Here is a 143,181-nt window from a genome sequence, read left to right on the forward strand (position 1 = left end):
TAGCTTGTTTTATAATTATAAAAGTAACACCCACACAATTTTAAAGATTCAAACAATTCAGAAATATAGAAATAAAAAATTGAAAATCATTCATTAATCTCCCTACATGTCTCTTTATAGACATTTTGGAGTGTATATCAAAATATACTGTACATATATTATGCCTTGGCTTTTTTTCTTAACACAGCCTATTTTCCCATGTTACTTGTGGGTCTTTAAAAATATGATTCTTGGGATGCCAGGGTGGCTCCGTTGGTTAAGCATCTGACTTCAGCTCAGGTCATGATCTCAAACGTGGGTTTGAACCCCACGTCGTGCTTTGTGCTGACAGCTCAGAGCCTGGAGCCTGCTTCAGATTCTGTCTCCCTTTCTCTCTGCCCCTCCTCCACCCCTGTTTCGTCTCTCTTTTTCTCAAAAGTAAACATTTAAAAAACTTAAAAATAAATAAATATGATTCTCAACCGTTTACTCTTTGTGCTGTGCCATCATATTTATTAATATAAAGAAAAAAGCTTCCAAGTTAAATTTATTTTTTTTTTTTAATTCTTTATTTTTTTCAACGTTTTTTTTTTATTTATTTTTGGGACAGAGAGAGACAGAGCATGAACAGGGGAGGGGCAGAGAGAGAGGGAGACACAGAATCGGAAACAGGCTCCAGGCTCCGAGCTGTCAGCACAGAGCCCAACGTGGGGCTCGAACTCACGGACCGCGAGATCATGACCTGGCTGAAGTCGGACGCTTAACCGACTGCGCCACCCAGGCGCCCCCCAAGTTAAATTTAAAGGCTTAAGGAGAAATTGGATTGTCACTTTTAAATGTGGAATTTTAGCACATTGAATAGCCATATAAACATTGCAAATGGAACACCGCACATAAACAGCTCCTCCTAGCGTTAAAGTCCCGCATTGGTAGATCTTCAAAACCAGAAGAGCTTCTTGAATATTGTCCTGAACAGTAGAGGAAAGTGTAATCAAGAATCCCAAAAGGTCTGAGGGAAGAAGACGGGTTCGTGAGCCCCTCCCAGACCCAGAAGAGCTTTGATATTTTTTGTTTTTCCTCTAAATTGAATCTACTGCATATTTTCCCATCCCTGGATTATTCTTTTTTTAAATTCTTTTTTTATTATTTTTTTAAGTGTTTATTCATTGTTTTAGAGAGAGAGAGACAGAGACAGAGAAAGGGAGACACGGAATCCAAAGCAGGCTCCAGGCTCCAGGCTCCAAGCTGTCAGCACAGAGCCAGATGCGGGACTCGAACTCACCGACCATAAGATCATGACCTGAGCCGAAGTCAGACACTACATACACCCCCTGAGTCACCCAGGCGCCCCATCATCCCTGGATTATTCAACATAGTCTCTGTCTCATACACAGTTTGTGTCAACTGTTGCTTATAATTATAAATAAAACTGCAATGAATTCCCTTAAAAGGAAACCTAACTCTTTGGTTGCATCTCTGATTATTTCCTTAGGAATAAATTCTAGAAGTGGAACTTTCTGGTCAACCAGTATAGGTATTTTATGACTTTCTCTATATTGCCAAATTATCTCTCAGAAAAGAAGTACTGATTTAGAATCCTGTCATTTCATCCCTCCTCACCAATACTGGGTGGTATCATAAAAAATGCAGTTGATATATGAAAAATGATATCTCGTTAGTATCTTAACTAGTATTTTTTTTTGTTTATTTATTTGAGAGAGAGTGTGCATGCAAGCACAAGCAGAAGGGAGGGAGAGAGAGGATCCCAAGCAGTCTCCACACTCAGCACAGAGCCCCATGCGGGGCTGAAACCCACGAACCACAAGATCATGACCGGATCCAAAACCAAGAGTCAGATGCTTCACCCACTGACCCACCCAGGCACCTCTCTTGATTAGTATTCTTTTCTTTTAATTTTTTTAATGTTTATTTATTTTTGAGAGAGACAGAGACAGAATGCGAGTGTGTTAGGGGCAGAAAGAAAGGGAGACACAAAATCCAAAGTGGGCTCCAGGCCCTGAGCTGTCAGCACAGAGCCTGACGTGAGGCTTGAACTCACAAATGTGAGATCATGATCTGAGCTGAAGTCGTATCCACAACGAACCAAGCCACCCAGCAGCCAATCTTAATTAGTATTCTTTTTTTTTTTTATTAAATTTTTTTTTAACGTTTATTTATTTTTGAGACAGAGAGAGACAGAGCGTGAACAGGGGAGGGGCAGGGAGAGAGGGAGACACAGAATCTGAAACAGGCTCCAGGCTCTGAGCTGTCAGCACAGAGCCCGACGTGGGGCTCGAACTCACAGACTGTGAGATCATGACCTGAGCCAAAGTCAGACGCTTAACCGACCGAGCCACCCAGGCGCCCCTCTTTTTTTTTTTTTAATTTTAATGTTTATTTATTTTTGAGAGAGAGACAGAATGTGAGTGCATCAGGGGAAGAGAGAGAGGGAGACACAGAATCCAAAGCAGGCTCCAGGTTCTGAGCTGTCAGCACAGAGCCCGACTCGGGGCTCAAACTCATGAGCTGTGAGATTATGACCCGAGCCGAAGTCGGATGCTCAACCGACTGAGCCACCCAGGCGCCCCAATTAGTATTCTTAAATTACTACTGAGATGTAAGAATTTTATGAATTTATTAGACATTTTTGTCTCCCACTTTGTAGAATATATGTATATATATAATATATACATATATATTTTATTATACTATATATACTATATATATATTATATGAAATATTATGTTATATATACTATAATATATATAGTATATATGTATACTATATATACTATATATATATATATATATACTTTTATCCTTTGTATATATTTCTGTTGGAGCGTATTTATATTATTACTGTTATTTAGAAAGAGCTTTTTGTTAAATGGCATCAATGCTTTGCACAGTATAGGCAATCTCTTTCTAGTCTCTACAGTTTATTATTTGATAATTTACATTATACTTACAATGCTTTGTCTGTAGTTTTTCATCTCTTTGTATGCTTAGAATGGTCTCCCTAATCTCTCACTGCCAAGATTACACAATAGCCTCATCTGCTTTACGATTTCATGGTCATATAAGTGTTTTTACTTAAGCAAAAATTTAAAGACACACAACGTATGTACATATGTTGAATGCATCTGTACTTTATTTTAGCGATGATTTGAGGATGGTAGTTAGCTTTTTTCCCCTTCTAACTAGTCAATAAATGGTCCCAACACTACTGTTGAATAATTCTCTTTTCCCTCATTGATCCAAAATATCTTCTTGATCCTGTAAATAATTCCTTTCTGTTCCAAGGTATGTTTCTTGGTTTTCCATTGCATTTCACTGACCTATATTCCTAGTTTTGTGCCAATACCATACCTTCTGTATTACTGTAGCTTTGTAATATGTTTTCATATTTGCTTTCTTTGATTTCCTTTAGTTACTCCTTTTCTTGTGAACATTTTAAATATGTTTTTATTCTTTATTGAAGTGCAATATATATGTGAAAGGTGTGTATGTCACGGAAGTGAATGGCCTGGTATATTTTCACAAAATGACCACATTCTCCCAGTCAACAGGCAGATCAAGAAACAGAATATTACTGGCAACACAGAAGCACTCTCCACCATTAAGCCCTCTTCCAGCCACTATCCACTCTAAGAATGATCATTATGTTGACTTTGATCAAAACTGGTTTGGGGGCACTGGGTGGTTCAGTTGGTTAAGTGTCTGACTTTTGATTTTTGGCTCAGGTCAGGATCTCATGGTTTGTGAATTTGAATCCCACATGGGGTTCCCTGCTGACAGTGTAGAGCCTGTTTGGGATTCTCTCTCTTCTCCCTCTCTGTCTACCCTCCCCAACTTGTGCTGTCTCTCTCTCAAAATAAATAAATAAAAACTTTAAAAATTTTAAGAAACTGGCTTTGAACTTTATGTAATAAGAATCATATTGTCTGCCCACTTGATGTCTGTCCTCTTCAACTTTCCATTTTGGGAGATTCATCCACATTGTTGAATATAGTTTTAAATGGTTCGTGTCCATTGCTATATAATATTCCTCTATGTGAATATACCATGACTTATTTATTCATTCTACTGTTGGTAGGTATTTGAGTAATTTCCAAGTTTGGGTCTATTACAAATAATGCTGTCATGAATGTTTTAGTACCATATGTGAACCTATGCACACAGTTCATTGGTGTGCATACATATCTATGCAACTCTGTTATGCCTACTCCTGAGGTGCAAGTCCTGGGTCTTAGACTAAGGTTATGCTTGGTTTTTGTAGATACTGCCAAAGTTTCCCAGAATGGTTGCAGTAATTTACAATCCTGCCAGGAGTGTATAAGAGTTCCAGTTATTCACACTCTTTAAAAAAATTTTTTAAATGTATATTTATTTTTGAGAGAGAGAGAGAAACAGAGTGCAAGCGTGAGAGCAGCAGAGAGAGAGGGAGACACAGAATCCAAAGCAGCCTCCAGGCTCTGAGCCATCAGCACAGAGTCCGATGCAGGGCTTGAACCCACGAACTGTGAGATCATGATCTGAGCCAAAGTCTGACACTTAACTGACTGAGCCACCCAGGCGCCCCATCCAGTTACCCACACTCTTGCCAACACTTAGCATTTCCTGTCTTACTTATTTAGTCATTCTGGCGTGAGAGGTATTGAACTCTGAATTTCAATTTCTGTGATGATTTTTTTTTAACATTTATTCATTTTTTTGAGAGAGAGAGAGTGAGAGGGAGACATAGAATCTGAAGCAGGCTCCAGTCTTTGAGCTGTCAACACAGAGCCTGATGTGGGGCTTGAATTCACAAACAGTGAGATCATGGCCTGAGCTGAAGTCGACCGCTTAACCAACTGAGCCACCCACGCGCCCCGATTTCCATGATGATTCTTGAGGCTGAACACATTCTGCAGCTTTATTGGCCATTTGTATATCCCTTCTGGCTAGCTGTGTTTTCCTGTCTTCTGCCTCCTTTTTTGGGGTTGCTTTTTTTTTTAAACCGATTTGTAGGAGTTCTTCATATATTTGGGATTTGTGTTCCTTGTTGTGTACATATATTGCAAATATCATCTCTTACTTTCCAGACTGCCTTTTTACCCTTCTAGTTGTGTCCTTCAATGACATCATTAAAATTCTAATGTTATCTACTACGTGACTTTTTCTGTGGCAGCTAGCCCCTTTTGTGACACGTTTAAGAAATCTGTGCCTTCTCCAATGTCACAAACATGTTTTCTTGTAAAATCTCCATGGTTTTAGCCTTCACATTTAGAAAGGCAACCCATCTGAAACTGATTTTTGTGTGTCATGTGAGGTAAGGGGGACAAAATACATTTTTTCCATATAAATGTCCAATTGGCCCCGAACCGTTTATTAAAATGATTGTCACTTCTCCCCTGCACTGGAGATGCACACTGTCAGAGCGCCACGCAGCAAGGCGCATAGACAATTTCATGCTGTGTTCAACAGTACAGATGAATCTCACCAACGTAAGGGACGGGCGACATGATTCTTTGCTTGTGATACATCCAGCAGCCGTATACATGTAGGACTGTGATCGCTCTATTTTTCTCCACATCGGTTTATCTATTCTTGTGCAGATATGAGAACGTCTTAATTATTAAAACTTCCAAATACGTCTGACTATCTGATAATAGAAGCCTTCTAGCTTTGTTTGTCTCCAGAATTGCCTTAGAGAAGGCACTGGGTCCTCTCCATTTTCATGTGAATTTTAGTAGCAATCTATTGCCACACATAAACCTGCTAGGATTTTGTTTGAGATTGCTCTTGTCTGTTTTTGATCTTCCAAATCCCTTCGGAAAATCCCCTTGGAGTCTTGATTTGGATTTTATTAATCCCATAATTTAATTTGTGGTATATTGAATTCTTTTTTGATTATTTCATTGCTGTGAATATTGATTTCCCCCCAGACCATTAGCAACTTTTGGAGAAGTTCCCAGTGATATAATTCTTTTGTTTTCCGCATAATTTTATGGCAACCTATATAGCCAAATAGCATTTAATGTGTGTTTCTTGAATAGACCTCATAGACTCTTGCAAAATGACCTTATCAAATGCTTTTCTCAAATATTCCACCATGGATGCTCCTCAGCTTCTGACTTAATTCGTTTGGCTCAGTCATTCAAGTATTTATTACTTCACCTAGCAAAGCAACCAGCGCAGCCTAATCTTAAATAGATATTGACACACAGGATATGTTGTGTCATCTGTATTTAGCCGTCTCCTTTTTCCCTAGGGATATCTCAGTCCAGTAAAGGGAGCGAACACAAAACCAACTATCTAAAATGTCATCTCGTTAGTGCTAGAGCTTTAGAGCTATAGGAGTGATTGACTCTAGCTAAGAAAGTGAGGTTGATAAACTTTAGCGAAGTTGATGGTAGAACTGAGTCTTGAAGCATGAATAAGGAGTTCTCCAGGCACCAGAATCCAGGAGTCCCGGAGAGCATGGGGAGCGTTCTGGGGGGGGTAAGAGGACAAAAAGACAAGAAAGCATGGACGTTCATCCCGTATCAAAGAAGCCTGAGTGCTTTAGTATAGCTGAGGTATAACAAGATGGAACAAGAGCTAGGTGAAGTTGGACAGCAGGGTAGGGTCAGACGATGGATGGCTTGCTCACAGACGCTGGTGGTTCTTTTCACTGTATTATTTAAGATGGTTAGTATAAGAGCGTGTCATGATCAGTTTCGTGTTTGAAATCATGTTCTCCTAGCGCTGAGGAGGGTGAACTGCGGTAAGCACTAGGAGGTTGGAGCAGTAGTCCAGGGGGGAGATAATCAGAGGCAGGATATGGCATCCATGGTGCCTGCAGGTTATTCCGGAGGCGAAATCAATGACTTGGTGATCGATCCACCAGGTGCACGTAGGTTGGGGGAGGGCATCCGGATGCCTGGGTGAAGATTATGGGATGTCACTGTGCTAAGCTCCAAGTGGTCCACTTGGATATTTGGGTAGAAGAGGTCGGCTCCTCAGAAAGTATGCCAAGGTGTACCTGTGATTGGCAACTGTGTGAAAAGGCCTGTGCCAAAATGCCGGGGGTGGGGGGCTGTTTTATTCTCTTTCCGAATGATCACATTTTGCCACGTGATTTCATTTTACAGGAGTCGTAGGTTCTTTGGTATAGTTACCAGCACTCTGCCGGGGAGAGAGAAGACAGGTTATTTCGGAAGCACAAACGCAAACTTAGACACTCCCTCCCTCCTGCTGCTCTGAAATTAGATTCGTTTGTCAGATCAGACTGGCAAGAAATCCTAAATCATTTAGCACAAACTGCTCCTTTGGTAGACGAGGAGGCCAAATCCAAGACAGAAAGGACGGTGTATGAACCAGTAAGCGGGGTCACTGGGTGTACCCAGAGGTGGTGGCAGGCAGTAGAGTAAGGAATCAAACCGGTGTGGACGCGGCCATCTACCAGCTGTGTGATCTGGAGAATGTTCGCTTTTTCTGAGGCCCTGTTCGCTTGACTACAAAACGGAGCTGTGATAATTCAATGCTTCCTGTACACACTCACAGTGGCGACATAGCCAAAGGCTCAGTGCCATCATCAGTGATGATGAAGACGAAGGCGGTGGTGACGCTGATGTAAGTGAAGGAGCCTGGGCTTCGACACCAAGACACCAGAGTTAAAATGTCTATTGTATTGAGGGCGCCTGGGTGGCTCGGTCGGTTGAGTGTCTGACTTCGGCTCAGGTCACCATCTCACGGTTCCTGGGTTCCAGCCCTGCGATGGGGCCTGTGCTGACAGCTCAGGGCCTGGAGCCTGCTTCGGATTCTGTGTCTCCCTCTCTCTCTGCCCCACCCCTGCTCGTGCTCTGTCTCTCTCTCTCGGTCTCAAAAGCAAATAAACATTAAAACAAATTTTTAAAAAACGCCTGTTGTGCTTGACCTTGTAAAAAAGGATCCAGCCTCTGTAACTATCAATTTAATACTGTGTAAAACAGAGAAAATCATCTCTCTCTTGCACTAGTTTGAGGATGACATCAAAAGAAAAATAGCTATATTTAAATTACCTAGCACCGTGTCTGGCACAAAGAAGGTACTTGGGTCATGTTTATTCCCTATCCGGGAGCCCAAACTTCCTGCTTCATCACTTTCTCCTTCCCTTTCCCTCTCGTCTTCCTCTCCCAGAGCAATCGTATTTCTTTTTTTTTTTTTTTTTTTTTTTTTTTTTACGTTTATTTTTGAGACAGAGAGAGACAGAGCATGAACGGGCGAGGGGCAGAGAGAGAGGGAGACACAGAATCAGAAGCAGTCTCCAGGCTCTGAGCCATCGGCCCAGAGCCTGACGCGGGGCTCGAACTCACGGTCTGTGAGATCATGACCTGAGCCGAAGTCGGACGCTTAACCGACCAAGCCACCCAGGCACCCCAATCGTATTTCTTATTTAATGCTGCATTACCATTTATCCCTCAGTCGCAGATCTGGAAGTATGCATTGCCATCATCGCTCCCAAAGCCTGTTCGTGTTCTCATTTCCACAGGTGGGAATTCATTCTCTGCAGTGTCTGTCTGTCCCTCCTGGAGCTTGCGGATGGCCCCAGACACTGCCACTCTGCCAAGAGCTTCCCTGGACACTCGCTTCAGGACAAGGACCCATGAGGCGGTGCACCTCCCACCAGGTTCCCTCATCTTCATTTTGACTGCACGTGGTGGATATAATCAATAATTTGTTGCTGGGAGGTTCTTGGCAGTTTCCTTGCTTCCGCAGTTCTATTGTCTTTCTGGTTGTATTTTGGTGGAGCTTCAGGAACAAGAGTGGAATAAAAACCCTTCTGAACCCCCTCTTTGGACTCAGGTTGTTTCCCTCACGTAATGGGGGAAAAAACTAATGAGCCATGTATTCAGACATCCTTTGTAAAGGCAGCAGGTCCCCCGGCTCTGATGTGGATGCACCAGGCTGATGGCTCACTGTGGCTGGCTGAATGGCTGAACGTGACCGGAAATCAGGTCAGGGATTGTCACCGGAGAAGGATGAAAAGGTCAGTAACCGATAATGGCATGTCCCTGTGGCTGACAGAAGTGCATTACAGAACTGGCAAGTACCAGCCCGGGGGTTCCATCTTTTCTGGAATGGCAAATCCCATCTGTCTGTTTTTATGCCTTAATATCCCCAAAGTTGAGCCCCCAAAATGCACACAGCATATATTTATTGTTTTAATTAAAATGAACAGGTCTGAGGATTTCGAAAGAGAAAAGCAAAGATACCCAAGGGAGTGACAAAATCCGGGATGGGAAAGCTTATGCCAGAGAGAATTGGGGTCATTGAGGTCTCCAGGCTCTCTGATTTATGCCTGCAGACAGCACTGGGGTCAGCGGAGAGAAGAAGGGGGATGGGTCCAGGAGGGGCACAAACCTGATTATAATTATTTTTTTCTTATAGGCAAACAAGGAAGGAAGAAAAGAATAAAGGAAGAAGGAAAGAATAAACACCAAAGCTCACATCTTTATTTTGTTCCCAAATGGATTCCATTAGACTCGATATGTCATTCTAAGTGCACCTGAATATAGCTGTGGATTTAGATAACTCTCTTCTCCTCTTCTGACCTTTATTACAACTGCAAAAATTCTGTGTGTGAGGGATAAATAATGCATGCTCTCAGCCAAGAATGGAAAGAAGACCCAAGAAAACATTGCAGGATAAAGTAAGCAACATTCCTTTCTCTGGTATATTTTTATTCCTGACCCACGCCTACCTCCGCTGCCCACCCCCCTCTGCCTGCCTGTTCCTACCCACCAGTCAGGACCCCCAAAGCCTGGAACAGAGTGCTTGACATCATAGGTTTGGGGGTCAAACTTGCATTTCAAATGCCTATAGTCATGACATATTGATTGTGTGATCCCAAGAAAGTCCCTTCCCCTCTCTCCACCTTGGTCATCTCTGTAAAGTGAGGATACCCGTGTTGGTCTGCTCTGGGCCAAAGGCTTTGGGTAAATCATAAATGGACTGGGATGCAAATAAACCTTTTCAACTGCACCCTGGGGAACAGACAGAAGAAAGGAAGGGTGTTCTGGTCAGTTGTGAGGCTCAGACATGAGGGAAAGAGTTGTAGACAAAGGGGGCACCTTCTCAGCCTAGGATTACCTCGAAGGGGTCGGTAAGAGCCTAGAAACCCAGTCTTGGTGTTGGATCTTCCAGCTGGGGTCTGGGGCAGCAAAGTGAACGGAAGGTCTCTTACCACGTTTAGATGCCAGCAGCCTCTGCTTCTTCAAGTTAGAACAGAACCAGAGGAAGGGAGAGAACTGAACCCTAAGCTCAAGCTAAATTCAAAGTTGGATCGTCCACAGGGATTGTTTGTACATCTGAATGTGTTTGCTCCTTACTCGAGCCTGTATTGGGCTGAGAAGTAGGGACAGTGACTCTTTTCCAGTTGGGGCTTTAACAAAGACCCTGAGTGTTTGACACTCCAGCCTGTGGAGTGGAAAATGAGGTGGGAAAGGAAAAAATTGTAGAACAAAAGGATACAGTGTGTGGGTACTCAGCTGTTGGAAGTCATAACAAAAATGGAAGACTGGGGACTCCATGCTCATTTACGCATTATCCCCAGCTCCCCAATTACACACCTGATTAAGAGTTGGATGGTCAGGCAAATGCTTTAAATATATGACAAGGGGGTTGGGGGTTAACACACATTGCTAGAGGAGGCTCTAGTCTTCAGGAAGACGTGGGGAGATGTGTCCCTGCAATAATGTCTTCCAGAGCCTTAGCCCCTGCTTCTCTGTGGGCATTTCTGATGCCTTCTGGACAGTTCTTCAGCTCCCTGTGCCTTGTCACTCTGTCCCTAAAAACACTAAATTTCAGAGATGGAAGAGATCGCTATAGACGATAGGAACAAGGTCCCAAAAAGGGAGCAAGCAGCTCTAGGATACAGAGAACGAGGCACCCAGGGCAGCACCTGGCCTGTTGATGCCCATTCCCTTGACCTTCCCCCACTCCTTCCCGTCTTCACTCCCACTTGAGGGTTATCCTTTTCGACATGTCTTCTCTCTCTGTGATTCCCAGTCTTCCTCCTAGACTTCCCTGTACCCCCTTGTAAACTAGTCCTCAGAGCCTCTAACATTGACAGGTCCAGGTAGAAAGGAGACAAGTCTGCCTGGTAAGTAAGAGCATCCCGCCATGGGTGGGATGATTTTGACTTACCTGGTGCTGGTCCCCAACACAGCTGCTTTTGAGACCAATGAAAGATGAGTGGGTCAGGCACCCTTGCGGGCTCTCCCTCCATGCCCCATCCATGGCTGCTCCATCATGAGTTTGCTTCAGACAGCAAGTGGTTTTGTATAACTATTGGGGAACCCCTCTTCTTGTTCCCGTATTTTGGAATGGCTATCCCCCAAAAGGTATCAGGCTGGAAGAGGGCTGACTAGCCCTGCGTAGTTGACCTGGGTCAGAGCTGGGGTGAAAATGTGGTAATCCACTGCCAGTTGGAGCACACTGAGAACCTCAGGGCTCTTCCTATTACCAGAGAAATCTTGGACTCTGCATGCAAAGGGTAACTGGAAAACTTACTCAGGGGTTGCCTAAGGCAGCTGTAGAATCTGGTCCTTCCATTCTTACTTCCTGTTAGATGCATCTGTGCCATTTCCATGGCAACTGGGAAGCTTCTTGGGTTTCACTGATCCATTGCTTGGGGAGATATGGGAGGACCACTGGATAGGGTATGTAGATAGGGAGGCTGAGATGTGTATGTCTTCCCATTCGAGCCTCACCTCGGGCTCTGGCAGGGCTCTCCCCACGAGCAGGTGCAGGAAGACCAGGATCATTATTCACTCTGTGACCTCAAGGCCCCAGATGCCAATCCTGAGAGTCACGAGCATGCATCAAGGGGCTAGAGATCAGCACCAGAAACACTGTGCTGCTTAGCTGCCCAGATAGCCTTGTCTGCCCTTAGGGCTCCCCTCCTCTCTGCCCATCTTTCTTCTTCCTCCTTTCCTTCCTTTGGCCCCTTCCCCTTGGCAGAGGCCTAGCCTAGGGCCAGAGTCAGGGTAAAGGCATCCTGTTCTCTTATGAGGGGCTGGGAGATGTGGGGGGAGAGGGAAATAGAGCATAGAGGGAAGAGCTATGCCTACTTTCCAGCCATGTGACCTTGAGTTTCAGTTTCTTCACCAGTAAAATGGAGGTGACAAGAGTTCCTCCTTCTTAGGCCGGCTGAGAGGACTCAGTGAGTTCATCTAGGTGTGGCGCTTACAGCAGGGTCTGTCATGTGGATGGTCCTATATACATAGGGTAACCTGAGATCCAGGTGTGACAAGGACGATCCCATTTTAGGCCCACTGTCCCTGCATCCCTATTAGCAGTATTCTCTTCCTGTTTCACAAATACCTGGAGTTTGATGTGAAATATGGTTACTTTGTGAATGGTTTTAGCAATTTTGTGTGGCAAGTGGTCCAGTGTTTTGGTACAGGGTTGGATGCCCCAGGCTAGGAAGTGCGGCAGGCAAGAGTTTGGTGCCAGAGTATCTCCAACGAACCAGTTCAGGGTAAACCACCCTTATCTGGGGAGACAAGGAAAACTGTGTAACACTCAAGTATTGCTTTTTCTCACCCACTCCCACCTGCTTGGTGAAAGATGCCAGCTAGGAGGGACGCCTGCGTGGCTCAGTCAGTTGAGCATTGGACTCTTAATTTCAGCTTAGGTCATGATCTCAGGGTTGTAAGATCGAGCCCTGAGTCGGGCTCCATGCTGGGTGTGCAGCCTGCTTAAGATTCTCTCTCTCTCTCTCTCTTCCCCTCTACCTTTCCTCACTCTTGTGTTCATGTGGGCACACACTCTCTCTCTCCCCCCAAAAAACAAAACAAAACAAAAAAAACCAAAAGGTGCCAAAAGCCAATATGGGTGCAGCCCCACCGGATCCTACCGGTAATGTGCACTCAGAAAACAAGGTTTGAGAACCCGGTACTGGGAACTGCTTCCTGTTCTGCCTCGGGCCAGGTAACTGGGGTCAGGGTGCCCCGATCTCCAAGGGCAGCCAGCAGAGCCATAAGTGAAAATTCTCTACAGAGATGACCCACTTCCCTTGCTAGTGTCAGGGCTGGAGTCAATCTCGGCAGCACATTTCCAGAGGGATTAGACTGCCTTTCCATTGCCGGAGTAGTGGGCCAAGAGCTCTAGGGGACGCTGAGCCCTTGGGGTCCCTGCGTGGATGTACTCAGATCGTCGTCTGTCTGTCTATCCCGTCGTCGCTAGAAGTACCACCTGTCATTCTAATAGCTTGGATGCTGGAGTCAAATCCCAGCTCCCCCATTCATTAGCTGTGTAACTTTCGACCAGCTTCTTTTCTGTGCCTCGGTTTCCTCATCTGCAAAACGAGGATGATGCTGTATCTGCCCGGTAGGGTTGTTGTGGCGGATTCAAAGCCATTCGTAGGTCAGTCACAATGAACACTGCCATAACTTTTGCTGTTGTTTGCTTGTTATCTCCTTGCTATTCTTTTCAAAGGGGGTTCTGACTTCTCATACCCTCCCTTTAGTTGCCTTAATATAATTTTAAGTGAAAGACAGATGCTTGCATGTTATACGGAGGAATACGCTGGCCTGCTTAGGCACCGCCAGCATCGGCATTCATCGCTTTATTCCACAGATGGGACCAACTCAGAAAACAGAGCTCGGTACAGAAGGGAGGGTTTGGCTCTTGGAGAAAGAGTGTGTTAAGGATTGCACAGATTGTGCAATGAGACAGACTCTGGATTGGATGCTGGATCTTCTGATGTTAACCATTTTGGGTAAAATAGCTGATCTCCTTGAGCTTCGGTCGACCGATACATAAAATAGAAAAAAAAAATGGCGTAGTTGGTGTCAAGAATAAATGGGTGGAGAAGCTTCTGGCATGATTTCTGTCTGGCCTGTGGCGGGTATTCCAGAGGTGCCGTTTCCTTGTCCCCTGCTGTGATTCGACTGTAAGCTCCTCGCAGGGAAGGCCATGCTTGTTCACTGTCGTGTCTCCTGGGTCTTGGCTTGGTGCCCGCCACTGAGCAAGCCATCAGTAAAGAGCCGGCAAATGAATGCAGAATGAATAGAGTTTTCATGCATCATATGCCTCCTTAGGCATAAATATATTAACTTCCTGCTTCGTGCATCATGGCTAATCACTGCTAGAGATGAAGGCTTTGAGGGCTTGATGATTTTTGAAAACTATATTCAAGGTTAACTTATGAGCCGAGTCACGACTCTAAACTGCAGGAAGCCATTTCCTCATGTTTCAACCGTTGCCAAGCCTCATCTGCTTTATTTATTCAAAGTGCCCTGACCCCTCCCCCTCACATTTTCCACGTAAGGAGTGTAAACATCAGTGTACAGATCCTTGATGCACTTTACTGGATTTCCCTGGAAGGAGGCCGGCGCATAGCACACAGTTTAAGGCTGTAAGTGCCCCCGTCCTTGCGTTTTGGAGGGAATTAACTAGAAGGTGGGTGGGTGTTTGTTCCTGGCCCCAGTCCCCGATTCCTGAATTCTACATTTACGCACAGTGTGTGAGAGAGGGGAAGGGGACACTGATTTAGAGATAGGCCCTTTTTCTGGGTTCATCCACAGCCTGGCTAGCTCACATGAGCCTTACACCCTCCCCACCCCCTCCACATCCCGAGACTCCATAAAGGGCTGTCTCTTGGGGGACGGCGGGCGCCGGGGGGTGACAGTTGAGGTGGCTAAAGTCCTCTGGGGCTGCTCAAGGCGGCTGTTTCCTGCATATGCTTCTGTGCCCATCTTAGTATTTCCCCTGGGCACCTAGGATCTCTCTGTTTCCCTTAAAGCGTTCCTGATGCGGTGGGATTTGGTTAATCGCATAGAGAACTTCCATTATGTCTGGAATGGTCTGGGAGTTCATGGACGTCTTCCCTGAAGTGAAAAACCCTTCAGGCCTGTGTTTTGTTTTGTTTTGTTTCATATTTTTTTAAAACTAAGGCTGGCACCTGGTCACAGTCGACTGTAACTGCTTAAGGAAAAAACTTGTAGCTCTTCTCTGCAAAGGAGCATCTAGCAGAAAGCGCAGGGCAGACCTGACAATAGACAATAGAATGAGGATGGGGGAAATAAAAATACCATCACGAGGGAGGGAGACTCTGGACTTTATGCGGGTTAGGAAAAGTGGCTTCAGCAATTCCTTTCCCCAAAACACCATGGGACCAGAGTGGTGAAATACAAAACTTTCAGTACGTGTTTGTTGAATTAAGAAGATGGACCAATGCCTAGGGAATGAAATAAACATTCATTGAAACCCACACCCTCAAAGGAACTTCAGACACTTCCCCAATTCCTTCCTCACAATCTGGTAAATATTGGCATCCTTACTTCATAGACCAGCCGTCCAAGAGTCCACATACGGTGGGTAGCCAATGGGGGAAACGGCGTTCCATCCCAGAGCTGACTCACAACGCCATGGGGGTCCCTGGCTAGATGGGCTGCTGCCAGGGGGGCTGCTGAAGCCTCAAGCCCCCACGGGTAGGCGGGATTATTTGGGCGGGAGTAGAGTCAGCGGAAGCCCGGGAAGGGTGACCCTGACCTAATTAAAACCAAGTCCAGAGAAGCCTTCACAAAGTGAGAAATGATGGTTTTCTCCTGAGAGTTAGGGTCTGGTACGAGGACGGTCAGCAAAGCTGTCGCCAGCAGCCGCTGTGGGAGATGCGAAGGGAGAAAGGAATAAAGGACAGAAAACCAGTCAAAGGATGTAGGGATCAAGAACCGGACCAAAAATTAGGCAGGGATGTGGGAAAAGGGGAGAGGAAAGAACGTTTTGATAAAACGACACACATCGATTATTCAACAGAAAGAAACATAAGGGCGAGAGGTTCGTTATTTTGACCCTCATTTCCTGCTATCACACTTGACCCGGGGACATCTGGGCTGGAAAGGACAGCACTGCCCTCGATAACATGTTTATAGCAACTAATGACCTCTCTGGAGTGTAACTCATGCTCCCGAAGTACCATCGTAAGTCTAGAAGCAAACTGGCTTTGCGGTAATGGCTTCGACATAACGGTACATGGTTTCTGACCTGTTTGGGCAAGAAACGCAAGCGATGAAATTGTTACGGTTTCTTTCTTTCTTTCTTTCTTTCTTTCTTTCTTTCTTTCTTTCTTTCTTTCTTTCTTTCTTTCTTTCTCCTTTCTCTCTTTCTTTCTCTCTTTCTCTTTCTTTCTCTCTTTCTCTTTCTTTCTTTCTTTCTTTCTTTCTTTCTTTCTTTCTTTCTTTCTCCTTTCTCTCTTTCTTTCTCTCTTTCTCTTTCTTTCTCTCTTTCTCTTTCTTTCTTTCTTTCTTTCTTTCTTTCTTTCTTTCTTTCTCTTTCTTTCTCTCTCTTTCTTTCTTTCTCTCTTTCTTTCTCTTTGTTTCTTTTCTTTTGTTCTGTTTTTTAAGAGCCTGTGGTCCATCTTGTACTATCGGAGAATACGTGACTGTTGCAAACTCATTTGTGCAGAAGTACTGGCTAGAGTGAACCTGAGGAGGGTGGTGGCCAGGATGGCTTTGTGTGGATTGTACCCAAGAGCCTGGTACAAGGGGTAAACCAGTGAACATTTGAAAAAAGGTGAACATATGCTTTTCGAGGCCATACTTTTTTCCCCTAAATAGTGTTTTGAGCCTTTCTGATGTGTTAAGCTCTCTGCTAGCCTTTTTTTTTTTTTTAATGTTTATTTATTTTTGAGACAGAGAGAGACAGAGCATGAATGGGGGAGGGGCAGAGAGAGAGGGAGACACAGAATCAGAAGCAGGCTCCAGGCTCTGAGCCATCAGCCCAGAGCCTGACGCGGGGCTCGAACTCACGAACCTTGAGATCGTGACCTGAGCTGAAGTCGGACGCTCAACTGACTGAGCCACCCAGGCGCCCCTAGCTCTCTGCTAGCCTTTGAGGATACAGTGTCCAACAGGGCATGTTCTGTATCCTCAAAAAGCTTATGGGTAGTGAGACAATTCTGTTTGAGAGGGAGGGGAAAAATAATATAACAGGGCATTCAGATGCTATAGGCTTGACTTTGTTACTTTTTAAAGACATTCTTCCATCTCTGGTTGGATATCTCTGTTTTACGTAGGAGACTTTTTTTTTAAGTTCATTCATTATTTCAACAAGTATTGACTGAGCCTCAACCATGTGTTAGGAGATGGTTTTGATGCTAGGAAAGTGACTTAAGGCAGCCCCAAACCCTCATCTTCCAGGAGGTCATGTTCCAGTTGGGGGAGGGGCAGACACCACAAGAGAGAAATACGTAGTAAAAGATGTGTCAGGGTGGTTACCTTGTGACAGGTGCAGGATGTTGAAAAGACTTTAGGTTTTACTCAGAGATGGGGAAGTTGGTAATTCTTTTTCATGTTGCTCTCATTTCTTTTTCAGACAAACAGACTCCTCAAACTTTTTCCATTTCTCCAACCACATTTAACACTGCTTAGGAGAAATTTTGACAGTGCACACCCACACACCATTTCCTAATGGTTACGATTCCATCAAAACCATGAACGAACGAATACACTTCTGTGCTCCTCCGGTGCCTCATCTGTGAGATGAACATCACAGTGCCTGTAGGGCTGTTGTATGTCCAGGCGAAACGGATGAGAACACAGCTGAAGCCCAGTAAGTGCCTGATCACTTTCTTCTGAAAGGAAAATAAGGTTCTTTTATGAGGCTCTTTTCAGGTTTAAGGAGACCCAGGTATAAAGTACCTTGTGCAGTGGTGTTCCTGCAAAGGAGGGGGGGTGCTTAGAATCACAGCGGCTTCAGGGCAGGGAGGACCTGCAGGGGTGCATCATCAGGGTAAGCGACCTGATCAGAGTGTCCCCGCCCATCTTGTGGGAAAGGCCCTGAACCCCAAATGGGAGAGTCCTCTCCTTGTCCAAGGGCCCTAGCTGGACGCCAGCGTATGGCTGTTACACCTGCACTGCTCATCTGCCCTCACGTTTAAGCCCCGGGTTGTGACTGCACACCTGCCATTTTGCAGGGGGATGGGGTGGGGTCATGGGGACCAGAAAAGGATCACAAGTCCACAGGGGGTGTTCCATGTCACCTAGCTCCCCTTTTGACAATACTAGTAATAATAATGAGGGCATTCATAATGGCAGCTATAGTTACTGGGCTTTTCTTAGACACTCATTAATGCTTCACACATTTTAACTCCTCACATTCTCCCTTCAGACCTATAAGGTGGGTGTTTTCACTATCCCCATTTTACGGAAGAGCAAACCAAGGTTTAGACAAGGTACATAGCGTGCTTCCCATAACAGAGCTAGCATGCGGTGGATCCAGCCATCTGGCACCAGCACCTGAAGCCTGGACCACAGCCCTCATGGCCTCATTAGGTGCACAGACAGCAGTGTGGTTCAGTGACCCTGGACTCTTACCAGAAGCGCATCCCCACACTTGACGTGGGCTCATGGGCAACTTACTTACCTTCCTGAAGCCTTAGTCTCCTTGTCTGAAAAATGGGCAGAAAAACCTCACAGGACAAATAGAGGTATAGGTCTGTGCAGAGAACTTAGTGGGACATTTCAATGTCAGCGGTATGCAGCCCATAGAACCCACTTGATGTACAAACAGTACGTGGTTCCTTTAGAATTAGGATTGTCCTTCAAAGGGCTTAGGCATTGGCATTGTTTTAATCAATGATTTCAAGCCCTATTGGATTATAACTCCTCCTTATAGGACCGCCAGCCAGTATCGTTACTTTGAGCGAAGACTGTGACTGTTTTGGTTTCAGGTGGGAGCCTCAGAATGTTTTCCCAGCAAAGTTAATTAAATGTACCCAACACTCTCCATGCACTTTCTCCATCTTTCACACAGTCAGGCTTGTAATTTCATGTGCTCTCCCTTGATCTATTTTTATACCATCGCATAATAATTTATCCCCTAAATAGATCCATCATCCAGAATTTGCATTCATTTTTTATTAAGTCTCTTGCCTGTCTCCCATAGTATCATCGGTGTTTATGTCACTCTCTGAGTAGCGGAGGGCAGAGAATTACAAGCTGGGGCATTCAAATTCTGGACCCTCGTGGCTTGCCTGCTCTGTGACCTGGGGGCAACCCCTTCCTGTTAATCCCGGTCTCAGTGCGCTCATTTATAAATGGGAGAGACACCTACAAGGAAGGGTTGTTGTGCGGCTCATGGAAAGAAAGGTAGTGAAATGCAGACCCGACAGAAGGGACCACCATGACTAATGGCCCATCTTTGTGCGGGGTTATTGCACATTACCCAGTCCTCAGCACCATGTACGCGGTGATAGGCGGTGCAGTAAAGACAGTAAAAGTGTGGTCTGTGGAAGAAGACTGGCTGGCTCCCACCTCTTCCTAGCAGTGTGACTGTGGACACACGATTTAACTTTGCTGTGCCTCAGTTTAGAGGAGAAACAGCTCTAAAGTGCAGACGGTAATAGCACCCACCTCCCTGGTCTATATTAAGTTGCACTCAGCGGGGCGCCTGGGAAGCTCAGTCAGTTGAGTGTCTGGCTCTTGATTTCAGCTCAGGTCATAATCTCATGGCTCGTGAGATGGAAACCGTGTAGGGCTCCACGCTGAGACCGCGGAGCCTGCTTGGGATTCTCTCTCCTTCTTTCTTTGCCCCTCCCCAACTCATGTGCGTGTGCGTGTTCTCTCTCTCTCTCTCTCTCTCAAAATAAATAAATAAACTTAAAAAAAAAAAAGATTCACTCAGTGGTTCTTAACAAGGAATGATTCTGCTTCCTAGGAGTCTGGGGACATTTCTGGGTGTCATAATTGGTGGCGGTGGGATGCGGCTGGCATCTGGTGGGTAGAGGTCAGGGATGAGGCTAATTACCATACAGTGCACAGAAAAGCACCTGCACAGCATAGAATTATCCAGCCCCAAGTGTTAACAGTGCCAAAGTTGAGAAACTCTCACTAATTGACACAATCCAGGTAAACCCTTGGTATCGTCAACTGGCATACAATAAGTGTCTGTCTTGAGTAACATTGGCTATTCCTGGGGAGAGTCCCAGAAGGATTTAATGTCAGCTGCAGCACTGAGATGGGAACCTTCACACAAATTCCATTCTAGGTCCCCAGCATATGCCTGGCTCCATCACACATCTCTTCCCTTGTGCCAAATGTGTATACAGCAGTCCTATTCATCCACCTTAAGCTCTGTGGGTGACAGAGCAAATCTTGATTCCTCTTTCAGTCCTTCCTGACATTTATTGCTGTGACCTGACTCACAGAACATGCTTTGCTATGGTCAGTAAAATCAACAGCTGCCTTAGACGTGGTTGGCAATTTGCTTTTGGAGTTTGGTTGGCAGGTATTGTAGAGATATGTGGATGTAGGAGTCATTTGTTAAGAAAGAAGGTGGGACTGGTGGATGTAGGGAGTGCTGGTGGATGAATGGGGTCAGGAAGTTCAAAGACAACTGGCCTTGTTGGGGGATGATCCTCACTCCTCAAATCTCACAAAAAAAATACACTTGACAGGAAGAAGGAGCAGAAGTCTTCACGTCTCCAGCCTTGGGAAGACCAAAGACTCTTCTCTGGGGACAGAAGCTTGAAGAGTGTTTATTCACAGCACTACTCAGGGGGTAGGTCTGCAAGGGACCACGGGAGTCCTCCGGCCTCTCTGTTTCCCCAAAGGGGAAACAGATCCAGCAAAACATATCTGCCAAAGCTGCACCAGAGCTCAAGGGGATACATCTTATTGAGTATTATATCTTCACAGTCTAGTGTAGAGCTTGACACACCAGAGATGCTTAATAGGGGGCAAGTGACCTGATCAGTGTCCCCGCCCATCTCAGGGGAAAGGCCCTGAACCCCAGCTGGGAGAGTCCTCTCCTTGTCCAAGGGCCCTAGCTGGACTCCAGTGTATGGCTATTACAGCTGCACTGCTCGTCTGCCCTCACGTTCAAGCCCTGGGTCGTGACTGCATACCCGCCATTTTGCATGGGAATAGGTTGGGGTATGGGGGCCAGAGAAAGATCACAAGCCCACAGGGGTGGCTTCCTGTCACCTAGCTCCCCTATTGACAACAGCAGTAATGATAATGTTGGCGCTTATAATGGCAGCTATAGTTACTGGGCTTTTCTTAGACACTCATTAGGGCTTCACACATTTTAACTCCTCACATTCTCCCTACGAGGCAGGTGCTTTCACACTATACCCATTTTACAGATGAGCAAACCAAGGTTTAGACAAGGTACATAGCATGCTTCACATAACAGAGCTAGCATGCGGTGGATCCAGCCGTCTGGCACCAGCACCTGAAGCCTGGACCACAGCCTTCACGGCCTCATGAGGTGCACCGGCAGCAGTGTGATTCAGTGACCCTGAACTCTTACCAGAAGCGCATCCCCACACTTGAAGTGGGCTCATGGGCAATTTACATACCTCCTGAAGCCTCAGTCTCCTTGTCTGTAAAATGGGCAAAAAACCTCACAGATGAAACGAGAGTTTGGCTCTCAGTACATGCCAATTCCCTTCCCTCCATGAAAATGCAGTTTGTACAGAGAACTTCGGGACATTTCGATGCCACATCCCCTGCTATCCCATAATCCAGAGCTCTCTCTGCAGTATGCGCAAACCGTTGCCTTGGTCACACCCTGGGGACAACTGTTGGTTTGCACACGGGTGCCTGTACACAGAGGGCAAGGAGAGACCTAGGAAAGAGGCAGACCTCTCCAGGTTGGTAGGTGGCAGTTTTAATAAGCAAAGGAACTTACTAACCAGGCTCGTCTTAGGCATTGAGAGATGAGTAGACCTCCATACCTAACCTGCCATTATCTCAAATGTTTATGCAGAGGCCTTAACTAGGTTCAGTTACGTATACCATTTAGATGTCCTCAACAGCACCTTACTCTCAAGGCTGGGTCCTTGAAAGTAGCTCCCATCGTGGGAATGGTGGGCAGAGCATGACTTCCAAGGACAGAGGAGGGAGTGAGGAGCTTTTGATTGCCTTGGGACCAGTTCGCTGGTCAACTGGTGGAGGGGGGTCACGTTCCTTTGATCACCTCCTCCAACAACAGAAAAATGGTGTCTCTTCCTTCCTGGTGTTCTCCCAGATTGTTTTATCAAAGCGCCCAGACCAAAATTAGCAGTCCTTAAATCCATGCTGAATTGAATGCATAATCAGACACAGAAGGAGGAGACGTGTATACATATGTATATGTTTATATTTATATATACACAGAGAGAGTGAAAAGACACCTCCATCTCACTCCTTCTACAAAAGCTCTTGAAAATCTGCCTCCAGTGGCTCTTCAGTGGCCTTCTGGATGACACATGGGTACACACAGGGGCTGAAGCGACCTCCGCGGTATCACCCCCTGGCCAGGTTCTGGACCTTCTTCCAGCCTCCACCTCCCGTCCATTGTTCCTTGCCTGTCTCTTCTCTCTCTCCAGCCCTCACTGGTTTTCTCTTCCCTGGAGCCTGCTCCTCTTGTCACGGTCAGTAGACTCTGCCCAGCTTCACTGTGTCCTAGCTCTGTGACATGTCCGCAGAGGATGCTTGCTTAGAATGATGGCAGAGTGGAAAGGACAGAAAATCTGGAGTCAGGGAGCCAGGACATGAGCCCCAGATGCTCCTACTGTCTTCTCAATGTCCTCCAACTCTCAGAGCCTCAGTGTCGTCTTTCATGCCACAGAGACCACGACCCCTCTTCTGCTCATGGAAATCATGTAAGATAAAGCCTGCTGGACACGTGACGTCGAGTGTGGTATTGATACAAATTATTATTAGTGCCTCAGCAGGGAGACACAAAGCTCCAAGAGAGAAGGGACTGTGCCTTTCATGACTTCCTTATTCCCCTGTGGTGCCTGCCACTGGGTTGCCTGCGTGAACATGTATGTAATGAATTTATAGTCGAACGTGTATAAATGCAAGAAAAAGATGAACGTGATTATAACAACAATGCCTTGCTCCTTTTTTCTCAATCCTGCCTTTTCTCTTTCTTATTCCCATTTCATTAATTTTATTTCTCATTGCTTTATGACAGAGGTAAAGGAGTAAATTGACTTAAAATGAATGCCGGAGATACAGAAAAGTCATCCCACGCAAAGGGGTACACAGATGAGGCACACTCCAATCCATACACACTGAGCCACTTCTTAGAAGAAGTGGGGATGAGTGAAGAGAGAGGGGAGCAGGGGGGAGGGAGGACTGATATAAGAAGGTGGGTGGATGGGCGAGGGAGGGTTCATGAGGGTTCAAGGAGGTTGCAATAAGCAAATTGAATAGGTAGGAATAAAATATCACCTCCACCAACCACTTGTTCCCAAAGATCAGAATCATTTCTAGGGGAGCTTGAGTGGCTCAGTTGGTCAAGCACCTGACTCTTGGTTTTGGCTCAGGTCATGGTCTCACAACTTGTGATTTCCAGCCCCTCATGGGCTCTGTGCTGACAGCACAGAGCCTGCTTAGGATTCTCTCTCTCTCCCTCCTTCTCTGCCCTGCCTCTGCTCATGCTCTCTCTCTCAAAAATAAATGAACATTAAAAAAAGAAAAAAAAGAAGCAGTTCTAACCAGTAATGGGAGGAAGTTCCCCTTGGAATCAGGGCAGGACTAACCCTTAGGCACTGGTGGGCTTTCCCTGGCATTCCTGTTGCTACTAGCTCACCTATGGCCAAGGTGGTGCCCATAAAATTTTTGTTGAAAGCCTGTCTATAGCTGATTGACTTCATTTGTCTTCATGCGTGAAACAGTTGGCCCTGGGGGGGTGAGAGACAGAGAAAACAGCGATGGGTTCTTTCTCCTACTTCTATCCCAGGGGAAAGAGGAGCAGAGGCAGACTCAAAGAGGAAGGCGCATAAAGATGGACACACGCAAAAAAGAATATTTAGAGAAGGCAAACATAATACAAAGGTTGGACAGGGAGCGGTGGGGTCAGGGGACTTTCACGCCCCACGGAGAAGGGAAATGACAACATTAAATCAGGAGCCAGCGCCTCAGGGTCCTGGGTACCTCGTTTTACGCATGGGGTAGATTTGAAGCACACCTGCTTTGTTCGAGATGGAACTTCTGTGTCTTTAAACAGAGGGACTGGAGAGGTCGGGTGTGGTCCTGGAGCCCCTCCTGAGCCCACCTGGAGCCTTAGGTGACTAAGGGGCTACAGGTATATGTGTCTCATTGAAAGCAAACAAGAGAAAGAAGCCATTGATTCCGTACTAAGGGGGTGAGTGCTCATATTACAAACTAATTTTTGGCTATCAAAAAACTGATTGAGGGTAAGGAAGAGTTTGGAGGTCCTCTTGCGATTGTCTTCCTAATTTTACATCAGCGAGCATTTATTAAACACCTACTGTTTAAGTTATTTCTTTATGACATCATTATCCCATCAGATTAGGAAAGTAGAGAAAAGCTGGTATGGGAAATGTCAAGGTCAGCTGTCTTTGGTCAGGGGGAGTGAAAATGGAACGGCCCTTTTGTGGGCTAGGTAAGCACTACTCCATTCACACCTGACCTCAGCTTCCACCAGCACCCATTTTTTTGCTAGACCGCGAAGGGAGGAGAACCTTGTCAACAGCCTCTGAGTTAGTATTTTCCATCAAATACCCCAGCTGAGGTTCTCCGGGCACCTGGCCGCCTGCTGGTGCCACTGGGGTCTTCCTCAGTGCTGTGGATGCGGCTGGGGGGTAAGAGATGCCCCTCGCCACTCTCGGGAACTGGTTTCAGGACAAGGTTCAGGTTTCTCAGGGTCGGAAGAGGGTCCCCATTCCTGCATCTCAGACAAGCAGCCTCAACCTTGGGGCTAAGGGAATTCTTACATCACAGAGCACCTCCCAGGTCTCTCATGTGGGGGTCCAGCTTCCAACAAGCCGGGCAGGGTCTCTGCCCCCGGAGGGTAGGGTGTGGGTGGAGTAGGGCCTCCTATTCCAGTAGGGGTAATAGATAATGCACAAGGAGGGGAGATGAATTTCAAAAAGTGACTAGTGCTGAGAAGAAAAGGAAACAAGTGATGGGTTAGTGAGTGGGGTGGAGGGTGGAGAGATGGAGGCCAGCCAAGACCCTCTGTGAGCAGGTGACACATGAGAAGAAGCCAGCCATGGGGGAAACCTTTCCGGGCCAAGGGAAATGCCAAGTGCAAAACTCTGGAAAATAGCTTGGCGTGCCTGATAGATAGGAGGAGCTCCTGGAACCTGGCTGGTTTGGGTGGGGTCCCCATTCTGCCCTCTGTAATCTCATAAAGGAAAGAGAGCCTTCCAAGCCCCACCCCTAGAGATTCTGATTCAGTGAAGGTGTAGGGTGTGGAGAGAGGATGGAACAGACACCTGCATGTTTAACATGTGATTTGGATTCACCTGACCCTGTCATCGTAGCGCTCTCACAGAAGGTGACATGGGGTTAATGACCAGAATCCCAGATTCAAACTCATTTTTATCCCATTAACAAGGTATTTATGATTTGGTCAAGGATTGTGTCAAATTGCAGTGGCATAGAAAGCTGGTGCAGGAAGAGGCCTCAGCAATAATTTAGCACAAACAAGGAAATGGCGCAGAGATGTTACATGGCTTTCCAAAGGCTGTGCAGCAAGTTATATCCGTTCCGGGGCTCAGATCAATGGGCAGCTGAACCCTAAAAGTCTTCTCTGTGTGGACTGGTTTCTGTAGTTTTCTCCTGGAAGGCAAAAATAAAACAACGATAAATAAGATCTCAATAAGTCACACATTAAATGCCTTTGCTGATTGTCCCTCCCTGGTGACAGATTATTTGCTTTATGACAAATTATTTGCTAAGCATATGCTGAGGTAACAAAACTGGATGGGATTAGCTGCTGTATGAGGTGTTTATTTAAAAACCAGCCAACAACAGGAAACACTTTGATTTACAATATTTGATCTTCAACCTTTTTTCTTCTTTTTAAAAAGTGTTTATTTATTTTGAGAGAGGGAGAGAGAGAGAGAGAGAGGGAGGAGGGAAAGTACAAGCAGGGGGGCAGCAAAGAAAGAGAGGGAGAGGGAGAATCCCAAGCAGCCTCCACACTGGCATGGGGCTCGAACTCACAAACCATGAGATCATGACCTGAGCTGAAATCACGAGTCAGATGCTTTACTGACTGAGTCACTCAGGCACCCCATAAATGTTTATTATTTATTTTTGAGAGGGAAATACAGAGAGCACATGAGAGTGGGGGGTGGGCAGAGAGAGAGGGAGACAGAGCCAGAGGATCCAAAGCAGGCTCTGAGCTGAAAGCAGCAGCAAGCCCTGGGCGGGGCTGAAACTCACAAACTGCGAGATCCTGAACCGAACTGAAATTGAATGCTTACCTGACTGAGCCATCCAGACACCCCTTTAACCTTTCTTTAGGTCAATGAGAGGTCAGGAGAAAAAGTTGTATATTGACTATATAGTAATGTATATTACTCAATGACAATATCGACTCCAATAGTAACGTAATGTACTAAGAAGTAGTAATGAAGTAACAATGCCACCTGTATATTAGAAAAGGTTGTCTTTTTTTTTAATTAGGGAGTTATTGTGACAGTAGCATGTATCTAGCATATGTTAAAGAGCAAATTAGCATCAGAGGTCATTGTAGGACTCAGCTTCCTGACTCTCCTACCTGTCACCACTTGCTTGAGATGGCAGGCTGCCCTCTGTGCCCTCACCTTCCCTGGGCAGCAGGCTCTGGGTTCTGGGCAGACCTCAGATCTCCCAGGGTTGGAAGAGGGTCCCCCCAGCTTGTTGCTTCTCAGAAAAGCAGAATCAGTGTCAGAGAACATGAATTCATCCAAGCAAGCGAATAAATTTACCAGAGCAAAAATCGCGGCACATTGTCTAAGTAGGGAGTTAAATTGCCTGATTTGCAAATGAATTTATCTGGAAATTTCCTTAATGTTTAGCCAGACACTTAATATTTTCCTTTCATCAAAAAGACCACAAATTAGGGCAGAGCCTGAAAGTTTGGGCCAAATGGCCCCAATCTAAATCCAGTCCCCTTTGCCCCCATACATACCCACAGGACCAAGGGGATAAGTGTTGTAAATCTGATTGAAGAGGAAGATGTTTAACCAATAGAATACCACAAAAACACTTTTAAGGATCCTGGAATATATGATGTTCATGCATAAGCCATACTGCAAATTGCAAATGAGTCTTACCTAATAAAAAGGGCCCTTAAGAAGAGCTGTGTAGAAACATTTTATTCACTGTCAGGTTGAATTGCTATATATGCCCGTTTCCTTACATATACAAGGAATCACGGACAGATTGGCAAGTGCAGGTGTCTGACGACTTAAGATCAATTCGCTTATGTGGGAGGGGCAATAGTGGACCTTTCCAGTGCCTCTCCAGGGCTCTCTGCTCAGCCCCACAATATGTCACAGGATGGTCACTCCAGACCTGTCCCTGTTCTCCTCCCACACATCAGTAAACTGGGCCCATTACATTGATGATATGACGTTAACATGGGAAGACTTGTCTCTGCTGCGGGACATCCTGCAGACTTTGCTTCGAGGGAGACGGTGGCTGGTGAACCCACAGAAATTCGAGGCTCAGGCACCAGTGTAAAGTTTTGGTGAGTCACCTGGTCAGATAAGCCCCATGTTGTCTCAGAAGCTGTGGTTGGTGAGGTGCAAGCCCATCCGACCCCTAGGAACACGAGGGAGGTGCAAACCTTTGCAGGCATTTGGGGGTTTTGGAGGACTTTCATTCCCCACCTGGCACAGTACCTCCATCCCTTATGCTGCCTGGTAAAGAAAGGGCAGGCGTGGACATAGGGTAAGGGAATGCAAAAATACTAATGAAGCCGATTAAAGCCTGGGCATCTCCCAAGCAGGGCTACCTTCTGAGTTAGACGTGTATGTGACTGCAGAAGGTGGGGGTCGCGCACTGTGGCGGAGAGGACAGAAGGAGAAAATACCCTAGGATTTTGGTCTTGGCTCTGGAAGGGGCAAGAAACTGACATGGCCCCATAGAGCACCAGCTCCTGGCAGTGCACATCGCGCTCCTCCAGGTGGAGCCTCTCACCAAGGAACAGCATATCCTGGTAAGCGCTCCGCTTTTCTATCAGGGGATGGGCTGAGAACGTGTACCATCCACTCACTTCCACCACGGTTCAAACCCCCATTGTGACCAAAGGGCCATGTCTATTTGCAGCAGGGGGCCACTCTGTCCACCAGCCCACTGTTTCTAGAAATGCAGGGGCTCCTAGGTCCTGTAGAATGTGGAGCGCCTCTCCGTTCTCATGGTGGCCCCTATGGTCTATGGGGAGGGGGTGGGGGAAATTCCTGCTGATGCCTGGAAACAGAAAGGAACCATGGCAGCCAGTAGGCTGAATTCAGAGGGGTTTGGCTTGTGATTATTCATGAGTCCTGGCCACTAGCTCTTTGCACTGACAGTGGACTATTCTAAAGGGATTAGCTCTATGGCTTGGACAATGGGAAGCTGAGAGGTGGATGATCATGAGTAAGCCCTCATGTCTCAGAAAAGGCGGAAAAGACATTTGGGTTCGCCTGCAATCCTGTGTTCCACGTCCTAGCTCGGACACCCGTGGCAATCAGGAAACTGATTCCCTACTCTTAGCAAGTGCCCCATCAGTTGATACAGCTGAATTAGGTGCATAGGAAGAGTGGCCACTGTTGTGCCGGGGCAGGCTGGCATATTACCAAGGATGCTGGATTGCCCTTGAAATACAGTGACTTGGTTTAACTACATGTTCTGTGTGTTCTCCAACGCCCCGGGTTGGGGCATCTGGTTGGCTCAGTTGGTAGAGTGTGCGGTTCTTGATATTAGAGTCATGAGTCTTGATATTAGAGACATGAAAGTCATGAAACCCTCCCATTGGGTATAGAGATTACTTAAAAATAAAAATCTTAAATAAACAAACAATACCCAGGGCAACTGCCAAAGGGGTCTGGAGTCAACCTCAGGAATTCCCATCTGGTGAGAGATGGGAAAATTGATTATATTGGCCCCCTCCTTCTGAGTGAGGATTCTAAATATGCCCGGTTTGTGTGGACACTTGGCCTTACTCAAGTTTTTCCTTATCACCACGTAAACCAGGCTGCCACCACTAGAGGATTAGAGAAGCTGAGTACCACGTATGGATACCCATGCCATATAAACAGTGATCAGGGGTCACATTCCGAGACTGGGCAAAAGAACATGACATTGAGTGGAAGTTTCACCTCCCCTCACACCTGCACGCAGCAGGCTTAGTGGAAAGGAAAAAAAGAGTACTAAAGCAGAAGCCTAAATTACTAACCAGTAAAACCACTGTGGCCAGGCAGACTAAAGTGCCATCCCAGGCTTTAATGCATTTGAATCATCTGCCAATAGGGTCTGTTGTTCTATATGCTATAATGGGGACCCCTACTGAGACACTCAATGCCATTAGGCACGGAAGTTTCTGGAAATAGCCATTGCCTGGACTCTTACCATGGATCAATGTGCTATACTGCTGAAAACACCAAGCCCCCATCATGCATCATCTACTGGAATTTGCAGTAAGACATCTCACCAGGATGGGTGAATTACTTTGCATCTCTCTGTGGGGGGAGGGGGAATCGCTCCAATCTCCCTGGGGATCTGGCTGTCCTGCTGCAGGCTGAACCTGTTGAAAACGCCATACGTGGAATGGTACATGCATCAATGAGAGAGGGGAGAAGGTGAGGGTCTTGGTCTGGCATATCGCACCCCCCAGTGCATCTCCTCACACCCAAGAGTGCTGCTTCCCTGGCTAACATGTATGGTACATACAACAAGGCTATGTTCCTAAAGCTGCCAAGCTCCCTCTCCTCAAGGCCAGGTGCACACGCTCTGTTTTCCACTGCTACAATCATTTGGCTCGTCTTTGTCTCCCCCATTGGCCTAGAAGACAGCACGCACAGAAGCCCTTACTGAATTCACCCGGCAAGGCCTGTCTTTACCGAACACTGACGTGTCTAATGGGAAAAGCTGTCCTCCAAAGTAAGATGGCCTTGGATGTTACGACTGCCTTGCAAGGAGGCACCTGTGCCATTATCCCAACAGAATGTTGTGTGTTCATACCTGGTGAGTCTGCTGATGTACCATCTTTTTAAAATCATGCGAGGATACAAGGGAACATCCTGAGTGATTTGATCTCAAACCTACAGGTTTTGTTTTTGTTTTTTTTTTTTAATTTTTTTTTAACGGTTATTCATTTTTGAGACAGAGAGAGACAGAGCGTGAATGGGGGAAGGTCAGAGAGCGAGGGAGACACAGAATCTGAAACAGGCTCTAGGCTCTGAGCTGTCAGCACAGAGCCCGACGCGGGGCTCGAACTCACGGACCGCGAGATCATGACCTGAGCCGAAGTCGGACGCCCAACCGACTGAGCCACCCAGGCGCCCCTCAAACCTACAGGTTTTAATAAATCAGTGGTTCAGTCCATGGGGCTCTTCATGGAGAATGTTGTTTGGGGGAGAATGATCTTAATCTGTGTTTTCTCTTGACTGTGCCTAGGCTGTTGCTATGGTAGCTGTCTCAGGGAGGCTGAAGTCCTGCCCCAAATGAGCCACCCTGAAGCAGCAAGGGGTTTCCCCTTGCTGACCCCTCAGGCACGCAGTGGAGGAGGGGGGCATGTGAGATTAGAAGAGCCGGTCAAGAGGGGTGGAATGTTGAAGGAGGTGATCGAGAGGACGAGACCGCTGGTTAACCCCGAGCTTGACCCAGGGCAGTTGGAGGCTCCTTAGTCCCTCTTGAAATGTGCATTCTGCTTGCCTTCCCCACGCTGCCCAAGGACACAGCTTTGCAGAGCAAGGTGTTGTTGAGAACATCTGGGTGGCACATGTGACTGAGGCCAGTTAAGGCCTCTACATAAACATTTAATGTTCTCGCAAGCAGGCATGGAAATCGACACTTCTTGTGGTGCCCAAGACAAGCCTTGTTAGTTCAGTTCCCGGCTTATGTAACCCGCCACCTACCCATCTGGAGAGGTCTGCTTCTTTCTTGGTCTCTCCTTGCCGACTGTGTCCAGGGGCCAGTTTGCAAACCAACACCGCCTCTGCCCCCATTGAATCCTGAATTGTCAAAGGGTAAGAAATGTGTTGGATTCCTCCTCATTTCCCCCAAACCAATACAGGGTGTGGTGCAGATGGAGTTCAACATACTTGTTAACCAAACTGATGAGCCAAGATTAGATTCGTGGGGGAAGTCTTCCTGTAGGAGGAGGGCCTTGAGCTAAAAAATGGACAACAGGGATTGATTGGCCTGGTGGGGAGGAGGGATAGGGCTGCTTTCTGTATGTGGAAGGAGGAAGTGGTTCACAGTGTGTGTGTGTGTGTGTGTGTGTGTGTAATTTGGGAAGTGGGGTAGAAATGCTTGCCCCTTCCTAAGTTTGGGAGGGAGTGTTTGGATTTGCTTTTTGAGCCTGTGTTCTGGAGGCAAGCATGCCTGAGTTCAAGGCCCAGCTCTGGAACTTATTAGCTGTGTAACTTGGTGGGGGCATCTTCTGTGAGTCTCAGTTTCTCATCTGTATACTGGAGGCGATATTGCAGCATATACCTGCCACGGAGGTTGGAAGGGTTAAGTGAGATAAGACACGCTCACACAGGTCTTGACAGAAGACAGGCTCTTAATTTTGGCACCCTTGTTTTGAAGACCCTCTGCCTGTCTAGGCAGGGGTCTGGGACCTCGGAGGTGGCACACGGATGAGGTTGGGTACCCTCTGGCATTTGCGCTTGCTTGCGATGCTTCCGCACCGTAAGCTCCCAGGATCAATACATCACTAATTCAATGCCACATGCTTATTGCCTCAGAGAGCATCCGGATTCTGTTCTGTTTGGGTCTGGTTTAGAGCAGATGGGATGGAGAAATATTTTGAAGTAGATACAATCCAGGAGGGACATTCCCTAGGTGCCTTCTTCTCAAATGCCTTCCAAGGAGTATTTAAGCTTGGCATGCCCTGGGGACACCAGGTTGGCTCAACAAGGCGCCTCCATGTGGCTCTGCCCCAGCTTGGCTGTGTGCACTGGGTTGGCCACTGGAACTTTCTGTTCCTTTCCTCCTGATGAGGATTTAGCATCCCTGACTCCATAGGTTCCAACCATTTGATCCCTGGCGTGGGGCAAGCCACACCCACCTCCTAGCAGGGGCTGACTTCCAGTGGATTTTCAGGAAAAGGAGGTAGGCTGCTCAAACCCCAGTCCTATGCTCCCCACCTCTATCTCCAGCTGTGATTCCATCTGGCAAATCCGGGGCCAGAACACACACAGCCCAAAGGGGGCCAGCCAGCCCTACCTGGAACCCCAGCTGTCTTTCTTTTGCAGATACAGAACCTCGGGATAGCACAGCGGCTCTGTGGGGTGGGGGCTACTTGTTGCTCTTTATCTGGGTCTCCGGAGGGGCTTCCTCGCTCCCTGGAATGTCCCCCTCCCGCCGGCCGGTGGCAGAGGCACTGTGGTTTCTGGGTTGCTTCTTACCTTCTCCACATTCAGCATCTCCCCTCTGAGGGCCCCGGGCTGAGTGTGACCCGGGAGCAGAATCCGAGCAAAGGAATTCTGCCTCCACCCCCACACCTGGCTCTCCGGAGTTTATCCAGTGCCTCCCTGCCATCTATCTACGGGGGAGGGGTGTCACGTCCTCACTCCACCTTCGGCGAAGGCCGCCCCCCCCCCCACTAGCTCCTCCCAAAACGGCCAAAAAGAAACTTTCGCGGGGTTTCCCCGTCCCCCCAGGCCTCTCGCCCCCGTGCCTCCCTGCCCCCCCTCCCCCCCCCGCCCCGTCTCCCCCCTCCCCCACCTCGCAGCCCGGGATAGGGGGTGGCGGGGGAGGGGAGGAGGCCGGCTCGCTCGGCGGCCTCTGGGTCTCGCCTTACTTCCGGGAGGCGGGGTAGAGGCGAGGCCCGTGGAGCCCCCGCGTCCTGCCGGCCTCCGGGTCCGCGCCTGTCCGCGGTGGCGCGCTGCCCCCTCTCCGGGGCGCTGGCCGCGGCCCGCCGGCATTTGGAATTCCGCCCGAAAGAGGGGGCCCGGAGGAGGCGGCGAGGAGGGCCGGCGGCCGGCGGCGAGAAGCGGAATCCGGGGTCCGGAGCGGCGCGGCGGCGGCTCGGGAGGCTCGCGCTGCGCCCGCCCGCAGTGCATCAGCGTGGCCGCGCGACATCCCCGGGATGCTCACCGCGGGGCATTATGCGCTGCCTAACAGGCTCCGGGCTGCCGAGCGACTTGTTTGAAGCATTTTCTCCCTCGCTCTCGCTTTTAATCTTGTCTCTAGTGGCGTGTGTAGGGGGGAGGACTTTATTTCCATTGGCTAAGCTCTCCCTTCCCACCCACATCTCTTCCACATCACCTTGGTGTCTCCCTAAATAAAACCAGCCCTCCTTATCGCCTGGAAAAAATCAGGAGCTAGAGTTTGAATGGGTTTATATAAACACTCACCCCTGGCAGCGTGCGGCTGGGCTCCCAGGATAAACTCCAGGCGTCTGGCCTGATGCTTGCCTTGCCGTGTTCTCTCCCTTGAACGTCAAGGTTTAAGCAGAGCCCGAGGACTGGGAACTCTTCTCTGAAATTGGATCAACCTGAAGCCAGTTGCGGAACTGCACAGGGTCCCCATGGACCTCAAGGAGAGCCCCAGCGAGGGCAGCCTGCAGCCCTCTAGCATCCACATCTTCGCCAACACCTCCACCCTCCACGGCATCCGCCACATCTTCGTGTATGGGCCGATGACCATCCGGCGTGTGCTCTGGGCCGTGGCCTTCGTGGGCTCCCTGGGCCTGCTGCTGGTGGAGAGCTCCGAGAGAGTGTCCTACTACCTCTCTTACCAGCACGTCACCAAGGTGGATGAGGTGGTGGCCCAAAGCCTGGTCTTCCCAGCTGTGACCCTCTGCAACCTCAACGGCTTCCGGTTCTCCAGGCTGACCACCAATGACCTGTACCACGCCGGGGAGCTGCTGGCCCTGCTCGACGTCAACCTGCAGATCCCGGACCCACACCTGGCAGACCCCACGGTCCTGGAGGCCCTGCGGCAGAAGGCCAACTTCAAACACTACAAACCCAAGCAGTTCAGCATGCTGGAGTTCCTGCATCGCGTGGGCCACGACCTGAAGGATATGATGCTCTACTGCAAGTTCAAAGGGCAGGAGTGCGGCCACCAGGACTTCACCACCGTGAGTACTTGGCTTTCAGCTCACTCTTGCGCATGGTTCTCTTGAGAAGTGCCACACTGGGGTCTCCGCGTTCCCCGGAGCAGGAGAGAGCGTGGTGCCCGAGTCGAAGGCCAGGAGGGTAGTTGGCCAGAGTTGTTGGAACTAGTTGGAGCGGTGTGCCTGCCAGGATGGGGCAGTGTGGTCTGGTCAGGCGTGGAGGGCGAGCAGGGGGCCTGCGGTGGGGGATCGCTTCCCCAGATGTGCTGAGCTGGCTTCCTCCCAACTAGAGGGAGGAGGCCTGAGCTGTCCGCTGTCCGGGGCACTTGGTCGCTGAGCTGTGTGATTGGAACAGCTTGTCATTGACGAGGTGGCATTTTTCTCCCCTCTCTGTCTCTTTCTCTGCTCGGAAGTGGCATCAGGCACTGCATCCTGTGGGCTGGGCTGGAGCTGAAGCTGCCAGAGAAGGGGGTGTGGGGCCCCAGACAGCCTGGGTGGTATCAGTGGCTTTGGGAGCTTGCTGGAGCAGGTGATGCTCACAGGGGTGGAAGTCTCTGTGCTTCCTTTTCTTGCGTGGATTCCGAGCTCCGTGTGGGGAGAGGAGAGTCGGGGGCGGGGGACCCCCTGGTCTCCATCTGGTCTGCTGGCAGGTCAGAAGCAAAGAGATGTCCAGGGTGCTTGGGCCCAAGAGGAGCGTGTAAGTGGAGGCCTGTGTGTAGGAGGACGGTCAGGGAGATGCCTGTGAGGGCGAGGCGGTCCAGGCTGGCTTGTCTGGGAGCTTCGGCTTGAAACTCAAAGGCTCGGGCTGCTGCCTGTGCAGTCGCTTAACAACGTGGATGCCAGAGGAGTGGTGTGGGGAGGGGGCGAGCAGCTGTGGGATTGGAAAGCCTGGAGGAGGAGTGTGGAGCTGAGTAAAGAGGAAAGGCGGAGGGGGATGTGGCTCACATTCAGGATGGGGCTTCCTGGAGGGGCAGAGAAAGGATGGGAGGAGAGCTGTCGCTGCCAGGGTTCTCCGTTTGCCCAGTTAGTGGGCTGCTAGGCATAACTTGGCATAAGGGGGTGAGACTGCAGCTACGCACGCCTCCTTGCTTCCAGGCGGGTCTGGGGCCTCAGGGGCTGTGGGACCCTCCAGAAGCCCAGGGTGGCTGCTTCTCCCATAGCTGCCTTAGGGAGAAGCCAGAGCTTTTGAGTCTCCGAGCCTTGAGCCAAATTGCAATGGTAGGTTCTGGATGACAGGTGCAGCAGTTGCAAAGGAACTGGATGGGCTCTGTCACCAGCACTTGTCCGGGGCCCTCTGCCTAATTAAGACATGCCCCACCTTGCTGGTAGTGCACCCATTCTCCACCCGCTCTCAGGTCCACTGCCTGCTGGCCTCTTGCTCTGAGTTTCTGCCATCACCAGTTAATGCCATAACCAGTTTCTGTCTGCAGCCTCTGTGCTTGCAGTTAGCTGTCTGTGATTCTGGAAAAACCCACAGTGCCGGGGGTGGGGGGCATCCCATAGAGCTCTGTTTCCTGGGGGAGCTGTTTTTACCATCCGTTTCCAACACTGTGAGGAAGAGCACAGCAAAAGCAGTGGCAGTGCATTTATACGAAAGGGGAAGGGGGTCTGAACTGGAGGAAGGGACCGGCCGTACTGGAAGCCCTTCTGAACGGAGCAAACGACTCTCATACATTTCATGCACAAACGATGGCCTAGGTGGCTTGAGAGAGGAGGGGACGATGCCTCATTCTCAGAGGCTGAAACTATCCCTGTATCCCACCCCGTGCTTTCTAGTGCCGTGGCAACGCTCAGCTTCACCACTGCACCTTGCAGCTCAGAAATGCACTCAGCTGTTCCTCTGTCTGCCTGAACGTACCCGGAACACACTCAGAGAAACTGCGGTAGCAGACCCCGGACCGAGATCTCAAGCACCCTCGTCACTGCGTGTCCAACTAGTGGTTTCCTCTCAGTTCATGATCAAGTTCCATTTCCAAGTAAAGGTTCTTTGGCCCACAGATGACGTATTGCACTTAGCCCATAATTGGAGGCCCCGGAGTCCCAGGAGACCAAAGATCAGGCCTTAAAGCCTTACCTGAGCCTTTGACCTCTCCAGGATGTCTCTCAAATGTAAAGGTGCTTGTGGATATGGTTTATGAAATAGTAAGTGGTATGTCATTATCTGCCAGCCTCAGCAAGTCCAGGGCTCATCTGGCCGGGTGTCCCTCCTTGGACTGACCCTCAATGTGTGACCTGCCCCAGCACCGAAAGGGGGATGAGCCTCAGGGCTGGATCTCCCAGCTGTTTGGGCGGTGTCAAAAAGGGCACCCACTCGAGGAAACCTGGAGGAGGCCCCAAGTGGATGGCTGACCTTTCTCAGCCTCTGATCACAGTGGGAAGCCATGCTGAGCCTCTGTGAGAGGGGACATGGCACCAGGTTTGTTCCAAGACCTTGCAGTGAGGGGTAATCCTTCCCACTCCCCCTTTATACCCCTGTACCTTTTAGTCTGGGGTATAGTATGCTGATTCTGGGGCTCTTGCACCGGAAGAGGGCAGGGAACCTTGCTGATGGGAGAAGTCAGTTCACTGGCCTTCTCGCCCATTCCATCTCTCCGCTGCTCATCCCTCTCCATTTGGCTTATTTATTAGGCCCTGCCTGGGTTTTTCCCATGCTGAGTGGCTTCTTTCTTTACATGCGGTGGCTGACTTATTAGAGAAGTTAAGTATAGGGGAGGGGATGTCCCAGGTGGATCGCTTTTTCCATTTTTCTTTTTCTATAAAACATACCTAGTGCTGTCTCCAGGGGTAATGCTTTTGCATAAGCTCTTATTCCAAGTTCTTAGCTGGTGTGCAATGAAGTGCGTAATACCCTTTAATTAGTGAATGAGCCATGATTCTAGCAGAGGGGAAGGCTGTTTGTGGAGGTTAAAAGTCCCAAGAAGCCAGGTGTGGAATTCTCACTGCCATGTATACAGGTGTGTTCCATGCTCATGCAGGTACATTCTTAGCCCTCACCTGGGACAATCTGAATGCAGATAGGCATGTATTTGTCCTTCCTGGGAAAGCTGAATGGGACTTACTTCCGTAGTGCCTGCTTGAGGCGGGAGCGGGGGCGGGGGCTGGGGGGGGGAGCGTTTGCCATGCTGACCTCAGGTGGAAGGAGGGAGATCTGGATGGGGTGTCTATGGCCATGGTGGTGGGTGATCTAAGGATAAGGTTAGGAACAACTTCTTGGCTTGAGGAGGTTTGAATCACAGCTCCATCATTTTCTAGCTTATTCCCTGGGTCATATTTTATGTCCTCTCTAGGCCTCAACTTGCTCGCTGTAACATCTGGTAGTAATACATGACTTTGTAACTCACAGGGTTGTTGGGGGATGAGGAATGTGAGACAATGCATGTAAATGTCCTTTTGTACATTGTGCAGATGTAAGGCGGGGCCGCTCTCCGTGTTAGCAGGGGATTATTATTGTCCAGCCCCCCTGCCCTGTTCGCAGCCCACCGTAGGAGTCAGCTGATGAGTAACGCTGTGAGCAGAAACCAGGGGGGTGGAGGTGGCCGCAAGGTGTTTGGAGCCCAGGGTTAAAGCCCAGCCTTGTGGAAATGGGATTGCTTGGAGCGGAGGTCACAGCTGGGTTCAATAGCTAACTGTGACAGACAGGTGGCAATTCCATTGTTTGTGACTAGCACGTGACTGTTTCACGCTGTTTCTCTGCTCATCACATTGGGGTTCATCTGCCTCCAGGTTCAGGAATGCAAATGACCCTTCAGTTGGCACTTTTAATTTGATGTCCGTAATTGTATGTGTTTGCGCTTTAAACTTGAGATTTCTTTCATTGACCTTTCCTTACTGAAAGAAAGGTCTCTCCACAATGAGATCTCGTTAGATCTTCTTCATCTACATCACATAGCATTACTGAGATGTAGAGGTGAGGGTTTAGGACTCTCGGTGGAATTCCTGCCCAAGGCTGGTGGATCTGCACCCAACCTCTCAATATTTCTTATTACATGAGCAGCAGGTGCACGAAGATGGTGAGCTTTGGGGAGAGAAGAGTTGGAGTTCTAACTGTACCCCCATTTGCTGTGTAATCGTAGGCAAGTTCCCTAACCTCACTTTCCATTTATTTATTTATTTATTTATTTATTTATTTATTGAGAGAGAGAGAGAGCGCGCGTGAGTGGGTTAGGAAGAGAGGGAGAGAGAGAATTGAGAATCCCAAGCAGGCTCCGCACTGTCAGCACAGATCCTGATGCAGAGCTTGATCCCACAAACCGTGAGATCATGACCTGAGCCAAAATAAAAAGTCAGGCACCTAACCCTACTAAGTCACCCAGGCGCCCCTCCCAAACTTTAAAATAGAAACAATAATACCTGCCACTGGGAGCTGCACCCATTCAGGGAGGTAAAGTGCGACAGGAGCCAGTGAGTGGCCCAAGCCTGGTGCGTACAGGTCAGGCCCCTTGCTTTGCTTCGTGTCCCACAGGAGTATGACTGAGCCTGTGCTAGACGTTGGCTCTCTTGACTCCAGGCCAGTGTTCTTCCCACTCCTCCTTACCGTGACTCACCACCAGCTTTAGAGCACAGGCGACTGCTGTGATGGTGGGATTTGTAATTTTCACAGTAGTCAAACCTTCACATTTTTCAGCGCTTTGGTCCATATCAGTTCTGCTGCCTAGACACCATCTTGGCTTCCACGAACCAGCTCATGGCTACTAATCTCACCCCGGGAAGCTCGTGCCCTCCAAGCCCCGAGAGGCGTGGAGTGACCTCCATACGAGGCGTAGTGTTTTTATCAGAGTGTGGCATGTTACCGCATGTTCCTTCAGTCATCCCTTTATCCATCAGAGAGGACATCTGCTATGCAGCTGTTATAAAGCCAGACCAGTTCCTTGCCATCTGAGAGCTCACAGCTCGTTTCCCAACCCCTTCTAGATGGGGAGCTAGTTGAGAGCAGGCATCTTGTCTCCTCAAACACGTTCTCTGCATACATCCTGCCGACAGTTGCTGATTAAACTGTTGCCTTCTGTTTCCCGAATGGACCCAGAATACTTTGCTCGTGGGCCTTACTTACTTTTTGCTCTCCCACTTCTCTCTCCACGTCTATTCATTTAAATCCTACTCGTCCTTTAAAGTCCAGCTCTAATATCTCTGTAGCCTTCTCAGGAAATCATTGCTGATCCCTCTCCCCATGACCGTAATCTAAATGAATCTCTTCCTCCTCTGTCTTTGAAAGAGCATCTTGGCTCATATTCCTCTGTCAGAGCTCTCACTGTGCCTTTCTTAGCATTACACGCAGAAAATGTTTACGCTAGAAGAGACCTCAGAGATGATTTAATTTAATACCTGAATTCCTTAACCACTGATAATTTTTAGACATTGCCTATTTCTGTCTCTCTTCCCTGTAAGACATGATGTCTTTACTGACCTTCTATTCTCAAGACTTGGAACTGCTTAGCACATGGTAAGCTCTCAAAGTGTGTCTTCAGAGTATGTTAAGGGGGATTAAAGTTATTGGAAGCTAAGGTGACACTATAGCTGATATGGCCATTTTTCTCCGCTTCCTTTTTTGGTGTAGGTATCTAGGATCCCACCTACACCAGGATGGCATGTCTCATTGTTGTCATTATTATCATACCGCACTTTCTGATGACAGAAACAGTCCATGCTCATTGGAGAAAACTTGGGCAGTGTGGGGAAGGAGTAAGGAAGGAACAAAAAAATTGCCTACGGTAGCATCCCGGACATAATTACATGTATTACTTTGGCATTTGGGAATAGCTCCATCCGGTCACATAATGTGTGCGTGTTTGTGTACCCTCGTGCCTGGGATCACACCTTCTGTACATGTGGTGCCTTGTCTGATGTGCAGCACACTTCTGATCAGTGTCAGCTAGCTCTCTTCCTCTTGGGTCCCCAGGGTAGCATCCACGGTGTTAAGGATGCCCTTAAAAGTCCATTCAGAGGGAAAGTAAAATCCAAAGGTATGTTGGGGCACCTGGGTGGCTCAGTCAGTTAAGTGTCCGACTTCAGCTCTGGTCATGATCTCGCACTCCTTGAGTTCAAGCTCTGCATCGGGGTCTGTATGATCTCACAGTTTGTGGGTTTGAGCCCCTCCTCGGGCTCTGTGATGACAGCTCAGAGCCTGGAGCCTGCTTAAGACACTGTGTCTCCCTCTCTCTGCCCCTTCCCTGCTTTCTCTCTCTCTTTCTCTCAAAAGTAAACAAAAAAATCCAAAGAGATGTCCAATCAATACCCCTCTTGTGAGATGTGTTTTGTCTTATCTGCTAGAAGCACCAGGGATAATTTGTGGGAGCAAGTGGAAACCACCCCTCTTAATTCAGCCTTCTTGGATTTTAGGTTCACAACTGAACACCACATACTCTCCTTCGATGGCACTTTATTGACAGTCTAGCTGTGCATTTACCTGAAGCCATCTTGACCCCACTGTTTGTTGCATGTTTGCTAGGATGAACCACAGATGTGTTCACTGACACTAAATTAGATCTCCCCACTGAGGCCTGACCCTGTTCCTAGATGCGGCACAACTTTAGGACTATGAGGAACCATGAGGACCATGGACCATGGACCACGGAGACCATGAGGTTCTCTTTGCATAGAAATTCCTGCCTGCCTCAGTCCACTGTGTGGAGCCTAACTACCCATCACCTGTAAAGTCTCTGGGCACTACGTCTAAATTGGACTTTTACTCCTTAAGATGCCTGGAAGTTTTGTGAGCATTTGCCGTGTCCTTGGAGAGGCGACCCCTGCCAAGCTAAGTGAGCGGTTTTCCGTGGAGCTGGTTCCGGTCTGTATTACTTTAGGTTGCGGCTCCCTGGAAAACAAGTTTTCAGGGGTGTACTGAATTCTCTCTGATGTGTTGGATGGCTGGGGCAGTGACCGGGAGCTGACTGTGATAATGACCCACACCATCTACTTGCAGAGAAAAGCTGATGTTACTGCACAGGCCACTTAGTGCTTAGCTGCTGGTGGGGGAGAGTCTGTGTGTCTGTGCCTCTGTCCCCGGGAGCTCTTAGACCTCCAGAGTGGCTGATGAAGGAAGGCTACCCGAGAGCTTATTGAATTGGTAATTGGTCCTTTCCCCCTCTCTACAGGGCTTCCCTTTTCCTCTCTACAGAAAGTCCTTCCCTTAATGAAGAGATGAGTTCTAGAAAATTTTCTGCAAAGTGAATCCTAGTTTGCCGCGGATGCCTAGAAGAAGAGCTGACATGGGATCCCATTGAAAAAAATCCCCCGAAGACTGAATTGGCAGCTTTTAGCATCAAGTTTGCTGTCAGAGCTATTGCTCCGTAGAACAGTTCATATTTCAAAGTGCCAAGAATCCCGTGTTCTCCATCAGACCAAAAATATACCACCCAGGTCTAGTGATACCTGAAAGTATGCTGGATGTTTTCTCTTTTTTTGTCTGCGTGTTTATGTTTGATGGAACTGGGTTGAAATAGCAAGCCGGACTGCAGGGTCATTGGACTCACAATCTATTATAACCTGAAACGGATGGCCTACATCATCACCCCTGCAAGTGTGAAATTCCGTATATCACATTTCTCCCTTGCTGTGGACTGAAAACTAGTCCATGCCGCCTGGCCTGAGTGGTTACTGGGTAGCAGATGCTTCCAGAAACGCATGTTTATTATTTGAGAAATCTGAAGCATGTGATAGAAGCCTGTTGATCATGTTGGGCTTTATTGGGGAAGAACATTCCAAAAAGTCACATCCCCTGGGTGCTAAAGCATCTTTCTACTTCCCAGTACTTATTTTTCTCATGACTCAGGTACATTCTGTATTGATTACCTTAGTGATCATGGAAATTTATACTCAAGAAATAAAGCACGAAACACAGAAGGAATGTATTTGGATTTAATTGACTTCTGTTGATTGAGTTGTACAACCTTGGGCAAGGTAATTAGCCTCTGTGGGCCTCAGTTTCCTCGTCTATAAAATCAGGGGGTTGAACCTGGTGATTCCAAAGGACTTGCCAACCTGTAGAAGTCTAAATGCAATAAAACATAGCCAACATTTATTTTTCTGATCCCACATTTGTTACCTGAAGCTACGACTTTTATATTTGGTGGAGGGAGCTGGTGCTTTTTTTTTCAAACAGACACATTTATCCATTTATTTGTTTTATTTAGATAGATCTGCAAGTGGAAGCTGAAACACTGACTGGCTGTGGTGGGGTAAAGGGAGGCACAGAACCCTACTCTCAAAATCCTGTCCATGAGCCATTATGTGTCTGGCTGCAGCTTGTAGGTGTGACCGGAAGTTTCCATCCCACTAGTCCTGTGCTTGTGAGCGGCGGTGCATGTATGAGTTAGCATGTATGAGTTAGCAAGGGCACCCTTGGAAGATGCTGCCCAAATCCCCTTTGCTGATGTGAGCGTACAACTCCTGACCACTCATATCTGTACCAATGGCACTGCCACTCCTGGAGATCTCTGGGAAGTTATTCACCTCCCCGCCGCCTGGGGGCAGCCGATGGCCAGCGACTAATTGACCCAGGAGTACAACTTGCCAGCCATCTTGCCTCAAGATGGAACCAATTATGGTTGACGGTTGACACTCCAGAGCTTCCCATGGGATCAGGCTGAGCTGGAATTTTCCTGTGGTTTCAACATCCTTGCTTACCTTTTCTCCCTTGCCGGTATCCTGCACGCCTCCCTCCCTTCCAGGCTCTTCCTGATGTCATTCCCCCAGTAAATCCCCTGGAGGAGAAACCCCATCTCAGTACCCGCCAGGGACTATGACCTATGTGTTGGTGAGTTTTAGCTTCTCCATCTATTTGGTAACATGGAGAACCACCCAGGCATATGGACCTATGTCTGGCTTGGAAAGAAGGAAGTATCGGTTTCAAAAGTCTTTTAAGACTTGAACTTTCTGGATCTGTGTCCTCAGCTGGAGCCTGTAACAATTTCCAGGGGATTTATATTTATATTTATATTTATAATTTATATGTATTTATGTTTACATTTGTATTTGTATTTATATTTATATTTATATTTACATTTATATTTGTATTTATATTTACTTATATATAAGTATATATATATGTACACACACATACATATATATATATATATATATATATATATATATATATGTTTATATATTTATATATTTATAATTCAAATGAGCATCTGTCCAATCAGGATTCATACCACTGGGTGCAGCTGGTTTGTTCTTCTTTGGACCTTCTGGTCCAAGGAAAGCCCTTCCCAAAGCTGCCCATATCCTAAGAACTGAGCTATCCCTAGTCTCTCAGCTGCTGCATACCCCCAGCTGCTCACATTCTAGCTCACACCTTCACCAACACCTGAATTCTCATCTTTTCCCAGTTCTGCTCTCTCTGAAAACCTCCCTTTCCCATGCCCCTCCCCCAGCCAGCCCTCGCTGCCATTTCTTCCTGGATGTGCATCAGCCTGGCTTTGAGCCACAGGGAGGAGCCTTCCGTGGTGGCAGTGGCTCGGGCCCATCTCTAAAGCAGGAGGTGGTGAGCGATGTTTGGCTGACCAAGGGTGATGCTCCTCGTAGGTCACAGAACCCGTGAGTGATGAGGAGCGAAGGAAAGAACTGAGACCGTTAGCCTGAAGAGGGAAGTAGGTGACCCAAGGCAGGGCAGTTGCTTTCCTCAAACCCTTGGAAGGCAGGCCTAGGGAAGAGGAATAAAGCTTTCTCTGTGCAAGGCCAAGGGCAGAGCTAACAGCAGTTGGGGGTGGGGGACAGAAGTTCAGAGAGGTGGCTACCTGCTGATTGGAGGGAGCTCTCCCGGGAGGTTAGAGTACCTGTGCCCGGTCATCAGCCCCAGCCGAGGCCACACAATTGCTTATTGGCAGTGCTGTGGAGGTAGATCAATGTCAAGTGAAGAGTTGGATTTACTGGCCTCTAAAGTTACTTCCAAAGCTGAGCATCTTTGATTTATTTCCTTCCTGAACAGATATTTGAAGTCAGAGGTGAGGACCATTGGCCTTTGGCTTTGGAAAGAATGGATAATAGATGCAAGCCAGCTCACACAGCCTGCAGAACCACCCTATTTCCCAATACTGTGTAGTGCTGATGCTAAGTGTTTCTGAAGCCGGGAATAAGAGGGTGCTGGGGGACAGTCCTTATAGAGGAGAGAGCTGATACGCAGTTCCTTCAAACAGGAAGTCTGTGGGTGCTGGTAGCCAGGGCTTGGGGTGGCTGTTCAAAGAGCTGGCCTCCCAAAGTGAGTGTGCATGCCTTCCTTGAGAAGCAGTTCCCAGAGGAATTTGTCATAAGTTCTAGGCTCTAGATCCAAACCTAGAGAGCAGATCTTGGGGTGGTTTGGTCTGGCCTGGTTCCATGTGCAGTCTGGGGAGACTGGGAGGTATACGGATTAGAGGTGACTCTGGAGTGGCTGGTGGGTAGAGATAGACCCAGCTACAGGGGCTGGGAAGGAGGCTGACGCCAAGGCAGGGCCCAGAGGATGCCCTGCCCAAGAGCACCAGGGGACTGTGGCAAATGTTGGAAAGATGAAGGGGCTTTGGCACCTGAGATAATGACATAATGAGATATCTTAGCTCTGTGGTATAATCATGGAATTGCATGTCGGGTAGGTGTATGCACCAGGCTTGTGTGACTGTGATTTCTTGATTAATAAGAAATATGTATTTGGTCTTCATTCCTGGTTCCTGGTACAAGAGCTTTGAAAGCCCTTGGAATTTCCTGAGGGGTTGGGTGAGAGGCACATCTTTGGCTATGCATATGAAGAGCCTTTCAACCATACCTGATGTTATGCTGATGAAGTGACTCTTGAGGGCTCCCCAGATAGCTTTTAGGTTGGAAGCTGGTTGCCAGAGGGACCAACCATGTGAGTGAGAAGAGAGAGAGCTGGAGGTTGAGTCAGTCACCAGTGACCAGTGATTCAATCCAGCGTGCCGGTGTAATGGAACCTCCACAGAAATCTCCAAATGAAGGGATTCCGAGTGCTTCTGGGATGTGCTGGGAGGGTGGCGTGCCTGGGGGAGGGGCATGGAAGCTCTGTGCCCCTCCCCCATATCTTGGATACAACCTGAATTGTATCCTATAAATAAAGCAGTACCAGTAAATAAACTTTTCCTGAGTTTCTGTGAGCCATTCTAACAAATTTATGAACCCGAGGAGGGGATTGTGGGAATCTCTGATGTATAGCTAACTGGTCAGAAGTGTGGGTGACTTGGACTCATAACTGGCACCTGAAGTGGGAGACATTCTCATGGGACTGAGCCCTTAACCCATGGGGTCCTGCACAAACTTTGGGGAGTCGGTATCAGAATTGCTTGGTGTAAGGGGAAACCCACGCATTTGGTGTCAGAAGTGAAGGGTTCCGGGAGTCAAAAACAGAGCTTAGTAACAACGTTGGGCAAAGTATTTACCCTCTCCAGACCTCAGTTTCCCCCTCTCTTCAGTAACAATAATCCTGGCACTTGCCTTAAAGGATTGTTCTCAGTCATTGAATGAAGTGATAGAAAGGAAAGTTCAGCTCTGGGCCAGATGCACAGCACCATCTACTTTGTTGCTGTTGTTATTTTCATTATTACTAAGAGGAGCCAGGGGTAAAGCATAGTGATGGGAGAATCCAAGAGCGAAAAGATTTTTTGGGAAGTCCATACTGACATCAGCAGGTGTCAAGAGTACGGGGAATGAGTCTGTAGTCAAGCCAGGCACCCAGTGCCTGCCATTACTGTTGGCTGTAAGCTACCGGAGACACTTACAACTATGTCAGAAATAGAATTCCTCTCATTGGGTCACCCCGTGTTGTTTACAAAGCCTGTTAGTGGCTAACATTTTCTGAGCACATCATATATCCAGGTGCTGTTCTAACTTAAGTACTTCGCCAGAGCTCTGTGAATTATATGATATTCGTAGCTCTTGTTTTTGTATGGAAAAAATGGGGGCTCAGAAAGGTTAAATGATAAGACTGAGGTCACTTAGGTAAGAATTGGGAGAACTGAGATTTGAACCAGATAATCTAGATCCTTGATGCTTTCTTTAGAAGATGCTATTTGATCTTCACCAGAATGCTGAAACTGGGGAAGGTAACAGTGTGTCTGTTTCACCGTTGAACATAAATAAGGCTCAGAGAGGTTTAGTGACGGGCACGGGGTCACTCAGCAGGAAAGTGTCACCATTGGGGATTGGAGTCATGCCTTTTGATTTCCTTGGGGTGTTTTCTGTGAGACATCAAGCTTATTTGCACTGGGCCGAACCGAGTGAAGTCAGGCCGTTCATCAGCAGTTCTCCAGCTCAAAAGAGTTGGATTTAGGCGCAAGGTGCCTCAACTTACCTGCATCCTCCCCTGGGAGCCAGAAGCTTGGTCGCTGCCAGAGCTGAAGCAGAGCAGGAAGGCCGCCCGGCTCTTGGTTCGGCATGCACAGGTGGAGGTGCCAAGCGATCCCACAACACCTTCTTCAGGAAAGTCTAGAAGCCTGAAAAGTCTCCTCTTGCCAGGGTGACACTTGGGATCTGTCCAAGTTGCCAAAGGAGGAGCTCAGGGGTCTGACCCTAGGAAGCGAGAGGCAGTTATCGGATGTGATGTGACTCTGCCCTGCCTGCTCTTTCTGCCTCCACCTCCCCACTTGAAATCCGACTTCGGGGGGCAGAAATGACAGCCTCAGGAGACACAGCTGTGTTTAAGGAAACGGGTGGCTAGAGCTCGGTCTGGGGGCTGCAGCTTCTGCCTCTGAACCAGCGACCTGAACTTGAACATCCAGGCTGGGTGTGCTGTGATGGACACATTTGCAGGTGGCAGAACAGTACGGTGGTGAAGAACTGGGCTCCGGAGCGAGACCATCTGGATTCAGATCCTGCAATCGTACACGAGTTGGACAAATACTCAGTTTGGTTTGGGGAGACTTCAGTCATTTGTGGAGTATGGCACGGTAGACCTCAACCCATGTGAGTTTCTTCCTCTTGCCATTTCCACCTACGTGGAAACCTGCTGACTGCTCCTCCAGGACTCTGTTCTTCTGTTTCTTCCTTTCTGTAATTTTTTTAAAAAATTTTTTAACGTCTTTATTTTTGAGACAGAGAGAGACAGAGCGTGAGCCGGGAAGGGGCAGAGAGAGAGAGAGGGAGACACAGAATCTGAAACAGACCTCAGGCTCTGAGCGGTCAGCACAGAGCCCGACGCGGGGCTCGAACTCACAAACTGCGAGATCATGACCTGAGTCGAAGTCGGACACTCAACCGACTGAGCCACCCAGGTGCCCCATTCCTGTCTGTTCTTTAAACTAAGGCTTTCCAGTGCAATCCTCTGCACTGTGTTCTCTTGTGTTCCCCACCCCCCACCAGATATGGCAGTCGAGGGACATCTCTCTAGAGCAGAAGTGGCTGCAACAGGGCTCTGTGATGTAGGGATTCCAGGTTCCTTCCTTCTCCCTGGTGTCTGTCCCTCTCTTCGTGGAGTGTGAGGAGGCGGCGTGCGGAGAGAGAAGTATCTCCATGAACTGGAAGTAACAGTGTCTTCTAAAGTTTGGGCCAAGGCAGCTTCTGCCTTCCTGGAATGATTTCTTAGCAGAACACCTTCCATCCCCTGGGCCTGTTAGCTATTTCAGGGACATTTTAAGTGGCTATTAACAAATGTTGAATTATGGCTGCAAACCTCTGGGAGCTCAAGTGACATTCACATGAATCACGAGTGAGCTCTGTGCAGTCAAGACTGCCACAATGGGCTGGGATTAAACAAACAGGAGCCATTGTTCTCTCTAAAGCAATGAGGCAAGAGCGCTGCTCCTTGGAGCCTGTGATCTCAAGGCAGTGTGCCCCTCAGAAGCAGGACGCTGTCCAGGACACGCAGCTCATTGCTGCCAGGGCAGACAGATGCTCTCGGGTTTGCAGAGAGGTGTATTCGAACTTAGAATCTGCAGGGATTTACCAACAGTCAGCATGTCCGGGGATACGCCGGCCAGTCTCAGAATCAGAACACCGATTCTGCAGACATCTGCTGAGTGCTTCCTATGTTCTGGGCTAAGCTCTAGAGAAATAGAAATGAGTAAGGCCCAGGCTGCACGGTAAGATTACTTGACACTAAGCAGGCAGAGTTTGCACCAGGTCCAGAGGCAACACTGGGTAGGCTCCGAAAATCTTCCAAGAAGAGATGATGTGTGCATAATTCTTTTTATTTTTTTTTGAAACAATTTTGAACATATAAATGTTGCAAGACTAGTCCAAAGACATCCTGTGTGTCTGTTCCCCCATGTCCCACTGATGTCATCTCTGGCCAGAGGACCTCATGCCGGGTCACTCCGTTGTCAGATCCCCCCAAGCCTCCTTTACTCTGCCACCGTTTCTTAGTCTCTCCCTGACTTTCATGACCTTGACATTTCTTAAAACTTTTTTTTTTTTAACTTTTATTTATTATTAAGAGACAGAGCATGAGCAGGGGAGGGGCAAAGAGAGAGGGAGACAGAATCTGAAGCAGGCTCCAGGCTCTGAGCTGTCAGCACAGAGCCTGACACAGGGCTTGAACCCACGAACTGTGAGATCCTGACCTGAGCTGAAGTTGGATGCCTAACTGGCTGAGCCACCCAGGTGCCCTATGACCTTGACACTTCTTATAATTCAAGGGCAACCATCTTGATTTCCAGTTTGGGTTTCCCTCTTCATTAGACCCAGGTGGTGAATTTTTGGCTGAGTTTCACAGAACTGATCCAGGCTTCTTCCCACTGCCTTCTGCCCAGAGGTCCCAGTTTGTCCCCATTTGTCCCAGTACTTACGGTGTTCACTTTTGTCACTTGATTACCACGGTGTCCTCCAGGGAGACACTTTGAGACCATGTAAAACCCCACTTCTCAACTCTCTCTCACCTGCTGGTTTTATCATCATTGATTTTTCTCGCCTGAGTTACTGCCGTGATACTCACCAAATGGTGATTTTCTAATTCCATCATTTCATCCACATTTGTTAGTTGACTTTCTAAAACACAGAAGAGCTCTCTCGTCTCCCTTTTTTATTCATTTATATATTTGTATCAATGTAGGTTCAGATCTCTGTTTTATTCAATGGGTTATAATCTGGTTGTATCATTATTTAGTTCAAAACTCCAGTTTTCCTGTACTTGGGAACCTCTTCCGGCTGACTTTTGTGTTCTTTTGACATTTCCTGGCAACTTCTGAGCACTTTTAGAGTTTCTGGCCCATCTCTTTCTTTTCCTTATTCAGTCCTGTGGTTAGTCATCTCCAGTGAAGACTGGGTCCTTTTAGTGGGAAATGCTGCTTAGAGCTCTGATCTGGGTTCTGGGTATGATCATCACAACTAGGGTTCCCCTACTCCCTGGCTCAGTGGATGGAACTAGGGTATTTACACATACATTTACATCTACAGTGAAAACCTTGACCCCACACCAATACTGCGAAAGCCAAAGTGGGGCTCGAACTCACAACCTTGAGATCAAAAGTCAGGCTCCACTGACTGAGCCAGCCAGGTGCCCCTCACACCAATACTGTCAATTCCTGTCTACTACCACAGGGTTCATTCTAGATTTTTCCTCTTTTCATATCAGCCTCTCCTTTCTCCAGCAGCAGGAAATCAGCCTCCCATTATCTTATCTACTGTTTTGCTCTTGAATGGAGACCATCTCCCTTTCCTGTGGGCTGCTGCTCTGTTTGGATGCCTCCTCACCTGGGTCCTGTCCTATCCTGCCAGGCTCTTGTGCCCTCCTTGTGTGTGCTCTGACTGTAAACAGGCTGCCTCCCGTTCGTCTTCAGATTTCCTCAGTTGTCCCCCAAACATTTTTTACAGCATTTAACTTGAAACATTCAGGATCCATTCGAGGTGCAATCAAGATTCATGGGCTGCATTTGGTTATTCTGTCTCCTTAATCGAAAAACTCTCCCCCAGCCTAACACACGTACATGCAGAGTTTAAAAAAAAAAAAAAAGCAGTTTTGGGATACAGTTCTTATATCCTACAGTTTATCCATAGAAAGTGTTAAATCAGTGGATTTAGTGCATCCGCAGTATTGTGAATTGTAGAACATGTTCATTCCTCCAAAAAGAAATGCTCTGCCCATTAGCAGTTGCCACTTGCTCTCCCCTTTCTCCCAAACCCTTCTACTTTAGCCTCGGGTAATTACCAGTCTGCTGTCTGTCCCTGTAGATTTGCCTATCCTGGACATTTCTACAAATGCAATCATACGCTACAGTATGTGGTCTTTTGTGATAGACCTTTTGTGTTCAAGGTCCGTCCATGTTGTAGCGTGCATCATACTTCATTCCTTTTTATTACCAAATGATGGTCCATTGTATGACTGTGCCTCATTTTATTTATCTCTATCAGTTGATGGACATTTGAGTCATTTACATTTTGGGTGGTTCTGAATAATGCTGCTATTCACACTTCTTTTAGTATTGACTTTTGGAAGAAAACAGACCGATTGTTTTCGACAATCGGATTCTTTCCTTGTGGTTTCACTCAACCCATTCCTCCCTGCCCTGCCTTTCTTGTAAACAGGGAGTTAGGTTTAAGGGCTTGATGAGATTTAGGGTAATGATTTTGGCAAGAGGACTCCTTGGATGAAGCTGCGTACTTCCTGTCGTCTCAAAACAGGATGAGCCTAGTCTGTGGTTGTCCCAGTCCTAGAGATGCTAGTTTTGATCACGTGGTTAAGGTGGCAACCTCTGGATCTCCCTGTTGCATCCTCTCCCACGATCAGATTATCCCCATCATCTGTGGGATGATAGATGCTGTGGTACCCTGCAAACATTCTGTTTACCGTGGTATTTGAACCGGAATTAACAGTTTCACTAGGGGTTGTGAAATAGTGAGTCCCCAATTCTATCGTTCTTTCTACATGTGTTAGCTGACATTCCTTTGTAAAGAAGAGCATCCGCTAGTCAACTGGGGACCAGGTACAGTTCTTCCTCTAAAGGCAAGAACTGTTACCCTTTGGATGGATGGTGGATGCTGGATGGCGAGTTCCCAGATGGACCACAGATAATAAGGTGTTCACCAGAGAATGTTTATGGGTGGGAAGGGAGCCAGAAGGACAGTAGGACTCTACTCAGCAGTAGTCAAGGCAACCACAGACTCCTTCCAGATGCCATGGTATCCCAAGATAGGGCTGTTCATCTTTTCAACACGGTTCTCACTGGTCCAGAGCCTGGGCAGGCCCAGGGCGGAGGTGACAGGAGCTAGGGTTGGTGGAGCAGGCTGTGACGACACTGACCACAGGGCATAAGGCAGGTCACGAAGTGTGAGCCGTAGGGATCTGAATTATTTGGCTGGTCCCTTTGTGTCTCGTCACTTCCCTGGAGCTTCCCCAGCTAGATGGCCTGATACTTGTGCTGCCTGGCACCTGTCTCCAGGGGGTTCGTGGAGCAGCTCCCTCCACTCAGTGGGAGCAGAAGAGGTGGGGCAGAAAGGGAAGTCTCACATGGAGATTCCATTCCCTTGAGCTGTCGGGGTAAATGAAGCGAGCAGATCATCTACTGAGCATTTTGCTACCGGCCGGGCAGTGTTGAAAGCATCTTCCAACGATGTGATGGGGGAGGTCCTTTGTTCCTTCCATTTTGTGTATATGACTGAGACACAAGAGATTTAGGAAATCACCAAGGTCTCAAAGTTCCTGTTCTCATGCACTCCCCCGTTCTGCCTTTCTAGCTTTCTAGGCAGTACGCGAAGTAGAGCTTCTGCTGGGAGGGGGCACAGGTCACGGGGTAAGAGTGGCAGTGTCACATTCACCTGTCTCCAGCCTGTATTTCCCTGTGGAACTGGATAATTCAACAGCTATCTGGCTATAATGCCTGCAGGGGGCACTTCTGGGTGCAACGGGGGTGGAGTGGGGATGCGCTCATGGAGGGGAGAGGCACCCAGTAGACACAAGCATGACTGTTCCCGGGAGCCCTTGGCGTCGTGGCTCTCTGTCCCTTACCCTGCATCCTCTGCCTGATAGTCCACAAGCAGAGACAGCGTTTCCTTCACACAGCCTGCTCCCTGCCTTGCCTACACAGGGGCGCTAATTATCTGGCATGCTTATGAGCCCAGAGGATTAACACGGAACATGGGTAATGATGATTTCGCTTGATGGATTCAAGGCTACCTTCCTGGGAAAATACTTCTGTCTGTTTGCTGGGAAAGCATCTCACAACTGAACAGCACATGATGACTAAGGTCTCAGTCGTGGAGAACCAAGCACATATCTATAATGTGTAGTTTATTCAACCTGCTGTTCATTCATTCATTCATTCATTCTGCATTCCCTGAGGGCCTACTTTGTGCCAGGATGGATAAGGCACATTCCCTGCCCTCAGGCGAATGTCGTATTTTTAGAGGGCTGCAGATACATAAATATATACTTTTAATTAGAACTGTCATGAGAGAATTATCTATACTGTGCATGGCGGGGGTGGCGTGTGGCAGAGGAGGGAGGGATTCGTTCCAACTGGGGGGACTGGAATAACTTCGTGAAGAAAGTTGCATTTTAGCTCGGCCTTCAGGAGTAGAATTTTGATATGGGGAAGGGCTAGGAGCAGTGCCTTTGAAGTTTCCGGACAGGTGGGCCTGGGGTGTGCAAGGTGTGTGCTTGGGTAAAGTCAGAAGCAGGAGGGCAGTGCTTCAAGTGTAGGCCAGCAACTCCCCGGGAAGGACCCCAGCCTGTCTGAGTGTCGTAGGTCATGGGGAGCTATTGAGTGTTCTGAGTGACATGATCACATTTTCTGTTTTTTTAAGAATTGTGCTTGGCCACACCCTGGTCGAGCATGGTTTCCATAAGAAAGATGTTGCAAAAAATATGATTACTGTTCGATTGTTTTGTGATTATTTAAAACGTAAGAGCCTTGCCTTTTTGGACTCTTACCTTTCAATCCTTTCTTTGTGGAGCTCAGGTCCTTGGTGTGAATTACTAACTTTAGAGTGTAAACAATACTCGGGCACTGAAAAACAGAATCATCATGTACCAGGAGAACTAACCAAGGCCGAAAGGGAAGATGAAAGTCTATGATCCTCAGCCTTGGCTGCCCATTGGAATTACTTGGGGAGCTTTAAACAATACGGATGTCTGGGTCCCCCTCCAGAGACGTCTGGGTTGAAATCTGGGCAACGGGATTTTTCAAAGCTCACCGGGTTCATTCAGATGCGCGGCCAAGGTTGAACACTACTAGTCAGAGAAGCAGCAAGCTGGAGTGTCGGTAGCAAATCTCAGTGCTAGGTTTGCTGAGTGGTCTTCTCCCACCAAGGTGCTAGTGCTTGCCCTGGTCCTTTAGTCCTCTCTCTCCGTAGCCCAACTTGTGTGCCTGCCATGTTCTTGTTCTCAGGATGCCAGCGACCAATGGGCAGGCCTGTTTGTCACCGCTTGGCCATAGGCAACAAATGTGGTCCTCAGCCTGTCTAGGCTGGCCAGGCCATAGCTGGCTGAGGCCTTCCTGGCCAGAAGTCAGAGAAGCTGGGAGGTTCTGCTCTTGGAATTATTAATCAAGGGCTTTCCAACTTCCCCAGCAGGAAGAGCCTTTATTTCAGGCAAAGTATCCCATTTGGCTTTGGAGCTGTGACAGGCCTGTGGGGTCTCAAGCTTCACTCTCTGGTTGCCAGACTCTCAGTGACGCCTGTGGCTGGCTGTAGCTGTCCAGTAAAGTAGGATTCCAAAGATTGGGATGCTGTTCTTTCTGCCCAAGTGAGGGGTATGGACTGTAGGGGCCCAGAAATTACTGCCTAGTTGTGGGGTGAGGCGGCCAGGGCCAGAGTCAGGGCTCAGCTGCCCACTCTTAGGAAGGATTGGCTGCCTGTCTGCTCACCAAAATGGTAACATGCAGGGCTTCCTTCCTGGCATCAGACCTAACTAATCATGGGACCGTCGTGAGTAGAGACTTGGTTTCTGGGATACATGGTGCCAACTGGCATTGAGAAGAGGGGCCATTTGCTGACCTGGAGCCTTATCGTGCCTTTTCACAGGACTCAGTGCAGAGTCTTGCTTCTGAGCTGTCATGGTGCTTGTGTTGGCCTTGTTGGCTCATGCCTGCCATAGCTGTCCTCACACTCATCTGCCCGACTCTCTCCTTCCCTATTATGCACTTACTGTGTGTCAGGCTCTTGACCTAGGTGGCATGAACTGTACGGCCCACCCCTAGGGGCCTGGTTGAGGTGACTGAGGGCAGTGTGGTTCCTGTCTGGACTTTGGGGAGCTCACCCAGGCCATAAGCACTTAAGGACAGATGCTGTGCCTGCGGGTGGCGGTGGGGCGGTCACAGAGGGAACCGACCACTTACAAAATTCCAAATGTGAAGAGATCATCATTTACAAGTCCCAAACCTTTGGTACCAACGACAACATCATCTTGGGAAGCTTCGGGGTGTTTCCTGTTGGGGCATTTCAGACTTCAGGGGGACCTTTCATCAGGATGCACTTGACTCTATCTGCCAGAAGGAATGTAGGCTTCTCTGTTCTTCAGTTTCCTTGGCCTTGGTAGGCACTAGTCTCCCCATCACAGATATAAAGAAAGAGCATTGGTTTCAGAATCAGAGGATCAGGACCTGGAAGCCGATTCCAGCACTCGTCAGCTATGTGAACTTGGTAAGCTTCTCAGAGAAACCGTTTCTTTATCTCAGGATTTCTCGACCTTGGGACTATTGACATTTTGGACCAGATACTTCTTTGTGAGGAGAGGCTGTCCTGTTCACCGTAGGGTGTTTAGCAGTATTTCTGGCCAGTAGTACCTCCCCTCTCCTCAATTTTTCTCTGCCCAGTGCCTCCTGCGGGGCAAAATTGTCCCTGGTTGAGAACTACTGGTTTATCTGTAGATTGGGATGAAAACCCAATCTGTCAAAGGTTGTCCTCAGATATAAATAAATGTGCTTTGCAGGAGACAGCACTTGGCACATAGCAGGTGGCCTCAACAGGCATAGTGAGGCCCAGGGAGGCTGTGGGTTCCCTTGGCTCCCTCCCAAAAACAGCTTCCCCTTGCTGATGCCAGGCCCTTCCAGGCTTCCCAAGCCAGGTGGGCACCAACCTCACTGGCACCCTCAGTCCCCTGGCCTGTGGCCATGCATGTGTGTGTCTTCGTCCTGGGCTTCTGTCCAGCATCCCGGAGCCACGGCTGATGTTGTATAGCCTGCCCAACAGGACCAGGCCACCCTGGTCCATTCCAGGGCCCTGGGGATTCTCAACAGTGTGGTTCCTTCCAGCACCTTCTTTAGAAGGGAAGGGGAAAGAACGCACATTTACTGAGCATTACCATGGCACTACCACCCCCCAGCCAGAGAAACTCGCCCCTTGCCCTGTACCACGTAAAGAAGAGTAGGAAATCGCGAAGAGAAAGGCAAGATCCTTGGAGGCGGAGGGACCCGAGTTCATATCCTCTCATTGCCTCTAAGATGAAAAAATATATCTGTATCCATATCGTCTCTCACATATATATGTAGATCACATATCTTATGAGATATATCTCATGCATTATATCACGTATGTATGAAAGAGTTAGTATGAACATTTAACTAAATCAGATAATAGAAGCCCAGCGTACAGTCTGGTATATAATAAATAGTAAATATATATTAGTAATATAGAGAGAGATAATCTTAAGATTTCTCTTGATTTTTCTTAAATTCTTAAGAATTTTAATTTTTAAAATGTCTTTATTTTTGAAGGAGAGAGAGAGAGACAGAGCATGAATGGGGGAGGAGCAGAGAGAGAGGAAGACATAGAATTCGAAGCAGGCTCCAGGCTCCGAGCTGTCAGCACGGAGCCCAGTGCCGGGCTCGAACCCACGAACTGTGAGATCATGACCTGAGCCGAAGTTGGACGCTTAACCAACTGAGCCACCCAGGCGCCCCATTAAATTGTTAAGAATCTTAATTAATCTCCACACTCAGCATAGAGCCCAACATGGGGCTTGATCCTAAGACCCTGGGATCATGACCTGAGCCGGAATCAAGAGTCAGGCGCTCAACTGACTGAGCCACCCAGGCGCCTCTAAATGTTTGGTATTTATCATCTTCCTTTACACAGATGATCTCAGTTCATGCTCACAGTGAAGGGGGGAGGCAGGTATTAAATTGGGGTGACTGCAGTCAGGCCCCTGATGAGTTAGATTGGGGCTTAGGCCTCTCTCTGAAGGAGAATGTGTTTCTAGGGAGGCCTTGGGTTCCCTCTGCCGACTGAACAGGCCAGCTAGGCACAGGCTTCCGGGTGGGTGGTTGAGGCATGATCCGCTTTTCTGAGCCCTCACAGCTTTTAGGGAACATTCACGTGTACACTCGCCATCTGATTCAACAGCCCACCGTGGTAGGGCCGGCGGGTGTTATAGCTGAGGAAATTCAAGCTCCAGGAAGTTGGGGGGCTCTTCCAAAGTCATGCTCTAGCAAGGCCCCCAGGCCGGGTTAGCCAGACTTGTCTACTTGTCTTCCCTCTTCTTCATCGTGACCTTTGTTCCCTGCAGAGGCATTAGGACCCTCCTTCCTCAGACATCGCACAGCATCAAGCTCTGGGGTGCAGAGAAAGGTACCTCGGATTCCAGGACAGCACCCACAATTGTCACAAAAGTTCTCCCAGACAGCCAGGGATCCTAACTTCCCCCAGTAAGGGAGGGGTTTGACCCAAGGTAACTCAGCAAAGGGCCAGCACTCAGATGCCTTGTTCCAGATTCTCAAACCTTCCAGAGGCCTCTCCCCTCCCCTGGCCCCCACCCCGTGAGCAGTGGTCCTCAGCAACGGCCCCTGCCCAGCAGACCCCAAGAGAGATTAAAAGAAAGACCTGTGGAATCCCCTTCTGAAATATTTTTCCCTCTCGTTTTTGATAAAGCGTGAAAGGTCTCTTGGTGTTCTGGGGACAGGATTCAAGCTTAGGATGATGCCATCAGCTGGCAGTCCTGACCACTGCTTGCGCTGTCAGGGGACCTCAGGCCGGCATCCCCGGAGGGGCAGTGGGGTGACCAGGCAGGGCTGAGTCAGGGCTGGCTGTGATCAGGTTCTGGCTGGTGACAGCTCAGGACTGGAATGGAGCTGGGGGCAGAGACCTTTATGTGACCCGGTGGTCGAAAGGGAGGAGACTTGATCAGTGCAAGGATGATTCTTCTGAGGCTTGGGCTGTGGGACCGGTGTGTGTGGGGGGACGGGGGGGCTGGCAATTTCTTTAGGGGGTAGGATGGCCGATTCAGAATGGATGTTTCTAATCCACCCGTTGCCGGCTTCTCTTCCTCCCCTCCCCTATTCACCACTGTCACACAGCCCCGTCTAAGACTCAGCTACTACATCACTGCTTTGCTCTCATCGGTCAGTGGGGTCCCGTTGCCTTCCCAAGAGGTGGGAAGCCTCAGTTTCCAGCTCTTGGTGACACATGCCCTAAACTCTCGTCAGACACACGGCGTGCTCTTTCTGGAATGCTTTCTTTTCCCAGTCAGCTCCTCACCTTTGCTTATCTTGTTTGGTTTTATTAAAAAAAAAGAAACAAAAAAAACTCTTTATTTATTTATTTATTTATTTTGAGAGAAAGAGAGAGAGAGAGAGAGAGAGAGAGAGAGTGTGCACACACAAGTGGGGGAGGGGCAGGGAGAGAAAGGGAGAGAAATTCCGGAGCAGGCCCCACCCTGCGAGCACGGAGCTGGATGCGGGGCTCGAACTCACAAACTGCGAGACCGTGACCTGAGCCGTAGTCAATGCTTAACCCACTGAGTCACCCGGGTGCCCCTCTTCTTTCTTCTAGAAGAATCTAGAAACAAAGCACGCACCTTTGTTTCTAGAATTTACTCCTTTTAAGTCCCCTAGTATTCATTTGTTGAAAGTCTACTCGTCTTCCAGCGTCCATTTCAATGCACATTTTCCACGAGCCCTCCTGAGCTCTCCTTTCTCCCATACTCACCCAGAGGGATCCCTGTTATCTCTCGGTTGAACGCTTCTTCCTCTTCCGGGGCATGCATCAGAGTCGCCTTATAATATACTGATTTACAAACTTCCCTTACCCTGACATGCATCTCTTTAGTTCAAAAGGCATTTGCTGAGCATTTACTATCTTTGGGCAGTTGCTAAGAGATACACTTATTATACAAACATCAGTAATGCAGGGCCCAGCCCTTGCAGGAGCTTGCAGCCTGGGTGGGGAAAAAGCAAACATTCTAATAAATTCGTGATGATGTGATGAGCACCGTGATGGGGAAGTCCAAAGTTGAGAGGAGGACATGTTTGACTGTTCGAGGAGCAGTTTGGGTGCGGAAGCATCCCAGAGGCCAGAAACATCTTTTGGACGGGGGCCGTGTCCTTTTTGTCTATTCCCTCCGTGCCTAGAGCAGCCTCTGGGACATAGAAGATGCTCAGGATGTGGATGTTGCTTTGGGAAAAGACAGATGTAGGTTCTCTCTTGCCCACTTTACAACAGTATTGTAACTGTTTGCACGCCTGTCTCCACATGAACTGTGAACCCCTGGAAGGCACTGGCTGAATCTAATTCATCACCGCATTATCTTCAGAGTCTGCACAGAGTAAGAGTTTAATGGAGCTTTACTAGGTGGAGTAATGGGTGGCAGTGACTTTGCTCTAACTGATCCTGTTTTGGAAAGTATATGAGGGGTAGGGTGAGATCATTCTGTCTTTCCTAATGTGTCTGTTTTCATCCTTTCACAATGTGCTAATGAATGAACTCCCCAACCCCACAGACAGCCGGAAGGGTTCAGAGCCGCCCTTAAAATGAAAAGCTGTGGCTTTCTGCCGTGGCTTTATTGTCACCCAGTTGGGCCCACCTGGCTGTTGGATGACAGTGCTTCCTGCCCCACTGGGCCAGCTGCCTTGTTAATTGCAGGCCTCCCAGCTCATCAGACCCCCTGTGAGGCAAGAAGCAGTGCGTCTGGTACCGTGACACCTAGCATTACCCTACATTCTGTACTTGGTTCACTCATAGCCCATCTTCTGGATTTCAAGAAGCATTGACATGGGGAACCAAGAAGATGGCATGTGGCTTTGGCAGGGACTAGTATGCTCCGTTTTAAGCATTCGGTTTGGGTATTCACTAAAAGGGTTCTGTGGCCAAGGAAGCTTGAGAAGAATCTAGATGAAACAAAACTGCCAAGATTTCTTTACTGCAGGACTTATCAGCACCTTTACTGGGATTCTTTTACATTCACTGTGGATCTCTAGGAGGGTGCGTAATAAGTGGTGATAGTCCTTCTTAGCCAAGAACGTTTTAATACTCCAGAGCAAACTTTCGGGAATTATCTGTCCCAGGTAAAGCATGAGATGTGGGCTTCTAGGACGGCGGGATGGGTTCCTAGCCCATGACCAATGTGTATATCAAGTGTAGTCATGTGATGCCACGATTTCCAAAGCTGATTCTATCCAACAACGACTCTCTAGAGTTTTTGGATTGTATAAGGAAAAAGAAAATCAGGAAAAAGACCTTCCGCTTCAAGCAACAGAGTGGCCAAAATCTTGTGATAACTCCTCTTAAGAGCAGGTCTCCAGGCTAGTTGCCCTGGTTTCAAATACATTTTGCGGGTATTGGGAAGTTGAAAACAGAAGAAAAGCAAGAGGCCGGAGGATTTAAGCAAGAAGAGGTCATGGGACTGTAGGTCTGAGAGTGACCTACAGTGGCAGCCTGGTGACCTCACTTTGCAGGTAAGGAAAAAGGCCCAGAGAGGGCAGTGACTTGCCCAAGGTGCAAGGCAGAGGAGGCTCTCAGGCTGTCTGTCCAGCCCCGGTCAGTGGCCTGGAGCACAGCGCTTGGCCCTGAAATCAGGCGGAGCCGGGGTGTTGGTTTGCCATAAATAGCTCTGCCCGTTTCCCCCCCTGAGAACGGGGTGGTGGCGGGCCCCACTTCATAGGGTGCTGTGAGCCCTCGCTGGGATAAAGCCTATCACGTGCTTCTCATAGCGCTTGACGTGTAATCCGTGTTTGATAAATGCAAGCTATTAAAAACCAGGTTCATAAATGTTTCATCTTATAGTTCACAGGCCCTTGAACTCTGGGGGAGGGGTATACATCGCCGTGCAGACTGATGTTAAGATTATTTTCCTTCGGTTTATCTATGTTCACTTTATGGAGGAGCCTGTAGGAGTTCTCAAGCTGAGGAAGCACGGGTGGGTATTTGGGAGGCACTAGCCCAGCCCCCACCCAGAGCAGAGCAGGGCAGGGGGCCGGGAGGGTCTAACCTGTGGCCAGAGCTGAAAGGGACCTGGAGCACCCCCTCTCCTGACATCATCTTCCTCCCCTCTGCCTTCCCCAGGAAAGAAACGGACTCTATTTTGCATCTGCGGGACACCAAGCAATGCTTTGCCCAAAGAGAGTGCTGGAGGCGACCCCAACAGTAACTCCTTTATCTAGCCCTCAGTCCTCTAGAGTTAGAACCACCCCCACTTGCGAGGTCAGCAGGGCAGGGGCTGTTCGCCCTCCCCGGTTTACAGGTCAGGAAACTGGCTCTGACAGGTGACCTGCCTCCAGTCATGCAGTGACATAAATAGGCGCCTCTCTATCAGGTTGAATACGTGTAGATTGCAGGGGAATGTGTGTGGCATGCAGCAGGTAGCTGTCGGCAGTCTCCCTGAAGCCCAGGGAGGCCATGTGTCCCCTTGGCTCCCTCATGAGGACAGCTTCACCTGCTGGTGCCAGGCCCTAAGGCTCCTTAAACTAGGGGTCAGTGGGAGCTCGGCAAGTGGGGCTTCTCAGTGGGGACAAGGAGGGGGGCAGAGTGGAACCCCGCGGGGCGCTCTGAGCAGACTGTGACCCACCCCCAACTCCGCAGACACTCACGCAGGTCAGATGTGTTCACTGTTCACAGCCATGGTCCCGGCCTCTTACCACGCATGTCCTCCTTTGCCGCCTTCTTTCTTTTCTCTCTTCTCTCCATCTTCCCATTCTCAGACCTTTACTAACACCGTACGAGGCGCCCGGCACCGTGTGAGGCACAGGGAGCGGTGCTGACCGTCTTTGCTACAGGACGTGCTCACAGTGCCGGCGTACGCATCACGACCCATGCAGTCCCTCATTTAATTCTTACAGCAGCCTTGTCCTTGGAATCCCCTTAGGACATGAAGAAACCTGAGGTTCAGAGAGGTTCCAGCTGGTCACACAGCTAGGACAAGGCAGAGCTGGAATGGGGGTCTAGGGGCCCCAGCCTCCTCTGCCTGAAGCCTGGGATGCTTAGCACAAGGAAAGCCAGCTCAGTTGCAGGCCACTTTGAGAAGTCCTGAGCAGGCACTTTGATCACCACCCCACCCTGCTTCTCATTCACTGTGCTCCTTTCCTAGAATGGGGCAGGTCCCCACGCTCTGGAGGTCAGCTGCGTCTTCCTGTGGGGGACTCAGGTGACATCGGGCTCCTAGTGGGAACCCTCATCATCATCGACCAGGTGGAGGAAGAACAGAGGGAGCAGAAGCATCTGATTGACCCCACGGAAGGGGAAAGACTATAAGAAGAGGGGTCCTGGCGCCCCATGTCTTTCATTTCTAACTACTTCTTCGCAGGCAAAACTCATTGCTACGTGATGGGTTTGGGAACGAGGTTTAGGGTGAGGTTGGTGGTGTGTGAAGAGAGGAAGGGATTGCACCCCCAACTGGACCCAAACTGCTGGCCATGGCCACCCACAGTGGGCGTCTCAGTTTGCCCAGAATTAATTCGAGATTATTATAGTTGGAGGAGATCCCCAGAGATCATCCTGTTCTTTGCTTTCCCAAGTTCAGAATGAAGCTAGGGAGAGACCAGCAGATGTGAGAGTGGTCATCAGCCAGTGGGGGTGGGGAGGCAGGCAGAGGACACAGGGAGGTCCAAGTCTGGTGGTAGTCGGTCCCCATTTCTAGCCAGAGAAGCCTCGAATCTGACGCCTGTCTGATCGGTCTCTACTTATAATCCTCTGGCTCCAAATGTGTGGGGTTATTCCTCACAGCAAGCCATTGTCCAGCTCTTGGGACACCAGCTTGGGTGGCCTGCAATTCAACTGTGACACTAGCTACCAGAGTTGGTGCAGAGCGGGTTAAGAGCTTCATCCCACGAGACTGTCCCCTGCTTCAGACGCCAGTGAGTCCCGGCCTCCCATGCTTCTGACCAGTTGGCTGTAGCTCAGGGTTTCAGGGTTCCCACTGTGCCAGAATGGCTCACAGAACTCAGAACTTTTACCAGGTTATTATAAAGGCGAAAACTCAGGAACAGGCAAATGGTAGAGATGCAGGGGGGCAAGGTCTGGGGGAGGGGTGCAGGGCCACCAGGTCCTGTCCAGGCACACCAGCCTGGACGGCTGCCTCCTTTGGAGTCCCCGTTCATCCTTGTGGGCCTGCCAGGCTGTGGGTGCACAGTTGCAGCTGTGGCTCCCCAGTTCGGGGTGCAAGGCAGAGGACTCCCCTGGGGAAGGCAAGCTGATGACTCTAACAAGTGATCCCTGCATCTCAGTGGCTCAGCGTCAAGCATCGTAGACTTTGGTTCTTGCCCGCGCTGCAGGCCGGTTGGTGCTTTGGAGGGCAGCCCTCCTCGTGATGGGTCAGGGCCGAGGCTCTTTCTAGACGGTGGCTCTGCCCCCTCCAGGGCCTCTTGTCCTCCCCCGGGTCCTCTGCATTTTGCCATGAGACAGTGGAGGAGACACGCCAGCCCTCGGATGCTCCAGCCCGGAGCTGACCCACTTCTCATGCATTCACACTCCGCTGAGCAGAAAACTCCATCCCAGGGCCCCCCTCCGCCACAGTGGGGGCTGAGCCACATGGGCCAGCGGTGTGCCCGGAGCGGGGAGGAAGCTTGCATGGGGAGATGGGGAGGGCCGGCTGCCTCTGTCACACTGTCTCCTCCTGGCTCCCCGCAACCACGTGTCTCAGCTCCCACCAGGCTCCTCAGCTCCAGAAGCACCTGCCCGCCCCCACCCATGTGCAGGTGGCCGCAGCACAGCAGGGACCTCTGCACACGACAACATACCTCCACAGCCTGCTATGTGTGGGGCTGTGAGGAAGACTTACCACCTCATTACACCTGTTTCCTCCCCGGTAAGATAGCAGTAACTATCCTGACAACTCCCCGCCATTCATTTATTAACTCACACTGAGTAGGGGCTGAGGCGTCTAGACATGGTGGTGGCAGGGTCCCCACTGGAGCAGCTGGGTACTTAAGATTTGAGTGTTACTTCAGGCTTCTCCCTTTTGACACTGGCTCTCTGGCCTTCTGGAGATTTCAAGAGCCACCTGATGCCCTTAAATAAATTTCTGTTCTGATTAAACTAGCGAGATGGGTCCTCTTGGGTTGACATTGTCCCAGGACGGCATTGAGACCAGCTGTGTCCTTGTCAGGCATAAGACTGTGTGCCTCATCATCCCCACCCCACCGTAGTTCAAAATAAAGACAATATAAACCACACACGTAGTCACCTGCTGTGTGCCGAGACCTGGGATATACTCATGACAAGGCCTGGCCATCCAGCACACCCTGGCTGAACAGGGAGGCAGAGGGAGGGCAGAAGCGTGCAGAAGTGAGCTGTGTAGCAGGGAGGCCAGGATCTAGGATCGGGGCACACGAGGCTCATGTGCAGACCTGCCTACGGGTGCAGGGAAGGCTTCACAGAGGAGGTGATTATAATGGGAAGGGAGGGTGTTTTCCAGAATAGGGAAGGATAGGCATTACGAGCAAAGGAGGTGAGATACACAAAACTCCCAGGGTATGAGCGAACAGAGCATATTCCGGAAAGAACTGGGGGAGGATCAGAATAAACCATGACACGGGGGGCATTGAAAACGGAGGCTGAACAGGCGAACCAAGGCCAGATGAAGGAGATCTTTGGCTGCAAAGTTAAAAGGGGCTTGGACTTTATCAAAAAGGACAGAGAATCCATGGAAGGAATCTAGATGAGGAAGCAGTATCACCATATTCGTGTTTTAGAAAGATCTCCCTCGCAGTGTTGAGGAGCATGGGTTGGAGGGTCAAAAGACCACTTAGAAGACTCTGGTAGTAATTGGAGTTTTAAAAATGCTATTGTACAGATCAATCATGCTTCGGTGCATGAAGCAGCTTTCAGAACATGCTTGGAAAGTATATTAAATATTATAGTAATACAAGTGATAGCAGTCCTCGAGCTTAACCTCTGTTCCTCAACTTTCTTATCTAAAATGATGAGAAAAATAGTAGCAACTTCACTGAGTTGTTCTGAAGATAAAACGACTCGATACGTAGTCATTTATACGTAGTATAAAGAGCTTCCAAGGATCCCAGCTCAGATCAGGCCTTCAGTAAAGACTGGTGGTCACACAATCTTATGAACAGGTGGGATGGATGGCCTCGTTCCGTTTTGTAGCTCGGGAAACTGAGGTTTGCAAGACTACTCAGACTACACAAGGCAGCTCCAGGGTTCAGCCCTAGACTGTCCGGAAGCCAACTCCAGCCTGTGAGCCAGTATCTTTCCTACCCGTGTGGTCGTTGTTGCTGTCATGGTGACTCAGGGATCTGAGCGAGAGGCAGGTGTGTCACCAAAGTGACTCCCAGGGCCACCCTCACGACTGGGCAGGGGATACCTGCAGGGAGCTGGCCGCCATTCCCAGCAGCCGGCCCCCTCCCCCTCCCCCTCCCTGAGAGCCTGCTAAGGGAAGGGGGGAGGCCAGGAGGCAGCAGAGCTAAGGCTTCGTCCCACCTGGCCTGGGTGGGTTCCCCCTGGGTATCTGGGTGATGGCACCAGCTCGGCTTGATCTCAGTAGCCCTGTCTAGGTTGCGGGGCCACTGGGCCAGCCTAGACTCTGTGCAGGCTGGTGAAAGCCCTCTCCCCGGTTCAGGGCCAGCAGGGAGTTTCTCAATGGGCAGGGACCTCTGCTCAGAGCTTTCCCATGTCCCTCGGAGAAGGCCACATGACAAGGGATTCTAGATTCTTCTTCTAGGCTGGGGGAGACTCGTCTGCTGGCTTGGGACAGTGGGAACCCTGGGAGCCCACAGAGGCATTGACTGGGGGCAGTGAAGCCAGGCTCCATCAATTTTTGATGGACTCCCCTCCTGAAGATATTAGTGTGCCCTTGAAGGCGGATAATTGAAATTCATATTTGGATATTCTATTACTTTGCGATATTCTTTATGAGGCTGCTTTGTGTTTCTCGGTGACTTGGTTGCAGCTTTAGTGACTCCATTACGGAGAAATATATTGATTTGTCAGGGTGGCGTCAGGGGCTCTGCTCTGATGAAAATTGATTTATCTCTCTCTGAGCAGCTTGTGTTTTTAATTCGTCTTTGCCTCCAACAAGGCGTGGGGTGGGGTGGGGGGTGCGCGAGGAGGGCGCCTCCCCTATCAGGACCGCTCACCACCCCACACCGTAAATAAAGGTCAGAGCGCAACCCTGGCCCCGGTTTTATGTTCTGTGCCAAGGAGATAAAACAGCTCCTCATTTGCCTCTGCTAGTGTTTATACCATTTGTGTTCATTCGTCCCCTCCCCTGACGCAGACACACATAGTTGGGTGTGACGGATGAGGACCATAACTCCCTCGGCCATGGGAGAATGGCTCTCTCTCTTTCTCTCTCTCTCTCTCTACCTCTCTAGACGAGAGGCCAGTCGATATGGAAGTGGCAGCTCAAACTAGGGAGGTCTCCATTTGCATTCTGATGAGCGGCAGGGAATAACTTTTAATTGTGAGACTTCTTCGACGTTCATTGGCTCATCCCTTCATCATTCTGGCAGTGTGGTGACATCTGTGTGCCCGGACTAGACCCTGCCCTCTGCCACTTTTTGGCTGTGTGTGCCGGGCATGTCTTGGGGACCAACCTCTTTAGTAACCATGGGAAGATAATGATGCCAAGCTGATAGGGTTGGCAGAAGGGGGAAATGAAACAATGCATGTAAATTTTTAGCATGTTGCCTGGCCCCAACCCGTAACGGAGACTGCTGAGCGTCAATAAATATCATGGGGACAATAAAATAAAATGAACGAATGACTTGTTGGGTACCTGCTCTGTGGCCATGTTGGCTTTGGTGAAACAAGTGGCTGAGATGGTTCCTGTCCCCAAGGAGCTCAGCCTAGTGGTGGAAATGTGCTGGGTCAAGGTGACCCTGTGGCAGTCCAGAGAGGGGCACCATATTTAGGCTGGGAGGGGAAAGGTTCAGGACTTCCTGAAGGAGGTGATATCAGAGATAATTTTGAAGAAATCTTTCTTAGGCGGAGGAGAGAAGCAAGGTTGAAGGCGGGGGCAATTGTATGTGAAGATCCTTAGATGGAGACCATCGTTGGAGGCTGGAATACTCTAGTAGGCTTGGCACAAAGGGTATGTGGGAATGTGGGAGTGGCAGATGATTCCTGGGTGATGGTTGTAGCCCTCATTGTCTAGGGTCTTGAATGAGACAGAGATGCTTACATACCTTTGTCAATGTCCTAAAGACTCAGAGGAGCCATTCAGGGTTTCATAGGGGAAAGCATGATCAAATTGATATTTTGGAAAGATTCTTCCAGCCACCGTGTGGGTGGATGGAGGGACACTCACCTGAAGGAACTTGTAGCGGGAACACTTACTTGAAAGCGTTTGTAATAATCCCGGTGTGAGGAGAGGAGACGTGAAACTAAGGGTGCGATGCGGGGGATGAGTCAGATGAGGCAGACAGGAGAGGCAAGAAGGAGGGGTGTCACTGGGATGAGACTGGCTGTGGAGGCTGAGGAGAGAGGAGGCCAAATCATCATCCAGTGGCGGGAAGGATGGCGGGAAGGATGGCGGGAAGGATGGCGTTTCCTAGGGCTGCTATTGGAAAGTACATAGACTGGGTGGTCTGAAACAACAGAAATTGATTGTCTGAGTTCTCGAGGTTAGAAGGCCAAAATCAGAGTGTCGGAAGGGTCAATCTGTGAGGAAACCTGTAGGGAAGAATCTTCCCTTGTTTCTTCCAGCGTCTGGGGTTTGCCAGAAATCCTTGGCATTGCCTGGTTTGCCTGCACGCTCCTCCCGTCTCTGCCTCCCTCATCACATGGCCGTCTTCTCCCTGTGTATTCCTCCTCTTCTTTTATGGATACCAGTCCTACTGGGTCAGGAGCCCACCCTACTCCAGGATGACCTTGTCTTAGCTAGTTAAATCTGTAGCGACTCCAGATGAGGTCACATTCAGAGCCACCGGGGTTTAGAACTTCAGCATGCCTTTTGGGGAGGACACAATTCAACCCATAACAATCTACCCTCTGGACCTCTTAAGTTCATGTCCTTTCCACATGAAAAATACATTCACCCTACCGTAACATCCCCAGATGTCTTCGTGTGGGTGCATGTGTGTGTGTGTGCGTGTGTAGGGGGAGGGAGGTTCACAGAGGATTAGATTTTGGAGCTGGGCTTTGAAGAATGAGTCATATTTGAGCATGTGGAGACGGGGTCATGGAGGCTGGCTTTGCAGGCACACAGAAGAGAAGATACAGAGAGAGATGACCTAAGCATTGTTCTGGGACTGCAATACATTTTGGAAGTACATATAGAAGTTGAACTACATATATTTTGGTATAAAAAAATCAGGCTGACAAAGCGGTGTTTCTCTTCACATCATCTTACTTGACACTCGCGATAACACAATGTAGACGAGACCTTGTTATTCTCATTTCCGGATGGGAAAACAGACTCTGGACAGTTTGGTAACATGTCAAGCTTACACAGTTAGTGAAAGGTGGAGCTGGGGCTCAATCCAGTGTCTTTTGACTCTAAAGCCCATGGCCCCTCTACTGTGTCTCCTTTATTATTCTTCTCCCTTTCTTCAGACCTGGGGTGAACACTTGCCTTCTCAGTAGAACCAGGAGGAATGCTATCGGGTTGACTGGCCGGACCCAGCTGAGGAAGCTGCTGGAAGCAGCCTATAGGGTGAGCCTTTTCTGTGATTCCAGGCTAAGCATCTTTCCTGCCTCAGCTCCTGTGGCTCCCAACATGAAGATTGTGGAATGGGCAAGAGAACATTTCTACCTAGTACACTTTCATGAGAGATTAGCTAGCTGTCCTCACGGTGGACACAGCCAGGGCAGGATCAATGCCTGTCCATGGTCAAGGTCACATCAGGCTGCTCCATAATTTTGGGCTTGGGCAGCACAGCCCTGGAGCACCCATTCCCTGGATGGAAGCAGACCGTCTCCATTTCTCATGAGACCTGTAGAGAAGACCAGGATCCAGAGAAGCAAGGACGTGTTCGCTTGCATTCCAGGGAAGAGTTGGCCCAGCTGGCCCGAGCACGGTGCCTGGGAAGCCTCAGCCTTCAGGGTCAGATAGTCTTGCTCTGTTTCACGACCTCAACCAGCATTGTCTCCAGGACAGAGGACCTGGTCAGAGTCCCACATCCGGGAACGTGGCCAGATGCACATCCTGCTGACAGTGGCTGGGAGTGTGTTCTACACGTCTAAAGGGCACACTTTAGGACTGCAGTGCATCAGCCTTAACGAGATCTTCTGGAAGAAGCTTAGGCATAGGGAATTGTGGGGACTCGGTCCTTGTCTGTGGAAGAATTCTTCACACCAAAAGCGAACGCGCAAATAAATGTTTGAAGAAGAAAAGTATACTCCTAACAGTGACAACAGTGTTCTTGCCACGTGCCTGACATTCTTGTGAGCTTCTTATATTACACTTAACTCATTGAATCTCTTGGTAACCTATGAGGTAGATACTATCAGTATACCCATTTTATAGATAATAACCAGGGCTTGAGAGAGATTAAGTAAATGGCCTGAGATTAAGTAACAGGCCCGACATAACCTGTTAGTGGCAGGAGAGAAGATTCGGACCCAGGGCTGCCTGGTCCCCGAGTATGTGCTCTTAAGCTCTATTCTGTGCTTGCTGGCATGGCCCTCCTCAAATGACCCACATGGGCTTCTGCGAGGTGCCCTGAAGCCTCTCCAGCGGAACTCTCCATGGTCTGGCTAAGAGGTGGCATTTGAGGATGTCATTTAAAGGCACAGTAGAGCTGATGTTCATCCCAAGGCTCAGGCAGAGTAATGTCCTTGAAGCTGATGGAAGATGTGCCCCTCGATGTTATTTATCTAACCTCCTCCCCCCACCCCCCTTCCCTGGAACCTGCTCCTTCTGCGTCCTCAATCTTGGTTAATGATGACGTTATCCAGTCGATCGGCAAACCCAGAAACCTCAGAGTCATCCTCAACTCCCCCCTCCCCCCGACATCCGTCACCAGCCCTGCAATTCTATCTAACACACGTGTCTCGAATCCGGCATTTCTTGTCTCCACCCCACAACCACTGTCTGAGTACAGGACTTGAGCATCTTTGGTCAGGGTGAGTACTGTCACCTCTCTCTGGCTAAAGTTCCTTCACTGAAGTCCTTCACACACCGGACCCAGATTCCTCAGGTCACCTCTTCTGCCATTACACTCCACCAGCCCCAAGCTTCAGGCACTCTCATTCCCCCTACCTGATACACCTAGCCCCAACTCTCAGTCTTTCACAAGCTGTTTCTCTTGCTTCAAATGTCCTTTTGGTCATTTCAGTGCTGGAAAAACTCCTATTCATCCGTCAAGGCCCTACCCATTTGCCACTTCCTCTGTACATTCTCTGAATTCCTCCTCCCCTGGGAATGCTCCCTGCTCCTTGCTCTGTGCTCTGAATTCACTGACTTTGTGCATCTGGCTAATACAAACCGGGCTGTTCCATACTTTACCTGATTACATCTTTCTCTTCCACTAGAGACAGGACCTTATTCATCTTTCTCTCCACCACTAGAATAGTGCTTAGGCCATAATATATGCTAAGTAAAGGGTTGTTGAATAAATGGTTGAAAACATGCTGGCAGATTGATGGTTCACAGTGCATACAGTTGGTACACACACACACACCCCAAAGGATTGAAATTTCTTGAAATTGGCTTAGTAAATCAGGAATTCTGGTTATTGCTCAGAGGTCTGTGTCTCTAACCAGATTATGCCATGGAAAACGCTGCCCAGTAGGTAAGACATGCTGATAATACTCATGAGCTTGTAGATGGCATCTTTTATGTACACTCCCCCACCCCCATCCCAGCCAAGGAGAAAGCAGGTGGTATAGGGAGGGAGAGGGGGAAGAAGCTATTTCAGAGCCTTCATGAACGCTGCTTGGTAAGAAATAAAATAAAATGCCACCACCAGCATCACGGCCACCCCCTGACTAGAGCGTAAGATTTCTTTAACACCTTAGCAGACAAACTCCCCCACAGGAGGAATCGCACTGCCTTACTAGTCCACACTGAGGCGTAAATCACTGATGTCAGGCCTTTGCTCAAAGCAGACTTCTCTAAGGAGGATGGAGAGCCCTCCCATTGGGGAGTACGCAACCCATTCTGAGGCCCATGTGCTCCCCACACTGTGCTAGACCCTATCCGTGGCTTTCCTTAATCATCATAGCTGCCTAGGGAGGGAGACATCATTGTCCCATTACGCAGGTAATGAAACAGAGGCTCAGCGAGAGAAAGGCGTTTGTCTGACACCACATAGCTGAAGAGCACAAGGATTCAAGCCCAAGCTAGTGTGGATCGAAAGTCGGTCCATTCTCCACTTTGCTGAATCAGGAGGGACGCGGAGGATTAAGGGCCTCCAAGTCAAACAGCTCTCTCCGTGACTTCGCCAGAGAGCGACCTGGACTTTCAACGTGACCTCCAACTAAGTGGTTTTGGTGCTGACCTTATTATGCTGCTTGTTTCTGCCTCACACGACTTGCCGCCCCCTCTCCCCCCTTCTTGGCCTGTCTCTCTAGTGCAGGGCCGCAGAATCCATGGGAGGAATGCTCCTCATGCTCTCCTGCAAAATCGTTCCGTGTGTATGGAACATATTTCCACCTATATACCTGGATGTGCTGTTTGGGCCACATTAGTGAAAACACAGATACACGGATAAGGGGATGTGGGCGCAGGTTACCTCGAAATATGGTGTTTTCAACTTGTGAAATTTTGAGGCGCCACGTTTTGCAAGGAGCACCGTCCAGAGGAGAGAAACTGAGATCATGGAGGTAGGGAGGGGCTAGAAACAAAACTATATGAGAAATATTTGAAGGAATTGGAAGTATTAAGCCTGGAGAGACTTGCAGATATTGGAGTGAAAATATAGAGGTTAAGGAGAGAAAGATTTCTTTTTTTTTAATTAAAAAATTTTTTTGAGAGAGAGAAGGAGAGAGAGAGTGCGTATGAGTGGGAGAGGAGCAGAAAAAGAGGGAGAGAGAGAGTCTTAAGCAGACTCCATGCTCATGCGGAGCCCAGTGTGGGGCTCGATCCCATGACTCCCGGATCATGACCTGAGCCCAATCAAGAGTTGGACAGTCAACTGACTGGGCCATCCAAGCACCCCAAGGAAAGAAAGATGTCTCACGAATGGGTTGATCAGTAAATGAAAAAGCATTTGAGCCATCAGTTAATGGCCTTCATATATTCAACACATATTGGGAAACGACTCATCTCTACACTCAGCACTAGAGCCTGAATGAAGTGGCTGCTTTGGGTGGCCAGCTTCCGATCAAGGGAAGAGCCCAAGCAGGAGTTTGAATGGCTTCCTGCGATGGGTAATATTCAAGGGGTTCCAGTACTAAATGGATGATTGGAAAAGATGAATTCTAGTGTACTGTAATTCAAACGTCTAAAACCTCCCTAAGGAGAGGTACAGCCCTGTCCTGCGTGCCATCCAGAATACCAAATGCAGGACGCTGCACGCTCTTACTGTTGGATGATGGGCAAATGTGATGTGTGGCTATGCTCTCTGTTAGCAACGTGGCCAGGGCACATAATGGCGTGACCAAGCTAGCTGTTTCTCGTGCCCCAAGAGAACTCAACGGGAAGAGGGCTGAAATGAAAGCAGAATGGATTTGGCTTGAAGTAATGTGTTGACCCACCAGGGGGACTGGTTGCTGAAATGAGCATCTGAGAGAAAGTTGTCGCTCGGTCCCAGGTGGTTCCTTGAAATCTCTTATGTGTCCGAGCCTGTAAGGCCATATCATCGGGAGGACGGTGTGCTCGTTAGACATAGCCCGAGGCTATAGAATTAACGTTGGACAGAATTATTCAGATTGCCCTGACGACTGTTGGACATCGCAGTTTTAACTGGTGTCCAGCCTCCTGCACTTTCCTCTGCCTCCTGCTGACAGCTCTCAGCCCTACCTGGCAGTTGTCCCAGGAGCTCTGGGGAACGGTGGTGTCCGTGTCTGTGCCACCACCCTGGGGGTTATAGGGCGAGCCTGTCACCCACTTCTCAGGATGCCTGCCTCCTGGTTTTCACCTCCCCTCCCCCTCCCTGTCCTTCACACAGAAACATTGTTCAGAGGGAAAGAAGGATGCCTGTGTGCCAGGCACTGGGCCACTTGTTGTACGTGCCTGGCTCACTTTCTGTCCCCCCCAAATCTTTTCTGCAGACGGGGATCTAAGAGCTTAGGAAGGTGGCCCACAAAAACACAGCAGGCAGGTGGCAGAGTCAGGTTCAGTTCAGGGTGTGTCTTTTTTCTGGACTCCAAATCTGGTGCTCTTCCTATTCCATGGGAAGAAGGGACAGCCCCTTGCGGCAGCCCGTCTCCTTGCTGTCATAGTTCCCCAGGCTTCCCTGCCTGAGTTTCGAGCGGGGCCCAACACGCTGCCTTCCTGATGGGTGAATGCCAGGTGTGCCTCCCTTTGGTGTGAGCCAAGAGCTGTTCTAAGGAACAGCTTCAAGTGCAGCCATTTAAAGCACTGTTCCCCGGTCCTGGCACCAGGTCTGTTTCATTCAACTTGGTGCAGGCAAGACGGAGCAGACAGCTTGGACAACTGCTCTGCCAATTTCTTCTTGATCCGAGAGCATCTGCCCAAGGGAACAGTGTGTTCTGAGGAGGCTTCTGAACAAGCATCACTGCCGAATGAGAAATTCTACCTTCTGACTATCTTTCATGTCTCCTCTGGGGCCATAGTTGCTTGACTGTAGTCAGTGCTCAACTAATAGGTGAAGAATGATTAAATATAAGTCTGGAGCCTCAATTTCCTCATCTTTAAAACAATGGGGGTAACAGTATCTTCCTGGCGGGTGGTGAGCACACAATCAGCAAGCTAGTGTTATTCTTCTGTGATTGGTACTTTCTAAATCTTTGCTAATATTACTCTCCCTCCCTCCCCCCCCCACCACTTTCTGCTCCCCTCACCCCTCCTCTTTGGGCCTGGGCGGGAAGCAGGGAGTGCCTCTCCTGGGGAGAGCAGATGGCTGGCTGCAGCCAAGGGGTCACCAGCCACTGCGCACTTAGGGCCTGCTGCTCGGAGCCCAGGTGGAGGTTCCGCAGGCAAGATGCTGTGGGCCAGAGCATCATTGATCACTGGAAACTTGTCAGTGCTTGCTTAGCTCCTGGGGATGTGCATTTCACTTCTGATGCCTCCCCCCTCTCTCCCATTCTCCAGTCTACTTGACTCTGCACTTGATTTGGGGAAGTGGGGACCTGACAGAGCAACCTCAAGCCGAGAGAGCACAGAAGCCCAACCAGAAGACCATGTAGGAACATTTGTAGGTCCATCTTGTCAAGCATCTCCTGTGTGCCTAGCAATAGTGAAGCTAGGGGAATCTTCCCACAACATCCCCGCGGACGAGAATTCACAACGTCTCAGAGAGTGAGGACATTCATTCTAAGAGGCTTCAGGGACCATCAGTGCCCAGCCTGTAACATGGCCTTATCTTGTAAATGCCCTGAGGACCAAAGAAGGCTTAGTTTCACAGGCTGGCTTCACTGGAGAGCCCAGGGATTAATATATAATGCGTTCAGGGTTGGTGATCTGGGGCTGGGTTGAGGTGAGGATGACACCGGCAAGGAGTGAATCCCCCTATTTACCCACTTCCCTTGGCTTCCCTGGGAGCGTGTATATGTGTGTGGGCTGAAATGTTGCTTCCCGATCAGCTTTGGAAAACCTAGAGTAGAGCCTGGGGGTGGCGGAGGCTTGAGAAGTGCCATCGTTTAACTTTATTTTTCTTGTTTTGTTAATTTATCATGGGTGATGTTTTCATTAATGAATTTATCACAGTGGGCTCAGTGTTTGTGTGTGTTTTACCTTCTTTAATTTGCATTATGTCATCGTGAAGTTAATGGTGAGAGCACCATTTGACAAATGAAAAAGACTCGGAGATTATACATAAATTGCTCTGTTCCCCAAATTTAGTATATGAAAGAGCAAGTAGTCAAATTCTAGTCTTTTCTTTTCTGAACATATTATTCTTTCCAACCAGATGAGTGCCTCTCTTCAAATACAACTTCATATCAATAATGGATTCTTTGAGAAATTACGTGAAGTTACTAATATCTTTAAAAAAAAAAGTCTTGTGTTTTCCAAGTTCCCAGGAGCATTTTTTCCCATATGGATATGCATTTTAATATAGTTATAATCATTACATAGGAATACTTTTGTATTCTATTCTCTTGTCTTGATGTTATATGATATGCGTTTCCTGGTATTGCTAAATAATCTTTAAAATTGAAAATTATCATTTGTAAGAAGGCAAAATAACCCACTGGGTTAATTTCCCATGGTTTGCTAAAACATTCTCCTCTTATGAGCCACTTTTTCTCACTTTTTTCTCTTATGAACAATGCTGTACTGAAGATGTCCATGCATAAAACTCCTTCTCCCGAAGCGGTATTTTATAGAGGAAGGGACAGGGGATGAGACTCAGGCAGACTGAGTTTGAAGGCAAGGTTCTTCATCAGAATGATGCCGCAGCACTGGAGAAATCATCAGCCATTGTTCTAACTTCCTCATCTATAAAATGGGTTAAGAGTGGCAGGTGACAAGTAAGTGACAGGTGCCAAGAGGTTATGATCCGGGTTTCTTGGGTCTGATGTACAGTGTGAATAAATGCTTGCAGCTCTTAGCCCTTGCCGATCAATGAAACACTTTTTTATTAATACTTTTCTTTGTATGTGAAGGAGGGACCATACCTCTCCGTAGCTGTACATATAACCCTTTTCTCCTAAAGAGGAGTCAGTCAGCACTCCTATATCTTTCATTTTTGGTCAAAGCAAGAAGTAAGTACTTCAGGACTGTTAAATATGTAAATAAAGTGAATTAAGTTTAGTGTTCCTCTTCTATAAAATGCGTGTAAGAGGACGTGTCAGAAGACTGATATGCAAAATGGATAGCACAGTGACGGTAAACCTTCCCAACCCATGACCGATATCTAATCAATATGAGCCCTACTCTCCTGTTTGGGAAACCCCCTAAGGGGGGTGTTTGAGTCCATGTGCTTTTGTGAGCTTTGTACCTGGTGCAACATTTCTTCTCAGCGGGGTCAGAACAACTTTGGCTGTCACCAGCAATGTGTACTCTTTCACCACAGGCTCACAAGCAATTGGTTGGATGATTGTCGGTGCCCATAGTCTTAAAAGGGTAATAAGATAGGAATAAAAACCAACCATGTGCTCAGTCAAGATGCTGGGCTCTATAGTCACAAAAAATGAGTCCCAAAGCTTCTGAAGGGCAGAGACTGATTAGTGGCCGGCAAAGCTTATAGGTAAGTCCCATATGACTAATCAAATCCCCTTGAATCAAGGGGCTGATGCGATATAAGGAATGTATTCTTGACAGGAAGCATTATCTGACCTGAGCACGGGTGACTGGGAGACATTGCAAAACCTTCTTAACTGATGATTTTTTTTTAAAGGAGGACTTGTCATCAGATAAGGAGGCTTAACAAGATCCTCTTCCAAATTGGATTTGACATGTGCCTGGCACTCAGGCGGCTGAGCCCTCCCTCCTCAGACGATTCTCTGCAGCGACAGCCCAGGGCAGGAGGGCTCTGCCCTGCCTGCTACTGACACAGCTGTTGATCCCAGGCTAATGCGCGGTCCTGGGGCAGAGGTGGTGGTGAGGCTGGGGGAGAGGGCAGGGGCATTTCGGACCACTAGAGTGGCCTGGGCCACAGGCTAGAAGAGTTGTTTCCTAAGGCAGTCAGAGAACGCAGCTGGCCCAGAGTTGTTCCTGGATATAAATCGGGCCAGCGCTTCAGGTCCTATCTTCACCTGGGCAGCATCCTAGACGGGATGCCAGAGAGAGACAAAGAGACAGTTGCTGAGGCTGACTTGGTGCCCACGTTCATTTGTTCAGTCTATAAACCCACATAGAAAGATGGTCAGTACTGGGGGCCTGTCTTCTTAGAACATCTCTTCGGGGTTGTTTTGATTTTTATCCATTTCCATCTGATTTGATTCAGGAAAAAGATCGGAGGCAAAGGGTACATTCAGAGTGGTTTGCCTTGAATGTTATATTTATCCAGGGATGGCTTTGAAAACCTCAAGCCAGAATGTCATTTTTAAACAACACTATCCCGAAGGTGCCTGGGTGGCTCAGTCGGTTGGGCATCTGACTTCGGCTCAGGTGCTGATCTCATGGTCTGTGGGTTCGAGCCCTGCTTTGGGGTCTTTGCCGACAGCTCAGAGCCTGGAGCCTGCTTTGGATTCTCTGTCTCCCTCTCTGGCCCTTCTCCACTCGGGCTCTGTTTCTGTCTCTCTCTCAAAAAATAAACATTAAAAAAACCACTATCCCAACCTATCTCTCTCCTTCTCTCTCTCTCTCTCGCACCCTGACATATCTACTATGTCATAAATCTATATAGTAGCAGAATAGATAGACAGAATTTTTTTTCAGTGTTAGAATACCTGGGGATTCCTGTCTCATCCATGACAGCTCTGTCTTGTAGGGTACTTCACCTAATGCATTTGATTTTTCATTGCTCAACTTAAAAAATGACAATGATATGAATGGTTAAGTGCCCACAGAGGAAGTCTTAGTGGCCAGTGTGCACATGGAGAGATGCAGATTCATACAACTGTGAGATTAACTTGAAACCTATTAAATGGCGTGTGTGTGTGTGTGTGTGTGTGTGTGTGTGTTAGGGTGTCGATCAACATGAACTCTCATTCACAGTTGATGAAAGTGTTCACTGGCAAAACTACTTATTTCGCAGTCATGTGAGTGAATAGTTACATGGTAAAAATAGATGGTTCTCACATCCTGAGAGAGCCAGAAGTTTTATGCTTAGCTCTTTCCTGGAACATATATGTATTTAGGACACCTGCACAGAAATTCATACTTTGGTATTGTTTGTCCATGTGAAAAATTGTAAAGAACCTAATGGCAATCAATAGCAGAATGCAAAAATAATTCTGGTATATTCCTACACTGATGAGTTACTGAATGACCTGGAGGCAGCTTGAATGAGGTCCCATTGGCCAAATCTGAGACAAGTTGAGCACTGAGATAATTAAGGATAGTAATGAGTAATAAACTTTGGGGGAAAAAAAGAATTCATGAATCCGCATTCTTAATTGATGATAGATAGATAGAGAAATGGATTCAATACGCAGGTTAACACATATATACGTACATACATTCATGCATGGGAAGGGAGGCCGATTGCTTACATTAGAAAACTGGGGGGGGGGGCGGACAGGGGGCGCCTGGGTGGCTCAGTGGGTTGGGCACCCAACTTCAGCTCAAGTCATGATCCTGCAGTTTGTGGGTTCGAGCCCTGCGTCGGGCTCTGTGCTGACAGCTCAGAGCCTGGAGCCTGCTTCGGATTCTGTGTCTCCTTCTGTCTCTGCCTCTTCTCCACTCACACTCTGTCTCTCTCTCTCTCTCGAAATAAATAAACGTTAGAAACAAATTAAAAAAAGGAAAAAAAAACTGTGGGCAGGCTGGTCCATCTGGAGAGAGTGCCGGAGTTTGGAAATCATTATCTTGCAACCATCATAGTATAAAGATGGGTAGGGAAGAATCATCAGTGGATATTAAATCTAGGGGTCAGTTTTGATAACAATATTTACATGATGTTTAAATGTCTCCCATACACTGATTATTAGTGGAAAAGAAAAAAATCAGTAAGTATGTACTGAAAAAGTTGGCAGCACCTTGCCTGGGTGATCAAAATTAACATCGCCAATGAAGAACATTGTGTCTCCAGATGTGATATCCCAGGAGAGTGTATGACCTTAACTTAATCAGGAGGAAATATCACATAACCTAAAGTGGATAACGTTCTATTATAAGATAAAAGGGCTGTATTCTTCAGAATGTTATTGTCATAAGACATAAGGAAACATTCCAGATTATCTGAAGCTAAAGAAACTTGACAACTAGACAGGATCTTGTACTGGAAAAGAGAATGATGCTGTAAAGGACATTAAAAAATTTTTTTTAATGTTTATTTACTTTTGAGCCAGAGGGAGACAGAGCGTGAGTGGGGGAGGGGCAGAGAGCAAGGGAGACACAGAATCTGAAACAGGCTCCAGGCTCTGAGCTGTCAGCACAGAACGGGATGTAGGGCTCGAACCCACGAACTGTGAGATCATGACCTGAGCCGAAGTCAGATGCTTAACCGACTGAGCCACCCAGGCACCCCTGTAAAGGATATTTTTAGATAAATGGACACAATTGGAATATGGATGGTGTATTAGAAGCATCCCATGGATGTAAATGTATGAATTTGATAATTGCAGTGGCTATGTAAGCAAGTATTCCTACTTGTGGAAGAACACATTTTCAAGTATTTAGGGATAAAGCCCATGATGAATGTAAATTACTCTCAAATGTTTCGGAAAATAATTACACACACACACAGAGCAAATGGAGAGAAATATTGATAAAGATGAATCTATATAAAGGATATTTGGATATTCTTTGTACTACTTTATTTTCATAACTCTTTGTCACTGTTTATTTTTATTATTAATTAATAAAAATATGTGAGAGATGCAGCTAAACCAATGTTTAGAGGAACAGATGTAGCTTTGAATGTTTATATTAGGAAGATGGTTATATAATTATCTAAATTTCCACCATAGGAAGACAAAAAGAAACACAAGCTAATGAAGCCTAAAGTAAGTAAATGGAAGGAAATAATAAAAATAAGAGCAGATGTCTGAAAAAATTAAAGAAAACCAGAAAAACAAGAAAGAAAACTGAAAAAGTCAAATTTCAAAAAATAAATTTGGTAAACTCTTAACCAGACTAAAAAAAGAGAGAAAACACAAATTACCTATTAATATCATAACAGGAATTAAGGAGTGAGTATCATTACAGATCCTACAGGCTTTAAAAGGATAAAAGTGAACTATTATGAAAAGCATTATGCCGACAAATTCTACAGTTCAGGTGAAATGAATAAATTTCTTGAAAAACTCAACTGAGCAAACCCAAACTGATCCAAGATGGTACTAGAATTCTGAATAGCTCTATACCTATGAAGGACATTGAATTTCAAAATCTTTCAACAAATAAACTCCAGGCCCCGATGGTTTCCCAGGTGAATGCTGTCAAACATCTTACACAAACTCTTCCAGAAAACAGAGGAAGAAATAGGTATGAACTCATTTTACAAGTTAAGCCTTGGCAAAGACATCGCAAGAGAACGAAATATCCCCCACTAGATGCAAAAAATCCTTAACAAAATTGGGATAAATCTTTTGCCATATATAAGAAGCATACTATATCATGATCAATTAAAGTCTATCTCAGAAATACCTGTTTGATTCAAATATTCAAAAATTAATCAGTGTAATCTGCCAGATTAATAATAGGCTAAAGTAGAAAAACTATGTGATCATGTTCATAAATAGAGGAAGAAAGCATTTAACAGTATTCAACACTCATTCATGTCAAAGATTCTCAGTAGACTGGAACAGATATCTTCTAGCACTACACAATACTCAGTCTGATAAAGGGCATCCTACAGAGTATCCAGTTAATACTTAATGGTGAAGCACTGAGTGCTTTCCCCTTAAGATTAGAAAAAAGGCAAGAATGTTGAATCTTCTCTTCAATATTGTATGAAGGTTCTAGCCTGTTCAATGATGCAAGACAAAGACAAAGTGCAAAGATTCAAAAGGGAGAATTTAATTCTTCTTATTAATTTATATTGATAAGCAAGATTGTATTTAATAATTTAAAGAATTTGAATTCACAGCATACTATTTTACAAGAAAATCCTAAAGAATTAGCAAAGAAAACACTTAGAACTATTGAAATGGATTTACTTGTATTTCAGGCTGCATGATGCATAAGCATGCATTATATTTCTATATATTGACAGAAAAGAAGAGGGAAGTAAAATTAACATTTTATTCACAATGGTATGAAAATTATACTGAGCAATAAATTTTAACAAAAACATGCCAACCCTCTCTGCTGTAAACTATAAAACTTCTGCTAAGAAAAATTAAAGAAGACCTAAATAAAGGGGGAGAAATACCATATTGGTGACTTGGAATATCCAATGTTGTTAAGATATCAGAATTTCCCACAGTGATCCATAGTTCAACAAAATTAAAAGCACAATTCCAAGCGGCTTTTTAAAAATAGAGGTAGATCAGCTGATTCTAACCTCTAAATGGGAATGCAAAAATGCAAATGATCTTGAATTGTCAAAACACTCTTGCAAAGGAAGAGCTGAAGGACTCACACTCTTTGTCTTCAGGACTGATCTAAATCCACAGTAATTAACACAGTGTGGTATTGGCATAGGGATAGATGCATAGATTGATCAGTGCAACAGATCAGAGACACTTACACACACATATATGTGGTGGATTAATTTTTGATACAAACAACAAAAGTAACTCAAAGAGGAAAGGAAAGTCTTTTCAACAAAAGGTGCTGAAATACCCAGATATCTGTGTGTTGAAAAACAAGAGCTCAGTCCCCTACCTCACACCGCACAGAATTTAATATTTGATGGAACTTAGACCTAAGTATTTAAGTTGAAATTATAAAGCTTTTAGAAGATTCACAAGGTAGACACACATTTCTAAGACCAAATGCAAAACCCATGGTCAGTAAAAGAAAAAGAAATGATACATAAGACTTCTTAAAAATTAAAACATAAAAACTCCAGTCAACAAAATATAACATTATGAAAAATGAATAGACAGACATGGGGAAAATGTTTCTGAAACCTATTTCTTTTTTTTTTTTTCAACGTTTTTTATTTATTTTTGGGACAGAGAGAGACAGAGCATGAACGGGGGAGCGGCAGAGAGAGAGGGAGACACAGAATCGGAAACAGGCTCCAGGCTCCGAGCCATCAGCCCAGAGCCTGACGCGGGGCTCGAACTCACGGACCGCGAGATCGTGACCTGGCTGAAGTCGGACGCTTAACCGACTGCGCCACCCAGGCGCCCCTGAAACCTATTTCTGACAGAGAGCTTCTCAGAATATGTAAAGAACTCTTTCAACTCAATAATGGAATGACAGCTTGATAGAAAGAGACAAAAGTCTTGAACAACGAAATGCGCTTCACAGCATTGAGTTGGTGAGGATGCGGAAAGGCTGGAACGTTCAGACACCACTGGGGAGAAAGGAAAATGGCGCAAGCACCTTGGAAAAACAGTTTGGTGATTTTTCATGAAGTTAAAAAATACCCATGCCCTGACCCAGCAATTCCACACCTTTATCCCAGAGAATTGCAAACAAGTATTCACAAAAAGTACTGCATAAACATGTTCATAGCAACTTTATTCACAATAGGCAGAAACTGGAAATAGTCCAAATGCTCTTCAACAGGAGAATGAACAACCTACGATATTCAGACAGTGGAAAACTACTTAGCAGTAGAATAAAGCCATCTATTGATACATGGGAACACACAGATGAATCTCAGAGATGTAGTGCCTTCCCCCAAAGGGATACAAATGGCCGTATACTGTGGGTCTCTTTATATGAAGATCTAGAAAAAATGTAGTCTAAGATGAAAGATCAAAACAGTGGTTTCCTAGTTTGCAGGGATGATGGAGGGGGAAAAAGACTTTGGGAAAAGAAGGAAATTTCCTGTAGAGATGAGAGCGTTCTACATCTTGATAGAAATAGCGATACAAGATGGATCTATTTTTAGAAAGTGTACAGTTAAGATTTATGCATCCGAATGTGTGTAGAATTTATTTCCAAATGGAATTGCAAAATATAATTGGGTGAGGGGAGATAGGGGTGGCATCAGTACAAGTGAATCAAGAATCAGTACGTACTCATTGAGTGAGTACTCATTGAGTGAGTACTCATGAGTGAGCTGGGTGATAGGTACATTACGCTATTGCACTTAACTGTATACATTTGAACTTTCCCGTAAAAAAAAATGCTTTCCTTAAAAAAACAAGCTGCAGGATGGGGCACTTGCATGGCTCAGTCAGTTAAGCATCTGACTCTTGATTTTGGCTCACATCATGATTTCAGGGTTTGTGAGTTTGAGCCCTGAATCGGGATCTGCACTGAGTGTGGAGCCTGCTTGGGATTCTCTGTCTCCCCCTCTCTCTTTCTGTCCCTCCCCTGCTCATGCGCTCTCTCTCTCTCTCTCTCTCTCTCTCTCTCTCTCTCTCACACACACACACACACACACACACACAATAAATAAATAAATAAATAAATAAATAAATAAATCCTTTAAAAAACAGGCTGTAGGAGATGTATAGTACAGTATCACTTATATCAAGTTTGAAAGCATGTATACGGAAATATACATTTGTGTATATATACTTTTGTGGTAAATGGTTTAAAAAAGGCATGGAAATTCTAACACCAGATTTGAGATTGGTGGTTACCATTTGATGGCACAAAAAGGATTCAAAGGCCTTTCTAATATTCTATTTATTCATTAAATTCTCATCTGTACATTGTTAGATTGAAATATTTCATGAAAAGTGTGGGAACCATCCAGCATCCTAGCCTTAGATGGAGAGGGGGCGTGTTTGTTTACTGTGAAAGATGTAATCCTTGCCCTGCTCACCTTTCGGATGAGCCCTCAATGGGATGTTGAGTAGAAAAAGTATTGTGTAAACTGTATAGCATAGTCAATTGCAGAGACTTTTGGGGAAAGCTGGAGGGGCTTGCAGACCTTGAGGTACTATTTTAGCACACCGATTTACTACCTTGAAAGCTACTTGAAGGAGGGGTTGTGCCTTAACCTGTCTCCGTGTCTCTGGCACAATTGGGGTGCTCACCAGATTCATGGAATGAATGAATGGATGGATGGTGTCCCCACCCCCCCACCCCCAAAAGCTGTGGGGGACACTTAAGAGAGGCTAGGATTGTTTTAATAAGTGATAACAAGGGCTGATATGAATTATATTTCAGGCATCTTACAAAGGCTCCGTCAAGATTAATTCATTTTCTCCTAACAGCAATTCTATTGGTTGGTTCTATTATTATCCACCCCGCTGCACAGCTGATGACGCAGAGGGACAGAAAAGTTAGATTTCTTTCCAAAGCCACACGGTCACAAACTAGCTGTGGAGGACACAGGGTTTGACTCTAGGGACCTTTTGATTGACTCTGAGACCCTAAGGCTTCTTATGATCAAGTGAGTTTGGAGGTGGAGTCCTGACAGTCCTGGGGCAGATCTGGCTCCAGGTGACATTGAGACAACGTGAGCGTGAAGGAGCCCAGCACAGTTGTGTTCCAGGGAAGAAGTGGGGCTTTCAAAGTAGAGGGGGAGGTGGGCATAGGAGATGCTGTCCAGGAGAACAGATGGTCTTGGTGTCCAGGAGCCCTAGCCTTCTTGTGGACGTGTATCCCTTTGGATGACACATATGTTTTTTCCCTCCTCTCCCCCTCCCCTCCTCTCCCCTTCCCCTCCCCTCCCCTCCCCTCCCTTCCCTTCCCTTCCCTTCCCTTTCTTTTCCTCTTCTCTCTCCTCTCCCTCCTCTCCTCTCCTCTCCTCTCCTCTCCTCTCCTCTCCTCTCCTCTCCTCTCCTTAAGTTTACTTATTTATTTTGAGAGAGAGAGAGAGAGAGGGAGAGAGAGAGAGAGAGAGAGAGAGAGAGAGAGAGAGAGAGAGAGAATGAGCAGGGAAGGGGCAGAGAGAGAGAGAGGGAAAGAGAGAATCCCAAGCAGGCTCCATGCTGTCAGCATGGAGCCTGATGCAGGGCTCAAACTCAGGAACTGTGAGATCATGGCCTGAGCCACAATCAAGACTTGGACGCCTAACTGGCTGAGCCACCCAGGCGCCCTGAGATACATCTCTTCTGAGTCCCGTGTTCAAGGCTACCTCGAGGTATCTCTTCGAGGCCCTGAGCCATCCTGGGAGCTGGAGGTCTCTGGGCCGAGGCTGCCAAAGTCTGGGGATGGCTTCCCTGGGTAAACAGAGCCTGCCCTGGTCCTGTTGCCAGGCGGAATGAATACAATGTGTTTTAATAATGAATGAGTGATTAATAGCAACTGCTTTGGAGAATTATGATGTGACGAGCCTTACCGTACCATGCAGCTGAGTATAAATGATGCCGGAATGCATAATCGGGATGTTAGCATCTGTTACACACTGCATTATAAACCGGGCTCAGTAATGCCGCGTATCCACACCTCCCTGACATGTTATTATAACACCTCTCTTGAGAATGGATTGGAGGGAAATGTAATACCTATTAATCACCAATTGATAAAAAGAAGAAGAAGGCTGTTGAATTAAGGTAATGTCATGCAGGCCTTCTCCCTCATCCTGCCACTGCGGGATGCCGCCGCCCTGGGACAACCTGCAGGGGCTGTGTTCCATGTTGCCGGGGTGAGAGAAGGTGCTCTGGACAGAGGAGCCTTGCAAAGCGGGCTGCAAATATCTGGGAACTTGAATCTGTTAGCGCCTCCTACTGCCCCCCCCCGCCCCCAGTTGCTTCCCTAATGCAATCCTGGCCCCTCCAAGGCATGTGTTGGGGTCCCGTATGGCCTGCTAGCCTCACCGACCAAGCTTCCCATCTCTTACTCTGCACTCTAGGTCACAGGGCACTGTTTGGCATCCCCAGGAGCTGACAGGTTCTTTCCAGAGCATCGTCCCCTCCTCTGCCAGGCTAATCTGCTCAGCCTGTAAAACTCCACGTCGTGTCACTTCCTCCACCAACGCCTGCCTGCTCTCTCTCACCCTGTTCTTTCCAACAGCCTCCTGCAGCACACAGTGGATATGGAAATGGCTTATATGCCATCATCTCGGCTGGCCCAGAGCCCTAGGAGCACTTGTCTTACCCACCTTGGTATTCCCAGAAAACAACCCAGGGTGGGGCACGGGCTAGTGGGTGCTTCATCAAGGAAGCAATGAGCTCCCAAATGGTGGAGGCCACATTCAAGGAGCATTTAGAGACGTTCATATGCAGGGGAGCCTGGGTGGCTCAGTCCGTTGAACGTCCGACTTCAGCTTGGGTCATGATCTCGTGGTTTGTGCATTCAAGCCCCGCGTCGGGCTCTGTGCTGACAGCTCAGTCTGCTTTGGATCCTCCACGCCCCCCCCCCCATGCCCCATCTCTGCCCCTCCTCTGCTCCCGTGTGCGTTTTCTTTCTCAAAAAACAAATAAACATTAAAAAAAATGAGACATTCATGTACAGTCTCACCCTCATGGGACTAATCCGCCTACACATTGAGCACCTACTGTGTTCTCTTCCAGGTGCTATGAGCAGAACAGCAATCAAAGCAACCTGAATCCTGTTTTCGCGGAGCTGGCATTTTGGTTAAGGGACTCTTAGGGAAAGAAACGTCACCAGCCCAGGGGCAGTTTGTCTCCCAGTGCCCTCTCCTTGGCCTATCTTCCCTCATAGTCAGTGTCAAGTTCAAATGCTATTGTCTAGAGGGAACCTTCCCCATCCGCCCCCGGGGGCAAAGTCATAGAATTTGCCTACGGTAAGATGCACACTCTCTCGCACCTGACTTGCTTTTTCCGCGGGGGATTTACAGTGCTGATGCGTGGACCGTGATGTGTTTGTGTGATGCGGCCAGGTTGTCTTTTGCTGCAAGCTGGTGTCGAGTCAGGAGGGGCCTCGCCATCTCGGTGTTCCTTGGTGAGGGAAGCAGGAAGTTCCAGAGGACTGTGCTTCTGCGTGCTTTGTTTGCACAGCAGAGGCGCCGCTCGCCTCATTGTGTCTGGTCACATATCTTTCTCCCTCACTGGACTGTGAATTCCTCAAGGGCAACCGTGTCCCGTTCAGCCCACGATTTTTCTTCAGCTTCGAACCTGTGCCTGCCACCCAGTGAGCACTCATTTCTCTTGGGGACTGAAACGATGCATGACATCATGGAGGGAAGCTCTCAGGTTCTCCACGTGATCGGATCCGGCAACTTCTCGTTATCTGTCTTTCCGAGTTCACCTCTACGGTGGATGGCTGAGCACGGGCAGGGTGATCTGCCCGTGTCAATCCCCGGGGGCTCCGACCCCTGTCCCACGGAACTCAGGCCCCCACCTTGTGCAGCTCTGGGGGAAGAGGAACTGTGATGAACACTGTGTAAGTCTTCACAGACTGGGTGGCCTAAAACACCAGAAACTTATTCTCCCACAGCTCTGGAGGCCGGAAGTCTGAAATCCAGATGCTGGCAGGGCCATGCTTTCTTCAAAGCCTCTGAAGGAGGATCGATCCTTCATCGTCTCTTCCAGCTTCCGGTAGCCCTGGATGTTTCTTAGCTGTGACAGCACAACGTGGCAATCCCTGCTTTATCTTCAAGTGGCCGTCTTCTCTCTCTTACAGGGACACCAGTCCTATTGGATGAGGGGCCCACCCGGGCCCCAGTTTGACCTCATTTCAGCTCAACTAATTACATCCGCAATGACCCTATCTCCAAATAAGGTCGTTCTGAGATTCCGTTTGGGAAACAGTTCAATCCATAGCACACACAGTACGTTCTGGGGAATGATTATTTCCTCCCACTCCCTACGCCCCCAGTTAGGCCAACTCAGCCTGGTCGTTCCTGCCTCTCACTTCTTGCCCCTGCCTCTCTGATGCGAATTGCCAGGTATCTTTTTAGGAAAGAATCCCTCCTTTCCTAACCAGGAGGGAAGCTTTTTGAAGGCACAGCAGTAAAAGATGGCCTTCTAGCACCTGAGAGACTGCTTGGCCTGTCCTGAGGTCTCCATGTGTATTTATGGATTGTTTAGTAGCAAAGGAGCAGAAAATATCGATCACACTTTCTTCTGCACTGTCCTTCTCTCTAAAACTCTTCCTCTGGGTTCTTAGAGGGGTGCTATCAGTTTTGTTTCAAGTAGCCTCATCCTGTAAGATGCTGCCAGGAGAAAATGAGTTTAGAGAGTTTGCGGTCCGACCATATTTCTTAACGCATCTTGACAGCCACCCCTGTAACCGGGACCTCTGTGATCACTCACTTGGGCAGTTGTAATGGTCCCGCTTCCAGTCTTTGCCCAACACTCAGAGGGATCTTTTTAAAATACGGATATGATGGGGGCGCCTGGGTGGCTCAGTCGGTTAAGCGACTGACTTCAGCTCAGGTCATGTTCTCACGGTTTGTGGGTTGGAGCCCCGCGTCGGGCTTTGTGCTGACAGCGCAGAGCCTGGGGCCTGCTTCAGATTCTGTGTCTGCCTCTGCCCTTCCCCTGCTCTCTCTCTCTTTCTCAAAAATAAATAAACATTAAAGAAATTAAAAAAAAAAAAAAAACCACCCTGATACGATGGCATCATTTTCATGAAGTCCAGTGTTCTTCTCTTGTGTGTGTGTGTGTGTGTGTGTGTGTGTGTGTGTGTTTAGGGCTGGAGGTTGCACATCCCGGGTACTGTGCCTGGGCACTATACTGATGGCTAAATATTTGTGGGAGGTTGAGTGGATATAGTTAAAAAAAAGATACAGGCATGGAGCAACAAAACAAAATGAAACACTAGGGTTCAAACCCCAGATCTGCCACATATTAGATTTGTTACTTTGGGAAAGACACTGGATTTTTCCGAGCTTCCGTTTGCTCATCTATAAAATGAAGACAGTAAATGCAGATTGGTTTCAGCTTGACTGAAACAGGGCAGGCGAGAGCCTACTGTCATGCCAAGCACATGGTAGATGTTTATGAAACATCAGTTCCCTTCCTGGCCTCCCAGGTTGAGCCTTTCCTTTCGTGAACCCCTCTGTGTCCCTGCCTGCATCCCCTGCTTGTCATCTCTCCTTCTTTTCTAACTCTGTGTCTTGTTTGCCCCCTTCCCCCCAGCTCCTTGGATGATGGGATTCCTGCTTTTCTCATTTCCTCGTGATTAAAATAAAGCATCCTGGAAAACTAATTAATATTGCAAAGATGAAGGAGGCTGTGTTGCCAGTCCCGGCTCTCCACTGAGTGCAAACCACTTACAGTGAAACCCGCCAGCTTGGCTATTTAGAAGAAAAAGGATTTATTTATCAACAAGAGGGAATACAGCCCTTTTATAATGCAGCCACCAGCCTGTCTTTGATGGTGCTGCCAGCTTCAAATCCCAGGTGCCTGCAAAAAAAAGGCCAAGAGGAGAGTAGACTCATGCCAAGGAGACCGACAGCGTGGAATCCCCTGTCCACTGTGCTGTCTGGGGCTTCTCTGTCCACCTGTTCAGTCTTCAGCCTCACTCCATGGTGGCCTCCCTCATGGCACCCAGGGTTTGGTCACTACCAGTAGAAAAGGGCCCTGGAACAGGAGCCAGAGTGCAGCAGGACTGGGTGGACCAGGCGATCAGCCTGTGTTATGGTTTTTACATATGGGGAAACTGAGGACTCAGAGGTGGGACACACGTTACGATGTGTCCAAGGCCACGTAGCAGGGACTTCACCCAGGACCCTGACGAATTCAGGAAATTTCTTCATTGTTCTCATTGCACCTTGTGGCTAGATCCCTCCCAGTCATTATTATGAATTGTGAACCTTTGCATATCCCAGCCTGAGCAATCTCCAAAGCAGGGACCCTGTGGTTTTTCGTTCTCTGCCTTTGTGGAGCCTAGGACGGTACTTTGCACACAGCAGGGATTTAATATTTATTAAATTAGTTTGCTAATGCATGAACTCAATGACATGGCAATTTCCTCTAATGTGCCTATGATAAAATGGGTTCAGGGAGTGATTTGAGCCTGATAGGCCCGGGGTCACGAACGTTGGAGATAATTTTCAAGCTTTTGCTGGAGTATCCAAGCTTTAGCAATGGCTTCATGATTCCTGGGTGATGTGTGCTGCTGGGCCCAACCTGGCCACGCTGGGTTCAAATTGCACCATCCTTACTCACTGGGTAGCTGTGTGCCTCAGTTTCTCCATTTATCATCCTCATCAGCCCAACAGGGACGTTGCAGGGATCACGCTGGATCATATGCCCCATGAGGAGGCCATGTGTGCATGAGGTGAGGCCTACCCAGCTGTGAGGTCTGTGGGGTGATCCTCTGATTTGGTCAGGGGTACCATACGATGCCTCCGGTCTGTGGCTGTCATTGGCACAAAGTAAATGTCGGCTCATATTTGTTCCCGGATGAGACTAGCTGACCTCATCTAGGTCAAAGGTCAGCAAGTGGCAGAGGCAGGAGCGGTGGCAGGTCCCCTGCTGCGGACTCTGTGGTTTTCGTGGCACTACAACACACTGGTAACTAGAGTGTCCTCAGTTTCCCATGGCTGCATCTTGGTCCCATCCCCCTTCCGGTGAACACCAAAAGTTTTCCTTTATTCTTCCTCCCGCCTTAAATAAAATTTTTTTAGGTTTGTTTATTTATTTATTTATTTTTTTTTTTCCAACGTTTTTTTTTTTAATTTATTTTTGGGACAGAGAGAGACAGAGCACGAACGGGGGAGGGGCAGAGAGAGAGAGGGAGACACAGAATCAGAAACAGGCTCCAGGCTCCGAGCCGTCAGCCCAGAGCCTGACGCAGGGCTCGAACTCACAGACCGCGAGATCGTGACCTGGCTGAAGTCGGACGCTTAACCGACTGCGCCACCCAGGCGCCCCTATTTATTTTTGAGAGGGAGAGAGAGAGAGGAGAAGGGGAGAATGTGAGTGAGGGAGGGGCAGAAAGACATGGAGAGAGACTCCCGGACAGGTTCTGCACTGTGAGTGCAGAGCCCCACGTGGGGCTCGATCTCATGAACTCATGAGATCGTGACCTGAGCCAAAATCAGAATCAGACACTTAACCGACTGAGCCATCCGGGCTCAGCCCCGTTTTTGCAAAGAGCGCTTTGTGCTTTGTTCTTCCTCCTGTCGGTACCTGCTCCTCCCTCCTCCCGTCAGTACCTGCTCTGAGGAACGCAGTACTATCAGACGCTTCAACTTAGCATGTGCTTTACATCAAAAAGTGACCTTAACCAGGGAGAGGGAGGCCAACTTCACTGCCTTCTACAGGCTGAGGGTTCCAGGGATCTAGCATGATGGGGTGCCTCAGGCTGACAGATGGCAGGAGGTTGCCGTCACATGGCCCAAATGACTGGGGTGGATGGGGGCTAGCATTCATCCCGTGTGGGAGAGACTGGACGGCTTTGCTTCTTTGAGAAGACTTCACTAAAAGGTGAGAGGCGGCTCTCAGTTTTTGCACCGGGGCCAGTGACTGCATGGGATTCATTGGGATTGCCATGGACCCATAGGTGGGGACATCTAGGTAAAGGGAAATGCAAGTTAGGTGTATAAGTAATCCTGGTTATCTGGAGCCCCTTCTCCACAAAGCATCAGTTCATGCCTTCATCTAGTCAACACATATTTAAAGGGCATTTTCCAGTGTTCTAGGTCCCGTGCCTGGGATGGGGCTATAGTACTGGATGAGTCAGACCCAACCCCTACCTCTTGGAGCTTATAGTCTAGCCAGACAGGAACCAGGGATGAGCTCATGCAGCTAGCACAAGTCCTACAGGACTTCGTGGGGCTGGTCGCAGGTCACTGACCCAGCACTTCCTTCCTGAAGATGGAGGGCAGGGCTAAGAACTCCCAAGGGCAAAGTCAGAGCGCCACGTCCCAGACCAGCTCGAGGAAGCAGGCAAGCGTTGGTCTCATAACAGGAACCTAACCAGAGCCCGAGCAGGGTGGCTTGGGTGTGGGGCCGGGTGAAGGGGTGCCCTAGAAAACAAAGTGACGCGGATGGAAGGCGACACGTCCACATTTGTGCGTGGAGTCAGGGTGGGATACGTTCACAGCAGCATTTTCTGAGAGAAAAACTATGGACAAAGCCTCAATTAACAGGAATGAGTGAATAAATTATGGCGTTCTCAAATAATAAAAGTTTCAGCAGAGAAAAGTAATAGACCACAGCTACGCATGTCAGCATGGATGAGTCGCACAAACGTAACGGTGGGTGAAAAGCAGCAAGCTGCAGAAAAAATACACTTACTTTATGGTACCATCTATATACAGGTTGAAAACATGGAAACTGATTCTAGATATTGTTCAGGGATAAAGAAACATGTGATACAAATATAAAGTCTGAAGTTCCAGATTACGATGACTTCTGCGCGAGGTGGGGGAAGGGTGTGGTCAGGAAGAGTGCCTCGTGGGGAGGGCTTCAGCTGAACTCGGAGCGCCTTATTTCCTTATTTCCACGATGCATGGCAGCTCATTGTATTGTTGCTTATGCCTTTAAAAAATATGCCTCAAGGGGCAACCGGGTGGCTCAGTCGGTTGAGCGGCAACTCTTGATTTTGGCTAGGGTCATGATCTCGTTGTGAGATCGAGCCCTGCGTGGGGCTCTGCACTGACAGTGCAGGCCCTGCTTGGGGTTCTCTCTCTCCCTTTCTCTCTGTCCCTCCCCAGCTCACATTCTCTCTCTCCAGTATATATATATATGTATATGTATATGTATATGTATATGTATATGTGTATATATATACACATATGTATGTATGTATATATATATACACATATATACATACATACATACATATGTGTATATATATACACACACATATGTGTATATATATACACACACACATATGTGTGTATGTATGTATCTATGCCATATATATATGCCTCATATATATGTACACATGCATATATATACACATATGTGTATATATGCTTCAAATATTATGTAATTAAAGCTTATTTTAAAATTTGGAGTGAGGCAAATGATGTGCATTAGAAAAGGAGGGTCTACTTTGTACCCCTGCCTTTAGTCGGTTAGGCATCAGACTTGGGTGTCTTTCAAAGCCTTCCTCAGAGACAAACAAGATGGCTCTTACAGAGCAACCGTGGGCCTTATCAGCTCCCTCTCCACCCCGCTCAGCTCTCCCCTGGTTCGAGGCAGTGACTTGGGGAGTGGAAGACTGGGGTAACACTTAAGCATTCCTGGGTACTCTTAAGCTCCTCTGAAGTCCCCCAACTCTCCCCCTATAGACAAAAGCTGTCTAGTGGCCCAAGGAGCTGGAACCGCATTACTACCCAGGGGTGCTCCTCTCTGGCTGTCCACTGATGACACTGCCCCTCCCCATCCTTTGCCTGAGCCCTTCTCCATTGTGTTGCTTCTTGGTCTGGACACTGGCCCCAGGGCTAGAAGGTTTAATACCTTTGCTTACTGCGCAGGGCATGCCTTCATTTTTAGAGTCCTGGTGCCCAGGATCCACTACCATCCCTGGAATGTCCTGCTTACAGCTTCCTTGCTGACTTGCCCCTTTCTGCCTCTTTCTCCCCCTACCGTCACCACAACCACAGGGTACCGTGGAGCTGTTCTCAACCTCCTGCCCCATGGAAGTAGGGAAGAGGGTCCAGATGTGCTCCCTCTTCATTTAGACAAGAGGTGTGCTGCTACGTTCTCTACAGACAAGGAAACTGAGGCCCAAATGAATGCCTTGCTCCGGGTCACACAGCTCATCAGGGGCAGAGCTGGGATTCCAGTCTATTTTCCTCTGACCCCAGAGCTCACACATGCCCTTTCCTTTGTATTCGTTGCCTCTTGGATGTTGATTGGAAAGCTCCCACTGGGCTTTAACGTTTTCCACTTTGATTCAGTGCCATGGACTGGCTCCAGTGAACATTCTTAAGCCTGCTCTGTTGAGCTCCTTCCTAGATTGGCTTCTTTTCACCTGAGAAAGAGAGATGATGGAGGAATCTCAGAGTCAATCGCCTCACGCCCTTCCAGTGGTACGTCTCAGAGCGTGGTGGGATGGGACACCTACGCAGCCATCATCCCCCTCCCATTTCCAGCTGTGTTATGGGGAAATGCCAAGACCAATCCCTAACTACCACTCCATTCTGCAGGCCTGGCCCCAACCTTGGGACTGCCTCGTACGGGCACCAGTCTTGGTTCTCACCTGCCGCAGACCAAGGGGAACTGCCTGAGGCCATTTGGGTCTGACCCACTCAGGCCCGCTCTCTTCATAGAAGCTACTCCTCCTGGGTGTGGGCTGTCAAGTTTTCATCAGGTCTCTAAGAAGTTACAGACCCACGAGTCATGTGAAGAGACAAACTCAGGTATGAAGTGGTTAAGACTATATATATGTCGGGTCCGTTTTAGGATTGGAAGGCTAGGTGGGTCACTGCCGGAGTTGGATGTCACTATAGAGTGTTCTTGGACGGGACACTCTAGTGGGGAGGCACCCGTAGGTGTCTCTGGTCTGCCCTTAGTGGGGAGAGAACTGAGGATCCAGTTAGGAAGTGCCAAGCAAGGCCAATGCGACAACTCAAGCTCCTGGCTCCTAGTCCAGTGTTTATGTTTCACCCATCTGCCATTTCTTCTCGAAGAAAATATAGCTGGTATCCTTCCGCGTGTGAGAGGGATGGGGAGGGGATGGCGAGACCGCCAATGTCTTCCAGCTGAGTCTGAAGGCTTTTGCCTGGAGCCTCCCCAGTCCTACAGCCAGAGGTGGGCATGCATCAGAAGAAGGTAGCAGGGGAGGCTGGGGTCAGATGGCCAAGCCCTCCACCTGTTTGGAGAGCCCATGCTTTCTCAGGCTGAGACTCCTGGGGTGTTGCCAGAATAGGGGGCATGTGTATGTGGGGAAGAGGGCATTGCTCAAAGCCTATAGGATGTGGCCAGAGTTTAAAGCCAGAGCTGCTTTAACCACTCATTTCCCCTCATTATTGGGGTCACCCAGTAAAGAAAAAAAATGCAGATTCCTCAAAGACGTGAGCTGGACTGGGTTGTAGAAGGAGGTTTTCTTGATGGAAGGAAGGCTGGATAGTTGGGCTGCAAGTCTACCCTCTTGAGTATCTCCTTGCGCCGACATCGCACTGACACAATTGTCTGAAGGCCAGATTCTGATTCCAGAGTGCCTATTATTATACCTGAGAGCCCCTCACCCAACAGAGCACCAGGCCTGCCGCTGACTTACTGAATGACCTTGGACGAGTCACTTCACTTGGAAGTAGAACGGGCACTTTGCTTCTCAACTAGCTCTCTCCTCCTAGGAGGCATCTGGAAATGCGTGCAGACATGTTTGGTTGTCGTGGTGAGATTTGTTTCCAGAGGAGAAAGGCAGGGATTGTCTCCTTGCCATGCAAGAGAGCCCCATACAAAGCTGAGTTGTCCCCCTAAAATGCCAGTGGTGTCCTCAATGAGAGGTAGACTCTGCAGAGACCCCCCCCCCCCCCCCGGGTATGATTCTGTCTATTAGACATGACCTTGTGAAGCTGGCTGTCAGACTGTGACAAGGCATATAAGCCAGTGATATGATAGAGTTCTGGTTGGAGGCCTGGGTTGTGAAGTTAGTGAGCTCGGGACATTGACTTGGGGGAACTAAGAGAGCCTGGAATAGGCTGACCCGGCAGCCATCCTGGGTTAAGGGCTGAAGAGCCTGGTACAGAAGCCATGACTTCTGGGCTGTGTCAATCTGAAACATTTGAGTGATCTGGATGGACCACCCTGGAGCTGTGAGGTGAAAGCAAGTGGATGCCCCAGGGAAGCTGAGGAAGGGGAGAGGAGGTCTGAAGAGCTGTAAGATCAGAGGGCTAAGGGGATAAAACAAGTCCTTGAAAAGAGCAATTTGCTGTGATCTGTTTTGCAGCAAATGGGGGCTGGGGGCCTGGGGCAGAGCAGGGAGTCAAGGGAGGCATATTTTAAGGTATAGAATCAATACTGCATCTGTCCCTTTTAGATTCAGTTCCTTTCTCTAATAAATCAAGTGCAGCTGGGGTGTAGGGGCTTGTGGTCTGAAAAGCGCCTTTGGCTCATCAATTTCCATAGCAAAGGCAGACCGTTCAAGGGATCCGATAATTACTGAGCCCTGAGCGGTCCAGGGCACTTTTACCCATCTAACTCACCCAGCTATCACCGTGGTCTCTACAAAGCCCTTGGAATTGAGTGAGGGAGCTAGTAGCAAGGCAGGGCATTATTGCTGACTATTTGGCATATTCGTACATGCCGTAGTGAGCCCTCCATGAGGGCAGGCGCAGCGTCTGGCCTTACTGGCACCGTATTTCAGCACCGGTGGGCTTTCGGAATTATTGGTTGAATAAATGACTGGTGTCTGCATACTGAGGATGGGCTGTAGGGAGAAAGAGAAGCACATCCCTGCCTTTTCTACATTCTTCCTGTTATAGATGCAAAGCGTGGAGTAGAGGAAGGAGCCCAGGCTTGGAGGCAGGCTGTCCTTGGCTGTAAGGCCAGCTCGACCACTTTACCTGGATCTGGGTGGATTGCTGAACTTTTCGAAGCCTCCTCTGAAAAGTGGGCAGCCGCAGCGATGGTGGAAAATGCATGAGGGGCTGGGCACAGGGTCTGGGATACACCGAGTGCTCAGTAAGGGGACGTGTGGAGAACATGGTCAGTAAGTTGCGAGGGCCATATTCCTGCATGGGACAGGTGGCTGTGCTGGATCAGAGAATTCCCCAGCATTTGTCCAGGGGCTGGCCTTTGGCGGCATTTTCAGAAATCCACGGCAAGACGAGCCAAAGGTGGACATTGCAGTAAGCTTTTCATAAAACTGAGTTTATTCCATTTAAAGGACAATCCTTTTATATGTGATTTTCTTCCTTATCACTCTCCTTTGGTAGAAAAATGTGGTTTTGTGATATGATGATGAGATTAGAAGGCAGCCTTTAAAAATGCATCCTTGCCTGGCATACACACACAGAAAAAGTTTGTGGCCTAGTGCTAGTCCTCCGTTAAAAGAAAATTCTGTACCTGGATCCCCAGTGCCTGGAGACCACCAACCTTGCTGTCATCTCTGGGAGGCAGAGTGGAGAGAGCGTGTCGGGGAGGAACAGAGGAGAGAGAGGTCTGTGTAGGCCTGGACCTCGAGAAGCCCCCCTAAGGCAGCAAGCAGGACTTGGACACGGCCTTTAAATGTGGGAGGGTTTGTGCTGGCGGACGAAAGTGCGTGGTTCTTCTAGGTGGAGAGCACCTGGAACAAAGACCCAGGGGCAGACATGAGCCAGCTGTGCTGAAGGGTTGAAATGGAGAGTTTGAGTCATGGAGAAGCAGACGAGAGCCAGAAAGCCACTGGGGTCTCTTAAGCACGGGCGTGCCATTCTGAAAATGCAGTTAAGTCGGGAAGTCGCTAATTTATTGAGCTCCTACGATTATTTCTAATACTTGCCCTAACCCTGGAACTATTCCTCCTAATTATAGAGAAGAATGTGGAGGCTTATAGAGATTAAACAAGGCATCAGGGGCCGTATAACTAGTAAGTGGCAGACAGGAGCGTGCAGCTTCAAGATGCTTTGAGGACCGGGAGTTGAATTTAGGGGAAAGAAATACAGCCGATCCCGATGAGTGAAGTGCGAGGGCTTGAGGGCTGAGGGTGGGAAGCCAAGTTGGAGTTAGAGGTTGTGTTCCTTCCCTTTGGGACGAACTTGGGTGCTGTGGCTTCTAGATCCTATCCTCCGGGACCTCAATGGTCCCTTTGTGGTGGAGAGCTAAGGCCTTGATTATATCTCTTCTGTTATTTCTAGGAAATATATATATTATATATATATAATAATATATACATTATTTATTTATATCTGTATAAATAAATATATTTATATTACATATTTATAAAATATAAATATATTTATATAAATAAATATATTTATATTACATATTTATAAAATATAAATATATTTATATTATATATTTATTTTAAATTGTACTTATATTATATATATTACATATATTTATATTATATGTAATGTGTATTTATATTATATTTATATATATATATATATATATATATATATATATATATACACAGTGCCCAGAAACAGTGCCTGAATAAATACTTGGTACCCAATAGATCCCATCTTCCTACTGTGATAGCTGGGTATTAAGTTTCTCAAACTCAAATTTTATGTCAATAAATATCCGCCACTCCTAGGTTCTCATTTAGTGGGTCTGGGATACCTCAAGGAAAACTAGATTTTTAACGAGTATCTGAGGGGGCTCTGATGCAGTTGGTCCCTGGACCACACTTAAAGAAGCTTTGCTCCAGAAGGTAATGCGTCTCCTCCTGGGTTTTATGCCAGTAATTCAGGCCGATGCCACCAGAGGGTGCTAGGCAAAGCTTTCCCCGGGTTCAGGGAACTGAGACAATATTCTTGGGCTCTTTTTGGGAGGGGCTGGGGCTTCACCTTGGGGACAGGAGGATCTTTGATGAACAGGTAGGGAAGATAACGTCGTTGTTCCAGCGGATTCTGAATAAAGACCTATGAAAGCTGTCAGACCCACCCTGTCACTGCAAGAGAAGACAGCTGTGTGGCTGATGAGCCCTGGCCTCCCCACAAAAGGCCGGCCTTGTTGCTCACACACTCCATGATATTAGACAGGACATGTTCTTGTGTCTGAGAAACGAAGGGGTTGTTGTTGCGAACACTGAGGTGCTGGGTTTTCTGAGGCATTTGTTAACCCTTGCTGTTTCCTTATATTGCCTATATCCTTCCCTCTCTATGTATCTCTCAGGCTGATGCCCATTGATGACCTAGTGGGGGTCTCACTTTCACAGAGGAGGGGAACAGATTTGGCCAAGGTCATCCTGTTGGAAAGTTCGAGAAGCTGGCCATTTGTGGTCTCTGGAGCCAGCTTGCCAGCACTGAGCTTGTTCTCCTTTCTCCACCTTTGGGACCTCAAACGTTGGTGAGGATGTTTTCGGTGTGTTTTGATTTTCGTGCCGGGAAAGCCCGGCTGCTGTTGCAGGTGGCCGAGGAGTCTTGGTTCACACGGCTGCCACACCGGATAACTGTGAGGGCACCGTGGACTCTGCAGTCTTTGTGAATGGCGCCCCCTGGAGCTGAGTGGTAGAGGGTTATCGGGAGGGAATCAGATGCTAAGCCTTCCCTATCTTGCCTTCCATACAAGACGCTGGGAATTTCCTTGGCGGTTTGAATGGAGGGGAAGATACTGCTCAGTTCTGCGTGGAGCCAGAGATCAAGGCCTTTCAGAAAATGCAGCCTCTCCATTCCTTCCCCAAGTGGATGACCCCCTTTCTCCTACCCAGACCTGACAAACAGAAAGCCGGGGCGGAAAACCCCTTGTGTCAGTCCGTGATCAGCCTGTCCCACACAACTCTGGAGGTGTCTCCTTACATCCTGCACCCTGGTCGCTCACCCACCTGACCTAGGTCCCTGCCCTGTGATATTTCAGTCACGTGTTTGGGTGTCAGCTCTGTGTTAGGTTTTGGGGTACAAACATCAGTAAGGCATGGTCCTACCTAAAAGAAGTTGGTAGATAGTTGGAGAGGCCAACAGGAAACCCAGTGATTCGGTTGGCCATGAGATGGCTTTGGTGGGGACATGGAAAGTCCAGGGGGAGCAACACGAGAGGCACCTGATCTACCTGGGGAGACAGGTAAGCCTTTCCTGAGACGAGGGCCCTGCAGCTGAGACTTAAAAGCTAAAGAAGAGTTTGAAGGAGGAGAGGGAGGAGGGAGAGAGGGAAGGAGGGATATTCCAGGCAATGAGAAGAGCACAGACAAAGACCAGGAGACAAGGGACAGCTGAGGGTTTGCAAAACCACACATTGCATAGTATGACTGAGATGAAAATTACAGGGGCTGGGTGCTGGGGGTGGGGGGCGGTGGGCAGGGAGGGGAAGTGGCCAGAGAGCCAATGCAAGACGCAGCCTGTATTCCACGCAGAGTGGTAAGAATTTCTATCCTGGAAGCCGTGGGGACCTGACGAAGAATTTTGAGCAGGAAAGTGACATGATCAGAATTGCATTTTAGAAATATCACACTCTGGTGGAAACATGGAGAGTCGACTAAAGGGAGGTGAGAACAAGGACTGAATGAGCAGCCAGGAGGCGATCGTAGAGTTCAGGTGAGGGATGCAGAGAGTCCCGAGGTGGAAAGGAGCCCTGATGGGCCATCTTAACCCCCTTACCTTGCCCCTGGGCAGGGAGATTGCCTCCTGCCCTCCCCTGATGGACAGCAGGTGGTGGTGGTGGGGGTAACCTGAGCTTCTCCAGGAGTCTGGGGTCCTGACCTCTGGGGCACTTCTGCCCCGTGGCCCGGAGCCTCTCGCAGAACTGGGGTCCCCTGAGCTGGAAGCAGACAGCTCCTTTCAGCCTGGATTGAGGTGGAGCAGGGTGCTTTGCCCACAGGAGCGAGATCTCAGAGGTTGCCCCGGGAAACCCTTCTCCCAGCCCTGAGCTCCTGCCTGTACAGGTGAGGGGCATCTTAAGTGCTAGGGAGCTGGCCCCCTTCCTGCTGGTTCCAGAGCCCCTTCCCCACGTTTCTATGGCAATCCCATCACTTTGCTTTCCTTATTCCTGCTTCTCAGATTGTCTCCCAGCACCTCCAGGGGTGCTAAGGAAGGGAGCTAATTACCTTACTATAAATACCAGCCAGGATGAGCTCCTAGGGCCCCAGACCTGGCTTCTGTTTCTCGGTGTCTCTGTGGTGGGCTGGGCAGTAGTGAGTAGGTGGCGTCTACACAGCAGTGCACCCATGTGTCTGTTCACCTTCTCTCTGCTCAGCTCAGCTGTGCTGGCCTCCTCCCCCCTCCCCCCCGCTGCCCCTTCCCTGCTGCGAGCTGCATGACAAAGTGGGCAGAGGTAGACAGCAGCCTCACAGATGCCCAGGCACAGTGCTAGGCTCTGGGAATTTGGGGATGAATCAGAGCCTGGTTTTGCTTTCAAGGAACTCCCTGTCAAGAGAAGCTAGGTCTCAACAAGCAGTTCCCGTGGGAACAGGGAGGAGCCATAGGTCTGCCTGCAATAGGAATGGAGGACTTCACGGAGGAGGTGGCCGGTGTAGCTGAGCCCTGAAAGAATGGGTGGGGTGGAGAGGGCCAGGAGGCATTCTAGACACAGGGCGTGGGGCAGCGGAAACAGACTTACGGATGTGGCAGGGAGTAGAGCTGGCCCCGCTGGGCCCCTGGCTCAGGACTTACTGGAGGAAGGAGGGATTTGGGTCCCAAAGTTCAGCTGGGCCCTGGCTCTGAGAATCCTTGAGCGCAGTGTGCTGGGGTCTCTGGCAGCCACGGAAGGCTTTTCTGCAGCCCCGTGGCCTGGTCAGATGCTTAGGAAGATCACTCCAGAAAGAGGCTGGGGCGCCCTCCCTCCGGTCACTTGGCTTCATTATCTCAAAGAGGCATGTTTCCGGGGCCTGTGCTCAGAAGGGGGTGATGGCAGTGGGCAAGGAATTACAATGAGGACACAATTAACATCTCACCAACGGAGCAGAAATGCAAACACCTCACTGGAGGAGTGGAATTATGTGCAAGGGGGAGGGAGAAAAAAAAAAACCCTTCCCCTAATAGCTACCCGACTTTCATTAGTTCTGACAGTGAAGGCTGCATTGCTGTGTGGTCCATGGCAACCGTCTCCAGGAAGAGCTGTGCCAGGAGGAGCGCGGGTTCGGCAGACTTTCAATCAGTCCGAAAGCTTAGCCAGACAAAACGTCTCAGTTGCTGGCTTCACAGCCTCTGCGGGCGCCTCAGGGAGAGGGTATGACGTGGGCAATCGTCCCCCCGGTAAAGCTGGTGACTTGAGCGCAGGGAGCGTGAGCAAAAAGCTGCCTCCCTCCCGGGGCTGGATCGTGGGGCAGGTGCCAGGGACCCAGGGGCCTGAACCGTGCCTTCAGGGCCTGCGGTTGCAGGAGAGCAAAGAGAGAGGGAAAGCAAAGCGACAAACAGGGGACTCCTGGGCTTCTGCCTTGTACCCCCCAGAGAATCATCCCGCTATGTGTCTAGTGCGTGTGCCTCAGATAACACGGGTGGAGACGAGCCAGGCTCTGGAGCCAGAGGGCCTGGACCGGAGTCCCAGGCACTCCCTTACTAGCTGTGTGACCCTGGGCAGCTTCCAGCATGTCTCCGGGGGTCGGATCCTTATGCAACCCGGGTGTCATCAGGAAGATAGATGAGTCAGCCCATGGAAAATGCCCGCCTGCAGAACTGGCTCCTGGTAGGTGCTGAGCTCATGCGCCTAGTCCCTTTCGTGCTTGGGGTACAGCGGGGTACATGGGAGATACACGCAGTGCCCATTCTAGATCCCAGGCCCCCACCACCTGCAGAAGAGCCACTGCTCTGTCCAATGTCTCCTTCTCCAGCCCTCCTCTTGTGCCCTCCCTGCTCCTCCTCCCTCCCTCTCTGGCTCTGTGGGCCACGATGGTGAAAGTATGGGGAAGGGGCAAGTGCCTCGTTCTGGCACTCTGGAAGTTCTAAGGAAGAGCTGGCTGGCCTTGGTGCCCTTTGGGTGCTGGCCCTGCTCCGGACAAAGCACACACGACACAGGAAGACAGCTTATAAAGTCAGTGCCCCCAGTGCTCGTCTCCACTACCACCAACACCCCTCCAGGGCCCGCCGTGGTCAGAAACACTGCTCCAGACACAGGCAATGGACAGACAAGGATCTCTGCTCTCCAGGGGTTTCCCTGCTCTGGAGAGAGACTGGCTGTAAGCAGCGCTCGCCATGAAGGGTCCACACGAAGTTAGAAATGATGGGAGGCAAGGGGAACCAGGAGGGTTGGTTCCCAGCTCCCAGCTGGGAGGCTGAATGGGGAGCATGTAGGATGAGAGGTGATTTCAAATCGGGGACGTGGTCAACCTCAGGGGAAGGCAGTATGTGAGCAACGATTTGAGAGAGGGAAGGATGTCTGGAGGAAGAGAATGCTGGGCAAAGGGAACAGCCAGTGCAAAGGCTCTGAGGAGGGTGTGAGGCTGGCATGTTCGAGGAATGGCAAGAAGGCCCGTGTGGCCGAGAGGAGCACGGGGGAGAGTAGCAGGAGGTGTCACACGGTAACAGAGGCTAGAGTGGGTGGACTCCTGTGACTTCTCTGCATCCTGCCTGGAGTACTGTCAGGGCTCGGGAGGGGCTCCTGGTGGTCTGCTCTCCACTGTCCCCCCCCCCCCCGCCAATTAATTAGAACAACTAGTTTTGTTTTGCTTTATTTTTGTTTTTGTTTTTGTTTTTTTACTATCCTATGTATTGGAGTTCAGTGTATGATGTTATTTAAATAAAGACATTTGCAGGGTGCCTGGCTGGGTCAGTGGGTTAAGCATCCAACTCTTGATTTCGGCTCAGGTCATGGTCTCGCAGGTTCATGAGTTTGAGCCCCGTGTTGGGCTCTGTGCTGACGGTGTGGAGCCTGCTTGGGATCTTCTCTCTCCTTCTCTCTCTCTCTCAAAAATAAAAAATAAACATTAAAAAAAGACATTTGCCAAAGCATTTGAAATCAACTGCTGAAGTCTTATACCAGTGGGGAAACGGGGCCTCAGAGAAGGCAAGTGACTTGCTCAAGGCCACACAGCCAATTCCGCAGAAGAAATGGAACTCAGCAGTAGGGCACCTGGAGAGGGCACTCTCTATTATTTCTGTTATCCGTGTCCGAGCTCTGGGAGGGCTCGAGAGGTGGCCGGGGCCTGAGGCACACAGTCTCCTCAGGGCCAAGGCCGCTGGATCCCCAGATGCCCACACCACACAGCTCACTCGGCCTGTTTGACTTTGCCCTGTCGCACATACACTCAGTCCTTCCTGGTGCAGCTTCTACCTCCTTTATAAAGCCAACCCCTGCTTACTGGAGCCAGCAATGCCTACTCTGTGAACCTTTACAGTGGCTCTGAAACAAGTCACGTGGCCTTCCTAAGCCAGTGTTTCTGGCTCTGAAAGTGCTGAGGCAAGTTGCCTACTCATAAGGCTTAGGCTGGGATGGCGTTTAATAGTATATATATATATATATATATATATATATATATATATATATTACTCTAGGATATGGCCTGGCACAGAAGAGGTGGTCAGCGAATGTTTATTAAGTAAATAAATCATGATGACAGGCTTTAGAGAAGTACTCTTCCATGGACCTCCTAGCCCCCTCTGTAACAAGAAGACACTAGAACAAAGTGGTCAATAGCACGAGCTTTGAAATACGGAAGACCCAGGCTCAAATAAAGTTCCTTAACATATCAGAGCCTCAGCGTTTGCATCTTTCAAATGACAACAATAATGATATCTTGGTATTATTAGATGGATTGCACTTCATCCAATGTTCAGTAGCACATGCTTAGACCCCTGAGATGGGGGCCTCCTGGGGGTACAGAGATCCTAGGCCTTGTGATTCTTCGCCTTCTGTATCACAGTCACCTGGGGGGCTTGTGAAAACCCGGATTGCTTGTTCCCGCCCCCCTCCCCCCTAGAATTTCTGGTTCAGTGGGTCCGAGGACAGAGTCTGAGACATTGCATTTCTAACAAGTTCCCAGGTGATGCGGTGCTGCCCGGGGTGAGATCACACTCCAGTGCCAGTGTCTTAGATGAGTTGGTTGTTGTGGGAAGAGAAGGACCTGGAGTCCATATATAGGCTTGACGTGCAGACAGTCCAGATGGAGAGGTGCAGACCCAGGAGGAGGTGCGCTCCAGGACGCGGGTCAGCTGACTTCCACACCTGGGTGACCAGCTGTTCTCCCTCGAGCTCCGTCACATGCACTGAGATCCACAGTCCCGTGAGGAAGCAGCCAGCCGAGAACTTCCTCTCCTTCTGTCCCACTCTTCCAACTGGGTACCTCCTGGCCTCTGGATGTACTGAAATGGAGTGAATTCGGAAATGTTAAAGGAGGTAAGCAAGAAGACAGAAAACAAATAGAGATGAAGCCAAAATCAGCGTTTCTAGGTTTGGAACCCTTCCAGAGACAGCTGTCATTTGTGGGAGCATCATGGGTGCCCAAATACTTTAAAATGATTCCATGAAAATGAAGGGATTCTCTCTCTGCTCTTCAACAAAATCCAGAGACTTCAGCGGGGCATTCAGACGTTGTATGGCTTGGACCCCTACCTGTCCCAGCCAACCGTTAAATACCTAGCTCAACCTACTCCCCGAATTTTCTTTCTATATTTTTGCTCTCTTGATTCCTTCCAGCCAAATTGTCCTCCCTCTGAGAAGGCCCTCACAAAATCCATCTGTCTAAATCAGGCATTGGCAAACTACAGCCTGCAGGCCAAACGCAGCCCTTTGTCTGTTTTTGTAAATAAAGTTTTATTGGAACAGAGACATGCCCATTCATTTCTGTACCTTCTACGTCTGGTTTTGTGCTGCAGTGACACCGCTGAGTAGTTACAACAGAGACTCCTGGGTATGCAAAGTCTAAACTATGTGCTGCCTGGCTCTTTACAGAAAGAGGTTGTTGAGCCCTGTCCAAATGCAATGTCGTTTTCTCAGTGAAACCTGACTGGATGCCACCAACTTTGCTCTGTGATCATACTTCTTGTCACAAGGGTTTTCCGTGTATTTTTTTTTCCTTGTTGAATCCGTATGTCTACACTGCAATCTCTATGAGATCCCAAAAGTTAGTGCCAGGGCCCACAAAGTTATATTAAAAGACATTCCTTAAAGGCACTCATAAAGTCTCCAAAGTATGGAGCGCTTTACACGTCCAAGAGTAGAAAAAGGGTCAAATGAACTATGGCGTAACCATATGATGTATTCCTGTGTAGCAAATAAAATAAGTTTCTCAAGGACACATAATGGCCAGAGAGAAATTGTCCATCACACGAACTAAAATTTCTACAAAAGATTCAACAGTATATACAATACAATCCTACTTTGTAAGTAAGTAAATAAATAAATAAATACGTAGACAAATTAATTAAGAAGACTAGAAAGAAATATACAAAATTTTTATTCCTCTCTGGGTAGAAGGTTATGGGTGACTTTCATTTTGTTATTTTATTAGTTTATATATTTTTCATATTAGGGATTATATTGCTCAGAACCGGAGGGAAAAGTACAAGTTATTAAAACACTAGCAGCTGGCTCTATCCTGGCTTCTCACCAAATTCTAACACTACAGCCTTAAAAATTCCTCTAGCCTCAGTTTCCTGATCTGTAAAATATGGGGACACATGGCTTTCTTCGAAATAACCCAGCAATTTGCACAATGTCCTTCTCCTCCGCAGGCTGCTGTAGCAGCTGGGCCTTGGTGGTGAATGGGGGGTGTCTTGGGGCGCCCAGCAACTGAGTTGGCATCTTGAGATCAAAGCAGAGCTGTGATGCAGCGGGGTGGTGCTGAAGCCAGCTTCAAGTTCAGGTAAAGCACAGCCCTGCACCAGGGTGACTAGCCTGAAAGGTGCCTCGCCCCCGAAGCCCCCAGCTGCTTTTGGCCCAGTGCACAGCGGCTCTTCTGTTTCATTTTCACCCTGAACTAGCGGTTCCAGCCATGTGGCCTGATGCCTGCCCTTCCACACCACCTGCCCTGTCCTGTTTTCTCACCGTCTCTCTTCGGTCTGTGCCTGCTGTCTTCTTTTTCTTTAAAGTCACACCTTTATCCTTCCACGGGAGTGTATTTTTTGTTTCTTCTTAGCCAGAATCTTTCTGCTCCTTTCTCTCTCCTGGACTTACTGAAAAAAAAAATGTCTTTGCTTGAGACTATAAGCAATGATTTTCGACTCCTGTCTTCCTTCTCTTCCTTCTCCTCTTCATTTGTATGTTTACTTACATCCTTATTGTTATTTTCTCCCTGATTATCAAGGTTTAGTTAGGGGAGGCAAGAGTAGATGAAGGAGATCAGTGTAGGGGCTGGTAAACTGGTCTCGGGAGGTGCCAGACCAGATGGAGAGACGTGGATGGGTTGGGATAGAAAGAATGGTGCCCGTGGGAGTAGTATATGGGGAAGATGAGGCCCATACAGGAGCTGTGACGTGCACTAAGGTCATGCGTCAATCAAGTGATGGATCGCGGAGTGTAGGTCCATTTTCTTATAGTTCCTGGGTGTATCCCAATACCTGGATATATCACTTGTCTACCACCCGCCTCCCTACGCTCTGTGCTCTCCAGGGATGTAGAGATGTTGGCCTAATCCCAGGCTACCACCCCAGATGGTGCATCGAATAATTTATGCGCAAATGAAAAGCCAAGAGGATACCAACTGACTTCTGGATTTCTGAGAAGTGTACCACACCTGCCTTTGGCTTCAGAACTTAAGAGTTTTGGGGAACCCGTTGAGGACTGGGTCACAGAATTGGAAAGGCTTGTTTGGGTCCGGGAGCAGTGCGGATAAAAGTCACTAATTATCAGATCCATAGGTGTGGCAGGGCAGACTCAGCCTCTGTGGTGCTGTCCCCAAGCTTCGTAGGGAGTCACAGTCCCCAGCCCGAATTGTATGCCTGTAGAGCAAGGTAGGCTTCATGGATTATTCAACGAACTAGCACAAGTGTAGACCAGCATTTGCTGAGCACAAACTGTTTTGGCTTGTGAACTGCTTGTGATTCCATGATGACCAGTGGTGTTGACCTCCGTCTTCTTTTGAATAAAGTGCTTAAGCTGGGGACTGTTTGCAAAGCGATTTCCGACTCTGGTCGGCAGCAGAGGTGGGGGGAGGTGGTCAGCAATCCCTTGTGGGAACAAGTATCCTCACCCTGATCCCTCTATGCCGTGCAGGACTCTGCAGGCCTATGGAATTCTCCTCTAGCTCTTTCTCCTTGGTAGAGATTTAGAAGCTCCCTCTCGACATAGTTACAGAGAGGCCAAGTCCTAGCTCTGACTTCTGACTTAACCTCTCTTCCTGGACCATGAGGGTTGACCTCTGTATTTTTAGAAGATGTCATGGTGCTACCCTATGGCTCAAGAGGGAGGGAGAATCACATACTTGAATGATGGAGGTCTGCAAGGTGTCAAGCAGAATCTGCCTTGAATCTTTTCCACACCCTGATAATCTCCTCTCTGCGGAAGCTTTCGGGTTCTACTTCCTTAGGTACCCATTAGGCCTGAACACAGACTGCTAGCGTCTATGCGAGCACCTCCCAACGGGTCGTCACTTTTTCTCTGTGGTCACGATAGTTGGCCCACTAGCTTAGCTTAGATGGAGATTATGAACAGGCATTGAGGATGTGATGCCGACCAGAGTCGGAAATCACTTTGCAAACTGTCCCCAGCTTAAGCACTTTATTCAAAAACTGTGTGCAAGGTCCACAGATGTCACATTTCAGATATCTTTCTCTGTAACTCAGCCAATACATCCTGCTCAGTCAGTATACCTACTATGGGACCAGCATGTACCTAAATGGCACTTAATTCTGTTCATTGGATTTTATTATTGCCATTGGAAAAATTTGGAGGTTGGGTCCCAGAGAGATTCAGTAATTTTTTTAAATTTTTTTTAACGTTTATTTATTTTTGAGACAGAGAGAGACAGAGCATGAACGGGGGAGGGTCAGAGAGAGAGGGAGACACAGAATCTGAAACAGGCTCCAGGCTCTGAGAGGTCAGCACAGAGCCCGATGCCGGGCTCGAACTCACGGAGTGTGAGATCGTGACCTGAGCCGAAGTCGGCCGCTCAACCGACTGAGCCACCCAGGCGCCCCGAGATTCAGTAATTTTACCTGAGGTCAAACAGATGGTTTAGTCGTGTTGGGCTTCAGGCCTAGGCTAGTCTTAACTTTAAAGCCCTGCTTTTTCTACTTTTGAAGCCTCCCTCTGTCCTCACATCATTCTGCAAAATGGTTTCCCAGCTTCTGCTTAAAGACCTACTATGTCTGGCATGTCCCTACCTCCCCAGGAGGCCTGTGAATGACTGGCTGAGGTCAGTGTTTTGTTTAGGCCCATTAACAAGCGGTTAGTCTTCCCTCTCTCGTTCCTTTCCTCCCTTCTCCTCTCACTTGACTTCCAGTACTTCTGCTAACCAAGATAGAGGGCTCCCTTGACTTTACTCAGGAAAGGGCTGGCTCAGTGCTCCAGCTGGAGGATGTCCCTACATCCTCATGAAGAAGCTGTAGGCTGGGGGCTACTTTTTCCTTTCCTGAGCTAACCAGCCAGTTCCCAATTAAAGAAAAAAAGAACCTAGGTTTTTTAGCATTTGCCATTTTCTGTGATGCAAATGTGCCTATCATGGCTGATCTCTAGCTAGCGAGGTGATGCCCCCGAAAGCTGAGTTGGGCAGATAGGAACATAATCAGCTCCCCTAAACCATTAGGGACACAGCCTCAGTACATCAGTTTCCCTTTCGTTTGGCTCCGGGTGGTACCACTGGAGCTGAGCTGATGGATTTGTTGTTTATTGTTTTTGTTTCCTCCCCTTAAAACATTTCACCTGCTTGCTATAAAGTAATAAAGTTCTTCCTGCCGGGCCGGACTTCCCACATCTGGATTGTGGAAGACGGCAACCACCTGAGACCCACCAGGCGTAGAGCCAACCCACACATTTCCAACATGACACCAGGCCTGGGGGTGTGGGCACGTATATACAGAGAGACACAACTTTTACCCTTGAAAAGCTGCAGGTTCATGGTCAAAAAGTAGATATAAACATTCTCATGCTGAAACACCATGAGAATAATGCCAGAGCCCAGACAGAGGTCTCAGTACTGAGTCAGAATGCTTTAAGGACTTTCAAAAATGGTCCCACCCCCTCATCTTACAGAAAAAAGCTAAACCACATAGAGGGTTAGTGGCTTGCTTAAGGTCACAAAACTATTTAGTGGCAGAGCTGGGATTGGAATCCATCCTTTGTGACGTCTACCAGCCTGTACTCTTGCTGCAGAAGAGTCATTGGCAGCTACTGTAGGTTCTCAAACAAGGGATAGACGGGCATCTCTTGTCCTGTTGAGGCGACCAACTCAGCCTGGCTTTCCTGGGACTTTCCTGGTGTTAGCGCTGAACATCCTCCTGTATCTCAGGAAACCCTTCCATCCAGGCAAACTCAGTTGGTCCCTTTTCCCCTCCCTGCCTCTCTTCCTGTTCTCTTCCATCCCCCTTTCTTCCTTCTATCACACGTTCATTTGGCACCTGTCCACAGAGATCTTGGAGTCAAAGAAGGGACTAATTGGAAAACCTGGGGAACAGGATAGAGGAGTCCACACTCAGAGAGGGCGGAAACTCTGTCCTGCTCACCTGGGTGGGAGTGTGCCTGTAACCTCTAGAAGTGGACGCATTAGTGAAAGAAGAACGTGCATCCATTTCTTGTCTTATTTTAAACACAGAAACAGATTTATTAGATTGTGAAAGCAAAAAGTCTATGTAGAGTTTTAAACAAGTTAAGCAATAGAAAAATATGTAATAGAGAAAGTGGATTGTCCTCAGATAAACCTACTGCCTAGACTAACAAGTGGGCACTTACCCTCAAAGATAATCTCATCTCTCTGTTTGTCTATCTATTGTCTATCTATCTATCTATCTATCTATCTATATCTATCTGTCTTTATGTCTATTTAGATATTCTTATATACTATTGCATATTAAATATGCACATTCAGGGACTCCTGGATGGCTCAGCTGGTTGAGTGTTTGACTCATGATTCCAGCTCAGGTCATGATCCCAGAGCCATGGAATGAAGCCCCACATCAGGCCCTGAGCTGAGCGTGAAGCCTGCTTAAGATTCTTTCTCGTTCTGTCTCTGCCTGTTTCTCTGCTCACACACACACTCTCTCTCTCTAAAAAAATAAAAAAATAAATGAAATAAATGTGCATATTCTAGTAAAAATGTGACTATCTTAATTATATTACTCTGTAGTCTGGATTTTCATTTAACAACATACCGTGAACAACTTTTACAGTAGTCATTTAGGGATTATCTCCTCCTTCATAATGGCAGCATACCGTTCTGTTGTGTGCACGTACCCTAATTTATTCAATCAATTCTATTCTTAAGGGAATTTAGGTGATTTCCATTCTAAGCAATTATAAGTAGCGTTTTGTACATTTGTCCAATGATCTCCTTTGAGTAATGTTTTAGAAATCAATTATTGGGTCAAAATGCATTCATACTTAAAATTGTCAAACAGTATGCCCTCTAAAAAGGCTATTCCAATGTGTGTTCCCACTAATGGCCTCTGAGAATGTTACTTCCCCATATTTCCCGGTTAGGCTTGGGTATTATTGATCTAAATCATTTGCAGATCCGATGAGGAAAAGAAAAGAAAAGAGAAGGGAAGGGAAGGAAGGAAAAGAAAGGAAAAAAAGAAAAGAAAAGAAATTTTTAAGGATAAAGCCTTTTTAAATGTTTATTATTATTTTTATTTTTTGAGGGAGAGAGATAGAGTATGAGCGGGGGAGGGGCAGAGAGAGAGGGAAACACAGAATCCGAAGCAGGCTCCAGGCTCTGAGCTGTCAGCACAGAGCCTGAAGCGGAGCTCGAACCCATGAACCGTGAGATCATGACCTGAGCCAAAGTCAGACACTTACCAACTGAGCCACCCAGGTGCCCCAGAAGTGTTTTTTTTTTTAAATCAACTTTTTCTTAAATTTCAGTGAAAAAAATCTTTTCACCTGTCCATTGAATATTTGTATTTCCTCAATTTCTTTTCTCTGAAGTGTATACTTGCGTATGCCCAGGACTCTGTGTATCCAGTTAACATTATAAGGAAGGTCAGAGAACAAGGGATGTCTGCTCTAGTATTTATTCTACCTGAGAAATATTTATTGGTTTTCTACTATGTACTAGGCGTGGGTGTGCGCAGTGTTAGAAATATTGTGCTAAGTTCCTATTTTGGAAGGTACTGAAAGTCTATACTGAGAGAGAAACATGCGTACCTAACCCCAGTGAACAGAGGACATGGCCAGCTGTCGCCATGGCCTGAGGACAGCAGTGGCCTGTCTTCAGCTTCTGGATTAGAATACTGGTGCTGCTGTTGCTTTAATTCTCTTGGCATTGAGGTTCGACATATAGGCTTGCTTCAGAGCTGGGGCTTGATAATAAATAATCTTACCTATAACCAAAGAATTAAAGACATCATATGCTGGGGTTTTTTTTTTGGTGGTTTTGCTGACTTTATCTGGTTTCAAGTTCCTTGGAAACTATGCCAAAGCAGTGATTTGTGTCTCTATCTCCACCCCGAGGCAATCCCCTTTGGCCATTCCCACAGCCTCCCAGAGCTCGGAAGGACACTGCAGAAAATATTGGACATAGTGATCACTGAAGTCCCAGCCAGTCCTCTGATTCTGTGACTCAACGATTCACTTTGAGAAGTGTCATGGGTGATAACCAGCATAATTGTGGTAGATGCAATGCCTGTCCTTGAGACATTGGCAGACTAAAGAGTCTTTGTGAAAATGCCTTGGCAGCTTACGAGGAAGCATTTCAGCTGCTGAGCAAAGTTGGCTCTCCACTTCGTGATGGCCTCTCCACATTTACCTGCATCAGTGGTTCCCAGCCCAGGCCACGCGTTAGAATTACCGGGGGAGCTTTAAAAAAATACGGATACTGAGTCTCCACCCCAAGAGGTTCTGATTCAGTCGGTCTGGCATGAGGCCCAGGCAACAGTGTGTTGTAAGAACTCCCCAGGCGGTTCTAATGTGCGGCCAGGGCTGGGAACCGCTGGCCTGTGTAGATCACTAGGGGGGATATTCGTGGAGACGAATGACTTAATTACCTGGTGGTTCAGGATTGTTGCCTGTGTTGGTCACAATTTTGGCTCCACGGTCTGTCATCACCTTAAATCCTTCAAGGGTAGCGATGGTGACTTCAGACTTGAGATTTTCATCTCTCCAGCCTGCACTAGTCACTGTCGTTGTGTGCCTGAGACTGTACTGTAGGCTCGGATTCCCTGAGCTCAAACACCAGTTCTGTGATCTGGCATCTATAGGACGTTGGGAGAAATACTTAACCTTTGCATGCCTCATTTTCCTCACCTGAAGTCCCGGATAACGCTCATACCATCTCAAGGGTACTGGTGGATTCAATACATTTCTTGTAGGCAAAGTGCTTAGGAGTCTCTTGGAGGCAAAGTTTCTCACAGGCAAAGTGGCTGGCCATGGTGAGCCCTCAGGAAACATCATTCTCACCACTTGGGAAAAGGAACTTTTAGACTTCAACCAAGCAGTTCTCTAGAATTCTCAATCTCGATTGCTCTTTTCTTGCTCTTCATCTCAGCTTTTCTTCTCTCCCCCTCTCCGTTTTCTGCCTCTCAGTTGCCTTCCTCCTCTTTCTCAGAAAGCAGTGACAGGGTTGTAGGCAGAACCTTCCCTCCTTCCAGTGGCCTGGTTGTGAAGGGTTGCCCTGCACAGCAAGCAGCCTGTAAGAACGATACCCTGGAGGTCTTTTTTGCTTGGGAAGCAGTATAGGGGATATGTATGGGCTTTGGAAACAGATGGAAAAGGGCTTGAATCTTTGTTCAGCCATTTACTGGTGGGCAGGGTCCTCGGTGTTACGGAGTCCCACTTTCCCCTTCTGTGAATATGTGAAATAGGTAACACCTACCTAGCACGTGACTGGAGAAGAATTCATAGGATGTGCCTAGTGTAGTACTTGGCACATGGTAAGTGCTCAGTGAGCATGAGGCCACCACATGGAGTCCACGGAGAACCAACTGGGTCTGCTCTCCTCCTCTCCTGTCTCATCCACCTACATTCCCACAAAGGAGGTAAGGGCATCTTTATTCCCTAAATATGTGGGAGGAACGGTTAACCCATTATTACTATGGGATCCACAGAGTCCATTGGTCTGGGAGGAGAAAGAGGAGAAGGGAGTTTTAAGGACAGGATCCCAAGGCCTACAGCCCATCTTTGACTTGAGCAGCCAGGGCCATGATTAGCCCCCTGAAGAAGACTTGGAGATAAATCTCACATAGGCAGCTTCTAGAAGCTCATAGTCTAGCTAGAAGATGGCATATATAGAACTGACTCACATTCATGGTAAAATATTTTTATAACTTTTCCTTAAGTTTTTTTTTTTTTTTTGAGAGAGGCACAGAGTGTGAGCTGGGGAGGGGCAGAGAGAGAGGGAGACACAGACTCTGAAGCAGGCTCCAGGCTCTGAGTCGTCAGCACAGAGCCCAATGCAGGGCTTGAACTCACAAACTGTGAGATCACGACCTGAGCCAAAGATGGAAGCTTAACTGATTGAGCCACCCATAAAAAAAATTTTTTAAAGATGTAAGGTAAATATAGAATTTAGAGTTCAGAAAGATGTAATTTTCAAGTGAGGGAATCTGAGTATTCCTAGACTAGAAGACAGTTGAATTAGGCTTTGGAGAAGAGCAGGGATTTGACCACACACAGATGGGTAGAGTGTGTGTGTGTGTGTGTGTGTGTGTGTGTGTGTGTGTGTTCGTCTGTAGGACTATGGACTTTGCTAGAGAGGTCTGTCATGGCTCCTGGAGGAGGTGGTATGGGAGTCAAGCTACCTGGGCATGTGAAGCCGTGGAAAGAATGTTGGGTTTGGAATCAGGCCAACATTGGTTCTATCAGGCATTTTCGAATGACCTTGCCCAGTACATTGTGAGGCTCCCATTTCCAGCCACCACACACTCTCACATTCACACTCTTAGCAGCCATTTAATTGTTGCATCTTGTCAATTCTCATTTCCAAATATCTCCTGAAACTTTACCTTCCTCTCCCTTCCTCTCCTATTGTCAAGCGCTAAGGCTAATCCTAACACAGTCAGAACCCATCACCCCCTTGGTTTGGAGCCTTGCTTCCCCACCTCTGGTTGCTTCCTGCCTGCAGGTTTGTTTCTCTTGTATCTCTTCCCCTCTCACAGTCTCTGCATCACCACTACGTCTCTCTAAAATACATATCTGATCACGTCCTTCTGCTCAAACTCCAGAGATGGCTTGTACTGCAGCCAGAAGAGCAAGTCCAGTCATCAGACAGGCCTTGCCTACATCTACTGCCTCGTTGGGCATCAGCAGCGGCCCACTTTGCCCCATCCCATGTCCAGATATCTTCTACACTGGTTCCTTTGCTTGGAATACCCTTTCTAAACATCTCTGGGGAAATTTTTAAATTAATTCTCGTTCAAGACTGCGTTTAGACTTCCCATCCTCTGAGAAGTCTTCTCTGACTTGATTAACAAAGTAGTATAGCCAACTCTCCCAGGATTGATTCACATGTCTAGGTGAGCCTTTATGAAGGCAATGCCCATGACTTACCTGTCTCTGTACTCAGGGCCCTTGACTTGTACTACCTTCCTATGTACTCAAGCATAGGGCCTGGCAAGAACTAAGTGCTCAATAAAAGTTTGGTGGTTCAATGAAGTAATTAATAAATACATATGTAGTTTTATTAATAGCAAGAACACTCACTCACCCATGCCTTCTATTGAGAAGGAAAAAGGAGCCAACTATTACACATTGATTACCTGTCTAATCTTCTCTTTGACATTTTCCCCTAGAGTAGATAAATGATTCATCACTGAATTCAAAAGTTTAAAATCCTTTGGAGTCGGTTTTTCACAAGAATGGGTTGTCCCAAGATATTTAAATTATTCATCAGTGTATTCCAAAATTTGAAATCCTTTACAGTGGGTTTTCATAAGAATGGGTTGTTTAACCTCAAGATGCCAGGGGATCCCAGCTGAGGTTGAGAAACTCAGTGTATTCTGGGATTTTTACAGTGTGAGGAGCAAAGGTCAAAGACGTTCACTGAGGACTTGTAGGATACTGAATCAGTGGCACTTTGGTAGAGGAACTGAAAGAAAAGTAAAAAAAAAAAAGAAAAAGATAGCTCCATATTGGATACGGAAGTGTGTATAATAAAGTGGAATTGGCAAGTTTGAAGATTTGATTGACTTTTTATTCAGTGGTTCATGCCTGGCAGCATCCCATCTAGCAAACAGAGGGGCACTCTGAAGAGCTGTACAAAATGGAAAGGTTTTATGGACTGAAGGGTGAAGAAAAAAGAAGTTTCTAAGAAAAAGTGGTTTGTTTCAGGCAGGGTCACCTTCCCTTGGGGGAAGATGAGGATCTATAAGGCAGATGACCTCACTAGTGCTGAACAGGTGAGTCCAGATTGACTGTTTAAGTTACATTCCTGAGGAATCTGAAACTGCAGTGAGGTTAAGTATTAAGTCTTGGGTTGCTGACATGCGGCTTAGCACAAGTGACTCCATTTTGGGTCTCTTTCTTTTATAACAGGGTCAATCTATTAACTGTTTGCATAATATGGGCCCTTGACTTGTACTATTGATCCAGTTGGTGATTCCAGAGCAGCATCTTCACTTTTTAGAATTTGTACCCATAGATTTCTACTTGATCAAGAATAGACAGTATCTGAATTGGTTTTCCTCATGCCATGATTCCATGCCCATGGAACACATTACTTACCAACCACAACTCCTTCCTTCTGCCAACCATGAGTGTGGTCTTGGAGTCTTTCTTTGCACAGTGTCCCAGGTAGCTGTTACCCATTTACCAGAGTAAATAAATTACCATGAAATAAAATCCACTTTCCATCTCTCTACCAGATCTTGAGGCATTTTTAGGGAGAAGTCTAGATCTGGGCAAGGTGGAAGCTGCATGCAAGGGTAGCAACAAGTCTGACTTTTTCCTGAGCTCCAGCCTCTAAGTGCCTGCATAATGTCTACTCTGGGGTGTCTCGTGCATTGCAAAATGAAACCCTTGGATTGCCCTCTGAATTATTCTTCTTTGCCCACCTTCTCAATTTCAGTAAAAGATCTTAATATGTAACCAGTTTAGCCAAGTTAGAGACCTATTGGTCATCTTTGATGCTTCCATTTATCTCACCTCCACCTTTATTTCACCCACAACAATTGATTGTATTCATCAATACATATTTCAAATCTGCTCCCATCCAGTCTTATGATAATCCCTTCCCAAGGCAAACCGTCATAATCTCCCTAAGTATTGTAATTGCCTCATAATTGGTTTTCTTGCCACCATACCTGCCCTCTCACTCTAGTCCTAATACTTAAAAAAAGTCTAAATTAATTCCTCTCTTAGGTATTTATCCAAGAGTAGCAAAAGCATATGTCCATGGAAAGAATTGTACCGCATTCATAGCAGATTTATTCACAATGGCCCAAAATTGGAAACAGTCCAAATGTCTATCAACCAGTTAATTGACAAACATATTGTATATTTATACAATAGAATACTAATCAGCCAAAAAAAGAGACAAACTACTGATACGCACAAATGGATGAATCTCAAAAACATGCTGAGTAAAAGAAGCCAGACACAAGAAAATAATACTGTATGAATCTATGAATATAATCTTTTAGAACAAGCTCCCCCCCCAAATCTAAGATAGAATGTTAAAAACCATTATTGCCTCTTGGGGTGGGGAATTGATGGGGTTTGGGAAAGGGACATGAAGGAACTTTCTGGAAGCTGAAAGTGTTCTGTGATAAGAATGTAGGTTTCGGGGCGCCTGGGTGGCGCAGTCGGTTAAGCGTCATGATCTCGCGGCCCGTGAGTTCGAGCCCCGCGTCAGGCTCTGGGCTGATGGCTCGGAGCCTGGAGCCTGTTTCCGATTCTGTGTCTCCCTCTCTCTCTGCCCCTCCCCCGTTCATGCTCTGTCTCGCTCTGTCCCAAAAATAAATAAAAAACGTTGAAAAAAAAGAATGTAGGTTTCATGTGTCAAAATAATACAGCTTAATTCATTGTAAATAAATTTTACCTTAAAAAAGAAGGATACAACTGTAAAATTAACAATAAACAAGTGGGAGAGCAGAGAGTGGGCGGAAGCATAGATGATACAAGAATGGCAAAATGTTGAAAATTGTTGAATCTGGGTGGTGGGTTCATGGGGGTTTATTATACTATTTTGATTACTTTGTGTATGCTTGAAATTTTCTATAATAAAATATTATTTTAAAGTATAAATTGAACCGTATCTCTTTGTGGTTTAAAACCCTTAATGACTTTCTTTTGCACATAGAAAACAAAAACAAAAACCTAAGCGGGATTCCACGATTCATATGGTCCTCTCCCATCTAGCTGCTGGTCACTTGGTCTCTTCTTCCTCTTTCCTCCCGTACTGTTCTCTAGTCCCGCTGGACTACCTGAGAGGTACTAAAGCATGCCAACACTTTTCCAAATGCAAGCCTTTGGGATGAATCCTTACTTCTCATGAACTTCTCTCCTCCCAGTTTTCACATGATTGTTCCTTTCTCATCCTCAATTATTGGGGAAGTCCTCCCAGTTGACACATTTTGGTTACTTGTGTGTCTCTTCTCTAGAAGACAGACTCTGAAGACAGGCATAAGGCCTTCCTCAGTTGTCATTTTATACTGAATCCCTAGAACAGTGCTTTATTTCCTGTTTTGTGAGTCTTCATGTGCCGTGCATCTCTTGGAGCCCCAGGGTTCTTTCGCTTTGCTCTGATCAGCACCATGGCCAGCGGCAAGTTTGTAGGCTGTGGGACCGAGGATGTGGAGTAGGAGCAAATGTCAGGTAGGACATTATAAGCATTTTGGGATGTTTTGGAGTCTAAAAGTAAATGTGTGCATGTGAAATGTAAGTGGGAGATCTCAGAAAGGTGAGTGCCTGAATGGGGTGTTGCTGGTGTGGGCTTAGCAGCCCATCCTTGTAATGGACATAATCTGGGAAGGTGAGAGTATCCCCATTTCCCCACCCATTGCTTGGAAAGCACACTGTCTTCTGAGCCAGGAAGTTCAAATCTTGTCCAAACTCTGTACTAAACAGGCTTCACGTCTCTGGGCAAGTAACAACCTCTTTGAGCTTTGGTTTCTTCATACTTAAAAGGGGTACTTCATTGATACCAATGTTTCCCAAACAAACAAAATCATACTGTGGGTCATAGATGCCTTGAATGAGAAAAATTGGGAGCAAAGAGGGAAGGAGATGAGGGAAGTGCAAAGTGTTGATGAAGCAAGAGGGTACAGAAGCAATGGAGACCACTTGGAGATCACTTGATCCGTTATCCACTGCTGGCAAACTGGACCAGAGAGAACCCAACATTCTTTACAGAGCTGGTATTCTGTGGAAGGAACATCTGATTTACTATTCTTTTACTCGTGTGCAGGCCCACAGCACGTACAACTCCCAGTGTACAAGGAGGTTGCTCTGAGTCCTTGACTATTGTTGTCTGTTGTCTTCTGGGTTTGGAAAAATAAAGCTAAACCCTGTGGGGGATGGAGGTTCTGTGGGGACTGAGCCCTTGTCAGAGACTGGTCGAAGAGGGCTTTGGGCAGAGTTTTGTAAAGAGAAGAGCACAACATCATCCACTTAATCTGTCAAACTTGTCTTTAAGTCATTTGAGTCCCTAGACCTTGAAGCGGACTTCATCTGTGTGTGCTTCAGCAGGAAGGCTCTGCAACCAGACAATCTGGGTTTGGATAATTCCAATTTTCCCACCTCTGTGCTGCTCGACCTTGAACTCATTACTTAACTTCTCTATATCTCAATTTCCTTCTTTTGTTTAATATTTCTAAATTAAATAAGACCTGTCACACAGGGTCGTTGGGCAGATGATGTGGCAAAATGCATGCAAAATGTTCAGGGCACAATCTGGCATACAGTATGCACCCAATAAATGTCACCTGTTATTGATACCACTGATAGTGTGGGATGTCGCCCAAATGGCTGTAATCAAGACTTCAGCTCTGCTTATAAGCTGGGAAATCATTTAGTCCTCTTCAAAATGCTGTATTTATATCATCAAGTGTAACACAAACAACAATAAACAACCACCACCCAGCTTTGCACATTTAGAGGCCACATAATGGCATGAGGCACCAGCTAAGGCATGGGATGGTATTTCCATTGTCTTCAGCACAGGGAGCTCTTAGAGGGCCTGATTTTTATGAGTGTGTAAAATGCCTTGTGGACACATTAAACTTAATATATGATCATAATAACAATGGAGCTGCCAGCCTGAGACAGAAGCAGCAACCTAGGAGAACAAAATTTGGAAGCATAAAGCATGGGAAGGGAATGCTGTTTCACAGGGGGGACGAGTGGTGGTTGAGACAGGAAGGGGTAGGGAATAAAGTGCCGGGGGTGTGGTGAGCAGTTGGGAACAGCAAACACTGCAGAAGTTTCATCCATCACAGTCTGGGCCTGGTGCATGAGAACCAGGTATACATGAGGAATAGACAAGGGAGAGGAAAGTGGAGGGGAAGAAAAGGGAGGAGAGAGGAGGGATAGAAAAGTGAGATTATAGGCAGGGTTATACCTCAGTGTGGGGATGACAGAACAGTTGTGTTGGGTACAGTGATGATGAGGAGATGATAGGCAGCTTGTCTGTGTGGTCCTGTTTGCATGATCTACAGTCCAAAGTTTGGATTTAGGACCACAGAAATCACTGCTATTCTCTGAGTAGACTTAGACTTGTCACGGACAGTCTTTTCATAAGTGGGATTTTTGGAGGATCCTGGTGATGGTAAATCCTGGTTACAGGAATGATATCTATAGGAGGAAGGTCTCAAGATTTTGATCTCTGAAATTATAAAACTGAAGATAAGGGATGATGGTAAATGCTGCATATAGAGACAATAGGAGGATTTCAAATGTTCCACTGTCCAGTGGCAATACTATCTGGAAGGATCAGTGGGAGTTTGTCAGCCGAAAGGCTGGGTCAGACATTTCCCCCCTCGTAATGAGGCTTGGCTTTTGCACAGAGTCATTTGCTTCCAAGAACGAATGAATGAATGAATGAATGAGTGAACAAAGGAAAGAAAGAATGAATGAAGGATGGGAACCAAGACATAGCCTGTCAACCATCTCTATTCTCTTAACGCTGAGCAAAGTATATTCATATAACTTGAAGCCAAAAAGTTTTCAGAGTACATGTTATTTAAAGATAATGTAGACATCCAGCCACAGAAGGAATAATCAGCACACACATGCGCGCACACACACACATGTACACACATTCTTTTTTTTTTTTAATGTTTATTTGTTTTTTGGGGGGGAGGGGCAGCCTGATGTGAGTCTTGAACTCATAAACCTGAGATCATGACCTGAGCCGAAGTCAGATGCTCAACTGACTGAGCCACCCAGGTGCCCCCCGTGTACACACATTCTGTTCAGAAAATACTAAGTTTTTAAAAATTTATCTTGAGGATCCCAAACTTGCTATAGATTAAATTTCCTTTCTTTTACCTTTTGGCTTGGAGGGATGCCTTAACACTGAGGGAATTATCTTCCATTTTCCCAATTTATTTATTTAACAAGTATTCACTGAGGTGCTCATTAAGTGCCAAGCTTTGGGTCAGATTCAGAAAAATCCAAAAATTAAGGAGGTATGAACTTTCCCACCCAGTAAGCACCCAGATTGTTAAGGAGAGGAGAGCTGTACAATCTGAAAATCACAGTGTGATTTCACACACATTATCTCCTCCGATACTTACATCGTCAATTCTGTTTTGCCAGTGAGGAAATTGAGGCAGGCAGAGGGAGGTTGTAATTAACCCAAAGAGGCACAGCTCTTAAGTGGCAGAGGCAGGACCCATGTAAGTGTTCGGATAACAGATCCTGCACGTTTCCCACTGCTCCACGACTGCTCCAGGCTGCCAAGCTCTGGAACTGGTGCAACATTTGGATTCACTAGAGGGAGATGAGCTAAGGGGATTAGAGAGAAGTCACACGTCTCCAGTTTGCTTGATGCCATGAAGCTCTTCTGAGAAAGGGATTAGTCGTGATGTTGCTAGTATGAAGCAAATTTCTCTCTCCTCTGCTGTTCTCAGGAATTAGACTTTTCTGGATAAACCTACCTACACCCAAGAATTTCAGGAAAGCAATCGCACGGTAGGGAAGCCCAATCTGGGCAGTGTTTCCCCCAATCAGCAGCAGGGAGAGCAGATTTGATTTATGGGAATAAAACACCCACCTGCAAGCCCCAGTCCATCCCATCTCAACCAGTCATCGAGACATCTGCAGGCAGCCCGGCCCTGGAAACAGCAGGAGCTGAGTGAGCTCTTGTGTGTGTGTGAAAGATTGTGAATGCCATTTACAAATGCTCCCACCTAGTCTGTGAGTGCCTTGAGATTGGGGAGATAGACTTACACTTACTTCTCTTCTCCTTCTTGACCAAGCAGAGCATAAGTGCTCAAAAAAAGCTCTTTTGTGGGGGCAGCTGGGTGGCTCAGTCAGTTAAGCTCCTGACTTGATTTCTTTTTTTTTTTTTTTTTTTTTTTTATTTTTTAAATTTTTTTTTTTCAACGTTTTTTATTTATTTTTGGGACAGAGAGAGACAGAGCATGAACGGGGGAGGGGCAGAGAGAGAGGGAGACACAGAATCGGAAACAGGCTCCAGGCTCCGAGCCATCAGCCCAGAGCCTGACGCGGGGCTCGAACTCACGGACCGCGAGATCGTGACCTGGCTGAAGTCGGACGCTTAACCGACTGCGCCACCCAGGCGCCCCTCTCCTGACTTGATTTCAGCTCAGGTCATGATCTATCTCATGGTTCATGGAATCGAGCCCCACATAGTGCTGTGCACTGCCAGCATGGAGCCTGCTTGGGATTCCCTCTCTTCCTCTCTCTCTCTCTCTTTCTCTCAAAGTAAATAAACATTTAGGAGGGAGAACGTCTTTTGTATTTCATGGAATAGGCACTAAAAATAGAGATCAGTTTCAGTAGGATTCAAATCTATAAATGGGCAGAAATTCCCCAACCCGGGACCAGTCCTTGTGTCCCTGATCTCTGAGTTTTATGGTGCTTGTATTCAGATGAAGCAGAGGTTCCTGAAGGATCCTGTACAGCCAAGCAGCCTTGTGAGTAAACCACATCAGCCCCCACACCCAGGGAAGCTGGCCTTTTTGCCACCTCATCAGTATAAAAGACCCGGCATTTCCACTGCAGGAGCCCCAACTTGTGCATGCATTTGCAGTTGTGAAAAAATAGCTCAGCTCTGCCCTTTCCAGCCTTGGTGACGAGTAATCCGTACCACATAGATGCCTTTACACATTTTCTGGCCATCATACACTCTTGTCTCATGAGGGCAAAGAAGCCAGGTTACAGTCTCTCCTTTTTTCTGTCTGGGTCTGCTCTTTGCCTTTCGGGGGTCAGGCATATGGAAAGGTCAGAGTGCTCACTTTGGGGATGGGTGTCCAGAGTACGGTCATTACTTCAATATCTTTGCATAGTTGCGATACTTCTACCTTATTCTAGTCTGCCACACACATTTCCCATATGCTGAGGACTTTACGTGCTGGAGCCGCAGATAGCTGGGGCCTTGATTCTGTGATCTCACCAGTCCAGAAGGACAGGCAGATAAACAGGCAATCTGAATGAATGGAAACATGTGCTACTTAAGGTCCAAGATGAACCCAGAAGAGGAAGTAATGACCTCCATGGAGCTGGTGTTCTGGAGGTTATCAGCATGGGATTCCTGTAGGAGGCAGCTTCTCTATTGAGTTTTGAAGGATGAGTAGAATAGATCAGATGAATAAAGGCAGGGAGCGGGGCTTCTGGTTGGAAGGAATTGCATGTTTATTGGCATTTGGCTATGAAATATGGCAGTGGGCTGGATGGAGGACAGGTTAGAATTATGTGACTGCTGGGTCTGCGTGGGAGGTGGAAAGACCGCGTCACCAAGGTGCTTGTGAGCCCTGTTGGGGGAAAGGGCTGGATCGTGCAGTAGTTGGGGGCCAACCAGAGGTGGGAAGCAGAGATGGACTGTGTGAGGGCAAGGTGGAGGGTACCCTGGAGAACCATGAGGTATGCAGCAGACGCCTGCCCCTGTGGCCAAAACCTTGGGCCATTTAGATCGTCGGTCCATCCAAGGAAGGCTCTGCTACCATTCTGAAGTTTCCGTGTGCCAGGCCTATTGCCTAGGAAAATATTTACTTACCATGGCATTTTCTTAAATAGTTTTCTTCTCTCAGAACATCACAGAACATGATGTGCCCATTAGGAGGGACAATTATGGCCACACTGCCTAGAGTTACGGAAATGGTATTGAATTTTCATGTGCAAACGAAGCGGCCAAGTTCATCGGAAGTGGGCTCCATAAGCGTGTCTACAAAATGGAATGGTGTTCACTCTACTGCTGGCCTAGCATCCACACTTCAAGACGGTACCAACATGCCGTCTCTTAACTGCAGAGCGTCCTGAAGGAAGTGTGCTTTCACATATAGCAGCCCCACCGTCACCCACAGCCTCCATAAGAATTCTCATGAATGAGCTGGGAAGAACAGGAGCCCTGGTCCAGATTTATGGGGGAAGACATTGAGATAGAGAAGTTAAGTAATATGTCCAAAGTCACTTAGCTATTAAGTGTCAGACATGGGACTCAGACCCAAATCTTCTGATTTCCTATCCCTGTACCAAAAGGTAGAATTTTACAGGTTAAAAAAAGGGGTTATGAGATGATAGGGGGGAGAGAGTGATAGAAATAAATCAGAGGAAGAACAGAATATTTGTTGAGTGTCTAGGATGTGTTCTATTGCATACCGCTGTCTCTTCTTGGAAGCTACTAAGTCCCGTTTCCTCATTTTAACACTGAGGAATCTTAAGCCCAAAGAGGTGATAAAATGTGCTGAGGTCATACGAGTTGGTAAGTTCTGAGTTTCTTTCTGTGAACCAAACTGTAGAAGGGTGCAGAAAAATAACGTAGCAAGCTCAAGGCAGAGGATGGCAAGAGACCTCAAAATCATGACATTGGGGGACAACTAAGGGAACAGGGAAGATTTATCTGGGAGGCGAGAGAGCTCAGGATAGATATGTCACTCGGTATGCTGTATGTGGCCCTGAGGAGGATCCGTAAATCAAAGTGTGGACACTCCTGATGGATGGACTTCAGTTCGTTATAAGGAAAGTCTTTCTAGGAGCGAGAGCCATCTAAAACTGGAGTTATTACATTGGCACACAGGGAGCTCCCTGGCTTTGGAAGAGTTCAAAGTCTTTGTAGAGATACTGTGTAAGATTTAAGTATTATTTGAGACTGAAGAGTGGTTCTTTCTAACCTGGAAAATTTCAGATTCTCATCCATCATTCATTGACTCACTAGAATATAAACTCACTCCAAGTGGGGGCCATGCTTTGTTTCTTTCACATCTTTATCTTTAGTTTCTAGAATACTGCCTGGCACATAAGAGCTGTAGACCCAGAGTGGAGGCAGAGATACAAGAGAGAGTGCGGAAGTATGCATAGAGGCTCAGAACAGGCACATCATCACTTCTGCCACATCCTAGTGGCTGCAGCAGGCCAGCAGGCCAGCCTAGATTCAGAGAGAGTGGGACAACAGACTGCCTCTTGGTGGAAAGAGTGACAAAGTCATATTGCAAAAGGCACGGATATAGGCAGAGGCAGGAAGTTGGGGCCATTTTTGTAATCTAGCGATGCAGGTCTTCCTTTAAGAGAAGCTATGGAGGTCTTCTCAGATGCTCACCCATGTGACTAGCCTGGTCTTGACCCTCCAAAAGTAGGTTGTTTAGGGGTTTTGAGGGACAGGGCTGAAGCCTTACTGATAGGAGTGGGAGAGAAAAGGGACATCAGAGAAAATATTCAAGACACAGGGTGAGGACGAGGGTAGGGGAGGAGGTGACAGAAGACAGTCAATTCTGATTTCTCACTGGTCAGTTCTTCATCTGAAGTTGAGCAACACTGCCCTTGACTTCCTGTTACCCACTTTGATTCTGGACCATTTCTTGGATGTCTCTTTTTCTTATCTCTGTTCCCTTTTTCCCTTCACCTACAAAGTTCCCAGAGCTGAATGGGTGGGGAGACAACTCAGGATACTGTGTCAGGAATTGTGGAGAGAAAGGTTTAGAATGTGTGAAGAATACAGCAGAGATCAAAGTCAGGGCCGGGCTGTGGAATGTTGAGTCATGGTCAGGATGATTGCGGTGGGGGGGGGGGGGACGTTGTTGAGTTAAAATTGCAGAAAGGGGCTCAAGGATGTTGTAAAGTGAAGGTTTATGGTGAAGGTCATGGTGGGTATTTATGGCCTAGAGACCATAAGGTCCATGACAGGAGATACTGGGTCTGTTTGCTTCATTAATGTATACTCTGTTCCTATACAGAGTAGGTGATCATTAAAGGTGTTGAGTAATAAATGAACATGTGTGCTGAATCCATGGATGTATATATGCATGAATGAGTGATCCTGCTAATGGTCAGGACAGGGAGCTCTATTCAGCTTAGAGTATGGGCTTTAGGGCCTTGCAGACCTCAGCTTAAATATCAGCTCTACCTATTAGGTATAAGATATTGTTTAATATCTCTGGCCTTCAGTTTTCCAATCTGAAAGAATGGGGTTAAGAAGTGTGACCTGAAATGTTCATTATAGGGACCCAGCGTAAGTAAACCATGCAACCCCATGGCTACCATGGAGAGTTCTTGAAAGTTGGTAGCTATTAATATTGGGGGGGGGGGGGTGGATTTGAAGCATGTAAGTGGGTCAGCTGAGAGCAAATCCCAACAGATACAGAGCTCTATAAGGGACACTAACCCCTCACGCCTGGAAGAACAGACCTGAGCCTGTGCTACTTTTTTGCAACAAAGACAGCAAAATCACCCATAAAAATGTTATTAACAACACAACAGCTTTTGCTTTTCTAAGCCCCAGATGCTATGTTTCCCATTCAGTAGGACACAAAGCCATTTGTTTCCATGGTTTTCCATCTCTGGTACTTTGAGGGAGGGGTGGGGATAGAGGGGAGAGGAGGGAAGCATGGAAAATAATTGGACATTTATGAGTGAAATGAGTGAAATTTTACTCCATCCATGTTTGGAACCAAGCTGGCTCTGAGCCCCTGTTGGAGGGACATCTGCAGGGACTCAGCCAACCAGCATTGGCTAATTCCTATGACAACACATCCCATGACAGTGAAATGTCTTTGTGACAATAGATTTTCAATGATCTATTTTTCTCAGGTACTATTCAGTGTTCAAGCCAGAACTCCTAACCGGAATCCGAGCCTTGAGCGGCAGGCACCGGTGTTTATAAGGTTATATGCCTGTAGCATTGACCTCTGGCACCTGTTTCAGTTATCTGCCCCCAATGATGTGGCTTGGCAACCATTTATTTACCCATAAATTAGTTTATGAGGCGGGACTCAGCTGGGTAGTTCTTCAGCTCATCTTTCCTACTCACGGCAAATGTCGTGCAGACATTTGGAGGCTCAGCTGGGCCTGGAAATCCAAAGTGGTCCTTCACATGTTTGTCCCCGCAGCTGAGATGGCTAGAACATCTAGGGGTTAGCAAGGCACCCCTGTCTCTCTGTTCGGTCTCCCCAGCAGGGTGGTCAGGCCTTTGGAAATGGTGGGTCAGGCTTCAGGAGAGCTGAAGTGGGAACTTTTTGGTCTCCCAGAGCCTAGACCTCAAGCTAGCATGGCGATACTCCCTCCTATTGGCCAAAGTGACTCACAAGGTGGCCCAGACTCAAGGGAAGGAGACATGGATTCCATCTCTTGAAGGGTAGGCAGACTGTTGTGTGGACACAGGGATATAAAGAATTGCCAATGACCTTGCTGGCATAGGAACCACCCCACTCCTCCCCCTTCCTGCCCTCAGTCACCCACTTTGCAGCAGATCACATACAAGAGGAAGGAGGTTGCCCAGAGGTGTGCAGACAGACAGACGTGGTAAGGCTGGAACCCTCACCTCCCAACTCCACACTCAGTGGGTATACAGGGTTGCTGTCATCTTCTTGGGAAAGACTGAAAATCAGTGAATCCATGCTGGGGTTTTAGAAACAATCTTTGGAAGTAGAAAAAAAAAGATTGGGGGTTGCTCAGATCTCAAATAAGACTAGATCTTGGGGCACCTGGGTGGCTCAGTCAGTTAAGCATCTGACTCTTGATTTTGGCTGAGGTCATGATCTCATGGTTCATGAGTTCTAGCCCTGCATCAGGCTCTGCGCTGACGGTGCGGATCCTACTTGGGACTCTCTCTCTCCCTCTCTCTGTGCCCCTCCCCTGCTTGCATGCGTGCTTCTCTGTCTCTCAAAATAAGAAAAGTAAACTTAAAAAAAAAAAAAGACTAAGCCCTGGTCTTCTGTTATGAGTGTTAGTGCACCTCAGGCCACTGCTGTAGGACTTGTCTGGTGCCTCGGCATAGTTGAGCAAGGTCATGGGTGCGTTCACTTCACTCTGTGCTGGGGTGGGGAGGAAGGATATACTTCAGGAACCTAGCTGGGCGGGGAGTCTGGTTGAGAAGAGGGGCCAACGGATGAGCATAGCAGTGCCTTCCCGGGGGCTAGGTGGGACTTCAGGCTGTGGCGGTGGCTGCGGCTGGCCCACAGAGGTCTCTGGACCTGGAAGAAAGTGTTAATTGTGCCCCACCAGCACGTGCACACACAAACACCCCCATCTCATTAACAACTGCTTTCTGTCAAAGCACCTCACACACACTGAGAACCTTCTTCTGCTCTTAACTGCCTGCGCGCGCCTGTGAGCCCCCTGAGGGCAGGGGCGGCAGTTGTGTCCCTCTTTGGACCCTTAGTGTGCATCTCAGAGCAGACATTGAATAAACGAATGAGCACACATGCGAGAAATGGTCTCCCAGAGGCATTTGAACTGGGGGCGGGCCGAAAACTGAGCGGCAGCCCGAGAGGAAAGGCAGGTCTCAGTTGGCAGGACACGTGGTTGAGCAGGACCCATCTGCTTGGAGGTCCCTCCAAGCACTTCTGGACACGTCCCCGGACACCACTCCTTCAACCTGAAATAAATGGATCTGCTAAAGGCCACATTCTCTGGGGACTCCCCAAGTTGGAGAGGGATGTGGAAGCAGGCAGACAAGCTCAGGATCTCCCTCCCTGAGTCTTTTTAGGCTCCCTGCACCTTCTCCCACTCCAAGGAGATGCAGATCAGAGGCATTGGGATTGAGGCTCACCCCTGTCACGGACTCTGTAAGAAACAGGCTTCTTTCTGCACCCCCCCCCACCCCCACCCCCCTTACCGCCTCTGAGCCGCAGCCACGTCCTATTTGCAGCCCTGGAGATTAAGGACGGAAATTTGACTTTTTAATTTTATTATTCTTGTTCTTCCTTCCTGCTTCATTAGAACCATGTTATTGGCCTAAAATACTGTATGTAAACGATGCTCTAAGGCCCATCTGGAAGCCTGGATTCTCTGGGGATATAATTATGCTAAGCGACAGTCACAAGGGACAGCACAATTTAGCTTCTACCTGGGCATCCTCTGGCAGCAAATCCCTCAGTTCTTGTGAGGGGACTGGCTGCTATCCCTTCAGGCCTCCTGCTTCTTGGTGTGTGTGTGTGTGTGAGAGAGAGAGAGAGAGAGAGAGAGAGAGAGAGAGAGAGAGAGATTCAAAGGTATGGCCCACTTTCATTTTGTATGAGCTGTTGTGATAATTTATTGCATCTCTGCTGTGTTCTCAGCAGGGAGAGTATGCATGCTTTTGGAGTAGTGAAAGGTCACCAATAACCAAAGAGAAAATGCAGCTGCAGGTGAAGGCAAGACTTTGCACTACGCCGCCCTGTGCGGGACTTAACATGGGCTTGACTCATGTTAGCTTTCACAACTAGACTAGGGAGGGAGCCTTGCCTGGAAGGAGGGCATTGGCTCTTGCTTCCAGCACTGTCCAAGTGCACAAGCCTCAAAGGCAGCAAGCCAGGATTCAACCTGCTTCCAGGCTTTGGCCCGTTTGTAAGAAGCCTCTTAACTCCCGGGAGCCTTGGTTTCCCCCTGTGTAAGGAAACTAGTAACACCCTGCTTATCTGCAGACTGCCTGTGAGAAATCATGGTGTTAATGAAGGTCAGAGTGTTTTGTGTTCATTCAAGCAAACATTTGCTGAAGGCCCACTTTATGCCTGGATTAACAGTTCTTATCTTTGCAGGGATCATGACCTTGCAAACTGTAAATTACAAAGCCCCAAACAAAGGCAAGTTGCAAAACGTATACATTTGAATTCATTTTGCACGTGCAGGAATGGGGAAAATTCCTGCTGAGCCAAGGGTGCCCAGAAATACGCCTCTGGCTACACAGCCTCAAACCCCCTCTGTACTTGCTGTGGATCACATTATACCTCCGCCCTCTGTCTCCACCCTTCTTCCCCATCCCCAGTTCCTTTTATCTCCTCTCTCCCTGGCAGCATTTTTAGCCCCCTCAACACTGGCCTTTATCGCACACCATTGTAACAGCCCTTTAAAATGAACTTACGAATGCCTAACGTTCATATAGAAAAAAGGAGAAATCTTAAGTCTTACAGCTTAATGCATTATCACAAGAGGATGCAACTGTAAATGGATCAAGGAATCCAGAATCATCCAGCCACCTGGGTGACTGCCCATCACAGCTCCTCCCATCCTTTCCGTCCCTTCTCCCTCAAAGTTGCCACCCCCCCATTTCTAACACGAGTTTATTTTCAGATATATTTTTAATCTTTCTCTATGTAGAATAGTGTGCTGTGTATTCTTCTGTGTCTCACTTATTTTGTTCGTCTTCGTTTGTGGGAATGGCCCATGGTGTTGCGTGTAGCCGGACTTGTCCACTGTCATTACCATATGGCGTTATGGGAGCGTCCCTCCATTTATTTATCCCACTGTTGATGGACATTTCTGCTGTTACAGCCAGTTGGGGGCTATTCTGAATGAAGTGGCTGTAAAGTTTTCGTACCTGTCTTGAAAAACAGATTTGCTGAGTTACAACCGGTATAAATTGCCAATAAATGCCCATATCTTGAGTGCACAATGTGACAAGTAACCGGCTAATTTTGGAAGGGTGAGAAGTGTGGCTGGGGAGGCAGGAGGTGAAGCAGTTTTAGGTTCACGGTTCTCACCTGCAGTGCCGTGTGATGGAGGAAGCTCAGGCGGTGAAGCACAACGATGATGGCCCTGGCACCTGGTGGCACCATGCCCTCGGGCGTGTCACCTTACTATGAGTCTCTAAGTCCGCCCCCTTCAGTGGGGAGATGGACTGCTTGATGATTGAGTGAGGGCACAAATTCAAGGTAGCGACATACATCTGCCCCAAAGGGAGCCCTTGATAAATGCTTTGGGCTGCCTCTCCTTGCTGGTTCCCTTTAGTAAAATTAAATTTGCATGGATGGTGTTAACTCATACAGTAGACACTCCAAAATATTGAATGGATGGACGATATATGGATGGATGGGTGGGGTGGATGGATGGCTAGACAGATGGATGGAAGGGAGGTTGGAAGGAAGAAAGGAAGGAAGGAAGGAAGGAAGGAAGGAAGGAAGGAAGGAAGGAAAGAAGGAAAGAAAGAAGGAAGAGGGGGTGGATGGATGGATGGATGGATGGATGAGTACAGATGGCTGGAAGTAACACTGGAAGGGTATAGATTTTGAGCAGCAAAGCAAAAGTGCATGAATTCTTTTTTATCCAGTTAAAATGCAAGCTCTTTCTCGGTCTTCCACGCAACATGCTCATGAGAAGCCCTCACAATTTTCATGCGATGGGGGATGTGTTTGAAAAGCGCTGTTATCTCCTTTTCCAGACCCTTTGCAGGTAGACACTGGTGGTGGGATGTAGTCATGAGGGGAGGAGCTAAGTGTGTGGGCCTGGGGCATGGGGACAGACCATTTCTGGGCCAGGAAGCCTGGCACCATGGAATAGGGGCAGGCTTACCACTACTTCTGTGAACTTGGGGAAAGCGTTCGGTTTCTCTGGGCCTCGGCTGTTGCATCTTGAAGACGGGATGATCAAATCTGCCTGGCAGGGTATATTTTGTGGGGTATCGTAGTCTTCTCAGGATGTCAAAACAAAATACCATATGCTGGGTGGCTTACACAACAGAGACTTATTTCTCACAGTTCTGAAGGCTGGAAGTCCAAGGTCAGGACTGATTTGGTTTCTGGTGAGAGCTTTCTTCCTGACTTGCTGATGGCTGCCTTCTTGCTGTGTCCTCACATGGCAGAGATCTCTCTCTGTGGCTGTCTCTGCGGCTCTCTCCCTCTTCTTAAAAGGCCACAGTCCTATCGTATTAGGGCCCCACCCTTATGACCTTATTTCACCTTAATTACCTCCTATCTCCAGATGTAGTTACATTTGGGTTAGGGCTTGAGCATATAAATTTTGGAGGGGACACAACTCAGTTTACTGCACAGGGAATAAATGAGATCACTGATGCAAATGTGCTTCCTGAATTATAAAGAGCTATACCACTTGGATGGTAGTAGGGATCATTTTTTTAAAAAAGTCTTAGCATTGTAAGACATTCCTTGGGGTATGCATTCATTCATTTAACAGAGGTTTATTGATGTTCTGCTTTGTACCAGGCACCGTTATAGACACTGGGGTGGCAGCAATAGAGAAAAGAGACAAAAATCTTTACCTTCACGGAGCCTACCTTCTAGAATGCAGACAATAGAAAACAGGCGAGTAGAATGTATAATTTATCAGATGGGGAAAGTGGCAGGGAGGAAAGTAAAGCAAGGAAGAAGGGTTGAGAATAGTGAGGAATAGTTTGGATTTTAAGTTCGGGGGTGCTCAGGGAAGAGTTAATCTAACAAAGGCTTTAAGACTTGAGGAGGAAGAGAGTGAGCTATGTGGCTTTCTGGGAAAACAATTTTCCAGGAAGCCAGAAGAGCCTGTGCAAAGGCCCTGAGGTAGGAGAGTACTGGGTGTGTTTAAAAACCTGCAATGAGACCTGAGTAGCCAGAGCTTAGTGAGAGATGGAAAGAGTGGGAAGGGAGCCAGACATATCCAGTCCAAGAAGAGGACTCCCCCAGTGTGTGTGATGCGGGCAGGACGGCCGCAGCCAGAGGAGCGGGAAGCGTTTCAGAGGAACAGGGGGAAGGTTTTATTTATTCACTGAAGATCTGTGCTCATCTCCAGGAACACCTGTGGGAGCCAGCTCTCATCTGCTCCAAAACTTCTTCCAATATTTTTGTTACTCCAGACATCTCCTCCTGTGAAGCTATGGTTAATGGCTGCTGGTGGAAAAGAAACGTTCCTAGTAGAGTATGTAAATGAAAGCACATCCATGCATTATTAAAAGAGTAAATCCATAGCCAGAAGCAGATGTGTGTGAAGCAAGGTTAATTCAACGTTAACGCCTTCACACGCCAATAGGACTAAACGCTCCTTGAGTGCAGGACTCATGTCTGAGACACTTCTCAAAAAGCCTCAGCTACTAACATAGCTCCCGGAACAGTAGAGGGTCTGAAAATATATTTGCCGAAAAAGAAAATCTCTCTGAGAGACATATGTTGGGAGGGCAAAGAAAGGAGAGGAGAGGTACCAAGCCCTGCTAGCTTGAGGGGGCTGGGTCCACCATCGGCCCCTGTGGAGGCAGAGTGGGCCGCGTGTACCTGTGCCTCACGGAGCTCCCTCGGGTGAAAATACCTCTGCTTCTTAAGTTTTCTTTCTTTCTTTCTTTCTTTCTTTCTTTCTTTCTTTCTTTCTTTCTTTCTTTTTACATTTATTCATTTTTGAAAGACAGAGAGAGACAGAGCACAAGCCGGGGAGGGGCAGAGAGAGAGGGAGACACAGAATCTGAAGCAGGCTCCAGGCTCTGAGCTGTCAGCACAGAGCCCGATGCAGGGCTCGAACTCGCAAACCGCAAGATCACGACCTGAGCCGAAGTCGGACGCCCAACCGACTGAGCCACCCAGGCGCCCCTGAAAATATCTCCGCTTCTAATGCCAGAGGGTAATGGATTCTCCCAGTGGGGCTTTTTCTTCCTTTGGATGTCTTTCTTCCATTTGGAAAGGTATCATCCACAGGCACACCCAATTCAGCATCGGTGACTCTGCTTCATTACTTCTGGGGTGTGTAAACTCGTTTACCTCTAAGCTCCATTCCCTCACCTGTAGAGTGGAGTGTAATAATAATACTTGCCTTCCTGGGCTGTTTGTAAGGTCGAATGGTCCGTGGATGTCAAATAACGAATGTACAGAGGAGTAGTTATTATTATTTCCACTTTATATTTTTTAACGTTTAACTATTTATTTTGAGAGTGAGAGTGAGTGCACGAGATGGGGAAGGGCAGAGAGAGAGAGAGGGAGAGAGACACAGAATCCCAAGCAGGCTCTGTGCTGTTAGTGCAGAGCCTGACGTGGGGCTCGATCCCACAACTCCAAGATCATGACCTGAGCCGAAATCAGGAGTCAGACGCTTAACCGACTGAGCCACCCAGGTGCCCCATTCCCACTTTAAAGGTGAAAATGTGACATTAGGAGACACAGTGTCACGTGCAGAAATCTCCACCTGCTTTTAGGAATCTAATCAATAAGCCTGCCGTGGGCTTGCTGTGGGTTGAGTGCTGTTCTAAAGAAATAGTGTGTAAAGGAGAGGAGACTCGTGCCTTGCAATAAGAGAGAGAGAGACAGAGACAGAGAAGATAATGAAAGACATAAACGCATCCAGGAGATAATGGCGGGTATGTAAATGACAGCTAGAGGCTCAAACTCATGACTCCACTGCCCCCTACCTGGAAATCAGGCATGGACACAACCCTGAAGGAGCTTGGACTATGCAAAAGAGGTAGCCTCTGAACTGAAATAGGTATAGCTAGTCCTCAGGGCCCCTGGAGAATTGCAGGGAATGTGTGTGGGTCGGTCCAGGGAGGGGGAGATAACGTCTGACTGTAGGCGTCTGGGAAGGTTTCTTGAAAGAGACAGAGATCAAGGAGTATCCATCTTTAAAAGCCTGGGCAGCGATGGCATAAGTCCCATGGCCATGGAACCAGGCAAGGATGTCTGGAAAGACACCGGTGAATTTCAGTGATTGGGAACGTGGAGAATGTTTCAAAGCATTCCTTTGGCTGGAAACTCCAGGGCATTGGGACATTTGGGGCCGGGGGCAGACTTGGCTGAGCCCTGGTTCTCCACCAAGTGCTTCTTCGCGGGCGGGAGGAGCATAGGAAGCTGGCGGAGGCAGGATGTAAAAGTGCCACGCTTTCTGGTGTTGGATGACATGATCACCTTTCTTGTTTTTGCTTCATCATTTCAGTACCAGGTATTGTTAATATTTTCAAGGTTCTTATTAATATTTCATTGGAGCACTTTCGTCTTCCCCTTAAACATGTATTCAGAGTGGATTGCCACATTCCTGGGTAATTTTATTAAATCCAGAGGCCAATTTTCTTTTTTACAACAGTCCACTGCTTTGATTTCCTGAGGAGCATCAGTAGGAGAAGGGGGTTGCTGAATAGAAATCTGCTTTAGAGGAAAATATCGAGAAACTCGTCTATTCATTTTTAAATAGGAGAATGGCTGCAGCTGTAAAAACAATCACCGCTCGGGCGTTTATATCTACAAACGTGCATCTGTTTAAAGGGAGCAGTGTCAAGCCGCTTCTTAACAACTGCGGGTCTTGGTGACCACGGTCTGGCGCCGTCCAAGTGGAAGCCGTCCCATGTTGACTGGACCCCTGAGCCTTTCCTGCCTGGATTGCGATCCCAACGCAGCCACCGGCTCAGCGTGTGACCTCGCACACATCACCACCCCAGAGTCAGCCTCAGTTTACTCATCTGTGAAATGTGGTGGGTTGGCCCACGTGGCCTGTCCACCTCTGGCATCTGGGGACTTGACGGATCCTGAGGGGGTCAGGGGTGGGGGAGGGGGAGAAGAAAAAACTTGGCTGGGGACCGCAGGAGCCACGGAGAGCCTAAAAAGACCATTTTTTTTTAAACATTTTTTATTTATTTTTGGGACAGAGAGAGACAGAGCATGAACGGGGGAGGGGCAGAGAGAGAGGGAGACACAGAATCGGAAACAGGCTCCAGGCTCCGAGCCATCAGCCCAGAGCCTGACGCGGGGCTCGAACTCACGGACCGCGAGATCGTGACCTGGCTGAAGTTGGACGCTTAACCGACTGCGCCACCCAGGCGCCCCTAAAAAGACCATTTTTATTGAGTTCGAAGATAGCACATGGAGGAACAACCAAATTAATTAAAAGAACCACTTTCACCGAGTTAGCAGGGAGCAGAAAAACAACGAAATGAGTGTTTTCGGAAACCTCTCCAACTTAAGATGAAAACAAACCCCAGCTAACAATGCACCTCTGCTTCTTGCAGTGTGGTGGCTGCGGGAATGAGATGCCTTGGTTTGGAGGGCTGTTTCCCCCCATTGTTTCCAAGGCAGACCACGGAGGATCTTCCATGGGCCCAGCCCGGCTCCCTGCTCCCCAAACCGCCAGACATTTACAGAAGCTAAATTAACTTTATGCTTCGCTAGCGGCTGCCCCTTCTGGCTGCCGCAGGGCTTCTGCTTCTCATTAAGACTTCGGGGCAGGCGCACCACTGGTGGGAATACATATCTTGACTTGGAGTGCAGGGGTGAAGGTGGCCGGGACAGGAGTCCGCCGTCCCCAGTCTCTGCAGTGAATACTCCAAAACTGCTATTGCGAGACTCCGCATCCAGGACGTGCGCAACGATGGCCTCAGCCAGGCACCGTTTGCTAAGCCCTTTCTGTGCACGGAGCTCTCATGCAACCTCAGGATTCTGTGAGATCAAACCCGCCAGGCCCATTTCACAGGTGAGAAAACCAAGGCGGAGTCGGGAAGCCTCTTAGACAAAGTCACACAGCTGGTATACTGGACAGGATCCCGGGAAAGAGAGCGTCCGCATTTTCTGTTTGCACAGGTAGGTTTGTGTGCTCTCCGAAGCCCTTTAATGTACACAGGCTCACTTGTTCCCTACGTCATTTTGCCGACATGCACGAGGACAGCATTTATATCCCCATTTTTTTGGTGAGGAAAGCGAGGCCACAGGAGGCTAAGTGCCCAAGGCCAGTGGCCAAATGATTGGCATTCCAGTCTAAAACTCAAGTCTAACTCCTTGCCTCCTGCCACACTGGCTTCAGATGGCCTCACTTACAATTAACAGTGGGAAATAAAGAGTGTTTAATAGTAATAAAGCATTTTCCTTTAGCATACGTGGTTAGGGCTGGAGAGAACCTCACGGGTAATGTGAAGGAGGGGTAGGTCATCTGAGCTGTGAGGAGGGACTCAGTGGAACCGAGGTCTCCCCGAACATTTCTGCCAACTTGGGTGCACGTGTGCGTAAGTGCCTCACTCGGTGACAAGCCTGTGCACCAGGCAGTACAATCGAGGACGGGAGGGTTTGAGACTTTCTCGTGCATCCAGCACAGTCCCGGCTACACGGCAGATGCCCACTACATGCTGGTGGAATTAATCAGATTCTTAAGGCGTTCTGTGATGTTATGACTATCTATGAGCGCGTGCGAAGGCAGTGCTGGGTCTCAGAAATCATCTGTTTTGCCTTCTTCCCCTCCAGATGTAGACCCAGAGGCCCAGAGGGAGTGAGGTGCTAGCCTTGGGTGCTCTTGGGGCAGGGCAGGTCTGGGAGCCAGGTGTCAGTGTCTGCGGGGGCCTGCCCACGAGCAGCGTCGACTCCCAGGGCCGATTGCAGAGAGAACAGGGTGCTGTGCGCTGGCCGGCCCCACAGGCCCCATGCCGGCCAGCTTGCATTCATCACGTCACTCTCCTCTGTGCAAAGGGAAGGGTGCTAAAGTGCTTGAGAAAAGAGATTCTCTTAAGTAGGTTAAACGCTCCCCCACTCCCCAGCCTCGTTTACACTATTCATTTGCTCAGCAGACTGGCTTCTCAGATAGTACGCAGGTAAAGGCAGCCCTATCCAGATGTGAATGTCTACAAACCGGCAAATACTGGGGTCTGAAACCAAGCTTGCGCTCTGTGGAGAGGACGCCCCTCTGGGTCCAGGTGGGCCCGAGGCCTGCGCGGCCTGCGTCTCCCACCCTGGCCAGGTTTCCAGCTGTCTCTGAGGGTCACCGCAGGCCCAGACTGCTAGGAAACAGGCAGTGAAAGCCCAGAACAGTATTTCTGGGAAACAAAGAGCTGCTCTCCCCACTCCAGCCATTTCTCTTCTGTCTGAGCCTTAATGAGCTTTTAGTGCCAGGAGGGAAAGCAGACGGAAAGAAAACAGCCCAGAGTTGCTAACGCTATGGACAGGAAGCACGCTGCAGGTGCCCCTTCCCCTGGGGCCGCCGTCCTGCCCACCGTCTGCCTACAAGGGACGGAGGGAAGAAAAAAAGCAAGGTCCTATTAACTGTAAGCAGGGAATTCTGGATAATCCATTTGTGCAAGAATTGGGGGATCCAGAATTAACCCTTTCTGCCTCATTAGTTGCTAACTGGTGCTGAGGCTGACATCTCCATAGTCGTGGGGAACAGGAGGGGTTTGAGGCCGTTTCTGGAAGGGGAGTCCGGCCATTAGTGAAGTTGGAGTAAACAGCTGGCGGGTGCTGGGCAGCCCAGTCCTGCTGGATTTCCAGCTCCACGACCAGGTTTCTGGAGGCCCTTTCCAAAGCCTTTGGAGGGTATGGCTGGTTTACAGCTTGCGAGGAAGGAGGGCTTGGGTTCAAATCCCACCTGCACTAAGTTAATCAGTTATCCTCTGCCTTAGTTTCCCTATCTGTGGAATGGGGAGAGTAGCACCTGCCTCATAGGCTTTACTGAGAGTTCAGGGAGATAATACCTGTATGATCTAGGGAGAAAATAAGTTACATTAAACGACGTGTTCGAGGTCTTTTATCCGCCCTGGCCCCACCTGCCTATATCTACTGACTAAAGAGATAGTCTTTGGGATCTAATAGCTCATATCATGAGCTTTTGCAGCAGTTGAGAATCAGAATCTGAGCTCTGTGTGTGTGAGTGAGAGAGAGAGAATACACGTGCTGTGGAAAGTATAGGAATTCACATCCCAAAGAGCCAAGAATGGCACAGGAAAGCGAAAACTAGAAGCAGAAGGGAAAGGGGGCAAGCATGGAACAGAAGGGTGCCAGTTGGGGATAGGTTGACTTTGGGTTGGGGAGCTGACATGAGGCATGAACAGAGAGGCTTTGGTGTGACCCGTGGGGGCAAGTGGAAGGTAGAAAGAGGTATTTAACAAGAGTTGCGGGTTATTAATGAACCACTTCTTCATTTCATATCAAGAAATCAGTAAGAGCTGTAATTGCATTTCAATTCTGCTGCCTGCGAGGCTGGGTTTTCTTTCGCAGGGACCAGACCAGACTATGTGGGGCTCCAGATTCTATTTGGGTTACACAGTTGAAGTGTCTAGCATAGTGCTTGGAACATAGGAGATGCTGGGTAAAATGTAGTTATTAAAAGATATAAAGCATTTCAAGGGTGGATGATGCATATCACAGCAACCAACTGCTTTACTTCCTAGTAATATTTCATTTAGGGAATGCTCTTGGCTCTGAGTAGGTTGTGTGTGGGGGGGCATGGAGAGATCCCTAAATATGGGGGATTTGTGTCCAAGACCCTGCCATGGGCATGACCAGTGCTAGAGGGGCAGTGACAGGGAACAGGTCTGTTGTCATTAATGTCTTGGCCAAAATTGAAAAGAATATGGGGAATATATATATATATATATATATATATATATACACACACACACACACACACACACACACACACACATTTCCTTTATATATATATATATATATATATATATATATATATATATATTCCCTATATATATATGTGTATGTATATACACACATATATACATAAAGTTTATTCATTTATTTATACATATGTATACTTTTTAAGTTTTTTCATTTTAAAGAGGAGGGGCAGAGAGGGAGGGAGGCAGAGGACCCAAAGCAGACTCCGTGCTATCAACAGAGAGTTGGATGCGGGGCTCGAACTCACGAACCATGAGATCATGACCGGAGCTGAAGTCAGATGTTTGACTGAGACACCCAGGCACCCCAAACAATACAGTTTTAAGCGAGAAAGGCACAGCCAAAATCAAGTTTGGGTCAGGCACAACAGACCTCAAACAGGAGTAGAGGTAAGTCTTTGTTACAAAGCCTTAGGGGAGTGGTTCTTGATCCTGGTTGCATATTAGAAGCACTTGGGGTGCTTTAAAATGTTAACCCCATCCCAGATCAGCTTAGGGTTAGAGTTTCTGAGACCGGACCTAGGTATCAGTATTTTTAAAATATCTCCTCTGGTAACCTGATGCTGTGAATCTCTGCACCAAGGTGTTGCAGACTCAACTCGGATCCCATCTGCTGACATCCCAGGGTTCTGATCTAGGTTTAGAAGAAGCGAGAGACACATGCAGGAATAGCAGGGGCTTTATGGCAGCAAGTTTCCTCTCTCGAGTGGATATTGTGATCACTGCTTCGGAAAGAACTTCCCAGTTACTGGCAAGATTCAACTCAGGGGAAAGCACCTGGCAACAATTGGATTAGGGGGCAGGACCTCGTTTGTGTGTCTAGGCCAGATGGTGCTAGATGCGAATCTAGAGCAGAAGTCTTCTAGAAGAGTGACAGGCTAGTCGCAAACCAGGTAGACATTTTCTGGAGAGGTTGAAGCCTAGTACTTATATAAGAGTGTAGGGCCCAGGACAATGATGATGGGCGTGAAGGTGGTGAGGATAGAGGTGGAAGGGTGAAGGTGGTGGGTGGAGATGAAGGTGATGGGGGTGAAGGTGGTGGGTGGGTGGAGGTGGTGGGTAGAGGTGGTAGGGTGATGGGGTGGAGGTGATAGGGGTGGACGTGATAGGGGTTGTGATGAGTGGAAGTGGAGGTGGTGGGGTGGAGACTATGAGGTGAAAGCGTTAGGGGTGGAGGTGATGGGGTGGAGGTGATAGGGTGGAGTTGATATGGTGGATGAAGGGGTGAAGTTGATGGAGTGGAGGCAATGGGGGTAAAGGTGGCGGGGTGGAGGTGATAGGGGGTAAAGATGATGAGGGGAGGAGATGGGGTGATACTGATTGCAATGATGGGGGTAATTATGGTAGTGGGATGATGAAACATGGTGGAATGTGATAGGAAGTGCTGGAGGTGGTGTTGATATCGGTGGAGTGTAGACAGTGATGGGTGGGAGTGATGGTGAAAACAGCATGATCACCATCTGGGTGATGGGCGTACTGAGCGGTAGTAATTTGGTGGTGACGGTGTTGGTAGTAGAGTGTTTGTACCTGTTTTTTTTTTGGTTTTTTTTTTTTCAACGTTTTTTATTTATTTTTGGGACAGAGAGAGACAGAGCATGAACGGGGGAGGGGCAGAGAGAGAGGGAGACACAGAATTGGAAACAGGCTCCAGGCTCCGAGCCATCAGCCCAGAGCCTGACGCGGGGCTCGAACTCACGGACCGCGAGATCGTGACCTGGCTGAAGTCGGACGCTTAACCGACTGCGCCACCCAGGCGCCCCTGTTTGTACCTGTTTTAATTTCTATTGCTATTAACTAATTACTGCATGCTTAGCAACTTAACATAATACCCACCTCAGTTGCTGTTGGTCATGAGTCTGGGGGAGGGGGTGGGTCCCATTATGGCCTCCGCTAAGTGTCTGGAAATGCTGAGGCCAAGGTGCCGGCAGGGTTGCATTTCTTACTGGGGGCTCTGGTGTCCATGCTCCTTCAGCTTGTTGGCCGAATTCAGTTCCTCAAGGTTGTAGGCCTGTGATCCCATTTCCTGTTGGCTGGCAGCCAGGACTGTTCTTTGCTCCTAGAGGCGTCAAGCACCCCTTCTCGTGATTTCCATGCCATCCCCTTGAGCACTGGTAGGTTTAGTTCCTCTCATGCTTCACCTCTCTCTGACTTTTCTGTTTGCTTTTCCAGTTGGAGAGAGTCCTCTGCTATTAAGTGCACATGGGATTAGATATGTGCTAATCGGATAGTCCAGGATACTCCTCCCCATTTTGAGGTCTACGGCCCTCATTACATCAGCAAGATCCTTTTTGCCATGTAACATATTATGGGTTCCAGGGATGTGGGCATGGGTGTCTTTGGGGGGAGTGTTCTGCAGCGATGATCGTGGTGGCGATGGTGGTGCAGGAGGCCCTCTGACATCTGAAGAAGATGTCCCTACCCCACTGCCAGATCAGGTTCTCATCGGCTCAGAGGCTGGGCATGATGGAGCTCCGGGTGGCACAGCACTGGAGGATGCGACTGGCTAGAGGACTGGGCTGCTGGGGACAGGGAAGCTGTGCAGAAAGGGATGAAGGAGGCGGCCATACTTGTGACCTTGGCCAATCCTCTTGTCCTTCACCTTGACGACCGAGTGTGTTTGTTACACATCTGTCCTCCTTTCCCCTAAACTATTGTATAAGCTCCTGAGGACAGAGTTGCTCTCAGTCTGTCCTTTGAGCTCTGAGCTTGCTCTTAGTAGAGAGAAGAGGATGGGGAAGTGGTAGTTGTTGAATGCTACTATGTGCCAGCCAGTTTTTTAAAATGTTTATTCATTTGAGAGAGAGAGAGAGAGAGAGAGAGAGATCGCTCACTGGTGGGGGAGGGGCGGGGGGCAGAGAATCTGAAGCGAGCTCTGCGCTGACAGCCGCAAGCCTGATATGGAGCTCGAGTTCATGAACGGTGAGATCATGACCTGAGCTGAAGTCAGATGCTTAACCAACTGAGCCACCCAGGCGCCCCGGTGCCAGCCATTTCTGTATTTATTTGCGAACTGAGGGGTGCATCGTGGTGCCTACTTTACAGAGGAGGAAACGGAGGTGCTGGTCGATTACGTTACTTGCTAAAGTGTACATGACTAGCAAGCTGCAAAACTAAGGGACAAAGCCAGCCTGTTTTGTTGTTCCACGGCAGGGCGCTGGCTTCCACTGTAGATGCTCAGTAGAGCCCAGTCACCAAGTGACTGATAGGGAAGGGGGGGGCCCAGAGTGCTCCCTGACCTCACGGCTTTTTCTGGTGCTGATCTGGGGCTCTGAGATTGCGTGAAAGGGGGGCGGTGGGCTACAAGAGAGCTCTGTTCCTCCGGAACCAGGCCTGGAAGCACCTTTATTTGTTTCGACCTGTTTCAGGTAGATTTCCTCCAGATTTAATACATGAAACAAACATCGTATTTGGCTGTGGGTACTGAGAGAGATGGGAGGGAGGCTTAATCAGTCACTGCTATTCCTGCAGAAGGTTCTGTGTGTGTAGGAGACCCTGCCTCTGGAAGCTGCCATCGCTACAGCTGCCACTCAGAGGACTGGGCGCCTCTCATCACCGGGGGGGCATGCCAAACAGCTGATTACTCCCGCAGCCTCTGGCATCCCTCCCCTGCCTGCAGGTCAAAGCCACCTCCCCTGTCTGATGCACTCCCCCTCCCCCTACCGTCGCCTCCAGAGAACGCACAGACCCTCGACAAGTCACAGCTAAAAGACATGTTAAAAGTGTCTTTTTTGGGTAGTGTTTTTAAATTTATTTAAAATTATTATATTTTAAGGCTAGAGCCTTTGTTAAAAATAGTCCATTGTGGAGATAGTTGTAGCTCAGTAAAGTTGTTAAAAAATAAACAGCTGCTGGGTGCCTGGGAGGTTCAGTCAGTTACACATTTGCCTCTTGGTTTCAGCTCAGGTCATGATCTCATGGTTGGCAGGATCGAGCCCTGCATCGGGCTCTGTGACGACAGTGTGGAGCCTGCTTGGGGTTCTCTCTCTTCCTCTCCCTCTGCTCCTCTCTCTCTCAAAATAAAATAAAGAAACTTAAAAAAGTAAAAATAAATAAAAATTAAAAGATGCCAACACAGGAGAGGCTGGAATCGAGCTGTTCTGATTGGAGCAAAGCAGTCCTGGATTGTCCACCCTCCCCCACTGCGGCTTCAGGTGCTGATTGGCCCTCATTCTATTACTGAGGAAGCTGAGACCCAGAGGTGGCAGGTGGGGTTCCAAAAGTCATACCGTCAGACAAAGATTGAGCCTGGACCAGGAGGCTTGTCTCCCGACTCCTGGTGTGTGGCTCTTTCCCTCGAGCCTCGTGACTTCCGTGATAGGTGGGGAGCACAGTGAGTGTTTGAACCTGGAGGAGCCTGGGGAGGAGAGGAGGCAAATGAGATGGCAATGTTAAGGACTCATGGACTTGGGGATTTCTCAAGGGATGCTCCACAGACTAAGCCCATGGCCCCTGAGCATGTGTAGGGTTCTGGGCAATCCCAGTGGGCAAGGGCAGGCAGTGATGAGTTCTGTAGAAGCTATGTCCCCATGACCTACCTCGCCCATCACAGAACCCAGCTCAGCCACACTCCTGAATGGGCACCCAGGACAGTGGCCCTCCTGGGGCAGGCTGATTTGGAGCGGATATACCTGAAGGTCCAGAATGTCAAGGCAGTTAGAATCAAGAGGCTGCCAGGGGACTGAAGGCATTCATTTGCTCATTTACTCATTCAATATATATTTATTAAGTGAGGTCTTCCCTGTCCGATGGCCCAGTGACTCCTGGATCCTGGAGGACGGCAAAATGCACTGATAAAAATAATGTCTTTGGGCATGCAAACTGCAATTACGCTGACATTAATGCAGTAGGTCAAATATATCAAATACACATTCCTTGCCAATTCTCCATGAGAGGTGAGGTCTTTTCCCCCATCTATTAGGTCTGGGCTGGCTTTGTGACCTGCTTCAGCCCAAACATGTTCTAGGAGTGACATGTTCTGGAGTCCAGGCCTCAAAGAGCCCTTGAATCTTCTCTCTGGCCCTCGTAGAACCTGGAGTCCATACCATGAAGAAGTCTGAGATGAGAGACCGTGAACACAGGGAGGTTCAGCCTTCAGCAGGCCCAGCTGAGCCCAGGTCCCAGGCAACCCTCAGCTGAATGCACCTGCCCGGGCTCGCCCGGGTTAGCACCGCCCAGCCCGCCCACAGACTTGTGGCAAATAGCAAACCATGGTGGTCTTAAGCTGCTGTGTTTTGAGGTGGTTTTTTAACACTGCAACACATGAGGTATATTTGAGATTTTCCTTTTATTCCTTTGTTTTAAAGGTTTATTCATGTTTGAGAGAGAGAGAGCTTGAACAGGGGAGGGGCAGAGAGAGAGGGGGAGAGAGGATCCAAGGTGGTCTCAGAGCTGTCAGCACAGAGCTTGATGTGGGGCTTGAACTCAGGAACTGTGAGATCATGACCCAAGCTGAAGTCAGAAGCATAACCCTCTGAGCCATCCAGGCGCCCCTCCTTTTATTCTAATTAACTAATATGTTCAACT

At 48.0% G+C, this 143,181-nt stretch overlaps 2 protein-coding genes across 12 annotated transcripts; one reads left to right on the forward strand and one right to left on the reverse strand.

The window, feature by feature from the left end:
* Positions 1 to 22,055: 22,055 nt before the first annotated feature.
* LOC131497389 (uncharacterized) lies at positions 22,056 to 33,336 on the reverse strand. 9 transcript variants are annotated; one of them, XR_009254933.1, is made up of 5 exons: positions 32,676 to 32,965; positions 30,784 to 30,879; positions 29,597 to 29,707; positions 29,276 to 29,450; positions 22,056 to 25,513 (listed from the first exon to the last, which is right to left on the reverse strand). XR_009254933.1 is itself a non-coding variant. In XM_058703610.1 (5 exons), the coding sequence occupies exons 1-5, from the start codon at positions 32,954 to 32,956 to the stop codon at positions 25,369 to 25,371; spliced, it is 726 nt and encodes a 241-aa protein (XP_058559593.1). In that variant the 5' UTR covers positions 32,957 to 32,965; the 3' UTR covers positions 22,056 to 25,368. The 9 variants fall into 9 exon arrangements, 2 of the variants coding, with proteins under 2 accessions (XP_058559593.1, XP_058559594.1); XM_058703610.1 differs by having other exon boundaries at positions 29,358 to 29,450; XR_009254936.1 differs by lacking the exons at positions 29,597 to 29,707; positions 32,676 to 32,965 and adding an exon at positions 33,232 to 33,336.
* Positions 33,337 to 33,404: 68 nt separating this feature from the next.
* On the forward strand, positions 33,405 to 87,067 carry LOC131497391 (acid-sensing ion channel 2). 3 transcript variants are annotated; one of them, XM_058703614.1, is made up of 2 exons: positions 33,405 to 33,959; positions 85,107 to 87,067. In XM_058703614.1, the coding sequence occupies exons 1-2, from the start codon at positions 33,405 to 33,407 to the stop codon at positions 85,113 to 85,115; spliced, it is 564 nt and encodes a 187-aa protein (XP_058559597.1). In that variant the 3' UTR covers positions 85,116 to 87,067. The 3 variants fall into 3 exon arrangements, with proteins under 3 accessions (XP_058559597.1, XP_058559596.1, XP_058559595.1); XM_058703613.1 differs by lacking the exon at positions 85,107 to 87,067 and adding an exon at positions 41,027 to 42,839; XM_058703612.1 differs by lacking the exon at positions 85,107 to 87,067 and adding an exon at positions 35,712 to 36,125.
* Positions 87,068 to 143,181: the final 56,114 nt, after the last annotated feature.

This window comes from Neofelis nebulosa, chromosome 16 (assembly GCF_028018385.1).
Source record: "Neofelis nebulosa isolate mNeoNeb1 chromosome 16, mNeoNeb1.pri, whole genome shotgun sequence".
Classification (NCBI taxonomy): Eukaryota; Metazoa; Chordata; class Mammalia; order Carnivora; family Felidae; genus Neofelis; species Neofelis nebulosa.

Coding starts and splice junctions, on each gene's coding strand:
- LOC131497389 (XM_058703610.1), bottom strand. CDS start 32,956: ATGTCGCGCGGCCACGCTGATGCACTGCGGGCGGGCGCAGCGCGAGCC. Junction 30,880..32,675: donor CTCTACCCCGCCTCCCGGAA/GTAAGGCGAGAC, acceptor TTGACAATTCAG/GATTCAATGGGGGCAGAGGC. Junction 25,514..29,357: donor AAAGTAATTCACCCATCCTG/GTGAGATGTCTT, acceptor TTTGCCTTCCAG/GAGAAAACTACAGAAACCAG.
- LOC131497391 (XM_058703612.1), top strand. CDS start 33,405: ATGGACCTCAAGGAGAGCCCCAGCGAGGGCAGCCTGCAGCCCTCTAGC. Junction 33,960..35,711: donor GCCACCAGGACTTCACCACC/GTGAGTACTTGG, acceptor CGTGCTTTCTAG/TGCCGTGGCAACGCTCAGCT.